The sequence below is a fragment of the Mirounga leonina genome, unplaced genomic scaffold (assembly GCF_011800145.1).
Source record: "Mirounga leonina isolate KUSES-001 unplaced genomic scaffold, KU_Mleo_1.0 Mir_84, whole genome shotgun sequence".
NCBI classification, from domain to species: Eukaryota; Metazoa; Chordata; class Mammalia; order Carnivora; family Phocidae; genus Mirounga; species Mirounga leonina.
Window position 1 is genome coordinate 202,763 of NW_023270827.1, and position 124,413 is coordinate 327,175.

Sequence of the window (124,413 nt, forward strand, 5' to 3'; positions counted from 1 at the left end):
TTACAGTAAGGAAAGCCAACAAGAAGTAAGCCAATTCTACATAAGGACCCAGGAACTGGAGATACCAGTTACCTCTAAAGGCAGGATACTGGATGAAGCTGAAAAGGGAAAAATAGTTTCTCTCCATTTAGGTCTCTTTCCATCTTGTCTCTCTGAAAGAACTAATTTGGTCTTCCTCACAGCAGAGTTGTTGAGGTCTAAAAGCAAGTGCCCCAAGAGAGAAAGAGCCAAGTGGAAGCTGTATTTTTTAAATGATTTAGTCTCAAACGTAACATAACATCACTTCTACCATACCCTATTGGTTGGAGTAGTTATAAGTTCCTGCCCAGATTAAGGCAGAAGGTGGGGAGAACAACACAGACCCCACTCTCAGCAAACAGTGTCAGTAACATTGTAAGAACATGTGAGATAGGATGTACTGATTGGTATAGCCATCTTTGGAACATAAAATCTGTGGCAACCACTGACAAATTTGACCACTTTATTTTATAGGTAAGGAAACAGAGGCCCAGAGAAATCTGTATGATCCAAGTTACACAATCAATGGCAGAGCAAGACTAGAAACTGGGTATCTGAACTCCTCCTAGTCCATGTTCTTTCCCACTAACTTACATTGCCTCTTTTTTTGTTTTTTAAGAGAGAGACAGAGAGCGGGGGATGGGCGAAGGGAGAGGGAGAGAGAGAATGCCAAGCAGGCGCCACGTCCAGCACGGAGCTGACGTGGGGCTCAATCTCATGACCCTGAGATCATGAGCTGAGCCAAAATCAAGAGTCAGACATTCACCGACTAAGCCACCCAGGCATCCTGCCTCTTAATTTTCACACCAGTGAAATTACAGAGTTAATGGATAGAGAGTATTTAGTATAATTAAAGTCTGACTTCTAGATAAATTTTTCTTGATTTAGTAAATTCAGACCACAAAGAAATACTACTCGCCAGCAGAGCAATGAAAGGGCATTTTTAAAAATAATTCTCAGACCAAAAAAGCTAATGAAATCAATGAAGGAAAGTTTTCAAGTTAATCTTCCTCATTGCTGAGTCTAAAGACATTATAAAATCTATGGATGTTTCCCATAGAGAGTTTTATCTTTTTCTCAAAGAAAGGGAGTAATACAAATGATTCTAGTGTGACTTAAATCTCTAACCACAGGAATCTGGCATAGTTCTCTGACCATGCTAAATTTCAACATTATTACTCATTTTGAGATATTTTACTCTGCTAGTATATAAATTAATAGTAATGGATCAATTAGAGGTTACCTATTGTAATGAAAGTGTCATCTTTAATCAGATGTAATTCATCAGCAACAGAAAAGAAGAATAAAAAAATAAAAAGGAGATTAAGGACTTCTGCTGGAGTAGCTAACAGACTAACCTATATGACCAACCCTCATGGCAGGAATAACAAGAAACTCTCAATAAGCTAAAAAGCAAAGTCATCTTCTTTTTTTTTTTTTAAGATTTTATTTATTTATTTGACAGAGAGAGATAGCGAGAGCAGGAACACAAGCAGGGGGAGTGGGAGAGGGAGAAGCAGGCTTCCCGCAGAGCAAGGAGCCAGATGCGGGGCTTGATCCCAGGACCCTGGGATCATGACCTGAACCGAAGGCACACGCTTTAACTGATTGAGCCATCCAAGTGCCCCGTAAACTACTTTAAAAAAAGAAATATTTTATTTATTTATTTGACACAGAGAGATAGAGAGCAAGCAGAGGGAGAAGCAGGCTCCCAGCTGAGCAAGGAGCTAGATGCAGAACTCGATCCCAGGACCCTGGATCATGACCTGAGCCCAAGGCAGACCCTAAACCTACTAAGCCACCCAGGTACCCCTAACCTACTTTTTTTTTTTAAGATTTTATTTATTTATTTGACAGAGAGAGACACAGCGAGAGGGGGAACACAAGCAGGGGGAGTGGGAGAGGGAGAAGCAGGCTTCCCGCTGAGCAGGGAGCCCAAACTCCATCCCAGGATCCTGGGATCATGACTCAAGCTGAAGGCAGATGCCCAACAACTGAGCCACCCAGGTGCCCCACAAAGTCATTTTCTAAAGCACTGGAGAGCAACCAAGGCTTCCAGAATTTGAGGGCTAATCCTTGTGAGAAGGTAAATGCATTGGAATGACCATGACACCTCCTATCACCTTTTCTTTCAAGGCATTTACCAACTCCTAAAAGGCTCAGGACTAAGTCAAGTGGAAAAAAGTGGCTCAGAGATTTTGTCAACCTTATAGGGACAGAAAGATAAAAATCAGAATTTAAGACAATCAGGAATTAGGAGCAGGATCCAGGAGAAAAGGGAATCACAGAAAAACTAGCTAGAAATTCTTGGCCACTTTTCCCTTTGAGCAATTTACTAATTCCTAAATCACAAAAGGTGAGAAGCCAGGAAGCCAACCAGAAAGCAACAGCTAAATCTAAGCCAAGCTGTCAACTCTCTTTTGGGGCTGGAGAGATAAAAATTGAAGTTTGAGGCCCAGTAAGGAAGAGATGATCTGATAAATACCCCCAGGCTTTCAATTCAGACCCCCCAAATGCTATGCCTTTGCAGTAAAGAAAAACAGAAATAGACCAGCTCCCACAAAGACTTAAATCCATCCTTGAAACATCTTTCTCCCTAATTCAATCAATGACTTTCCTTCACTCTTTGTACCATTAAGACAAAAAAACTAAAACTAACTCCTAGCTGGACTAGGATAACATCAGACTAGAACACGGAAAAAAATTGAAAATGCAAAAAGAGGGGGCTCCTGGGTGGCTCAGTCAGTTAAGCCTCCAACTTTTGGTTTCAGCTCAGGTCATGATCTTGGGGTTGTGAGATCAAGCTCCACATTGGGCTTGGCGCTGAGCATGGAGTCTGACTGAGGTTCTCACTCCCTCTCGCTCCCCCTTCTATCCCTCCCCTCTCATGCACATGTGCTCTCTCTCTAAAATAAATAAAATCTTTTAAAAAATGCAAAAAGAGCACAAGAGATATGTAGAACATGGTAAACGGCTAATACCTGCACAACCAAAGTTTCAGAGAAGAAGTGAGAAAGAATGATGCAGATGCTCAATGAGAATTTTCAAAAACTAACAAAAGCCATCTCAAGCCCTGGATTAAAGAAACACAGGCAGGAGAAATATCCAGAAAACCACATTTAAATGCATCATGTAAAACTGCTTAAAGCTAAATTCAAAGAGAATATCTTTTTCTTTTTTTTTAATTTATTCGACAGAGAGAGATAGCGAGAGCAGGAACACAAGCAGGGGGAGTGGGAGAGGGAGAAGCAGGCTTCCTGCCGAGCAGGGAGCCCGATGTGGGGCTCAATCCCAGGACCCTGGGATCATGACCCGAGCCGAAGGCAGACACTTAACGACTGAGCCACCCAGGCGCCCCAAAGAGAATATCTTAAAAGGAGCCAGAGAAGAAAGACACGTTACAGTTAAAGAAACAATAAGTTAGTTGACTTGTCAACAGAAAAAAAGAAACCAAAGAAAATGAAGTGGTATCATTGAATTGCAGGAAGAAGATAACTTCCAATTTGCCATTACATACCTAGCAAAATATCCTCCAAATATGAAAGAAAAATAAAGATATGTCCAGGCAAATAAAAACTCTAAGAACTTATTGCCAAAAGACCCACACTAAAATAAATATTTAAGTAAGTTACTCAGGCAAAAGTACCATGATTTCAGATGGAAGTACAGGAACGCAGAATGGAGAAGGTAAAGGAAGAGAAGGTAAAGGAAGAGAACAGAAAAGAAAAGATAAATGTGTGGTCAAATTCAAATGATTATTAATTTTTTAAAACAATAATGACTGGGTGCCTGGGTGGCTCAGTTGGTTAAGCGTCTGACTCTTGATTTCAGCTCAGGTCTTGATCTCAGGGTCTTGGAATTGAGCCCCATGTCCAGCTCTGTGCTTAGCAGGGAGTCCGCTTGGGATTCTCTCTCTTCCGCTCCTTCTGCCCTTCCCCCTCTCAAATAAAGAATTTTTTTTTTTTTAAGATTTTATTTATTTGACAGAGAAGGGCACAGCGAGAGAGGGAACACAAGCAAGGGGAGTGGGAGAGGGAGAAGCAGGCTTCCCGCGGAGCAGGGAGCCAGATGTGGGGCTCGATCCCAGGACCCTGGAATCATGACCTGAGCCAAAGGCAAACGCTTAACGACTAAGCCACCCAGGTGCACCAAAATAAAGAAATCTTTAAAAAAAAAAAAAAAAACAATAATGATAATATAGGTTTAAAATATATGTAGAGTGAAATAAATAACAAATAGCACAAAAGGCAAGCGGGGGTGAAATAAGAAAAAGTGTTCTACAGAACTTTTATTGATTGGGAAGTGGTAAAAATACTAATTTATAGTAGATCTATTTAGTCAAGCAATGATACATGTTGTAATATCAAGAGCAACTATTAAAAGAATAACTGGGGCAAACAAAACTATTGAGCTAATAGAGGGGGAAAATTAATTTAAAATATTTAATTCATAAAAGCCAAAAAGAGGAGAAAAGGGAGAACAGAGAACATGGGGAAAATACAAAATACGGGATAAAACAGTGTATATATAACCCAAATACATCAGGAATTACATTAAATGTGGAATATATAATAATGCATTGTTATGGCCTGAATGTTTGTATCCCTTCAAAATTCGTAGTTTGAAATCTTAATGCCCAAGGAGATGGTATTAGGTAGGACCTTCCGGAGGGGCTTAGGTCATGAGGATGGAGCTCCCGTCAATAGATTTAGTGCCTTAGAAAAGAGGCTCCAGAGAAATCCCAAGCCCCACCCACCATGTGAGGACACAGGAAGATGGTGCTGGCTATGAACCAAGAAGAGGGCTTTCACCAGAAAGCTAACACCTTGATCTTGAACTTTCAGCCTCCAGCACTGTGGGAGATTTTTCTGTTGTTTATAAGCTACCCAGTGTGTGGTAGTTTGTGAGAGCAGCTGAATGGACTGACACACACTTATCCAACTCTCAAGGAGGTTTCAGATGTTACCAATTTTTGCTATTACAATAAGGCAACAATAAAACGAGTGTGTGACAGTCTCTCTAGGGTGCCATTTAAAAGTGGAATCACTTCGGGCGCCTGGGTGGCTCAGTTGGTTAAGCGACTGCCTTCGGCTCAGGTCATGATCCTGGAGTCCCTGGATCGAGTCCGGCATCGGGCTCCCTGCTCGGCAGGGAGCCTGCTTCTCCCTCTGACCCTCCCCCCTCTCATGTGCTCTCTCTCTCTCATTCTCTCTCTCAAATAAATAAATAAATAAATCTTTAAAAAAAAAAAAGTGGAATCACTTCATCAGATCTTACCAAATTGCTTCCATCATAGGACAGCTCCTCTTTCACCCCATTCTTGCCAATGCTCGGGACTACCAGACTGGTAAAAATTTGCCAATCTGATGGGCATCAATTGCCTCAGTGTTTTAATTTGGATTTACCTTAACACAGGTGAAGTTGAATATCTTTCATTTATTAATTATTAGGGTTTCTTCTTCCATGATTCAGCTTTTTATAGCATTTGCCCTTTTTTTATGGAGTTGTGTTTATCTTATTGACTTGCCCCTTAATTTAATCCATATAAAATGAAATTATTATTATTTTTTTAAGATTTTATTTATTTATTTGAGACAGAATGAGAGAGAGAGAGAGCTCATGAGAGGGGGGAGGGTCAGAGGGAGAAGCAGGCTCCCCGCCGAGTAGGGAGCCCGATGTGGGACTCGATCCCGGGACTCCAGGATCATGACCTGAGCCGAAGGCAGTCGCTTAACCGACTGAGCCACCCAGGCGCCCCGAAATTATTATTCTAATAATAATAATTACTTGAATTACTGGGTACATAATGATGCTCTTCATCCAGACGGAAAATAAAGAAATTCAGGCACATTTTTCAGTAGCAGTTAATGAGTTCAGTGTGGGGTAATATATAGCAAATATCTACTCAAAATGGTTAATTTTATGATGCCTTTTGCATACAAATTTTAATATAGTTAATATATTTATTTTCCCATTTGACTTGTGCTTTCAGTGTAAGAAATTCTGTCTTAACCTGGGGATTAAAGATATCCCCAAGTTTTAAAGTTTCTGTTTTCTTTTTAGGTCTTTAATCCCTTTAGTATTTAATTTTGTGTGTGGTGCAAAATAAATATCCAATTATTTTCCCATATAGTCAATTGTCCCAGTATCATTTATAAAAAGATCTGTACTTTCCTTATTGACTTCCACTGCTATCTCTGTTATATACCAATGTTCCACATGTATAAGTGGTCTAATTGCCTACCTTTGTGCCAATATTAAACTGTTTTAATTGCTATCACTTCACATTAAACCTTACTATTCAATAGAGTATCCTTCCTCCAATTCTTTGAATTATTTTGGCTCTTCTAGGCACTTTACTATTCCATATGAACTTTGGTTTCAACTTGTTTCAAGATAAAATAAATTGTTGGAACTTCTATTAGAATAAATTGACTTTATAGATTAATTTGTGGAGAAATAACATTGATATTGAGTCTTCTCATCCATAAACTTGTTACATATCTCCATTTATTTAATTCTACTTTATTTACTTTAGTAAAGTTTTATAATTGACTTCTTTAAGGTCTTACACATCCTTTGTCAAATATATTCTCAGTACCTTGAAGCTTCTTTCATTATTGTGAATGACATTACTTTTTGTATTTTCTAAATTTTTTTGTATATTGAACTTGTATCTGATAACACTGACAAAATCTCTTTTGAGTTCTAATAATTAATCTGTAAATCTCCTTTTATTTGTAAGAGAGTATTTAACAAAGGGCAAAGGAACTTCCAACAAGTATTGAATCCATTATCTTCTGAGCCAAGGAACTGAATATAAAGTCTTAAAATGGAGAGGGAGGGGCACCTGGGTGGCTCAGTTGGTTAAGCGACTGCCTTCGGCTCAGGTCATGATCCTGGAGTCCCGGGATCGAGTCCCACATCGGGCTCCCTGCTCAGCGGGGGGTCTGCTTCCCCCTCTGCCCTCTTCCCTCTCATGCTCTCTCTCATTCTCTCTCTCTCAAATAAATAAAATCTTTAAAAAAATAAAAAAATTAAAAAAATTAAAAAAAAAAATAAAATGGAGAGGGAAAGAAATATATATTTTCTTTCCTTTTCCTTTTTATAAATACACACTACCACATGATTTTACCCCTACTATGAGGTCTTGTATGAATAATGACACATGTTCAGTGGTGGCTTTGGAGAAAGGGTCAGTCTTAAGTCACTCTTTGTGCTGCTATAATGAAAAAAAGGAGACTGAAGACAGAGGCAGGAGCCAAGTCACACATGACTTGCATGCCAGGCTAAGGAGTTTCTATTTTATCCTAAAAGCAATTAATTAAATCAGATTTGCATGCTGGACTTGCATTTTAGAAAGCACTCAAGCAGTACAGTGAAGGATGAACCGAGCCTGCGTTCTCAGCAAGAACACCAGTTGAGATGTATTGCAGTAATTTTCTAGACTATAAGCTTCATGAGGCCAGGGGCTGTTGGTTTTGCCCAACCCCCTTAATCCTCAGAGCCTGGCACCATGCTTGACACATAAAAGATGCTCAATACTTGTTGAGTTAATTAATTAATCCTATGAGAAATACTTAGGGCAGAACCAAAAACAGATTGTGGAGATGAAGAAGAGAAAGACAAAATTTATAAACACTGAAGAGAGGCATCAATTGTATATAGGGAGTGAGGGAAAGGGAGAAATCTAGAATGGCTCCCAGGTCACTGGCTGGGATGACTGGATATATAGAGGTACCCAAAACTAAATAGGGAATAAAGAGATATTTTCAGACATATATAATTCATTCAGTTTCAGACATACCGATTTTGAAGTACTTTCAGGCAGATTAGTCCAAAAAAAAGTTGGATCTCTGGATGTATAGCTGCACAAAAGGGACCCAGCACAGGGAGGTTGCTAAGGTTATGGGTGTCAGGGAGTCAAAGCGGAAACACGTAGAGTTAAAGTCTCCTTCCCCTGTGATGTGCTGAATTCATCTTCTGCTAACCTAAAGTCTCAGTAAAATACTTACAAGGGCTTTAGTCTGAAGGTGCTTCTTGAAGAAAATTTGGCCCCAGCCTGCAGGGACCTCATGACCCACCTCCATTTGCAAGCAAAGTGATGTTTCGTTTAGGTAAGAACACAATTCAGGGGTGCCTGGGTGGCTCAGATGGTTAAGCGTCTGCCTTCGGCTCAGGTCATGATCCCAGGGTCCTGGGATCGAGTCCCGCATCGGGCTCTCTGCTCCTTGGGAGCCTGCTTCTCCCTCTGCCTCTCTCTCTCTCTGTTTCTCATGAATAAATAAATAAAAATCTTTAAAAAAAAAAAAAAGAACACAATTCAGTATATCTTCTTTCATAAAATAATGTCACCCCTACCATCTCCTCATCTTCAATCCAAAGCATGTCATTGTGCCTTCAACAGTATATACACTCATCTCATCAGAAAAGTTCACCTGGAATTGTCAAAGGACCCTTAGGCTGTTAGCCTGAGATTTGTTCTCTGTCCACTCCTTTAAGTATTCTACAGTGTATTCTATTTTTTTTTTAAGATTTTATTTATTTATTTGACAGAGAGATAGAGAGAGAACACAAGTAGGCAGAGGGAGAGGGAGAAGCAGGCTCCCTGCAGAGCGGGGAGCCCGATGTGGGACTCGATCCCAGGACCCTGGGATCATGACCTGAGCCGAAGGCAGCCGCTTAACCGACTGAGCCACCCAGGCGCCCTACAGTGTATTCTAGTATAAATGTAGAGCACCACATTAACTTAGTTCCTTCACTGAGGACCACTTTAGTGTTATTTTCAGACTTTAGCAAAGCCCAATCTAAGAAATAGACACATGAATAAAGCCCCAATACATCTGATTTTCTGTAGATATGGTCTCTATTGCTCAATGTTTTTTAGACAAATTTTTCATGATTAATTTCTCATTTTTATTTCCATTAGTATTTTTATTATAAATGTAGTACATGTTTATTGTGAAAAAAATATTTTTCAAGCCATATAAAAGCTCTCATATTCCTCTTTTCCTGTCCACACTGTCCCATCCAGAGGTATCTAAGTAGTCAAGATTCTTTCCATTGCAAGGGACAGACCTGTAGTTTGAAGGATGCTCAGTGCAAGAGAGGAATTTGAAGGCCACTAGGTCAGGACAAGGAATCAAAGCAACCACTCTGAAAACCAGGACAGTACCAAGGGCTCCAGGGAATGGACCTGGGGGGTGAACTTCCTGTCTCTGCTTCTACATGCATGGTATAGTTAGTCTCTTAGTTTTCTCAGGTAGTGGAGGACAGGGCTTCATAGGACGGGGATCTTATCCTTGCATCACTGTCATCTGACAGGAAAAGGGATTTTTTTTTCCTCCTGTAGAAAAAATGTTAGGGACATGCTCTGATGGGCTTGGTTTAGGTCAAGGGAGCACTGTGGTTGGCAGCCCCAGTAACTCATGACTGAAACAGGAGAGGGGTAATTCCCTTGAGGGAGAGGGATGTTGTCATCAAAAGAAGGGGAAAGTGTGCGGAGCAGCCAAAGTGTCTGATGACTCTGTATCACCATCAGTAGTTTCCTGGGTATTTTCTTTGTATTTACAAGCATATAAAACTACTCTCTTCATGTTTTATGCAAAGAAGAACATTGTATGACAAGTGTTTTTAGGAGTTTATCAAGGAAAAAGTGTTCTTTCACAAAGTGCTGGTATACTTTCTTTGGATCAGATAATGAGAATTTTCTAATCCACTATATCTTCCTCTTGACTACCAGGAAGCTCAGAGCTAAATTTAATGTTCAGTTACCACAACTATATTAAATCTCATGGTCAGAGTATTTACTTCCTCCTTCTTTGTATACTTTTAGATTTCTAATTCCTGGCTTGTCTAGCTTTATTGTCGTAAACCCCATAAAATTCTTCTTGAAAGGAGAGAGAATTTTTACAGGTTCTTCTAATACCCAGTATTTTAAAACTTGTCTTATTTTTCACTAAAAAAAAATTATCTTTCATTATGAAAGTAATGAGTGCTTATTATACAAAATCTAGAAAATAAGTGGAAAAGGAGAAAAAAAATCACCTATGTTCCCACCACCCATTATTAACATTTTAGTGTGCTGTTTAGTTTTTTGTGTCTTTGTTTTAAGTAAGCTCCACACCCAATGTGAGGCTTAAACTCACAACCCTGAGATCAAGAGTCACATGCTCTACTGACTGAGCCAGCCAGGCACCCAAATTTTTATTTTTCTCTACACCCAACATGGGACATAAATTCACAACCCAAGATCAAGAGTTGCATGTTGTACTGACTGAGCCAGCCAGGCACGCTGTACTGCTTAGTTTTTGGTTTTTTTTTTTAAGATTTTATTTATTTATTTGAGACAGAGAGAATGAGAGAGAGAGAGCACATGAGAGGGGGGAGGGTCAGAGGGAGAAGCAGGCTCCCTGCCGAGCAGGGAGCCCGATGCCGGACTCGATCCAGGGACTCCAGGATCATGACCTGAGCCGAAAGCAGTCGCTTAACCAACTGAGCCACCCAGGCGCCCTGCTTAGTTTTAAATGTAGGAACAACCAAGTCATATAATCAGCTCAACGGAATAGACTCCTTGCTAATCAAAAAAATCCCTGCAGCCTTTAAATTATGGGAAAATCCAAGAGAAGAAAACATTTAACAACAAAAAAAGGAGATCTCTTGAAATTTTGACAATGGTTTCCGGAATTTATTCATATTAGTACTAATAGTCTATTAGTCCATCTTTCCCCAATATTGTTTACCCACACCTAAATTAAGATAGAGCTGAGGGGCACCTGGGTGGCTCAGTCAGTTAAGCATCTGCCTTCAACTCAGGTCATGATCACAGGATCCTGGGGAGCATGCTTCTCCCTCTCTCTCTGCTGCTCCCCCTGCTTGTGCTCTCTCACTCTTGCTCTCTCACAAATAAACAAAATCTTTAAAAAGATAGAGCTCAGAAACAAAATGCTACCTTTTTTTGTTAAGCTTCTACAACTGTATTTACCCATATATTCAGTGGGAAAATCATCCCAACTAAAATAGAAAGTCCTATTTTCTAGGTATCATAGCCAAAATAGTGGTTTTTAATAACCATTTAATAACTGTATTAGTAACCTTTTGATCTTCAGTTGTATAAAGCTGCCAAGGTGACAGTAACAAAAGAAAAGTCCCAGAATAACTTTAAGAATCGTGTGCATGCCTGTTCCCCTACAAACAGAGGCTGAATTTTGACTCTGAAAGAAAATTAAGGAAGTAACTGATGTGGGAAACAGAGGCAGAAGAGAAATTATTAAATTTCCTTACTACCTACAGCCCACTGACAAGTCCTTGAAACAGGCAGAGTGACCTTCCTCTAGGGACTCAGCTACCTTGATGTTGACACTTTGCTTACGGCAACAAGCAATCTTAGCCTGACCCCCCCCACCCCCCCTCCACCCCAGGATCCTGTAAATCTACTTTAACATATAAAGATTCCTTTGGAAACTTCCTTTATCCCTACCTGCAAGATCCGTGTTGGCAATCATCCCCCAAGCACATGGCCCACTGATATACATCTGAAGGGTCTTATGACTAAGGTTTTATCAGACTGTAATAAATGATCTTTTCCTAACAATAGCTAGCCCCCTCAGGATCCTGGAAACCTGGTTTCCAAAATACCTTGGAGGCTTGTGCTGTCCCTAACCCCTTCCCATCTTGAAGGTATAAAATCAGTCACCCCTCACAATTCCAGTGCAGATCTTTCTGCCCATGGGTCCTGTCCCCGTGCTTTAATAAAACCACCTTTTTGCACCAAAGACATCTCAATAATTCTTTCTTGGCCGTGGGCTTCGAACCCTAATGTCTTTCCTACATCAGTAATCATACCAAATGTTTAATCCCTGTATTAGTCAGTTTAGGTTGCCATAACTGAGTGGCTTAGACAACAGTAATTCATTTTGTCACCATTCTGAATGCAGGAAGTCTGAGATCAGCGTACGAGCACGACTGGTTTCTGGTGAGGCTTCTCTTCCTGGCTTATAGATGGCTGCCTTCTTGCTGTGTGATCACATGGCCTTTTCTTGGTGTGTGCACACCCAGGGAGAGAAAGCTCTGGTCACTCTTTATCTTCTTATAGGTACACTAATCCTATCAGATTAAGGTCGTACTACTATGACCTCATTTAACCTTAATTACTTCCATAAAGGCCCTATCCAAATACAGTCACATTTGGGTCTAGGGCTTCAACATATGAAGGCGGGGCTAGGGGCACAATTCAGTCCACAGCAATCCCTTTGCTCTGATAGTCATATCCCTGGCAATAATTTCATTTAGCTCTCAATATTTAAAATAAGCACTTCCGGAGGGATGAGCTCTTTACCTCTTCTCTGAATAACAGTTTACCGATAACTTCACACAACAAAAAGTGTTTTTGAAAAACTTGATATAAAGATACACGTGGGAAGGTGTGTGTGTGTGTGTATGTGTGTGTGTGTGTGTGTAGAAAGAGAGAGATTCAAGGTTCATTCATTTCTGTGTCATCAGAAACCTTTAGCTATTACCTTAAGATTTGGGTCCTAAAACATCCAGTGTCACAAACCTAGCTAGGCTGATAGGTAGATGGGCAGTCACAGTACTAGGAACTAGAAGTCTGTGACCAAATTGGGTATACATGAAGTAACTGGATTCAGAATAGACAATGCAAGCTGAAATTAGAGCATTTTGTTTTGCCTTATCTTTTATGTAAAATGTGCTTGTGTTCAAATATAGAGCAAGAAGACTATTTTGGGTCAGAATTTAAAATAGTCCCACTTTTTGTATGTCCAAGTAACATCTTTGTCTTTGAGTTTTTTCATCTGAAGTAAAACACTAAACAAACAGAAAAACATAAATCAAATATTTGGGCCCTTCCCTGGTCCTCCTACCATGGGCTGACTCTATTCAGCATGTATTCTTCCCCATGACATCTGAAGTACAATATAGAAATTCATCCTTTTAGCGAACTGGGCCTTTTCCCAAGATTTTTATTTTGCATTTAACAAAATAACAGCAAATTTCAGGTATTAGAAGGATCGAAACAACCTCTTCTATTCTGTTGTCCTTAGAACACCATCTTTTATTCATAGCTTCTCATGTGGTGCTGGGAGGCAGATTCTGTTGCTATAGCAACGCCCTGCATATCCTTGGGGATAGCTTACAGTTTTACTTTTTTTTTGAACAACAAAGAGCCATTGATACTACATGTTGCCAAAGGTTACAAAAGTTGAATTCTAAAATGAAAATATTTCTTCTATAGAAGTGTACACCATATGCGTCCCACAAATTCAAAGAGATATGTAAGGATATGACCTTTGTGTGAACACTGATGAATCTAGCATAATACCGTTTGGCTTCAATGGATTATTCAGAGCAGAAGTAGTTGAAGTGTATGCCTTGTTTTCTAAGACCACTGTGGGGGACAAGGGGTTTATTCCCAGTATCTATAAAGATCCAGGAGCAGGAAAAGAAAGAAAAAAAAAAAAATCAAAGGTACCATCACTTACATTTTGTTTGTTACTTTGTAATCACCTTCCCATCCTCACCCCCACCAAAATGAACTGCTATATCAAAATCCAATTACACTTTGACAGTAAATAGATCCTCAAAGAGTGGTTGTGGCTGAATCCTTGTTCCTCAGAATAGATGTTAAATATATGAGAGTCTCAAGAGCTCTGAAATCTGTATTCCTAGCTTCATTTTAACTGGGTTCTCTTCATCTATGAAAAAAAAAAAATTCCTTAGCTAGCTATTTTGTCAAACCAGGAAAAATATTTCTTTTCAAGTATTCTTTTCAAGATAAGTTATCTCATCCCCCTAGAAATCTGAAGGGACGCACTGAGAACCATAGATGAGTGAGAGGCTCCATAGAATCGCTTCCTGGGAAAACAAACATAAGAGTTTATAGAGGGTCAGGACATGGGAATCTGGATTTTGCTCAATAACAAGAGAGGGAGCTACAGGCTGAAAATGTAGATAAAATATAAGAATGAATCCCAATCTCCTCCACTCACTATAGCCTGGCCAAATTCACTTGGGTTAGAAGGCCCTCCCAGCAGACCAAGCAAACCCCATAATTCAAGGCCATTCATTCATTCATTCATTCATCAATATTTACTAGGTATATGTTATGTTTCAAGCCACTTGAAAGCTTTTCAAATGCTTACTAAATGCCTGATTGTACTCTTGAAGACTTAGTCTCTAATTTAATAAAGTTTCTATAGCTATAATATGGAGAACTGCATTAAAAAATAACAGAGTTACAAGGTAATCATAGCTAGTAATAACAACCATACAGACAGTGGCATCTCCCACTAAAAGAAACCAAGTTTCCTTGGAGAAATGACTGATTCATAGCCTTGAACATCTTGTTCTTCCAGGGAAGCAAGGCAATGCTTAAACACCAATAGAGTCATGTCAAAAGAATATTGGTGTTGGTTTGCGGCCACATCCCACTTTGAGCATCAAAATGAATGACAGAAATAATACATTAAATGAAAAATAAATGCACGAGCCACAGTGAAACTCAAAAGAATAAGAAAGTGGGGGGAGAGAAGAGAGAAGAAGAGGACAGAAAGGGAAAAATAAAAGAGGAAAGCTCTACTTTACAGAGGAATACCAATTGTTATGGATTGAATTGTGTCCCACCCAAAATTCATATGCTGAAGCCCTAACTCCAAATGTAACTATATTTGGAGATGGGGCCTTTAGGGAGGTAATTAAGGTTAAATGAGGTCATAAGAGTAGGGGTGGAATCCTATAGAACTGGTGTCCTTATATGAAAAGGAAGAAACACCAAGGGGTTCTCTCTTTCCACACACCATACAGAAGAGGCCACGTGAAGACACTGAGAAGTCAGGTGTCTACAAGCCAAGAAGAGAGGACTCGCCAAAATCCAACCCTGATGACACTTTGATCTTGGACTTCTAGCCTCCTGAACTGTGAGAAGTATGCATACTTTCTGCTATTTAAGCCTGAGCCATACAGCTAATACAACAGTTAATAAATATTAAGAAAATGACAGAACTGAAAAAAAAAATCACCATTTCTTAACCCACTATGTAAGAATCACTAATGGATGCTAAAATCACTGGGTTTATTTGTTTAAAAATATGTCTGCACAGGTTAACTTTACAATGGGGAAATTAGGAGTGCCATCACCACTGTAACCAAATGATCAAACTTACCACCATCAATAATGGGACAATTGTATATGTACCTCTTGATGGATCCAATAAGAAATGTCCATCACCTATCCAGTATTCTTGCCAAGAATGTTTAACCTGAATCCAGTCATGAGAAAACAATGAGATAAATCCAAGAAAGGGAGACATTTAAAAAGGAACTGACCTAGATCTTCAAAATAGAGTCAGTATCAGAAACAGAAGAGACTACTTATAGTTTTAAAGCCTCTAAACATCACAACCAAATAAATTAATAAACCTTGCTTGAATCTTGCCTCAACAGAAGCAACTAAATAAACATATTTGGTATAACTGGGGAAATTTTTTTTTTTTAAGTAGGCTCCAACGTGGGGCCTGAACTCAGGTCCCTGAGACCAAGACCTGAGCCGAGACCCAGAGTCGGATGCTCAACCGACTGAGCCACCCAGGCACCCCATAACTAAGAGGCACCCTTTATAAAATGGGGCTGTACATTTGATGACAAAATTGAATTAGTGTTAATTTTCTTAGGTGTGAATAGTATAGTGGTGATATGGGAGATTGTCCTTATTCTCAGACAGTTCATGCTGAAGTGTTCATGGGTGAATTATCACATATCCGCAACTTCCTTTTAAATGGTTCAACAAGGGATGCCTGGGTAGCTCAGTAGGTGAAGCGTCTGCCTTCGGCTCAGGTCATGATCCCAGGGTCCTGGGATAGAGCCCCACATCAGGCTCCTGGCTCATCAGGGAGCCTGCTTCTCCCTCTCCCTCTGCCTCTCCCCCCGCTCATGCTCTCTCTCTCTGTATCTCTGTCTCAAATGAATAAAATCTTTAAAAAAAAAATAATCATAATAATAAAGAGTTTGAGACATTGTGAAAATCCCCAAAGTGTGACACAGAGACACAAAGTGAGCAAATGCTTTTGGGAAGATGGTGTCAACAAACTTGCTCGATGCAGGGTTGCCACGAACCTTCAATTTGTAAAAAAAAAAAAAACACAGTATCTGCAAAGTACAATAAAGTGAAGCACAATAAAATGGGGTATTCCTGTAAATAAATCGAGAGCAAAATAAAGCAGGGTAAAATGTTAATAATTAATTAAGATAAAAGGTATACAGCATTCAATGTATTATTCTTCCAACTTTACTGTGGTTGGAATTTTTCAAAATATACAGTTTAAAAAATAAGAAATCTAAAGATATTAAAATGTTTACTATTTTATGGCATGCAGCTTTTCCTAACTACTGACCATGCACCTACCAAGACCAAATAGTATAACTTAATGGTTAGAGAGGATGGATGTTGGTTACCAACAGACCAACGTTCAATGCCTGTCTTTCAGACCTTAGGCAAGGAACATCTCCAAGCTCTAGGTTTCTGCAGTGAAATGAGAATAATATCTAACTGGTATGCAGTTGAGAAGATTTAATGAGGTTTATAAAAAAAATGTCTGGCACACAGGAAGGCACTATTATGATTACCTGGTGGAATGAGGATAGGATTTGGAGGGTGCTTAGCCTCCATTACATGCTGCACACTCTGGTAAGCACCCTCTACTAAAACTCTGACCTCACTTACTAACAAGCAGTGACTGCATTATACCATGAGTGACCATTTTTGTGGCAAGAGTGTCTTCAACCAAATGAAAATTTCCTTAAAGGCAGGGATCAGGGCTTAGCCCTAATTTCTGTATCTCCTAAAGAACCTAGTTATACCTGGTTATTCATGGTAATACTTCACCTGTATATTATGCTAGATCAGGGCTTCTCAATCTTGGCTACACATTGGAATCACCTGGAGAGCTTTTAAAAAAATCTTGGGTATTTTTATTTCGTTGGTCTGGGGTGGGACCTAGACCTCAATATTTTTTTTAATTCTCATGGTGATGATAAAAAGGTTATGTTCTGTGTTTCTCCTTAGGGAAATGGCACCAGCTATTGCTGCCAACTTTCTACCTGCTTTGGAGTAACCTGGAGGTTACTCTGGAGTAACCGGAGGTAGGTAGGTGTGTATTCTAACATGTCTGCCTTCTCCTAGGATCAGTGCTCATCCTCCTATTTCTTGAGCAATCTCAGATCATTTGTAACACCTTCGTGTAGGTTGTATAGGAGAGAAAAAATATCCTTTTCCTCTATCCTTCTGGGACCACTCTAACAAGAGACAGATTAACAAGAGAAAAGCATACACATTTATTTAATATACATTTTACGTGACACAGGAGCCTTACAAGGAAGTGAAGACCCAAAGAAATAATTAAACCTGAGAATTTTTATATTAGGTTTGATGAAGAGTGGAAAATTGTGGGAAAATACGATGGGACAAAAGGCATGGGGTAAGGGTAGTAAACTGGGGGAAGCTTAGCAAAGGCCTGTTCATTCAGCTCCTTCTCTGTGTCCCCTCATCTTCAGAGATAAGGATGCTCCTTTCCTTTAGGTATAGGGAAGTCACCTCTCACATGAAGGTTTCACGACCTGCATCAGGAGAAGGTCAGAAAGTCCTTCCTTCACATGCTGTTTCTCAAATTCCTTCAGCTTAAAATAGTCAATATGCCACAGTACTGTTTGGGGATAGTGAGTCCTGAACCTCATCTGTTGTTAATATAAGATGTGATCGATTGGTGGGACGCCTGGGTGGCTCAGTCGGTTAAGATGTGATCGATTGGTGCTTCAATTTATCAAAATTTATAATTACACCTAATGCTGCTCTTTCTTCAGTTGGTAAAACTTTAAAGGTGACTAAACCAGAAGTTTGGGTGAGATTTCACAGCGCTAATAATCACCTGAACAGCACAAACATAACGGATAAAGTGCATTATTGATCATTTGGGCTTTCGCAATTCAGAAAATATTTTCATTTGTGCCCTAGAGAAACCAAATCAGAAGGCAGACCATTTGAATGATAAAAGAAATGGAGATGTGTAAGAAGGGAAATCAGAATCAGCAAACATAGTAAGAGTATGAGAACGTGAGCATTTTAGCACATCTATCCAGCCAGCTGCCAATGTTGAAAACCAAGTTCCTGATAAAAATATACCTAGGTGCTGGCTGGATGCTGAGCATGTCCCACAGTCCTTCAACCATGATAGCCCCTCCGGTCATGAGTCTTGGCTACAACCCTGGTGGTCTGACATATCTAGGTTTCGTTTCCCCGCCCTTGGCTGTGCCCTTAGAGGCCTTGAACTGCTGGGAAGGCATCATGGATCATCAATAAAATATAAAAAGAAAGGACACTCACAATAAGATATAATCACTAATAAGGCTCTTGCTTCTTCAAAGGAACCAGGACTAGACTACTTCCAAAAGCTCTCCAATTCCCCCACTAATAGCCAGGTAACCATGGGCAAGTCACTTAACCTCTCAACGTTCAAGTTTTCCTGTCAGACAGAGATAATAAAGTGCTTAATTCATAGGTTGTTATGAGGATTCAGTAAGAGAAGGCATGTCAAATGCTTAACACAGTTCCCTCATACATAGTATCATTGGCTAAATGGAAACTATTACTATATTATTAATATAGTAATAAATCCAAACCCAGCAGTTTCGTGGGTAGAAAAATAAATTAATGGAAATCCAAATTAACCCCTATTTCCATTAATTTGTATATGAGAAAGCTTTGAAATTTCAGCAGATAGTAATGAACTGATTTATGCCAACTTTGTTTTGACAGTATCTTCAAACAAAATTTAGGTATTTTTTTTTTTTAGATTTTATTTATTTATTTGAGAGAGCGAGAATGAGAGACAGAGAGCATGAAAGGGAGGAGGGTCAGAGGGAGAAGCAGGCTCCTCGCCGAGCAGGGAGCCTGATGCGGGACTCAATCTCGGGACTCCAGGATCATGACCTGAGCCGAAGGCAGTCGCTCAACCAGCTGAGCCACCCAGGCGCCCCAAAATTTAGGTATTTAAAGCCTTGAAAAGAGAACCCAAAGATTAACTGCTTCTAGAAAAGACAGCTTCAAATTTTACAAATTGCCATTTCTTCTAACTAAACCTAAGACGTACCCTCCAAATAAATAACAAAGGTGATGTTATAGTGGGACGATTTCCACTCACTGCCAAGACATTTCTAACTAACAATGAGGCAGTTGAGACTTTACATTTTTAACCGGAAAGAATAATGCAAATGAGATTTAAAAACCATGTTGGGTAAGACTACATCAAAGAACAATATGCTAAAGAGTTGGAAACCGAAGGAGAAAAAGCAATAAGCCTCAGTGGAGCAAAAGGAAGGATAATTTAGTGATTACTTCATGTAAGGAAGAAAAAATTTTCCTCTACTTTCTCAGAATCAGAACATGGAGCCCTTCAATTTAAACAGATAAAAGGCAGATTAACGGGGGAAAGGCACACAAAGTGTATTGATGTTAATATTAACATCATGCATGGGGACATCACAGAAAAGAAGTGAAAATCGAAAGAAGTGGTTAGACTGCATTTGGGGGGAGGCTTATATATTATTTTAACCAAGAGTGATGAGCTGGGGAGAAATCGCTAGACACAGGACAGGGGGCCAGGGCTCCTAGGAGCAATAAATTGTGGGAAGGGGGCTGTCAGTAAGGTTTGTTAGGCAGACTCATCTTTGTGCTATCTCCGGTCTTCCTGGTACAGGATGTGGGAACACCCTTACAAATGGAAATTTCTGCTCTGCTTTTAGTCAAAAATGGGGAGGACTTTTCCTATGTCTTTCTCAATTGCCTTCTGCTCTAACCCTTATGCCAATGGGACATATCTGGGGGTGGCATATTCTGGACCCCTTCACTAGAAAGCAACTGAGGACTCACGTTGAAGTTTTCCAAAGGCAAGTTGCTCTGAATAACATAAATAGATAAAATTGTTCTACCATGTAGTTGAAGTACCCTAAAAGGAGAAATATTAGAAGTGGACTAGACAGCATATAACAAAAGAAAGCTAAAGATTTCTTATCATGAAGGTAGAAAGAAAGGGAATTGATTTTTTTAAAGATTTATTTATTTATTTTAGAGAGACAGAGAGAGAAAGAGTATGCACACAAGTGGGGGGAAAGGCAGAGGGAGAGAATCTTCAAGCAGGCAGCCTACCATGGGGCCCGATCCCACAACCCATGAGATCACGACCTGAGCTGAAACCAAGAGTCTGATGCTCAAGAGCCACCCAGGAACCTCAGGAATTGATTTTTTAAATGCTAAAACGAGGATGCCTGGGTGGCTCAGTCGTTTAAGCGTCTGCCTTCGGCTCAGGTCATGATCCCAGGGTCCTGGGATCGAGCCCCGCATCAGGCTCCCTACTCTGCGGGAAGCCCGCTTCTCCCTCTGCCTGCAGCTCCCCCTGCTTGTGCTCTCTCTCTCTGACACATGAAGAGTAAAATATTTTTTAAAAATGCTAAAATGAGAAAAGCTGAATGGTTATCAAAGGTTTTTTTTCAGGGCAGTCAAAATTTTGGTATTATTCTTATTAACTTTTACTAGAGCTTTACAATGTTGGGAAAACATTTAATGAAAGTATCACAACAATGATAGATAGATAACATGTAAATCAATTTTACCTTTAGTAAATTCAACATGAGGTAGAACATCTTCTAAATTTAAAGATTCTAGCCCTTAACAAAGAAAGACTGATTCCTACTCTAATGAAGCAATTCTAGATAAAACATAATGAGATAAAGTGTTACTTTTAAGTCCAGACAGGTAGGCCTTTGGCAATCCACTAAACCCTTGTTGATCTCAATCACAGTATGGATACAATAGACTAAAATGGGCCCTGAAGTGGTCTCCCTCATAAAATTCTGTTTCAACATAAGTGGATATGACTCTCTTGTTAAGATGTGACTCTTCCTTTTCCTTCAGTCAATTTAAAATTGAATACATTCCTCATAAAAATAGTTGCATTATACATGACACAATAAAAAACACACTTTCTTCTGAGTTCCTTTTATGAACAGGATTACAAGTATTTTTAGGTTCCCCAAATCTTATAAAACCAAAATCTGGAACATTTTAAAATATCCTGCTATCTCAAGAAGTTGTAAAATTTTTTTAATTTTGTTTTTTAATTTAAATTCAATTAATTAACATATAATACATTATTTGTTTCAGGGATACAGGTCTGTGATTCATCAGTCTTTTATAATACCCAGTGCTCATTACATCACATACCCTTCCCAATGTCCATCACCCAGTTACCCCATCCCTCATCCCCCCTCCCAAGAAGCTGTAAAATTTTTAATTAAGTTTTAATAAGTAAGCCTGGTTTGTCATGAACTGTTCATACCGTTATTAAAATGTCACTTTGAAAAATTACAGAACACTTTTCAAATTTCATGAGCAGCTGAGTATTAGACCTCTAGATATTTGCATGGATCACATATTTAAGTTTGAGGGACCAATGTCTCTCCTACAGAAACTTACACAGCAAGAAGCAACAGTGTGGGGTCAATCATAATGAAGCATGCTGTTATTGACCACATTGATCTAAAATGATCCCTTAACCTTTTCACTTGTTCTTTTCCTTTATCTTTTTGCAAAACTTCAAAAACCTATATTTTTTATACTGTCTTAGGGTAAAAGGTTTTGAAATTATGCTCATGTATTAAAGTTATAATCCTACACATGTAAAAGGTCTGGTTCCCAAAGCACATTTTCTCGTCCCTTAAGAGCTGGAAACCGAGCACCAGCAGTATGGGGAATGTTGCCCGTGATCACCTTTCCCTTTTAAGAATGCTTTTTCCAGTTCAATTTAGTGACCCTTTCTTTTCTTTCTAGTTACTGGGAGCCTTTTCTAAGTACTACCAAATAGGAAATTACCACAAAGACAAGTGGAAGGAAAAAAACATTTTTAAAATAACTTCACACACCACCTGCAATTCTGGTAAATGCCTTGCTCTCAGAGTGTGCGGGCATTTTTGAGATTTCTGTCAAATCAGTCGCACTGCCCCCCCACGGGGATCCGTGTTCCCTTTTCAGCTCAGTAATCAAATAGCTCTGACTGGTCCATGTCTGCTTTTGTCCATTTCTGACCTACATGTTCCTGTGAGGGACATCTTTGTCTCACTTTTCTTTGGTCACTGAGTTCATGTACCTCAATAGGCTAAGTCTGGCAGTCCATTAACGAGAATTCTCAGCTCAGCCCCAGGCCACCCAGAAACCCCGGTTGCATGTTCTCGCTGAATGGCTTCACTGGTGGCCCATTCAAATGTGCTAATGTCAGAAAAAAGGGCTGAATGGGGCGCCAATGTACACCATTGCCGAGGCAAAGTGACTGGGCTTCCAATAAAGCCTCCCCCGGGGTGATGTTAAGCAGAGTTAGCAATGGTGCGGAGGCTGAGCCAGGGCTAACGCTCCGGGCATGCCAGCACCAGGTGGCACAGAGGCAGCCGCTGCAATATGAAATCGCAGTGCAGAGCTCGCCTCCACTTCAATCCCCTCCCCGGCTTCCAGCCTGCAGCTAAATGTGCAGCTACACCTCCTTCTCCCTCTGGTTCTGGGGCAGGCTCACGGAAGACATTTTGGGTGGGAAAGGATATGGGCATTGTTTCCAATTGTTCTGAGGTTTACTTCTCCTGTTGAAAAGCTTTCTTAGAAGCCCTTTTATTTTCCCATAGACCGTACAGAAGCACAGAAAGCACTGTCTCGAGGGTCACCCCCAAAGCATTAAAAAGGCATTTTCGCTCAGCAAAAGAATATTTTGATTATGCAGAACAGATGTCACATTACAGCCCCGTGCTGCTAATTCTCACAAGAGAACATCTTGAACTGCAAAGAAATTATGAAGGTCTGATGACTAAACCAATCCTGCAGCCCCTCCTCTAATCGGGGCAAATAAAAGGGAAAAGAAAAGGAGGGCACAGTTCCCATTTTTCCTTCTAAATGTGTGTGAGAAGAAACATAAAAGCAACCAGCAAGTCAGGATTTTCATAATTATTTTTCAATTCACTTGAAGACCCCTGGATTTCTGAATTATTCACAAATATACAGTATGCCCACACATCAACCTGGAAGAATAGCCTAAAATTATAGTCCCACTGTCACCCAAACTTGCCACCAACATGAACCAGTACCACTGCCTCCCAGATTCCTAACCCTTAAATCCTGGTGACAGTCTGCAGAGCCAGGCCACAGTCATAACAACCTCAGCTTTCCAGGACACTCAACAGTTTGCTTGGCCACTCACTACCAGTCAACATGTACAAAAACAATTTTCATTTCTTCAGCTCCCTCAAAACCATTTTTCCACTCCTGAATCAAAAATACCAACACGCCGGGGCGCCTGGGTGGCTCAGATGGTTAAGCGTCTGCCTTCGGCTCAGGCCATGATTCCAGGGTCCTGGGATCGAGCCCCACATCGGGCTCCTGGCTCAATGGGGAGCCTGCTTCTCCCTCTCCCTCTGCCTCCCCCCCTGCTCATGCTCTCTCTCTCTCTGTATCTCTGTGCCTCAAATGAATAAATAAAATCTTAAAAAAAAAAACATGCCAAACAGTATAGGATATCTCCCCATCTCAGCTAACTTTGGAAAACTGTCATTTTGTTGGGGGATAAAGTCCAAAGCACACGATGCACACACATACCCAAAATGGAATTCAACCCACATGGAAATGATTCTTAACTATTCTAGAGTGCTAACCTTGGGGATCTCCCAACTGCAGAGTAAGCCCTGAGAACTCATTTTGATCCAGGTTAAAGAGGGATGGTTTTTGTGGAGGGAACTCTCCGGGGCCCACGTTGTCTATCTGGTCCCTGAACAGAAGTCTTCCCCAGGGCTTTATATCTGGTTGCCAAGCCAGCAGCTGGTGCTGAACAGCTGTCCCTGGAGGAGACTTCTTTAGAACGGCAGCCCCACACAGTCCTGTTGCTCACATATACTAAGGGGTTTATGGTGAATAAGATTCAAGGACAGTGGTTCGTGGGCACTAGAAAGAAGGTAAGGGGTCCCACAGAGCCTCTAGCCTAAAAATCTTTTTTCTTTTTCCTTTGCAGCCATATAAAAGGTTTCTCCCTCATTGTCCCTCATCTTCTAATGTTAGTAAGCAATTAAAGAAGGTTTTGCAAAGTATTATAATTTTTATGTAATGTGGAATTCATTTCTTTTCCCTAATTTTTTATAATGGACATGGATTGTTTTTATACTCAGAAAAAGAGTTATATTTTTTAAAATAGTAAAGTTAATTGATCCTCAATCTTTTATCCCTTGGAAGTGGAATTTTGCCCTCAATGCCCTAAGATAAACTAAATATCTGCGTGACATGCTACTAAGAGAAACTACTGGCTAATTTTTGAAAAATGAAATTCAAATTACTCAATCAAGAAAAAAATTTCCTGTCTTCTCTCTCCATAATTTCCCTCCTTCTTAATCATACTTCACCCAACGCTATTTAAGGTGTAAACTTAAATTTAAAAAAAAAAAATCTATGGCTTCTTGTTGGGACTGATATCTGTAAAGCTCACACTCCTCTAACTAGGGTAGCATTTGAGGGTATTTAGATCTTGCTCCAGGGAACTACACCCATGAGATGTCAGAACTTACCCATTTTGGTTCCTCTGGTATATTTCCAAACAGAGAATGCAAGGGTCGCTTCAAAACTATTATAAACTTACATGAAAACTGGAGTAGGTTCATACCCAGCCACCTGGCTTGCATTATTTCTCTCATCTTTATTCCTTAAGTAGATCAGCTTAAGAAGTCAGAAACTTAGGGGCGCCTGGGTGGCTCAGTCATGATCTCCGGATCGTGAGCTCAAGCCCCGAGTCAGGTCTCTGCTCTCAGTGGGGAGTCTGCTTGGGATTCTCTCTCTCCCTCTCCCTCTGTCCCTCCCCACCCCCACCCCCATTTCTCTCAAATAAATATGTAAATCTTAAAAAAAAAAGTCGTCACAAATTTAAGCAGCAGTTTTTAAAAGATGTCTCTAGATTTTACATTCTTCACTGCCTCTAAAGAGGCTCCACAGAATGCCCAGAAAGAATGGGCCAATCCCCAGCTGTCCCTTTGTTTACAATTCCTTCCCTCCTCCCTGTTGGGCCCTGCCCTGCTCCCCTCCCCCAGCCACCCAAACTTTGCTTTTGAAGGCATCCTTGACTTCAGAGAAGTTAGACCATGTCACGGATGTCCCTTCTTTCTCTAAGGCAGGCTAATAGAGATAATGGGCCCTGTGGGAGAGAGGAAGCCAAAAGAAAGAGAGGGATTCCTTTGGATACTTAAGGGAATTACTGAGGAGCCTCAGCAGACTCTGGCTAACAAATAAAAAAAAAAAAAAAAGGAAAGCAGCTGATGTTGTTTTACTCTAGATCCTTTATGCACTCAAGGAAAGGCCACTGTGGTGGAAGTGGAGATGGTGGTGGTTTATTGTTTGGGGGAGGGGAGTAATTTTTTAAATTATCCTTAGGCAACTTACTGAAGACTCTGAATAAATGTTTCAGATAATTGAGACTATTAATTAAGACTACACCCAGGAAAAGTCATTAGCATTTTGCTCACTAGACAGAAATGGAACAATGAAATTGTTTAAATTCTAGTTAAACAAGAAAAAGTCAATAGCAATCATTTCATAAGTTAGAAAACCAAGTATTTAAGTGCTGCTGTGGGATAAATCAAAAAGAATTTAGAAGAAATCCTTTCTTTTCTCCAGCTTACATTTTTCACTGGAAACTGACAAAGGACAAAGTTACACTCCTAATCTCCCTAATTTCAGCAAAGAACTCTTCACAGGATTCTTTTGATGTTGACTTCAGGCCCTTAAAGCCTGGCCTTCTCTGTACATGTACTGGGTATCATATGCAGGAACTTTAGGATAGGAATATATCTACCAACCCTGCCCTCAGAGCAAAATCTGTCTCAGCTAACCTTTAGGCTAGAACTCAGTGATGTGTGTTCTTATTGGATCCTAACTCCAAGAATTCACTCAAACCTACCACCTCCTTTCCAAAGAATGACTGAATTAGAGACTCAACACAGAAATACTTCAGATAGGAATTAGCCATTGGCTAATTGGCTCTAATCTTCCTGTATGGATACAATGTAGCAATGATACCGGTGAAGCCCACATTAACATCTTCCACATAAACAGCCCAATTCAGAAAGAAGAATGATTAGACAGACATCCCAGAGTACAAAAACAGGATAGATCACGTGTGAGGCATTAATACAGACATACATAATGAACATTCTCCTATGTATTTTGTCACTGTTGTTACAAACAAGTGTTCCTTATATGGAAAAAAACTGCATTATATTTTCTTACCTTTTTCCCTGTGACCCAAGAGTAGAATCAGCTTGGCATTGAATTGACTCTATTCCAAAGAGACAAATCCCTTCACTGAAGGAGAATCTTGCTCCAAGAATCCCACGCTCAGCTGCCAGATTAAGAGAATTAACATAGAAAGATGCAAAAAAAGGCATTTTAGTACAATACAGCAAATTCTGTATATGCAAGTGGGTGGACCCATATCACAGAGCAGCAACATTGCATAGAAGACCTACGCCTTTATGGAATAACTTCTCCCCCCTGCCCAACTAAGCTTCCAAACAAGCATCCAGCTTTGTTTTCTACTCCTACAAATGTCTCTGATGTTGTAGAATCACTTTTTTGCAAGATATATGTGAGTGTGATTCTTAAAAGCAAGTGTCAGCTGAAGCTATTTATTGCATGCAGATTCTAATTATCTTTTCTTAAAAGAAGAGTCTGTTATGCCAAGATCCGAGGCAAACGTACCACCTAGTGACATGCCATGTATTTGTCTACACCTTCAGAGGTTGCCATCTGAAGATGGCTACAGATGCCATCTTCCTGGACTGCCTTTGAATTCTCGTATTTCAGCACTTCAAAAAGGTACCAAAACAATAGAGATGAAGGGAGTGGGTCCTCTTCCCCAATTCAAAAAATGTCAGACATATTTTATGAGCCTAAATGCCTTTGTGTCTCATTGTCAAAATCTTTCTTCACCAAAAGATTAAAACTAGCTAGAACACAGTAGATTGTATTAATTATATAGTCTATTAATTAAAGACTTTGTACATAAAATAATTAGCAATGATCTATGTCAACTGATTAATGTAGACTTTTATTATTGATGTGGCAAAAATAAATAGCAGGATCTTTAAAAAAATTATTTCAAAGCTACTATTAAGCTCCCTTTTTTGTAGCGTTCTTAAACGACTCTTAACTATCATCAAATGGCCCTGCTGTTCTCTCGAATTCCACTGGCAAGAGTTGCAAGCTTCTGGGTTAATTCTATGTAATAAATCAACATTTCTAAATAAGATTCATATATTTAAAAAATGAGTTGCTGTGACTTCATGGCTTGATACAATTTTCTATACGAAAGGGCCTGATAAAGTTTTCGTTCTTTTAACAGTTTAAAAAATAAGCAGTGACTGGCACCCAAACCTAAAAAAAAGCCAGCAACAGGTCTAATGAAAATCGTGCAGAGAGCCCATCAGACATTAAGTAAATACTTTGCTTGTGTTTTCTAGTCCCTTTTTGTTTGGTTACCATGGCAACCTGTTTTTGTGGGGGTCACTTGGAATGTATAAGAATTTGCTGCAATTAGATGCTTGCATCCCATTGGCCAGTATAATAGAGAGTAGTAAAACTAAAAAGAAATAAAAGAGAAGGAAAGGCACGGGTGAATGTGGACAAAGCCAACATGCACTTCGGGAACCAAAGAAAAAATTTTGTAAGCCTAATTATCTTTCAGAGCTATTTTCAAAGTTGCTCTTAATAAAAATTGCCGTATCCTTTAGCCTGTGATTTCTCACCTTGTTGACCTTCCAAACTCCTCCTCAGCTCTAATGCACTTACTGCACTTGATTTTACTTCTGTTGTTCTCTAATTGTTTTATGGATATGTCTTATCCCTTCATGAGATTGCAAAAGTTCTTCAGGGTCAGGACCACATGGAGGCAGTGTGATGAAACTTTGGAGGCAGTGTGATGAAACGGAGAAACCCATCGAAGGGGAATTAGATGTGATGGATTGCAGCCTAGGTTCAGAAACCAGTTAGTTGTACGCCACTAAGCCAAGTGCCTTTCGCCTCACTGAACCTCAGTTTCCATATTATAAGACTCATGCCTTTTAAAGGTGTTAAAATTAGATTATGGTATACTATCAACAGTGTTATTTAAACCTGCGATATATGCTTATTATGTATGTCCTGAATTAAATTTGATTCAATATGTTATTTTAGAATTCTGTTTCAGGCAGCCCTGAATGTCTAGATTAAGGTACCTGCTACTTCTCCAATACTCTAGAGCACTATCACTTTGTTATGGACTCTCAGACTATAAATTTTAAATCCATGGTCAGGCAGAGTGAAAGTATCCTACCTCTCAGAAGAAAAGAGGAAGCAAGTTAAATGTCTGTGAGTATATTCACAAAGAAAAATAACAGCATTAGCACATGCTCAAAGATTTGCTTAGCCTGGTTCATAAGAAGGCAAAGCAGCATTATGGTGGTATCTCACCCAGATCCAGACACTCTGAATTACAGAGGAATTGTTTACTTAAAATAGCATCACTGCTTTGGTTTTGGTTTTTTTTTTCTTTTTTTTTTTTTTGGAAACAGTATCTATTAAAGTTTAGACCTATCACTCAACATATCAAATGATTTCAAATCACAACTTGATTGTTTACAATCGAAAGATTAGCTAAATTCTCCTCCATTTACCATGATCACTCCAGATGCTTTACGTGCTTGTTCAGTCTGCTCAAGAAGGTTATCCATCCAGGCTTTATTTCAACATCTCCACTGGCAAAACAACAAAACAAAAAAACCCCAAAAAACCCCTCACCATACCCCAAAGCCATTCATCCTATGTTCAAGCAGCTCTAGTTGTTAGATAATTCTTCCTTATATTAAAACCAAATCCTTCTTCCCTATTACTCTATACATTGGTCCCAGGCTACAGTTGCTCTCATAATATTGTTTGGAATTCTTTTCCTCTGACTACACATTAGGTCTCCAAGTACTTCTTCAAGAGGCATCGTGACCTAAACACAATCCTCTGAGCTGGCTGACCAAGACAGTGTACAATAGGACTATGACCCCATAGTTAATTCAATAAGCATGGTTGTGTGCCTATTTGAAGCTATATGCTGAAGATACAAAGATAAACAACATCTTTGATTTCAGGGAGATGATAATCTACAGGAGGAGCCAAGAATGTTAGCAAAGAGGTTCAACAAAAGCTAAGGTTGACAATACAGTAATGTTCCAAAAAGAGTATGTTTTCAGTGCTCCCTGGGGAGTGGGAAAAGGCCAGAAAAAGTTTCAGAGAAGAGGTTTTCCCAGGTAGTCCACAGAGAAAGAGCATTCTGGGAAGAAGCAATAGCATAAACAAAAGTTCTGACGTTATGATTCAACATGATAAATTGAGGGAACTCCAAAAAGTTCATTATAACTGAAATGCAGGGTATAAGGCAAGACAAAGCAAGACCTTAGGTTAGAGAGGTAGGCAAGGGCCAAATGGTGGAGGACTGTGTGCGCCAAGCTAAGGCATCTGAACTTTGTCCTGTAGTCTAGTGGTCTCCAAACTGGGGTGTACATACCACAGGGAATGCAGGAAATGATCCACCAGGGCAAAATACGAGAACTTCTATTTTGTTTGATTTTTACCCCAAGAATTAGGAAAATGTTAAGCTTTACTAATATTTCATTGGAATTGACACTGGCAACCTCAATAGGTTTGAACATCAGACTGTCACATATCATATACAGTAAGCAAAGCATCTTGAAGGAAAAATGGAAATTCCACAACATGGAGGGCTAAACAGTTGGCCATCACCCTGTTATTCATTTTACTTTGATCAAAAATGTTGCATTTTATGGTGCCAAGTAGATGTATGGATTATATTATCTACTTTTAATGAAATAACCTTCATAAAATAGACAAGTGACTTAAGAAAGATCTCTTCAAAGAAACCCCAAACTGAAGATAACACTAACAGGGTAAGCAAAATAAGACCCAAGAAAAGGGCAGAGCTGATCCTTCTACTCCTTGTATAAATTCTTTGTCAGGTAAAAATACTAATGATACATTCAGATCTGTTAAATCATTGACATATATATGCATATACGTGTGTGTATATATATATGTATATATATAAAGAAGACTATTTAAGGTATGGATTTACATCTAGAATATGAAGACCTTACAAATTTTTTCTAAATTTGATAAAGATTAATAGCTTCTTTTGCAGGATTAAAAAAAATTATTGATTTGAGAGAGAGAGCACATAAGCAGGATGAGAAGCAGATGGAAAGGGAGAAGCAAACTCCCTGCCAAGCAGGGAGCCTGAAGCGGGACTGGATCCCAAGACCCTGAGATCATGATCTGAGCCAAAGACAGACCGCTTAACCGACTGAGCCACCCAGGCGCCCCTCTTTTGCAGGAACAGTAATAACTTTGGTTAAAAATACTTGTTCTTTCTTCCTTAGAAACATGGTCCAAAGCATTCTGAAGCCCTCTGTTGACCTTAGCAGACAATGCAGTGACCCTGCTCACATACCTTCTTCATAACCTTGTCCCTGAGCCTTGGAGACTACATCTTAATACACGGTAGCCCTCCATCTGAGGGCTCTCTAGATCCGCAAATAGGTAGGCCAGAATGCTTAGTAACTCGCATCTGCTGATGACAGATAAGAGTTGGAGAATATTTACTGTGTCTCACGTGGAACAATGCAGAAAAATTCTATGCTAGCTCCTGAGCTCTCCAGCTGGAGTGAGCCCCATTTGCTCATAGCAGGAACCTGCTTGGTGACATCTCCTTTACTGGATCATTCTCTTCCTTTTCTCACTTCTGCCATCCCTTATCCGTGCTTTCCGGGATCTCCTTCTCCCAAATAAACTTCTTACACTCAAATCCTTCTTTCAAGATCTGCTTCTTTGGGAACCCAACCTAAGACAGTGACTGATTAAAATGCATCAGATAAGGAGCGCCTGGGTGGCTGGATTGGTTGAGTGTCTGCCTTCGGCTCAGGTCATGATCGCAGAGTCCTGGGATATAGCCCTGCATCGGGCTCCCTGCTCAGTGAGGAATCTGCTTCTCCCTCTCCCTCTGCTCCTCCCCCCCCCCCCGGCTCATGCTCTCTTGCTCTCTCACTCTCTCTCAAATAAATAAATAAAATCTTTTAAAAAAAATGCATCAGATAAATAAATGGAAAACAAAGCTAAATATTTGAATAAATGAGTATTAGACACTTGCTAAACACTTGAGAATAAAACTATGGATGTTTCTAACATGTTTCTTCTTGATATTTGTTACTCTCTCAATAATGAAATACATGAACAACTTTGGTGAGCCAGTAAAGTGAAATGTAGTGAAGAATATATATATTCTCATTAGTATTGATATCTTTTGAAAACACTATGTCAGGGGAAGAGTGGGTATAAATAGAAAGTTGACTAAAAAGAAAGAGAAAAAAGCCCTAGGGTAAAGTGACAAAGTTAGCACCGTAGCAAAATTCATTAACTATGTTATTATAAGCAAATTTAGGTGCAAAAATGGTAAAGCAGATGAACATTTTATTTTGTTGATGGCATTACTTTTATAAAAACAAAGCCTTTAACATGTCCATGTCTTTATAATATTTCAATATCACCTTTTAATGAGGTAAAAAATTATCATGAAAATCTGAGGTATTACACAGAGATTTTTATCTCACAGCAAAGAACTTTCATATATAAAGGTGAGTTGCACATTTTCCTTTTACAAGCAGTCAAAATTTGCTTACCTTTCCTATGGTCAGAATAATTTGCCATTCATACTACCTTGCTTGCAGATGGGGTTTTTTAAATAAATAAACATCAATCAAAGTGTTAACAAGTTATTTCACGAGTATCAACAAACTGATTCTAAGGTATTTTGGAGATGGAAAAGACCCAAAATAGCCAACACAGTATTGAAGGAGGAGAACAAAGATTTACAAGTAAGCTACAGTAATAAAGGCAATTGGTTTTGGTAAAAGAATAAACAAATAGATCAGTGGACAGGATAGAGAGCCCAGAAACAGACCCCCATAAATACAGTCACTGCTCTGACTTTGAAAGGAGCAACAGTGCTGGAACAACTAGACATCTACGTGCAAAAGAAATCATCTAGACACAGACCTTACATCTTTCACAAAAATCAACTCAAAATGATCATAAATTTAAATGTAAAATGCAAAACTATAAAACTCTAGAAGATGACATAAGAGAAAACCTAGATGACCTTGGGTATGGTGATGCCTTTTTAGATACCACACCAAAGACATGACCCATGAAAGAAATAATTGATAAGCTGGACATCATTAAAATTTAAAACCTCTGTTCCGCAAAAGAGAGTATCAAGAGAAATAGAAGACAAACCACAGACTCGGAGAACATGTTTGCAAAAGACATCATCTGATGAAGTACCGTTATGCAAAATATACAAAGAACTCTTAAAACTCAACAAGGAAACAGATAACTCAATTGAAAAATGGACAAAAGTCTGAAACGCACCTCACCGTAGATAGAATATAAGCATATGAAGAGATTCTCCCCATCATATTTCATCAGAGTAATATAAATTAGAACAATGAGATATCACTATACCCCGATTTGAATGGCCCAAATCTGGAACACTGACGACACCAAATGTGGAGAGAATGTGGAGTAACAAGGCGAGAATGTGGAGTAACAAGGATTCTTGTTGATTGCTGGTGAGAAATGCAAAATGATACAGCCACTTTGGAAAACAGTTTGGTAGTTTCTTATAAAATTAAACAAAACGAACTCTCACCATATGATCCAGTAATCACCCTCCTTGGTATGTAACCCAAAGGAGTTGAAAACTTATGTCCACACAAAAATCTCCCCAGGGACATTTATATCAGCTTTGTTCACAATTGCCAAAACTTGGAAGCAGCCAAGAGGTCCCTCAGTAGGTGAATGGACAGATGAACTGTGGTACATCCAGACCATAAAATATTATTCAGCACTAAAAAGAAATGAGCCAGCAGGTCATGAAAAGACACGGAGGAAACTTAAACGCACATGAGTAAGTTGAAAGCCTATCTGAAAAGGGTACATACTGTATGACTCCAACTATATGACATTCTGGAAAATGCAAAAAAACTATGGAAACAATAAAAAGATCAGCTGTTCTCAGGGGTGGGGGATGGGGGAAATGAATAGGCAGAGCACAGATTTCTAGGGCAGTTGAAAAGACTCTGCATTATACAGAGGTATTTGATGGTATAATGATGGATGTATGTTAATATGTATTTGTCCAAACCCATAGATTATACAACATCAAGAGTGAGCTTTAAGGTAACTATGGACTTTGGGCGATTATAATTTGTCAGTGCAGATTCATCTTTGATTAATATCATTTTTTATATCATTTTGTTATTTTGATATCATTCTGGTGAGTGATATTGCTAGTGGAGGAAATGTGTGGGAGCAGTAGGTATATGGGAAATCTCTGTACCTTCCTCTCAATTTTGCTGTAAACCTAAACTGCTCTAAAAAATTAAGTCTTTAATAAATACACAATCTGTCTTTTCAGAATAAAGGTGAGAGTTTAGCAATGAGTGAAAAAGCAACTGTTTTTCAAAAGAAACATGTATGGATGACAGAGTATACTCGAAATGGCAATATTTCCATTATTGTGTGATTTCATTACCAAAAGCAATGCAAAAGCATTGTTCTCATGTCTGCACATTTAAAAGCATGAAAATTAAATTTTCTAACTTCTTCTAAAATTTTGTAAATAAAAGGTTTCAGTGGGGCTTTTTTGTTAAAAAATACGAAATATAACACCTTTAGTTCGCTCACAAGAACTGACTGAAATTATGGAAGATAAAAATGTATTACCCAAATTTCAGAAAAAAAGATGTGAACTGATGGATGGGACTGAAAAATAAATATTGTACTATAGTTATAGCCAATGATGCACTTCTATTTGTTTTTGAAGTATCCTATGTTTAATCACTGCAGCAATCAAAAGCAAATCTCAAAATAAACTGAGCTCTGAATCACTATATCAAAAAAATGTTAAGCCAAGTTTTTAAAAAATGAAACACATTTAAAAAAATAATGAAACACATTTAAGCACACTGCAAAAATAGGTTATTTTTATTTGTTCTATTAATAAATGATATTTTGAATGATTTAAATCCCTATTGTATCACATTCTTTTTAAATTTGTTTTGTATGTTTTATGATGTGTGAAATATTATATACTTTTTACATATTTATGTTGAATATACATCCTCCAAACATTCTTTTTTTATAAAGAGTCTATTTATTTATTTATTTTATTTATTTAAGCAAGATAGAGGAGGAACAGAAGGAGAAGGACAAGCAGACTCTGCTGAGCACAGAGGCAATGCAGGACTCCATATCACAACCTTGAGATCATGACCTGAGCCGAAATCGAGAGTCGGACACTCAACTGACTGAGCCACCCGGGTGCCCTTCCAAACATTCTTATAGATATGGCACATAGACAATGGGAAGACTGGATGAAAGTCTACTGAAGTGGTTTAGAGTTGGGAAATAACATGATCACATTTGTGTTTTGAATGCATACACTAGAAATGGTGTAGATAGCCTTGCAAATTTGGAGACAAATGAATTAGGAAACTATCTGACAATCAAGTAGAGATAATTAGTCCTAAATTAAAATAGTAGCAACTGAGAGAGATGAACAGTGGCTGAAGTGACTAGAACTTGGAAAACCAACTGCAGGTGAGGGTCAGAGAAAGACCTAAATAAGGACGAGTTGACTCCCTAGTTTGGGGCATAAGTGACTTCATTGGTAGTAGTGTTCTCACCAAGACAGGCCCTCCCAGACAAAAATTACCAAGAGAACATCAGGGTTAGGAGAAAAAGCTAATATACCTGCTAAATCTAAGAAGCTGTAGGAGATCAATACTGATGGCAGAAGGCTGGGCTTACAGAGTTGAAAGTTGTCAGCTTCAGTGATTACACTTTGTTACTTTATTAATGAAGCTTAAAAATAGATCGTTTTTCTTTATTTTGAGGGGAGGAAAAGTCAGTTATATCATCCTGCTAATTCATACTGAGTTTAAAATTAACTTTTACATCTTTTTCACATGTGATACTGTTAAGGCACTTCTCATTATGCTGTGTATTTGCCATTAAGTATATGGCCCTAAGAACAGGACTTTCCCCTTGTGCTTACCTCATTTTGCCTTGCTCAAGTCAACACATCAAAAGGTTTATGGAGTTCTCCTTGGATGGTGATGACTATCAAGCACACTAACCATAGGTTCCAGCTTCATGTCATCACTTGCTAATGTCTATTAACTGAAAATTTCATGGCATGTCTTTTTGCCCCTCCTGGCTCTCAGGCACCTATTACTGAATTGATTGGTTTATGGCACCCTATCATCATCAGTAAGCTGCATGCCAATTATTTTATTTTTACCTTTTTTGTTGTTCTTCCTTATACCACATTTCCAAACTCTTTTCCTTATAGCTTCCCCCACCATATTCGATCTGCCCTGAAAAAATAAAATAATTGAGTGCTCTACAACTTAACTTTCCCATTGATGAGAATGGCATCTCTCTCCATTTATTCAGATTCATTCATTCATTCAATGAATATTTCTTCAGTGCTGCCATGTTTCAAACTCTTCTCTAAAAGCTGTGATCATATTAGACAAAAGTTTGTGTCTCTTAATAGAATTTTAATATTTTTCAAAAGTATTTTCTACATTTTCTTAGGTCAATTTCTAGATAGACACTTCAAGTTCTGTTGCTATAATGCAAGGCATCATATTTCCCATTATATTTTTAGTTAGTGCAAATATAGAAGAGCTCTGTTGATATTTTTGTTGTTGTTACTGTTGGTCTTCTATACAGCAACCTCAGTGAACTCTTTTTATTAGTTTTAAGAGTCTGTTAGGGTGCCTGGGTGGCTCAGTTGGTTAAGCGACTGCCTTCGGCTCAGGTCACGATCCTGGAGTCCCGGGATCGAGTCCTGCATCGGGCTCCCTGCTCGGCAGGGAGTCTGCTTCTCCCTCTCCCTCTCCCCCCTCTTGTGCTCTCTCTCTCTCTTTCAAATAAATAAATAAAATCTTTGGGGAAAAAAAAAGAGTCTGTTAGTTGTCTTTTCTGTATTTGTTTATGAATCAATTACTGTAAATTGCTATATATGCTTCTTTTCATTAGGCTAATTCTATCATTGCACTTTTTGTTTTACTTGGCCGTATTTTATTGTCTAGTTAGCTAGTGACATTGACACTAAAACAAAATAGTTGGCACATGTTTGGAGTGGACTGTAACTGAGAATCAAATTTAAATGGTTTGTTGTGAAGCCAGGAAAACTGCTGCAACACCAGACACATAAAAATGCATTCATTCAGCTAATACATGTTAACATTCAAGAAACTGAATATACATTCAAATATAAAATATTTGAGCAGAGTTCAAGGTAACAATTACAGAAAAGCTGCCATATAAATAGGAGTCAATAAACTAACCAGTTTGTTTATCTCCCTACTTTTGCCAGAGAGAATATTGAGAGGAGAAATGACAAAAATGTAGAAGGGGAGAAATGCATACACTACACTTAAAATATGTTCTCCAAGATCGTATTTCATTTTGTAAGTGATGATACTGTACTCTTTCCCTTGACAAGTTATATTCACTTACCTCCTATGATGAAGTTTATTCAACATCTTCAACTACCACTTCCATACTCATTCAAAAATAATAATAATTACATCAAGAAAATAGCAAGTGATAGTACTTATTTTTGTGTTTTTATCCTGAGATGTGTGAACTCTTCGTTTAAGGATTGTTTTTTTCTGCTGGATCACACTTAATTAATAATTTGGATCATTCTATTTTTCTGTGAGAAACCACAATGTGACCATAAGTATTAAAAAAAAAAACTCATATTACGAGGAGAAGAGAGCAATAGACATATAGTGATAAGGGTAGAGCTGGTTAAAAGCACTAAAAGCAGAAGTATTTACAGATCACACTGCTTCAGCTCTTTCTAGAGCAACGAATCCAAACAGGGCTCTGCCTTATGTCGCTTTCTTTCACTTTACAGATGCTGAAAACTTTCAAGTTTCTATCTCCTAGAAGTGGGGTGGAAAAAAAGCTGGTTATTATTCCTAAGCCCATTGAAACTGCATTTGTGGCATCAAAATGGATTTTTTTTTTAAAGCAGGATGTTGGATTGACAGTAAAGCAGCTGCTCTGCAACAAACGAAAGCAAAAATTAATAAGAGACCTTAGCAAAAGAAAGACTATTGGTTTTGCACACCCAGAGTAAATTGGCTGGATTTAGAAGAGCACACTTTGATCTTTTCCAGACTAATTACTGCTCTGTGGTTTGACTGTTTTGTGCATTAGTTGCCCTTCATACAAAACCGAAACTGCTATGGTGCACAGCTGTAATACAAATGAAAATTTGACATTCAGTAAACAAAGCATGGCAAGGGTCATTCTTTCAGCACAATAACTACATAATACAATTTTAGAATGCCTTTTGTATACCAAAAAATGACACATTTTAAGGCAGTTTTGAACTCAGAGTAGGCAGTCAAGGCTGTTTGTAAAGGACGGAGAGACTGCTCCCAACTCTGCTCTATAAATACAGATGGAAAACAGTTTAACATTGTAGAAATGCTAAGGAATTCACATATTTACAGAAATTAATGTGTCCGTTTTTAGAAGATGGCTTTTCATTTGTCTATAAGGTTAATTGGGAGCAGATTTCTTAAGTAGCTGTTTGCTGAAGCAATAATGGTGTTTATTCACCAATATGATTCTGGATTTGCTTCTGGGAAAGAATTCAGAGTATTTTATATGTAGACTTTACATCAAAATATTTAATGCTATATTTTTCAGAAAATGCAATGAATTAAATATTATAAATTATTATTTTCAACAACCCCAATTGAGGAATTTTTCAATTTTTCATTATTTATACATCACCATAATTATTAAGGCATCAGTCTCTTTCTGCCTAAGAGATATATTTAGCTTATCATCGAGTTATCCTTCTAAATGGCATGACTTTAAACAGTTCACATATTTAATGCGGTTTTGATGGTCACTCTAATAAGCTGTACAATAAGTTATCATCAAATGACTAAAAAATGGATCAAGTATATTGAAAGGCTTTTATATTATACTTGATGCAGTCTGTATTTAAATCAACTTAACCTTTGAAGCTATACAAACGTTACCCAGTTTTTTTCAACACACACATTCACACAACTTCAAGATACCTATACTTAAAAGTGAGAGGACTTTCAGTAATCCAGCTATTTAAAGTTGAAATATTTCAAATATAGAGAAATATTTGATTAAAGAAGTGATCTGTCAGAATCATTTCTGGCTAAACTAGACAAAAAAAAAAAACAACCCTTTTTTTATGCTTTGCTTCTCTCAAATTTTTGAAAGGAGGTTATGTAGAGAATATTGATGATATAGTTCATGGAATTAGCCATTCACCAGAAACCAAAAAAATCTGTATCTGGGATAACCGTAACTGGGACAGTGTGCCAGGGTGTCAGAGACTGGAGATACCGAGCTCCTCTTTCAACCATTTATGAATACCACACGTTCAATGTTGAGCAAATTGCCTCTGTCATCATTTCTTTAATTGCTATAGGAATTATATAAATTGTATGACCTTCAGTGCCTCCCCTTCTCGCTTTCAAAACTTAACTGGATACATCCTTCGTATATACACAAAGCTGTTTTCTAAATGCCTGTTTCTGTCTGGCTCATTTACCTTTACCTCACAGAACAGCTCTTCTGGGGGTGGGGGGGGTGGCAGCAGGCAGAGTAGTTACCTATTCACAGCAAGACTTGAGAGTTCAGTACAATAGATTTTCACAATATGTTTAGGAGAGGCCCAGAGCTACAGTGCTAAGCACCATGTGGAAAGGGAGATAAATACATAGAGATAGAACCATAGACCTCAGCCAAGTGGAGTGAGGAATAACAGAGAATCTATAACGCTTACTACTTCAGCAGCAATCAAACCCAACCTCTGCAAATTAATCAGCCTGCAAAACACCACGAATGGAGAAAAGAGGATATTGATTCCTGGAGAAGTCACCTATATTTTATTTTCCCATTAAAAATAATCACAGAATGCTATTCTAAAATACGAACATTTTCCCCCATGAAGTATAAAACAGACCAGTTCCTTTTTGCTAATACTTCTGAGATTATCTCAGAATGACTCCATGAAAACACTTTTAATTTTCATCTGGGGAGAAAATTGTTAAATAAACCCTTAAAGCATTATTTGCCATGCATGCCATGTTTTTCCTTAAGGGTGTTAGAGTCCTGGGGTTATAGTAATTTACTGATGACTCAGTTTAGTGTGCTTTTGTTCCTGTGGCCATTAATAATGTAATGTCCCTTTCCATTTGCTTTTGTCCTACATCATGGCTTTAGATTTAGAAACTACCTGCAAAGGAACAAGAAATTTAAAAATACTTTTACTTTTTTCTTTTCAAAATAAGGTTTCTTGTTAAATACCCAAATTAAAGACCCCTTCTAATTTACCCCCACTCAAAAATTAAAAATAAATGCTCATTGAGGTAGAAATTTTTACCAAAAAAAAAAAAATGTAATTCTGAGAAACAAATTTGGTTTATTTAGCAGGGGAAGCTGTTTTCCATAATGTTTTCTTTTTTTTTAAAGATTTTATTTATTTATTTGAGAGAGAATGAGATAAAGCACGAGAGGGGGGAGGGTCAGAGGGAGAAGCAGACTCCCCGCCGAGCAGGCAGCCCGATGCGGGACTCGATCCCGGGACTCCAGGATCATGACCTGAGCCAAAGGCAGTCGCTTAACCAACTGAGCCACCCAGGCCCCCCCATAATGTTTTCTTAATTATCCTGTAAAATAATAAATAATTCTTTCATGTGCTGCACAATCAATTATAGCCTTATGACTGAAAGACTTTTTGAACCCCCGCCCCCACCATCAAATGGTTAATGTTCCAAGTTTGTGCTTTGGGGGTTGTTATAGTCACTAGTTCTGTTTTAAATTAAACACCTAATTAAAAGGAAGCCATTCATAAATAGCAATGTGCTGAAATCGGAATGGAATAACAGTGGCTCCACATACGTCCCGTTTCCCCACAAGGCTCTTAGAACAGTTTTTCCCCAGGAACAAACTGAAATTTGTCAAAGAGCTCAACTGTAACCTTTGCTGAGTATGCAAACCGACCACTCCTATCCCCAGCATGTTTCGGGGTGAGAGAAGGGCAGCCATTGTCATCTGCCTCTAGAAATACCCCTATAGCAGAGTGTCCTCACAGGTTATTCTGAGACTATTACTAATACTTCCCTGCTTCCTTCTGGCAAGAACCTAACTCCATACAAACCAAGAGAGAACAAAATTCTCAACCTTTGGGTGAAATGTGAGTACTTTCTGGAAATCTCGTAAAAAAAAAAAATTACTCATGTATAATGGGGCCTTTAACTGCTCCCCACACCATTTTTCATCTTCTTAAGGTCGGAGGTTACAGGGTACTTTTTAACATGGGTTTAACACTTGCTGATCACTGAGAAGATGAAAGGCATAAATGGACAAGACTGGATATCAGGCTTCATTCACACCACCACTGTTTTGGCGTCTTGCTTTTCATTTCTGTGCATTCAAATGCTTACCAGCAAGATTTGAAAATTTCAGGATTCATCAAGTGCTGGAGCAGAAGATAGCGCATTCCGAGTATTCCATCATTGGTGAGGGCTGGCTATAGAGCTGACTGCCCTCTGGCCTCAGGAAGTTTTTTCACATTTCTCTTCCCCAAATATAAAGTGGGGATAAAAGATAGCTTTGTGGGATAAAGGCTGGCAAGGGTGAATGAATGAAATTGTGTCTTTAAACGATCTGAAGTCAGGTGCAATTTAAGTAAAAAAAAAAAAAAAAACTACCTTTAACACATTGTGATCTTACATCAAAGCAAAGGGAATGTAATCTGCTGCTTTTCCATCTGAACAAATCCAGTAGCAATCATGCTTATTAAATATTTGCACGTAGTTCTTTCTGTGATAAAATTTGTACTGTCATCCAGGAACTAATTATCTCAAATGAGAGAGTGTATGTGAAAGTACTTTGTAAAGTATGAAGTACTACACTTGTAATAATAATAGTGATAGGTATTAAGTGCTTACCCTGTACCAGGCAATATGTTTGACAAGGGTTTATTTAAACCTCACAGCAACCTTTGAAGATAGATGCTATCATTGCCACTTTAGAAGTGACAAACCTGAGAGACACTGAGGCACTTGCCTGTTCCACATTGCAAGAAGGAGGAACCAAGGAAGAAGCCCAGGTCTGTCTGATTTCCAGACCCAAGTACATGACCCACACTACCCTATGTGAGGGATTGTTGTGACAGCAGCTAGGACTTTTTTCCCATATTAAAATACAGTGCTTTTTCTACTGGGTATTTACCACAAAGATACAAATGTAGTGATCCGAAGGGGTACGTGCACCCCAATGTTTATAGCAGCAATGTCCACAATAGCCAAACTATGGAAAGAGCCTAGATGTCCATCGACGGATGAATGGATAAAGATGTGGTATATATATACAATGGAATATTATGCAGCCATCAAAAGGAATGAAATCTTGCCATTTGCAATGACGTGGATGGAACTAGAGGGTATTATGCTAAGCAAAATAAGTCAATCAGAGAAAGACAAGTATCATATGATCTCACTGATAGAGGAATTTGAGAAACAAGACAGGGGATCATAGGGGAAGGGAGGGAAAAATGAAACAAGATGAAACCAGAGAGGGAGACAAAGCATAAGAGACTCTTGATCTCAGGAAACAAACTGAGGGTTGCTGGAATGGTGGGGGTGGGAGGGATGGGGAGGGTATGTGCTATGGTGACTGCTGTGAATTGTGTAAGACGGATGAATCACAGACCTGTACCTCTGAAACAAATAATACATTATATGTTAATAAAAAATTTTTCAAAAATATGGTGCTTTTTCATGACTGACAATTATACCTCTGAAAATGCAGATGTTATTATAAATTAGAAAGCTGAAACATAGCATGTTTTGTTCATAAAAGCCTTTTTCCAAATGACTCTTCTTGTGCAGTATTTACTTTTATAGAAAAGTAAGTAAATATTGCACCCTAGAAGAAATTGCTTTTGTTGTTATTTTGTTGGTTAGATGAGTACAGTAAGTGCTATAAACACAAGCTGTCACATCATTACTTGTTAACAATTAGATTCTTAGGGGCGCCTGGGTGGCTTAGTCGTTAAACATCTGCCTTCGGCTCAGGTCATGATCCCAGGGTCCTGGGATCGAGCCCTGCATCGGGCTCCCAGCTCCACGGGAAGCCTGCTTCTCCCTCTCCCACTCCCCCTGCTTGTGTTCCCTCTCTCGCTGTGTCTCTCTGTCAAATAAATAAATAAAATCTTACAAAAAAAAAAAAAAAACAATTAGATTCTTAAATATTTGATATTAACCTCTATGGCACCAGACTATATTGGTGACAGTAACACTATAATCAAGTACTATTATGTATTCAAATAAATATATAATTACCAATTCTACATATGAATTTTCTAATCTGGAAATTTCCTGGTATGAAAGTAACAGATCCATAAACAAAACAGTTTTCACTAAATCATTTTAGTTAAGAATTTATAAGAATCATAGTTTTCAAATATCCATCATATCACTTTTGATTACGGTAGCAATAAACTATTTCTACTTTACAAAAAGAAAATCTGTGTCACCGAAAAGTTGTAAGAGGTGGTGAAACAAAGTAGTTCAATTTCTTCTAAAAGTTAGGTGAATGAAAAACTGGCCCAACCATTTAAGGATACTTCTAACTTTTAAAATGTTTTATAAGAAACAAATCAACTCCAAATGCTCATTCACCACAATTAACATTTCAGGTATTGCAATTAATTTTGGAACATGGTATATGAAAGAGAAAAGGACTAAGACTTCACAATATAAACCTTGCTAGAATAATGGACTGTGATAAATAATTGGGGGTTTCATTACAATGCAGAGGAAATCTTTTCTAATGTCAAAATATTTTCTTCATTCTACCATTATAGTACTGCAAAAAGTCTGGGAAAAGATTAGGAGCTATGTTTTGAAGAAACTTGGTGTGAACTTTGCTAACAACAATCCAAATAAGTTTTTAGATTACTCTTTCAAGAAATTGCAGTATTTCATGCAAAACGGTATCCACTTTACCACTAAGGTAATTTTTTACTCACCATGAAATGAAAATCTATATTCTGCTCTCCCTTGCATGTCTCTTTAAAACCTCAAACCAGAGGAATGAGTCACATTTTGGGACCGTTTTCTTTTTTAATCTTCTTCACTCTATTCTGTTTCTAAAGGGACACTTAGTTTTAACTAGATTGCAATTTCATTTGAAAAGAATTGAACAGGCTTTCTAGAATGAGTTAAAGATTACCCATTGAGAGTATTTTTGGCAGCTACCTTTAAAGATGCAAGGATCTGTAAAAAATGGTACATCTAGATTTAATACAGATAATACTTGGTTCTTTTGAGATAGAAATGGTGTAATTGTGATATTGGCAGGAAAGATATGTAAGATGTGCTTTTCACTTATAACATCTCTTTGGACAAGCACAGTTTTCTTTATAGAATTTTATTACATTGAGAATGCTAAGTACATTAGTGAATTTCTTATACAATGACAGTAGAAACATCTGGTGTCATTTTTAATTCAAATGGTTAAATATACGCCATATTATTTCATGTTACTTGCAACTAGAGTGTGAAACTCAAGGTGTGTGGTAAAAGTCATTAATTATCCAATCATTTCTATGAAAAATAAAGGGGAAAGAATTAGACTAGTACTTTTGTAAACAGATACCTAAACAAATAGTTCAGGAAAAAGCCAAAGGTGAAAACAAAAACTAGTAACAACAAATAACAAATAATTAAGAAAAAAAAAATTTTTTTCTTTTTTGGCTTTTTTTATTGTATCCATATGGATACTAACGAAAGTTATTATGTTAATTATTTCACAATATATGTAAGTCAAGCCATTAAAAAATCATAAATAAATGTTTCCCTATGTGCCAAGCACTGTTATTTTACAAAAATTACTTAATTAATTCCTTATAACAACCACATGAGGTAGGTAGGTATCCATTTTACAAATGAGGAAAAAGAAGCTTAAAGGGTTAAATAAAGGGTTAAATAACTTCTCCAAGGTCACAGACTGAATTCAAGTTTACTCAAATCTTCAGTGTAGTCTAGTAACGGTTCCTCATTGTTCAACAGCTATGAAAAACATAACTTTCTTATTCACACTAAGACTTATGTTAACAAAATACACATTGGCACTCCAGTTCCACATGAAGGAACTTAGAAATAGGGATTTCTGGTATATATTAAATAAACATTTATCATGTTCTAGGCACTGGACCAGGTGTCTATGATACAACAATGAAAGAGAACATAGTCCTTGCCCTCCAAATGAGCACAGTCTAAAAGACATTTAAAAGGTAATTGCAATAAAACAAGGGAAGTGCTATAAAATAATAACAGCTAATCCTTTTTGAGCACTTACGGTGTGCCAGTCATTGTTAATAAGCACCTTATATATTTACCCAAGTAATCTTCACAACAATCTATGAGATAGGTACCAAAGAGATAAAGAGGTATATTGTTGGAACGCAGAGAAGAAAGCCCTTTCACTCTATCTAGATAGGCCAGACAATTGAGCTGAGTCCTATAGGATATATATGTCCACAAGAAGGAGGGATGTATCAGTCAGTATAATGTAAGATAGACCACAGGACACAAAACCCCCCAAATCTTGTTGATTCGTAAAAAGATTTATAGTTGCTCACAAAACCCGTCAGGTTAGCTTGGGGGCTCTTCATATCTTCTCACTCTGGGACCCAGACTGGCAGAGCTTCCACCATCTGGAGCATCACCAGTTGCTCTAAGCAACAAAAGAGGATGTCATAAATATTGCACTGGCTCTCCAAGTCTCTATCTCTAACACATGTGTCACCTCTGCTCTGTTTTCATTTGCCAAAGCAAGTCACATGGTCACACCTAGCTCTGATGGGGAACGGAAGTGCCATCCTACTATCTACCCAGGGGTAAGAGAATAACCCTGATGCTTACCAAAGGGTGGAGAGGATACGTAAACCAAAGACAAAGGACATATGCAAAGGAATGGGAGTGAAAGAGTGTTTGATAATGGTGGTTTTGATGATAAAAGCATACGGTGTACATAAGGGAAGCATGGGAAGGAGAGGAAAAGTCAGGTGAGTGCCCATCATGAAGACTCTTAACACATGTGGCAAGTTTAGACCTCATCTTTTAGGCCATAGGAAGCCATTGTAGGATTTTAAGCAGAAAGAGAAATACTATCAAAATTTTCATTCAGAAAGGCCATGCTAGCTGAAACAAGAAAGAAAAATTAGAAGAAAGTAGAGATGAGGGGACTGTAGGAGTTTCCCATCTCTAGGTAACAAGTTAGCTCAGACTTAGCAGCTTCAAACAACACAACTTATTATCTCACAGTTTCAACAGGGTAGAAGCTGAGCTTAGCTGAGTCCTCTGCTTCCAGGCCTCACCAAATTGCAATCCAAGTGTCAGCTGAGTCACCAGAGGCTCGACAGGGGAAACAGCCACTTCCAAGCTCCCTTATGTTGTTGGCAGAATTCGCTTCCTTGCAGCTACAGGACTGAAGGTTTTAGTTTCTTGCTGAAGGCCACCCTCAGCTCCTAAAAAGTCACTCACAGCTCTTTGCCCCGTGGGCTTCTCCAACATGGCCACTTGCTTTGTTAAGTTTATTTATTCAAAGCCAACAAGGGGGAGAGTGTCTTACCATAAGGAGGGCCTAGACCCTCTTTTTTAAGGGCTCTTACCTGCATAAGTCAGGCCCACCCAGGATAATCTTGATTATCAGTTGATTTTGCAATCAATTGATTCAGGACCCTAATCACATCTGAAAAATCCCTTCACTTTTGCCATAGTCTACAGGCTAGAAGCAAGTCACAGGTCTTGCCCACATTCAAGGGAAAGGGATTATATAGGATATGAACACCAGGGAGTGAGAGCCACCTTACAGTCTGAGCACAAAAGGTACCAAATGAAAGGATATCTCAAGTGTCCTGGTGAAAAGTTTTAAGATCCCAGACTAAGTTAGCTTCAAAAATGTTTAAGAGATACACATACATCTTATATATAACTTGACTTTTTATTAAAGTTTAGGTAATTATGGGGCACCTGGGTGGCTCAGTCGGTTAAGCAGCTGCCTTCGCCTCAGGTCATGATCTCGGGGTCCTGGGATCGAGCCCCACATTGGGCTCCTTGCTCCTCGGGGAGCCTGCTTCTCCCTCTCCCTCTACTGCTCCCCCTGTTTGTGCTCTCTCTGACAAATAAATAAAATCTTTAAACTACTTTAGGTTAATTATTAGTTTGGTCCTTTTTAACTGAACTCTGATAATATTCAAAGTAAATGTTTTGAAATGTTTTGAAATGTAAAAGAAAAGAGGCACAAATATTTCAAGTATCTGGATCATTCTAGCCAGGAACAAAAATAAAGAAAAATATATGAGTATCAGATTACCAAGCATTTTATGACTTGAAAAATATGGTACAGAGTATAACTGATAAAATTTATGTTGCATTTTTTATCGGTTTCTACCAAAGCAATTGTTTTAAAACATGTATCTATACACATTTGTGTAACTTTTCATGGGTAAGATAATTTAATGAGTACTGTACAAGGTCTTAGCTTATCTGAACTCCAATTCTGGAAAAAAAAATAAAAACCAAACAAATGTCAAGATGTCAGTCAACATCTGAAATGCAGAGACATTTAATAGCTGTCTTAGAAAGTGACCAACTACCTGCCTCGATTGGCTCTAACTAGAAGTATCAGTCACATTTGCTGATTATGAGCCATAAATGTACATGACTGATTACAGGGAGAGAAAAAGGAAGGTAATGTTCACTGACGGCTATGTATCCATTACCCTGTTACACCTTTAGAGACCTCCTTAATGCCTGCATTCTTGAAATGCAACAAAAATGACCAATACGATTATTTTAGATTCCATAAACTACCATATAGTTTAGCTGAAATTAGAGGCACCCAGCAATTGAGGGAGACCAGATTAGAATAGAAGCAAAACACACTGTGAAAAGGTTAGTTTCAGCCGTTTAGGACTGAAATTCACTGGTTATGAAAGTTGTGGCACAATCTTTAAGTGAAGACTCAATATCTGGACTCATCTTTAACCCAAAAGTAGAAACCAGGGGGGAAAAAAATCTCCCAAATTTTCACCATCCATCAAAGACAAATTTCATGAATCTCTACTACCCAGAATTTCCAGGGCTCCCCAACACTTAACGTTCACAAGGACGTTTTGCACTCTGAGCTTCAAAAAATGTCACGTTATTTGCATCAAAGAAAAAAGAAACAATTATTTCATAGGAAACAAATCTGCAGTTTCTTTCTAAAAGCCCCCTCTGTATGTGAATAAAAACATCATGGGATTGCCAGGAACCCAAACAGCCCAAATACCACCTCAGTGTGCTTGCTTTTTAGAATTCTGTGACATGCACACTGCCACCTGCTGAGGATGTGAAAGGGGACAAGTCAGAGAAGATAATGAACCAATTTCAGGTGTCTTCACATTCTGTCAAAGTGAACATTGGAAAGCGTTTATCACTATTATTTATATAACATTGAAAGAAAAAAGATTTTGATATTTGTGGTTGGTCTAGAACGCTTGGCTAACACTCCATGGATAATAACCAAAAGATAATTGCATAGTAAGACTGCAGTATTTCACTCAAAGGGAAACGTTGAAAAAAGATGGTCTCGTGAACTTTTGTGTTCTCCCAAACTAACATTTTACATATAAAAATTAGCTCAAAAACATATTCCAAGCATTTTTTATCACAATCATAACCCATTATCGATTGACCAAATAACAAATGAATATAGCATCTTCTGGGGAAAAAAAAATCTTATTTAACAATTATTGCTATATGATACAATAAACTGATTATATATAAATGTACAATTTGGCAAGTTTTAACATATATTTATAGGCATGCACAATTTTTCTCATTCCTATTTGTATTCTCTATTCCTGTCCCTCACTAGCCCTATCTCCCTCATCTCTAAGAAGCCATGGATCTGCACTGTATCACTTTATTTTTTTTAGATTTTATTTAAATTCAAGTTAGTTAACATATAGTATATAATTTCAAGGGTAATATTTAGTGATTCATCAGTTGCATAAAACACTCACTCCTCATTACATCCAGTGCCCTCCTTAATGCCCATCACCCAATTACCCCATCTCCCCACCCACCTCCCCTCCAGCAGCCCTCAGTTTGTTCCCTGGAGTTAAGAGTCTCTTATTATTTGCCTCCCTCTCTGTTTTTATCTTATTTTTTCTTCTCTTCCCCTATGTTCATCAGTGCACTGTATTACATTAAATTTCTTTGCACCTCCTAGAATTTTACATAAGTGGTACGATTTATGTCTTGCTTTATTCACTCGTCATATTTATTTTGAGATACATCTGTGTTGTTGTACTCATCGCTCCCTTTTATTTCTTAGTATTCCACTGCGTAGATATAACACAATTTATTCACCTATTGAGGGATATCTGGATTGTTTCTAGTTCGGGGCTATTATAAATAAAACTGCTAAGAACAACCATATTCAAGTCTATGTATAGGCACAAGCTCTCTTTCCTCTTAGGTAAAGTAAACAACTAGGAGCAAAATGACCAGGTCATATGGTAAGAGTATGTTTAGCATTTTTAAAACTGCCTAACTAGTCGCCAAACTAGTTGTACTCACCTACATTCCATTTTACATATATCAGTTCTGGTTCCTCTACATCCTCATCAACTCTTGATGGGGTCAGTCTTTTTCATTCTAACCATTCTAAAAGGTGTTTGGTGGTATTCACTGTAGTTTTAATTTGCATTTCCTTGATGAATAATGATGTTGAGCATCTTTTAATATGTTTATTTTATATCTGAATATATTTTTGGTATGTCTCTGTTCAAATCTTTTGCCTGTTTTTAAACTGGATTATGTATCTTTTATCAGATGTAGGCTTTGAAGATATTTTCTCCCACTCTTTGGTTTCTCATTTCATTCTCTTATAGTGTCTTTGAAAAGCAGTTTTTAATTTTAATGAAGTCTAATTTATCAAGTTTTCTTGCAGATCGTTTTCATATGCATGGAATCTTTACCTAAGCCATAGTCACGAAGATTTTCTTGTATGTTGTCTTCTAGCAATTTAATAATTTTAGGTTTTACATACAATCTATATCTATTGGGTTTTTTTTAGAAAGAGGGTGGGTATGGGCAGAAGGAGAAGGAGAGAATCTTATTTTATTTTTAATTCATGTTAGTTAACATATAGTGTATTATTAGTTTCAGGGGTAGAATGTAGTGATTCATCAGTTGCATGTAACATCCAGTGCTCATTACATCAAGTGCCCTCCTTAATGCCCATCACCCAGTTACCCCATCCCCCCACCCACCTGCCCTCCAGCAACCCTGCTTGTTTCCTATAGTTAAGAGTCTTTTATGTTTTGCCTCTCTGTTTTTATCTTATTTTTCCTTCTCTTCCCCTCTGTTCATCTCTTTTGTTTCTTAAATTCCACATGAGTGAGATCATATGATAATTGCCTTTGCTGACTTATTTCACTTAGCTTAATACCCTCTAGTTCCATCCACGTTGTTGCAAATGGCAAGATTTCATTCTTTTTGATGGCTGAATAGTCCAGTGTGTGTGTGTGTGTGTGTGTGTGTGTGTGTGTGTGTGTGTGTGATCATTAACCATTCATCCCTCAATGGACATCTTACAAAGTTTTTCCATATTTTGGCTATTGTTGACATTGCTGTTATAAACATTGAGGTGCATGTGCCCCCTTGAATCACTATTTTTGTATCCTTTGGATAAAGACCTAGTAGTGCAGTTGCTGGGTCGTAGGGTAGTTCTATTTTTAACTTTTTGCAGACCTCCATACTGTTTTCCAGAGTGGCTGCACCAGTTTGCATTCCCACCAACAATGTAAGAGGGTTCCCCTTTCTCCACATCCTTGCCAACGTCTGCTGTTTCCTGAGTTATTAATTTTAGCCATTCTGACAGGTGTGAGGTGGTATCTCATTGTGGTTTTGATTTGTATTTCCCTGATGCTGAGTGATGTTGAACATTTTTTCATGTGTCTGTTTTCCATTTGTATGTCTTCTTTGGAGAAATGTGTATTCATGCCTTCTGCCCATTTCTTGATTGGATTTTTTATTTTGAGGGTGTTGAATTTGATTAGTTCTTTATAGATTTTGGATACTAGCTTTTTATCTGTCGAGATATTTGTCATTTGCAAATATCTTCTCCCATTCTGTAGGTTGCCTTTTAGTTTTTGTTGTTATTGTTGTTGATTGTTTCCTTTGCTATGCAAAAGCTTTTTATCCTAATTAAGTCCCACCAGTTCATTTTTGCTTTTGTTTCCCTTGCCTCTGGAGATGTGTCCAGCAAGAAGTTGCTGTGGCCAAGGTCAAAGGGGTTGCTGCCTGTGTGCTCCTCTAGGATTCTGATGGATTCCTATCTCATATTCAGGTCTTTCATCCAGGAGAGAGAGAATCTTAAACAGGCTCCAGGCCCAGCACAGAGTCTGACCTGGGGCTCAATCTCACAACCCTGAGATCTTGACCTGAGCCAAAATCAGGAGTCGGAGGCTTAACCAGCTAAGTCACTCTGATGCCCCAAGATTTATATCTATCTTGAGTTAATTTTTATACATGGTATAAAGTATTGATGAAGGGTTTACTTTTTGCATTTAGATATTCCATTATTCCAGAACCATTTGATTAAAAGATTTTTCACCACTGAATTGCCTTTACACCTTTGTCAAAAATCAATCGTCTTAAAAATGTGGGTATATTTCTGGACTTTCTACTCCGTTACATTGATTTATTCCTCTATATTTATCCTAAGACCACACCATCTTGATTACTGCAGTTCCATAATAAACCTTGAACAAAGATCATATTAACTCATGAACTTTGTTTTTGTTTTTGCTTTTTTTTATTCTTAGCATTTCCTTATGAACTTTAGAATCAACTCACTAATTTCTATAAAAAGATGTGCTAAGATCTTTATTGAGATTGCACTGAATCTATATATCAATTTGGGGACACTTGACATCTTAACAATTTTGAATCTTCCTATACATAACAGGGTACACCTCTTCATTTAGGTCTTTAACTCACTCAGTAATATTTTGTAGTTTCCAGCATATAGGTGTTGCACATCTTTTGTCAGATTTATCCTTAAGTATTTTATACTTTTATGCTATATAAATATTATTTCAATTTCTGTTTATCACTAGTGTACAGAAATACAATTATGATATATAGTACATGTTATTTAATATATTATAACATAATTGAATAGTTTATGTTCTACAACCTTGATAAAGTCACATTTAGTATCATATTTGTAGAATCCACAAGGTTTTCTGCATGTCATCTGCCAAAAAAACAGTTTTACTTCTTCCTTTCTAATCTGGATGCCTTTTCTTCCTCTTGCCAGTTGCACTGGCTATACCTTCGACATAATTCAACATTATATTGAATAGAAATGATGAAAACACACATCCTTTCCTTGTTCCTCATTTTAGAAGGAGTGCATTAATTCCCTGCCCATTAAGTATGATGTTAGCTCTAGATTTTTCATGGATTGTCTTTATCAGGTTGAAGAAGTGCCTTTATATTCCTAGTTTGCTGAGTTTTTATCAGGAATAGGTGTTGGGTTTTGTCCAATACTGTTCATGTATCTAATGAGATGGACATACGATTTTTTTTTTAGTTTGTTAATAGGCTGATTTTTAAAAAGATTTTATTTATTTATTTGACAGAGAGAGAGAGAGAGAGAAAGCACGAGTAGGGGGACGGGCAGAATGAGAGGGAGAAGCAGGCTCCCCATGGAGCAGGGAGCCTGAGCAGGACTTAATCCCAGGACACTGAGATCATGAACTGCGCTGAAGGCAGACGCTTAACCAACTGAGCTGCCCAGGTGCCCCAATATGCTGATTTTTATCGTTGATTTTCAAATGTTAAACCAATCTTATACCCCTAGGATAAACTCCATTGGTCACAATGTATGCTTTTTGTATATTGTTGAATTTGATTTGCCAAAATTTTATTTAGAACTTTTGCATACATGTTAATGAGAGATATGTGTCTATAGTTTTTTTCTCTTATTGGTATCTGAGTTATTCAATTTCTTTAATAGATAGAAGACAATCCAAGTAATCTATTTCTCTTGAGAGAGCTTTAGTAGTTTGCATCTCTCAAGGAATTGTTCCATTTCATCTATGTTGCTAAATTTATTGGCCTAAAGTTGTTTGAAATAGTTTTTTATCCTTTACATAGCTATAAGACAGACTGTGATTTCCTCTCTCATTCCTGATATGGGTGGTTTGTGTCTTGTCTCTTTTTTTTCTTGATCACTCTAACTAGAAATTGATCACTTTGTTTTCTTCAAACACTCTGCTTTTGGTTTCCTTGACTTTTCTCTCCTGTTTTTGTTTTCTATTTCATTTATTTCTACTCTTTATTATTTCTTTTCTTCTGTTTATTTTAGGTATAATCTGCTCTTCTTTTTCTAGTTTCCTAAGTGGGAGCTGAGATCTTCTATTTGAGACTTTTCTTCTTTTCTAATGTAGGCACTTGGTACTATAAATGTCCCACTAAGTACTACTTCAGCAGCAGTATCCTACACATTTTGGTGTGTTCTGTTTCCCTTTTAATTCACTTCAAAATAGTTATATTTTTCTTTTGATTTCTTCTTTGTTCCATGGGTTATTTAGGATTTAGAAATGTGTTCTTTAGTTTCCAGAGATCTTTTGGTTATTGATGCCTAACTTAACTCCATAGTGACCAGAGAAGGTATGTTTTTATGACATGAAGGCCTTTAAACTCATTTAAACATGTTCTATACCCCAAGATATGGTCTATCTTGGTAAATGATCTGTTGCATATGAAAAGAATATGCATTCTGATGTTTTTGGATGGGGTTTTTAAAAATGTCAATTAGGGCGCCTGGGTGGCTCAGTTGGTTAAGCAACTGCCTTCGGCTCAGGTCATGATCCTGGAGTCCCTGGATCGAGTCCCGCATCAGGCTCCCTGCTCGGCGGGGAGTCTGCTTCTCCCTCTGACCCTCCCCCCTCTCATGTGCTTGCTCTCTCTCATTCTCTCTCTCTCAAATAAATAAATAAAATCTTTTAAAAAAATAAATAAATAAAAATAAAAATGTCAATTAGTTGAAGTTTGTTAATAGTATTGTTCAAGTCTTTTATGTCCTTGTTTATTTTCTGTCTAGTTGTTCTATTAATTATTGAGAGAGAGGTTTTTAAATCTCTGACTATAATTGTGCATTTGTCTACTCCTTGATGTCCCATCAGTTTGTGTTTCTTGTATTTTGAATTTCTGCTAGCTGTATAAATGTTTTGGATTGTTTTGCCTCATGATAATCTGAGTCTTTTATCATTATGAAATCACATTCTTCATCCCTACTAATAGTCATTGTACTTAAATCTACTTTGTTTGCTATCAGTAACCATTCCAGCTTTTATATAATTAATATCAGCATGAAATATCTTTTCCTATTTGTTACTTTTTACCTATTTGTGTCTTATATTTCAACTGTGTTTCTTGTAAGCAGCATATTATTGAGTTTTGCTTTTATTCAATATGATCATCTATGCCTTACAATTAGGGTGTTCAGACCATTTACATTTAATGCCGTCATTGATGTGGTTAAGTTATAGTCTATAACATTACTGTTTTTTTCTAGATGGTCCATCTGTTCTTCTCCCTTTTTCCTCTTTTTCTACCTTCTTTTCAATTGAATAAAATAAGTATATTTTTGCTGGGTATAGAATTCTAGACTGACAATTTTTTCCCCTCACTACTTAAAAGTAGGTTGCTCCACTATTTTCTCACTTGCATTGTGTCAGATGAGAAATCTACAGTCATCTTTATCTTGTTTCCTCTGTTTGTAATATGTATGAGGTAAGAAAAAAAAAAATCAGCCATACCTGATTTAAATGATGAGATTTGGGACTTTTGAGCTAATGAGACTTAGATGAAATTCTTTACTTTGTGTTGATGCAGTAATTGGAGATCTTGAGATGGGGTGAATGTATTTTACATGTGGGACATGTATAGATATACTTGGGGGACAGAAAAATGGACTATGGTCAGCAGAAAAATGGTTCTCAGAAATACTCATGTTCTAATTCATGAAACCTATGAATAGGTTAGATGCAAAAGGTAATTAAATTTGCAGATAGAGTAAAGATTGTTAATCAGATGACCTTAAAATAGGGAAATTATCCTGCATTATCTGTGTGAGTTCAATCTAATCACAAGGGTTTTTAAAAGTGGAAGACAGAGGCAGAATACAGTGAGAAAAAGAAATGTAACTACGGAAGAAAGATCACAGAGATGCTAGGGCTGGGTTTGAAGATGGAGGAAGGGGCCATGAGCCAAGGAACATGAGTGGCCTCTAGACACTGAAAGAGACAAGGAAGACAGTTCTTTCCTATAACTCCCAGAAAGGAATGCAGCCCTTGGTGATACCTCATTTTTAGCCCAGTCAAACCCATGTCAGACTTCTGACCTACAAAACTCTAAGATAATACATTTGGGTTGCTTTAAGCTCCTCAGGTAATTTGTTAGCCACTATAGGAAATTAATACAATGTCTTTTTTCTTCTCTGGTTGACTTTAAGCTTTTTTTTAATCACTGGTTTTGGAAAGATGACATCTTTACATCCCATCTTTTTCCCAGAAAAGGCACTAATAGAAAATGTAATTCAAAAAATTGTGGCAATAAAGAGAAAAGCAATAGCTGAGAAAAAGAGGAGAAAGTTTAACAATGCATAGTTGGGTCAATTATACAAAACACTTTCTATTGAAGGTAGACCTTTCGAAGACATTGCTCATTTTTTAGTTAACTATAGGCAATATCAACATTTTTAGATTATACATTATTATCAAGATCCTAAGATCTCAAAATAAAAGAAGAAAATTAGTATATATTAAAGCTGCTCCATGGGGGAGCAGTATTCACAAATTAATAATATAAATGTTTCCTTATATGCCACTGAAGGACATAATGTAGGCTATTTTATCTTAAACTGGCCTAATAAATTCATTTCAAGAACAATGCGGGGCGCCTGGGTGGCTCAGTTGGTTAAGCGTCTGCCTTCCACTCAGGTCATGATCCCAGGATCCTGGGATCGAGCCCCGCACAGGGCTCCCTGCTCAGCGGGGAGTCTCCTTCTCCTTCTCCCTCTGCCCCTCCCCCAGAGCTCATGCTCTCTCTCTCTCTCTGTCTCTATCAAATAAATAAATAAATAAATCTTAAAAAAAAATAAAGGCAAGACCCATACCTTTAAAAAAAAAAAAAAAGAAGAATGCTTTAATGATGCTATTAACCCAACTAAATTCTATATTCTATCAGGATTATAGAATTAGATTGTGTTTTTAAAGCTCCTTTCTTCTGAGAAATTCAGGCTGCTTTTATATATAATGACATTAAATGTCACAGTGGCCCCAAGAATTTCATCAAGAGGCAATCAGAATTCCCAAATAAATCCAATTCCCCACCCCACCCCCAAATGCTAACATTGGGGAATCAGGCAAACTTTTTGTTTTCTAACTAAAGAAACCCTGAGGATATTTTTAAGTAAGTAAGGGCTAAGGGTTAAGAGAGGGCATTCAGCTGTGTAGGTATAAAACAACTGAATTTTGGCAAAGCAAGTTCATAATTTTCAGATGATTTAAGATAAACTATGCCTAAGGTAAGAAAAAAAACCTTTTAAACTTTTAAAAAAATTACAGAAGTCATACGTGTTCATTTTCAAAAAATTAGAAGAATATCAACCCATAATCCCACTGCCCAGGACTACCTCTATTAACATACCGGTATACCTCTGTTGAACTGGCCATTTTCTATTTGCCCCTCCAGATCCCCTCTCAATCCTGCCACCCTGCTCTGTGCCTTAGGAGACTGACCTATACAGATGGCATCAAAGAATCCCTTTGCAGCCTGATTTCTGCTTGAGCTCAGTGAATGAAGAACATTGGTAAAGAGAGTAGGGGGTGGAAGGAGAGGACAAAAAACTCACTCCCTAGCACCCACACTGTACAGTTGTTGTGGGAAGGCTACACACCTTTAGAAAAAGTCATCAATCCTGTCAAGAGGTGTTTCCCCATAGCTCTCCCTGCCTCACAGCCCCTTCCCCCAGCCCCTTCAGGCAGACCTGCAGGTGGTAAGAATATCCTATCCTCCACACCCTCACCAGCCACAGGTTCTATACCATTCCTTGTTGTTTCCCTATATCCTGCCTATACCTTGTGAATAATCCTGATACTGAACTCTCTCACATTACTCAAGTTGAGTGTGCCTTCTGTACCCTGCTTCTACCTTGACTAAAACCCCTTTCCAGGTTTTTAAATGTGAATCACATATATTATAATTACATATAATATATATATTTATACACACACATTCTTGTTTTTAGATAATAAGCCAGCTATTATATAGCTATATTAGAATCTATACAAAGCACTATGATTCAAAATTTTCAGTTTCCATTTTCTACTCAAAACAGTAATGCAATAAATATCTATGTATATACATATATCTTTGCCCTCTTGTCTAAATTACTGCCATAGGATACTTTCTTGGCAGCAGTATTTCTGGGACATATAAATATGCACATATGTAAGGCTTTTGATGTTGCCAAATGGCTTTTCATGCAGGCCATAATGATATTCACCTCCCCATACAGTGTACAAGAGTGCCCACATGCCCATTATCCCACCCACTCACTAACATTCTACCAAAACATTTTTGCAGAAGGAAAATTAACCTCTTCAGTTCTGTTGTATACACACCACCTAGTACTCTGCACTGAAGTTATACCCAAAGCCACCAAGTTGATAGAGGGATAACAATTTAAATATCAGCTCTTAATTCCAGTTTCAGAAACCATAAAATAGAGCTTTTTGGTATCTCCTCCCTTTCCCACATTGCCACAGTAAGTACAGTCCTTTAACCTATAAAATGTGTTAAAATTTTCCACTAATTTGTTGGAAGTGGAAAAACCATACGTTTAAGTCCTAAACCAAAAAACTAGGGCAAATTTAATGAAGTCCCTAGTTTCTTTTACAGAGTCTAAAGGAAAATAATCACACATTAAAATTTAAGCCATTCCCATAAAAATGAATTGAATCCCAAGGTTGTGGAAGACATCAGAGTCCACTGTTATCAGAGGTACAAGGATGGGTGAAATGTGTCCTTCTTCCCCCCACAGCAGCTGTCTAATGCAGGAAACAGAAAGAGGCCGAACAACATTAAAGGTGGCTTAAAAAGAGTGGAATTGAAAAAAATCTAAGAATGGGTTCTCTGAGGAGGAAAAACGAAAAAACCTCTAGCTAATCAAGAAAAAAGAACAAATACATACAGAAAGTAAGGAATGAAATAAGGCTATAATGATAGATCTGGAAGATTTTTTTCTTTACAAAATACTGTCTACAACTTCATGCTAAAACTTTAAAAATATATATATGAAATATAGAATTTTCTAAGAAAATAAAAATGACAAGCATTATTTGATCAGATGAGTATCTATGGAAGAAATGGAAAATGTTGTCGAAGGCAGAACAGACTATATAGATTAAGAAGGCAGCTTTAAATTCCATTGTTCCATTGTCCTTCTGACCCTGGGTAACACCAACTCCCTACCTCCTCCAACTGTCCTATGAGCTTTGCTGGAGAAAAATCACAGTCAAGTAGATGGAAGCTACTATAATTTTATGGTCATCAACCTCAAATGGGCTCTCAGCACTGAAAAGAAACTACAGAATTATGTTTTTCTAGTTGTCTTACTTTTCTATTCTCCACATCTCTGTAACATAGATAAAAATCTTCTCTATTCTTCTCAAACTTCTGAATTCTGCCACACACACATCCCTCCCCACTCAGCCCTGCAGAATCACTCAGCAGGTAATCTGAGGCAATCAGACTTCTGTTTTCATAGAGAAACAAAAGCCATCAAAGGACCCCCTCAAATTCCTGCCACCAGAACAATAACACAAATCTATCTATGTATGAATCTTCTTTTCTTCCCTCCTGTTTCAGAGGAAGAAGTGGCCTACCTCTTATGACTTCTCAAGTGCCTTACTCTATCCTGTATCTTCAAACTGCCTCACTCCACTGGCTCCTTCCCATCAGTCTTCCAATATTTCCCCTCCTACGTGCTCTCTCCCTTTCTGCTCCCCTTCATTTCACAACCCACCACATTCTGGCTATTTGTCCCAACAAACTTCCCCTTGTCAAACTCATCACTGACCTCCATGTTCTTGAATCCAGTTGACACTTTTCAGTTCTTCACCTGCTTGTACCCTGGACAGTATTTGCTACTGTTGTCCTTACCTTCTCACCTTCTCCCTAATTGACAGGGTTTTTATTTTCTACTTAGCTCATTATCTCTACGGATTGAATTTCCAATTTGTAATACAATTTGTAATGATCTATCAGTGCACTTATTTAATCAGCACAAGGTAAAAAAGTTCAAATCCTGCCAAAGTCGGTCTCCTTCCCGCCTCTGCACCCCAGTCCCCCAATTTCCTTACCCAGAGGCATGTCTGTAAGCACTGTGTGAGCCTGGAGCTGCAGAGCACCATCTTTCCCACCATAAAAAATTCTGCTTGCGATGCAATAAATTATCTGAATCTTCGTTTGTGTAGACTTGCAATCTACATGCAATTTTAACTAAATCGATAGCTTTTACATTTTCACTTATGTACATAAGCTCTCCCCACCCTTTCCAACATCCATTAGTTAATTGATCTTTGTAAACTGGCATTGAAACTTTACAATAATGTTTTGTTGTACCGATTTTATAAACTTTTACAGTGCAATAGGTGTTATTTTTCCGAAACAAACCAAAGGTTACTATCTCAAGGTTCTTGCTGCCTGCTTTAGCAGCATTTGAATGGGAGGATCTTTTATATACATTTGTAATAGATGAAAAATAAACCAGACTGCAAATACTTTTTTTTTAAGCTTAAACCATGTACCAAGTCTCTGGTCCAAATTGTGTAGGATAAGTTAAACTTAAATTGCATTCTATTAACCAATATGAGTGTATTTCTGTAAGCATAGTTATGTTGAAATAAAGTTTGAAAAAGAAAAAAAAAATTCTGCTTGCCAAAGAGTGAAGCTGCACAGAAGGAACCAGAGAGGCAGGTTCCTGATGATACTGTTTGAATATATGGGTCTAATTAATTTTAGTTAATCTCTAGACTTTTCTAGTAGTAAAGAATAAACTTCCTTTTTTTGAAAAGCTAGCTTGAATTGTGTTACTGTTAATTTGCAGCTGAAGCAGTCCTATATAATTCTGAGGGAGCAGGTTTTAGAAATTTCTAGAACACAAAATTGACAGGGTTTCATGATCAATTGTATGTGGAAAGTCAAATTTTCCAAGTGTAAACGTAGGCCTGGAGAGGGTTGGATAGGGTCATAAGTTCAAGTGTGACAAAAAGGAGTTCACATTTCACAAAGTTGCCACATGTGATTATGTGAGGAAGGGTGAAGAGCAGAAACATGTTAAATGACCCAAAGCTAGTCACTGAGGTGGATGTTCAAAAATAAGCCAAAGTCTAGCAGTCAGACAGTAAAGATTCCACGAACTCTTGGTCTTAAGTAAGCCTCAGGCTGGAAAACAGATCAGTTTAGCCAAGGGAATCTGAGATACCAATGCCAAGAAAAACTCAAGGTTCTAGAAATAAATAGATCAAAGTTACACTGCAAAGGTGTAGGAATAACCAGGTCTTGATAAGCAAGACAAGTAAATACTCATGTGAAATAGAAAAAAGGAAAGAAAGTGGGTTAGGTGGAACAAGACTAGCACTCGCAACAAAAGCCTTAAAATTACCTTGGAAGAACAAGGACAGTTTGTTCTCTGGCTTCTTTTGCAGTTACTACTGAAAGAAGGTAGCTCTGGGTACAAAGACAGTATAAAAAGTAGTAGTTGTCACTAATATCAGGTGACTGTGATATAATCGATCTTAGGAAGGCTGGGAGAAGGGTAGGAAAACTGGATATACTGAGGTATTCTTATAGACAAGATTAAATGAATAGAAAGCATAGAGAGATCACAGAAAAAAGATCATGCATATTCTGAAAAATAAAGCAAAGATAAAGCAGGAAAAAGACAGGGAAGTTCAAATGACTGTGGGCAAAAGCCCACAATCCAGTTTAACGCTGACGCTGTTTTCCTTTGGGGAACGCAAAGAGGAAGTCAAGTTAAAATACTGAATTAGGGGTCTAAGACGTTATCCTCAGCTTGGATGTCTTTTTATATTAAAAGTGGGTAATTCTGATCTTATAATAATTCATTGCACTGGTGGGGTAGGATTTCTCCACACCCTGTGTGAAGAATGGATCCCAGTTCAATTTTGGCTCTGTGCTAATTCAAACATACTTTCCTATGCATCACTCAGGATGAACCTGAAGGCTTTACCTGAAATTACAGAAAGCTGTCTGTACTGTATTGGCTGAGTTCCCCCAAACTGATCAGTCATTCATAAGGGGCAGCACAATTCAAGAGCAAGGAATGTAGGAATTGTCTGTCATTCGCTGTGTTTACTTAGACAATAGAGCCCATGTTAAACTTGTCAATTAGAAAACATTTTATCAGACTTTGGGGATAGAATTCAGTGGTGGAAGAGGTTTTTGCTGAGTATGAGGTTTCTAAAAATACCTTAGGAACCAGAGCAAGACTGCTTGCTCATGACCCTCCAGACTCTCTCATGCACTTCTCTCAATTCATCCAAGTAAGTATAAAAACAACCAGAAGTAACATGGACAATCCAAAGAGCTAGTTTATTTCTATTTGTTGGACAAATGGATAAAGATCAACATGTTCTCTCCTGCAACTAAAATATTCAAACCAGAAGGACAAAAAAGCAGAAAGCTACATCATAAAAAATCATTTTCCTTTCATGTAGTGAAGAGGGCAGCCCTGGGGACTTCCACTTCCAAGAAGATGGAGCAGGCCTAATTTTCCCTATTTCTTCCACTAAGACTGAAAAACATGTAAAACAAACATAAGAAGACTCTGTAAGGTGGAAAAGACACACAGACTGGCTAAAGGACTTAGGATATGAGGAACAACATGATGATGAGTTCCCCGGGGTTTTTTGTTTTATTTGTCTCATATAATCTCAGACTTGGGAGCTGAAAAAGCCAAGACAACCTGTTATCGCCCCCGTCAGTGGGTGCAGACCAAAAAAGCACCCCCCAATAACCTGCCCTCTACAGCCAAAGTACCAGGATAGAGACAGTCTAGCAAGACAGAAAACTTCTAGCCAAATACCACAGAAAAAGCCGTGGTCCCACGACAGAGATTTATGCTGAGTTAAAAAAGCCAAGCCAAAAAACTACATACCGTATGATTTCATTTATATAACATTCTTTTTTAAGATTTTTATTTATTTATTTGAGGGAGAGAGAGAATGAGCAGTGAGGAGGGGCTGAGGGACAGAGAGAGAGAGAGAGAGAAAGAGAGAGAAGCAGACTCCCTGCTGAGTAGGAAGCCCAATGCAGGACTCGATCCCAGGACCTGGAGATCATGACCTGAGCCGGAGGCAGATGCTCAATAGACTGAGCCACCCAGACGCCCCTATAACATTCTTGAAATGATAGCTCATTCACAAGTTTGACAAGGTGCCCTATTATCAGAATGTCTTAGTTCCTCACCATGTGGACCCCTCCATTGGACTGCTTGGGTGTCTTCGTGACACAGGAGCCAGCTTCTCCCAGAGTGATCGATCCAAGAGACAGCAAGGCAGAAACTACAATGTCCTTCATGACCAAGCCTCAGAAGTCACACACCATCATTTAGATAATACCCAATTGGCTGCACAGCTCAATCATATTGAGTGTGGGAGAGGACTACGCAAGGATGTGAATACCAGGAGTTGAGAACACTGGAATCTATCTTGGAAACTGGCTACCACCATAGAATAGAAAATATCAGAGTGCAAAACAAGGATCCTTAGCAAGAAATGTGCGTATTGCAACAACCACTGCAGCCAACTACTAACAGTGGTCTGAGAGACACAGTAGAGCACACATGATTAATACACACATTACCTAAGAAAGAGTCATTCAATCTTTTTTTTGTTGGCATCTTTCTTGATTTTTGGAATCTGATGATCAATATGATCACTGTGAGAATGTTGAATGTTCCACAGTTTAAGTTTATAATTCACAGTTGGTTATGAAGAGAACTAAGAAAGCATTTTTCTTCTGCTGTTAGCAAAAAAGTATTAGGATTTTCAAGACTTTTAAATATCTCATTACAAACTTTCAGCGTGCTTGCTAGAAGGGATATTAGGAAATGGGACATTTTTCTAGTATAATCATTGTAACACTATAACAGAACTGGTACAAATTTTTCTATAAAAGGATGGTTTTATTATTAGAAGAAAACAATTATAAAGTAAAAAAATTATAGAGCAAAAATATAGAGCTGTGTTCAAGTTCAAGTGCTGGATCTAGAGATTTAAATAGTAATAATATTAAAGGGTGCCTGGGTGGCTCAGTAGGTTGAGCATCTGACTCCTGATTGCGGCTCAGGTCATGATCCTGATGTCCTGGGATCCAGGCCTGAGTCAGGTTCCATGCTCAGTGTGGAGTCTGAGATTCTCTCTCTCTCTCTCCCTCTGCCCCTCCCCTCATTCACAGGCACACACTTTCTCAAATAAATTAATAAATCTTTAAAAAAGACTAGCATTCACTGCAATAATAAATAATCTTAGACTTTATTAAACTACTTCATTTTTTTTTTTTTTTAAGTAATGTCTGCACCCAATGTGGGGCTTGAACACAACCCAGAGCTCAAGAGCCACATGCTCCAACGACTGAGCTGGCCGCGTGTCCCTAACCTACTTTTTTTTTTTAAGATGTTTATTATTTTTTTTAAGATTTTATTTATTTATTGAGAGAGAGAGCCAGAGAAAGAGAGCACAAGCAGGGGGAGCAGCAGAGAGAGAGGGAGAAGCAGGCTCCTTGAGGCCAACGTGGGGCTCGATTCCAGAACCCTGGGATCATGACCTGAACCGAAGGCACATGCTTTAACCAACTGAGCCACCCAGGTGCCCCATAAACTACCTAAAAAAAAAGATTTTATTTATTTATTTGAGAGAGAGAGAGCAAGCACAAGCAAGGGGAGCGGCAGGCGGAGGGAGAAGCAGGCTCCCGGGAGGCTGAGCAAGGAGCTGGATGCGGACTCGATCCCAGGATACTGGGATCATGACCCGAGCCCAAGGCAGACCCTTAACCTACTAAGCCACCCAGGCACCCCTAAACTACTTTATTTTTAAATAAAGAAAAATATATGTGCCAGACCTAGTAATAAATGTTTTCTTTAAATATTTTAACAAATCTGCAAAATCCAAATAAACATTTCAATTTCTTATATACGTACAAATGAAAGCTTTAAAACTCCCAAATTCAAAAATTCATTTGGAAACAATTCAAATATTATCAACGAAATAAAAAATAGACAGTTACCTGCCTGTGATGATTCATTTTATGTACCAAAGGGTGCCCAGATTAAACATTCCTGGGTGTGTCTGTGAGGGTTTTTCCAGATGAGATGAGCATTCGAACTGGTGGACTCGGAAAAGTAGGTTGCCCTCCCCACTGTGTGTGGGCATCATCCAATCCTTGAGGGTGTAAATAGAACAAAATGAAGGAGGAAAGAGGAATTCGCCCCTTCTTATTTCCTGTCCGCCTGCTGAGTTGGAACATAGTCTTCTCTTGCCCTTGTTACTGTCTTTATGCCATCTGCTCCTCGGCTTCTAGGGCCTTTGGATTTAGCGTGGGGTTGAGACAGTGAGGGACTATCGGAACAAGCCCCAGGTGAAAAACATTATGTAGCCAGGGCGCTCCTGTTTCCTGTTCCCGTTAATCCGCTTGTCCCACCGAGCAAGAGCAGGATGCAGGCTATATATAAGGGGAATCCAAAAAGCACCAATGAGCTGCCTGAATTCCCTGCCAATACCAACCAATCAGGATAGGTCCTTCCAACCAATCAAGACCAAGCGCTTCCAACTAATTAGAATGAGGCCCCTCGAGCCAATCAGGAGGAAGCACTTCCCCCCCCACCTCACCCCCGGCTTTTCCCTCGGCAGCATGTTGGACAGCAAAGTGAATTTTTCTATGTATATAGGCGGGGTCTTACGGTTGTTGCAGGAAGGCACCTAAATTACTTTATGTTGATTCTCTGTCTTCGTTTAGCTCATGCTGGAGCCCGAATAGAGCCTTGCATGTCCCTTTGACTTTTGGGCCCAGCCTGGTAGTTTCTATTGTGGGGCCCAAGAACCCGTCTCTGGTGACAGGATTCCACCATCCGTTTTCCTGGATTTCCAGTTTGCAGATGGTTGGACTTCCCAGCTTCCATAATCAAGTGAGCCAATTCCATATAATAAAACTCTTCCTCTATAAATCCTGTTGGTTCTCTTTCTCTGGAGAACCTTGACAGTCATATCAAAATACGTACGAAAGAGAAAATCATAGTGTAAAAAAAAAAAAAAAATTATAGAAATGTGGAATATTGTGTGTTCAATTATTTATATAAATCAACCAATAGATTTAAACTATACTTTTATAAAATCTTACAGTATTGCAGAAAATTTGGAAACTTTAGTCTCTAAGGTGTCTGCTGTAGATTTTGTTCATAGTAACAAATAGAGCAGACATAGGACTTGAAAATTAAGATTCAGGGGCGCCTGGGTGGCTCAGTTGGTTAAGCGACTGCCTTCGGCTCAGGTCATGATCCTGGAGTCCCGGGATCGAGTCCCGCATCGGGCTCCCTGCTCGGCAGGGAGTCTGCTTCTCCCTCTGACCCTCCCCCTCCATGCTCTCTCTCTCTCTCATATAAATAAATAAAACTTAAAAAAAAAAAAAACCCACTGGCAACAGGTTTCAGTAGCTCTTAATAATAGGCTGTGTAAAGAAGTTGTTGACAAGGGCGCCTGCGTGGCTCAGTTGGTTAAGCGACTGCCTTCAGCTCAGGTCATGATCCTGGAGTCCCGGGATCGAGTCCCGCATCGGGCTCCCTGCTCGGCGGGGAGCCTGCTTCTCCCTCTGACCCTCCCCCCTCTCATGTGCTTGCTCTCTCTCATTCTTTCTCTCTCAAATAAATAAATAAAATCTTAAAAAAAAATTATTAATCAACCCAGGGCATTGGGGGTGGGGTGGGGGGGAAGGGGCAAGTACTCTAAATGCTCTGATAAGAAACATGGGCATTAGAAAGTGGAAGAAGACCCTGCAGTGATTGGAGGACCTGCCCCATTAATGAAGTTACTGTCCTGACTGAGACTGGATGGGGGTCATGCTGAGGTGTACTATCCAAGGTAAAGAACACCTTACTGAACCTTGCATCTTCTAGTACGAAAGGCACAATGAGTGGTAGCCATCTTCAGATTTTGGAGACCGTGTACACATTTGGGAATCCAACCCATTGCTCAGGTGACTCCAAATGCTGCGAGTAAGAGTCAGAGAGGGGTCTGCGGCAGACGCAGTCTGTGCTACCAGCACAACCCTGGCGTGTAGGTTACAATCCAGCAAATACTGTGTGCTGGACGCGTCTGTGGTAGACGAGGATGCTTTGCAGTCTCTCACAAGTCTCAAATAGGAGAGCTGGACTGCAGACCTCCAGTGTTCTGGAACAACAGCAGAAAATTCGACATCATTTGAAAAGCAGCTTCTGACTTGCTGTTGGGCCTTTGTAGAGACTGAGCACCTGACCAGGGGACAGGAAGTGACTATGTGGCCAGAGCTATTCAGCAAGAGTTGCATTCAGTAATAAGTAAGTTGGGGCAGGGGAGACAGAAAGGATTGCACAGATCCAGAGGGCAGAGAGAAATAACACAAACATGTTTGTGTTTGTGTTGCCTGCCTCTGTTGCACCAACACCTCTCCCTCAGCTCACATCTGTGGCCTAGTAGATGTTTCCTACAATTAGCTGACAGGAAGAAAAAACTGAGGCCTGGTTCATAGGTAAGATGGTCGAGTATGTTTGTGCAAGCCAAAAATCCACCTGGAAATAATTTTTTAGAATCATTTTATCATAAAAGTGAAGATATAAAAATCATATAAAACAAATGTATAACCCCAGAAATTATCATAAGGCAAACATCACCCTGGTCAAGAAGTGGATTGTTGCTAGCAGCTCCAGAAGCTGCTTCCAGGTGTTCCATCCTAGTCACAACTCTTCTGCTCACATGAATAACCACCATCTGGCTTTTATGACAATTGCTTACTTGCTTTGTAAAAATAGTTTTGTCACCCAAACATGGATCCCATCACACTGTCAGTTAGTCTTGCCTGGTTTAAAAAAAATTTATACATCTTCTTAAGTATCTCCTCCACTATAAGTTCTTCTATCCCTTTATTTCCTTTCAGTTTTTCAGTTGAGGAACCTGGGCCATTTGCCCTGTAGAGTTTCCCACAGACTGGATTTTCCTGATTGCATATTCTTAATACAACCCAAGATTTTCTTCCGTCCTCTTGAATTTTCTGCAAATTGTGAGCTGGATCCAGAGACTGTATCAGACGCAAGTACAGAACTTATAAGAGGCGTGTAATTCTGATTATCTCTTTATTTTGTGAACTTAGCAGCCATTGATGTTTTGTGCTTATAGCCATTCATTAGAAATTGCCAAATGGTGATATGCAAATTCTGTCATTTTATTTGTTGGATTACCTTTATAGTAACACACATACCCCCATCTACTCTTTTATCACCAATCCTATATGCAATTCATATAGGAAAGGCAGGATAGATGTTGGGATTCCTTTCCTTTATCCATCAGTTTTCAAGATAATAAATGGTTTCTTTATCATTTCCAAAAGTTACACACACACACAATCATTATGAACTTTGCAATTTAAATATTTTGATGGGCTTCAGTCTGTTGTAATAACTGTTACCATTGAGCTCCAGTTGTCCCATGTTTGACTACTAGGAGCCCTTTAAAGCTGGCCCCTGAATCATGGACATGACTCTAGTAGGATTTAATAGTTTTCTTTCTATCTGGTAATATAGGATATTCTCGGCTTGTTTTGTTCATTTCTTGCCCAACTCCTAGATTTGACCATTTCTCTAAGAAGCTCTGGTTTCTTTTAATGAAAATAGTAATAAGAATTGTACATTGTACCACAATCTGGGCACAAAGGATGCTTATTGTTACTGGGTTGATCACTATTTTTAGGCCTATTTGGCAGACAGAACTAAGAAATCTATGTAAAATATCTGTTGCATCCAGAATGAGAGTTCCAGTTCCAACTCAATCTTTTATGTAACCTCTTTTCTATTATCATTGTATCTCCTTTTTTCCATATTAGAAATCTGATTCTCAAGAATGTAGAGGATGATAAAATTAATATATCCCATAATTACTTATTTTATCTCATACTACACACACAGCAGTCTCAGAATAATAATACTAATATGACCACCAATATGGTTCCTGAAAACATTTTAAGAATTCACACACTCTTCTATTCTTAAGATAGTTATACTCCATTTACTTTGTCAGACCATTACATACTACACTTTCTCCCTCCTATCCAGTGGTGTGCTGGACCAGCTCATACCAGCTCAGGACAGCCAATTGTTAAATATTCAGGAAATTTGCAAGCTGGTTTTTAAACACCTATATTATCAAAATTAAATTATATAAACTTAACCACTGCATATATTAAAAGTAAAGGTAGAAAATACTCAAAACTCATCAGTTCCTAATTATTTTGCTACATGTTATAACTAGCTATGCTTTTCATGTTATTTACATCTGTTACATCTACATGGTGGAAACACTATATTACTATGTAATGGTGAGCACCGCACAAGGTTTCTCAACTCTGCATTCAGTGACACCACATTGGTAGCATGAAATCAACCATAGTAGGAATATTCACACCACAGAAATGGGTAAATGATACAAATTAGGACTTGATTTGTTGTTTTTTATGATTGGACTTTAAAAAGATGCAGAAAATGTTAATAATGCAAATTAAACTTAGAAGGGTATTGTGCCTGTAGCCATTTTGAATAGGACCCCAAAACTGAGGAAATATTTGAAAACTATTACCTAGTTCATCAAAGAGGTCACTTGCATCAATGACAAATGAGTGAACTTCTCTTACGTGTCTTCATTATTTCACATTTGTCTTACTCATTAACAGAAACAAAAATAGCAACCAACATTCATGTTAAAAGGAATCTCATTCAGGGTGCCTGGGTGGCTCAGTGGGTGGAGTGTCCAGCTCTTGATTTCATGATCAAGACTTGATTTCATGATTTCAGGTCATGATCTCAGGGTTGTGGGATTGGCCTGCATTGGCGTCCCCACTCTGTGGGGAGTCTGCTTGAGATTCTCTCTGTCCCTCTACCTCTTCCCCCACTCATGTGCACTCTCTAAATAAATAAATAAAATTTTAAAAAAAAGAATCTAGGGGTGCCTGGGTGACTCATTCCATTAAGTGTCTGCCTTCGGCTTGGGTCATGATCCTGGGGTCCTGGGATCAAGCCCTGCATCAGGCTCCCTGCTCAGCGGGGAATCTGCTTCTCCCTCTCCCTCTGTTGCTCCCCCTGCTTGTGCTTGAGCTCTCTCTCTCTCTCTCTCTCAAATAAATAAATAAAATCTTCAAAAAAAAAATCTAATTCATCAATGACATGAGTGACTTCGTTGCTGAATCAGATAGGAATCATGCATTTATTCAAGTCAAGATTTTTGTGACACAATTGCTGGTGAGATAATTTTAAAAAATTGGTAGTAGACTTTGTAAGAGATAGCATCTCACAGTGAAGTTACATAGGCTGAAAAATGAGGTGTTTTAATTTGAAATTTATGTTAGCCATATGTTTAATCCTTGTCAGTCCTTATTTTGATGTCTCTAGTCATTTTGATTGTGTGAGGCTCATGCTCTTGTAGATTCCTTAGGTAGGGTTCACTGGGATAATGTTCCCTGAGTTCTTGTTTTTTGACAACAATTTGTGCCCTTTATCTCTGAAATCATTCTTACTGAATATAAAATTCTTGGCTTACACTTTATTTCCTTAAATATATTCAATGTGCTTATCCATTTTCTTCTGGGATAAAGCACTCTGTTGAAAAATCCAGTGATAATTTTCTTTTCCTTATAAGTCATGTGCTCTTTTTTCCTCGATATTCCCCCAACTTATTCCTTTTCCTTTTCATTCAGTAATTTTACTAGAATATGTGTTGTCACTGGTCCTTCTAATTCAGTATTCTCAGTTATGCTTTCAGTGTGAAATTCAAATCTTTTTTACTTCAGGAAAGTTTTCTTAATTAGAGTATTTAGTAATTGTTCCATTCTTTTACTTTGGGTTTCTTCTTCAAGGACGCCATAATCCATGTAATAACCAGTCTTCTTTTTCCATCCTCAGTATTTGTTACCTCCTCTTCCCCTTGAATCCCTTTAATCTCATACTTCATTGATTTTTTGTTTTTTAATTTTCCTCTTTTCACCTTCTGTTTCTTTTAAGGCAATATGTAATGCATTTGTTCACTCTTGTGTTCCTTCTAGTTTAGTCTTCACTTTTGAAATAACTTTTTTCTTTTACTTTTTATTCTTTGCTGAGTTCTGTCACCTCATTTCTGAGTTTTTCTAATTATGATATATAGCAGATACCGCTTATCTGTGCAGAATCTGTTCCAAGATCCCCAGTGGATATCTGCAATCACAGATAGTACCAAACCCTACATATACTGTACAGTTTCCTATACAAACATACCTATGATAAAGTTTAATTTATAAATTAGGCATAATAAGAGATTAGCAGCAATAACTAATAAAGAAATAAAACAGTTATAACAATATACTGTAATGAAAGTTCTGTGAATGTGGTTTCTCTGTCTTTCAAAATATTGGACTGTACTCCCCCTTCTTATGACGATGATGTGACATGCCTACATGATGAAATGAAGTGAGGTGAATGATGTAGGTGTTGTGACGCAGTGTTAGGAGACTACTGACCTTCTGATGATCTGCCAGGAGGATCATCTGCTCCCCAACCACAGGTGACTGCAGGCAACTGAAACCACAGACAGCGAAACCGTGAATGAGGGAAGACTAATGCATTTTGTTTTTTCATGTCTTGTAACATTTTCTTAATATCTTTTAGTTATTTTGAAAACAGGAGATCACAGTTTTTTTGTTTTTTGTTTTTAAATATGGAATTCTTTGTGAATGTGCGTGTCAGCTTCGTGTGGGAGCCAGGCTAATTTTCTCTGTGTATTGTTCCAATTGTAGTATATGTGATGCTTAGGCTCACTTAGGTGATCACAGTAGATCACAGTTTTGACCTGTATCGTGGGCATATCTTTCTGGCATAGGAACGAGTTATTCTACTTCTTTTTCTCTTTTTATTATAATAATTTTGCATGGGATTTGACCTTCATACTTTTTATTTTTATATAAAAAGGGTTTTCGTGGACATCTACACTAAGCAAGGTACAAAACCTTCTCTAACATCACGGAGTTCCCTCTTTAGTTCTTTTTGTATGGGGCTCAGTAATAGGGTGCCTTGTTTTCTGAGCTTTTCTTGGTTCTATTGCCAAACCCCACTTCAATTTGAACCTTCCCTTTTCTTCATCTCTGCTGTCTATCTTGCTGAATTTTAATTCCATTTCTTCTTTGGAAGCATTGTGACTATTCTTGGCCTTTTGTTCTTCCACAGACATTACCAAAACAAGTTTGTCAGTTTCCTTGAAAAACCCTGTTAGAATTTATTTTCTGTATTTCATTTAAGTATTTAAAAATAATATCTCAGGGCACTTGGCTGGCTCAGTTGGTGGAGCGTGCAACTCTTGATCATAGGGTCTTGAGTTCAAGCCCCACATTGGGCATGGGCCTACTTGAAAAAGAAAAGAAAAGGCAACAAAAATTATATATATCTCTTTCATACATTGTAAGGGTAAATACTGCTTCAAGATACTTTTGTTTTAGATGCATGTGTTGTATATGTATGTATACATACACATGAATGTATTAGGATATGTGTCTCTGTCAAAAAGCATGACAACCACTGCCCAGAAGGCTACTTCAGCACTGATTCCCCCTTGGGCTTCCTCTTTTCCATTTGGTATTCATTTTCTTCTTGACTAAACTAGACTGTTTTAAAACCACATGTTTTTATTACTGGGTTCCATACAGATCTCTAGGGGAGAACTGCTGATGGTGGCAATGGAGTTTGAAAGGGGCTGAGAGAAAAAATGCAGGGAGTTTCCTGCCTCCCTTAAATCTCACCCCGCGGGACCATTTCTTACACATCTGCTCATGCAGTCAGCTGGGAACTGCTGCTGGGTTTTTTAGATAGCCTTCTCATCCCTTGCCAGATGGTCTAGGGGTTTGTAAAAGTAGACAAGAAATCAGAGAGAATAAAGAAATATTAGAAATGTCTTCACTCTTAGATCAGTTTGAAGACAGTCTATATTCCTCCGCCACCAAGGTGTTGGCATTCTAACAGATAAACCTCAAAGCGCCCTCTGCTGGCAGCCAGTATTAACCACCACTAGTCAACAGCGAAATAATGCAGATTTCATTGGTACATATTTTTAAGATGGTGATCACACATAGGGAGTTATATTTACTATTATGTCCTCCAACTAACCGAATGGAACTCAAGCACCGTAAGTTAAAATAAAATTATACAGAATCTACAGTTTTGTTCTGTTTTGTTTTTACTACAAGTTTTCAAGTATTACAAACAAATCTAAACACTGTTTGAAGATGAAATGGACTAGTCATTTATAATTGTTGAGAATAATTGTTATGTTAAAAATAATTGTTTTGGACATTTTTATTATGAACAGGTGTCAGTATTTCTGGAATAAATACATGCTGTGTGTCTGTGCTTCTAACTTTACATTTTTCCCTGGTCAAAACAAACTCATAACTAATCCTCTTTCAGTCTTTATGTAAAATTTCTAACTGCCTAAAAGAGATTATCATAAAGAAGAATAAAGATAAATTCTTGGATTTATAAAATTAAATTTACATTTACCATGGTTAATAGTTTACTACAGTACAGCCTTAAAAATGAAGTTAAATAAAATTAAATGGAGGAATGAAATAACACCTTGAAAATTCAAATCATCCATTAATTTCTAAACTGATAGTTACTCGTGTATTAGCATAGTTATAGGAAGATATTCAAAATATCAACATCACTTATCTTGCTCAACAAAATTAACTATTTTGTGTATTTACACACTAATATATACAGGACTTGCTTAACTTTTTTCTAAAAGGATTATAGAAATTTTATGGTTCCTTATTTTCAAAGCTCTAATAATTTGTGCCTATGTACTGAGGTCAGTAAAACCTCACAATAACTTTTGGTATAACTCAATGTACCAGTGATAGTGTTTACCCTCAAGGGAAGAAACTATGAAACAATCTAGTTTTAGATCTTTATGTAAAAGATCAATAAATTGGGCGCCTGGGTGGCTCAGTTGGTTAAGCGACTGCCTTCGGCTCAGGTCATGATCCTAGAGTCCCGGGATCGAGTCCCGCATAGGGCTCCCTGCTCGGCAGGGAGTCTGCTTCTCCCTCTGACCCTCCCCCTCTCATGTGCTTGCTCTCTCTCATTCTCTCTCTCTCAAATAAATAAATAAAATCTTTAAAAAAAAAATTCTACCATTTAAAAAAAAAGATCAATAAATTAATTCATTTTCCAGTATGAATTAATATTTATTAATTTGCTATTTGTAAATCTTATTATTACCAGTTAGGCCCTTCCTGATTAATAAGTCTGTGGAGTCTATTGATTATAAATAGATCCTTGGGGAAAAACACAACCATAAAAAATTCTATTTTAAGAATAGAATTTAATGCCATTCAGAGCACTTTCATCTGTATTAAAAGTTCTGTTTCCTTTTGTTTAATTATATACTTTGTTTCTATAGTAACTCTAAAGCATATAATCCGTTACAATGTTCCTAAGCCTTTTACATGGTGACTTCTTTTCAGTCCGTAAACAGTAATAACAATATAATCCTTGTTTAGAACTGCATCTTCTTCCTGAAGATCCCTTAATTAGTACGCAATAGAATTAAATGCAACTGCAGGCTCACTATACAAATTTGAATAATTAGAAGAAAAAATACAAATCCTAAACTAAGTACCTTAGTTTTCTAGGAATTTACTGCCACCTTCAGGTTTTAATCAAAATGCATTAGTACTATAGCTTTTACATTTCTAGGAAAGAGTCCCTGGTTAATGCAGTAGAAATATTAACACTATTTTCTGGTTTTGAAGGCAAAGTGCTTTCTAACTTAGATTGCAGTACAAATGTCTTTCATGAAATGTGCTTTCATTTTGTCTTGTCTTTTATGATTCTTCTATAACATGTAATTGAAAATCAAAACCTACAGTTTGTTTTATCAGTCATTATAACTATAATTATACACTGGGAGCTCCTAGAAGACTGTCCAAAATATACTTAAGGATCTTTAGGTTAAATCTAATGAAAAACCCTTCAACAACAAAACTGTTTTCAATGTTCCATGTATTGATGCCCTCCAGCCACAGACCACCCTGAACTTACCTGGAATTAAACAAGCTGGGTCTCTTGCTCATTGCAGTGAGGAAGCATATGCCATAGGGGATTGTGGGTGTCTGAGAAAGAAGGTATTTTAAAAAGGACTTACAGGATTGTACTGTATTAGGGGATTTTTGGTAGGGCTCATAGAAGTGTCAGAAAGTGGGGGCAATTCTATGATTGGGCATCTTGATTAATATTTATAAGACAGGAGGAATGAAGTGAGGCCAAAGATGCAATTGATAAAGAAGCAATAGGGGGAGGTTGCGTGTTTTCATTGTCTGCAGACTGACCTTGTTTCTATCTAGACTTAGACAAGCTTGTGAGGGGGAGAAAGTCTTGGGGTTTTTTTGTCTCGCTTCATCACAGTCAGAGTGGCCTTGTTTGATATTGGTGCTTTAAGAGGCTGTTTATGCTCAACGGGAGAACTCCAAGGCCTAGCAATGGGTGCCAGGCAGTTCCTAGTTTTCTTTCTCACATATACATTTGCAGCTCTACCAATATCCTTATTTTTTATTCCTTGAACTTGTGGTGAAATTACCAAAGTTTATTATAATTTTTAAGATGAAAATCAACAGAGTATGAAGCCATGGTGTTTGTGATAAATGTTGCAGGGGTCAGAAACCCAGCTCAAAAAAAAAAAAAAAAATAGCAAAACGGGAATTTATTAGAAGACTCATGTGACACGAGAAAGACTGTGGTACAGAGGGAGCGTGGGTCAGCTGGAAGAAGAAAGTTAAATGCCAACTACCTGTCCGTCCTCCATCTCTTCAGCTCCCTGTGTCGTCTTCCTACACAGGGCAGGAAACTTAATTGCCTGTAGTTCTTAAACTTTGTTGTCTTCCCAGTTTCAGTATGAGAGGGAGATGGATTCTGTTTCCACAGTCACAGCTTGAAAGATCTCAGCAAAGGATTCTAATCGGGGCAGCCTGGGTTACATGCCCACCTCGTCTAAACAACGGTGACCGAGACTGGCAGACCATGAGAGAAATGGGTGCTCCCACTGAAGCCACATGATTGGGGGAAAAGCCTTTCTTGGAGAAAGTGGAACTGCAGTGCCCTGCAGACAAAAGAATTGAGGTCCAGCAGGGAGCAAAAAAATGATAACAATAATCAGTTCTGGGTTAGAAATATAACATTTGCTATAAAGAAAAAGGGCAAAAAGCAAGGAGACCAGTTAGGCCATCACAATCATCCCAATAAAATACATTAAAGGCTTGAATTAGGGCAGCATCTGGGGCACAGGACTAAAGAGGGTGATTTCAGAAAATGTTTCAGAGTTAAAATCTATAGGACTTGACAATTAGATATGGGGAGTCAAAATATGTAAATAGCCCTTACATAGGATTTATCATGTAATAGCCACTGTTCTAAGCACATAGTATATATTAATTCATTGAATCCTCCTCACAACACTATGAAACACTTAGAATTATTATTTTCATTTTCAGATGAGGACATTTGGAGGCACAGGAAGGTAAAGAAATTATCCACAGTCATACAGTTGGTAAGTGACAGAGTTCACACACACTTAGTCTTGCTCCGAAGCCCATGAGTTTAGTCAGCTGCCACAGCCTGCCCAGGGCCTGAATTTGGGTGGATGGACTCATGAATCAAGGGTGGGAACAGAGGAGGAATACAACTGGGGTTGGGGCAGGGATGTGAAGAAGAGATAATAATTTGGTTTTGTATATGTGTGAAGTTCAAAAAGTGTGACCACCAGATGGAAATGCCCCGCAGGTAACTTGTAATATATAACTTGGGTGAGGGCAGCGATTTAGATTTGGGATTGTCAGAACATACATAGCTGAAGTCAATGTGGTCATTGTAGTAGTCATTAAGTAGATGTACTTAAACATCCTGAAATCATAAATTTATCCTCAAACAAGTGAAAACACCTTACTGTTTTTGCCATTAACAATGCCATTTTTTAATTCTTTAAATAATAAGTGAAGTATGGTATTTCTTTTCCCATCCCTTTAATAGCAGCTGTCGTTTAGCCTCTGCTCAAGGATCCGGTTTTCTAAGCAGTTTAACATAAACTGTAATCTTTCTGGTAGAGATGAAAAGCTACCATGTGGCTGCTTCTGGACTAGAATTATGACACTTCTGTCCTCAAGAGGATGCGGCAGTGTGCTGGCAAGGTCACCCACCTCAAAAGTAGATTAGACACAGGAAAACGGATAAGGAAAGGAAAAGTAAACTTTAAAGACTGTTACTACATAATGTTTTCCCTTGACCTTTAATAATAAAATGAGTCAGGCGCCTGGGTGGCTCAGTTGGTTAAGCGACTGCCTTCGGCTCAGGTCATGATCCTGGAGTCCCTGGATCGAGTCCCGCATCGGGCTCCCTGCTCGGCAGGGAGTCTGCTTCTCCCTCTGACCCTCCTCCCTCTCATGCTGTCTCTCATTCTCTCTCTCTCAAATAAATAAATAAAATCTTTTAAAAAATAATAATAATAAAATGAGTCTTTGAAAGAGAATGCATTAGCTTCAAGTTTAAGAGCAAAGAAATTTTAGACTTACATTACTTTCTAGTGATAGAAAGATGGATGGATGGATGAATAGGTGGGTGGGTGGGGGAGGAAGGGAGAGAGAGAGAAACACACATTTTTCAGAAAGATTAGCAACTTGAGATAAAAGCTGTTTTAGAACACTCTAAATATGGGCACCTGGGTGGCTCAGTTGGTTAACCATCTGCCTTCGGCTCAGGTCATGATCCTGGGGTCCTAGGATCGAGGCCCGCATCGGGCTCCCTGCTCCTTGGGGTGCCTGCTTCTCCCTCTGCCTCTGCCTCTCTCTGTCTCTCATGAATAAATAAATAAAATCTTAAAAAAAAACAACACCCCAAATATAAGTTCTGTCACAGTATTTTGCCTCTTGTACCTTGTGAAAAACCTCATGACCAGAAATTCCTAATATATGACAAATTTATAAAGAATAAACATATTAGAATTCTTACATTATGTTCATTTTGTTTTAAACATGAAAAATATTAAATAACAACTTTCTGTTTATACATCAAATACAGTTCCTGGTACATGGCAAGCATTAAAAATTACAGGTACAGGCTGCCCGTGAAGTCAGGGTCCATTCTGGTCCAATAAACTGGCCAGAGTGGGAAAGCCTATGGCATAGAAAGAACTTAGAGGGGGAAGTGGGAAAGGCCTGCACAGCCCAGTAATAGGGGAGAGATCTTGGTCAGCAGGGCACCAGGAAAAAAAAGAAAGTCAAAAGTAAGATGATAGCAGTGTGTCCAGCACAATACCAGAAAGGGGATACCCTCACCAGAGAACTGATGACTCACCAAAACAAATCTGATCACAAGGTTGTTTTCACACAGATTTTCCTAGAAGGAGAGAACTGACTTGAGGAGTCAGGTCTCCTTCTCAACTATAAGTCCCAATTTAAATTATTAAACTGATACTTGGCTGCCCTTCAATCCCCTATGAGTTGGTCAGCCTAACTTCCCCAGAGCTGTCACCTTGGGGCATGTTACCAGTTTGCTAGGGCTGCTCTAACAAAATACCACAGACTGGAAGGCTTAAACAACAGAAACTCGTTTTCTCACAGTGCTGGATATTAGAAGTCCAGGATCAAGGTGTTGGCATGTTTGGTTTCTTCTTAGGTCTCTCTTCTTGGCTGGCAGGTAGTGACCTTGCCCTGTCCTCACATAGTCTCCTCTGTATGCACCTGATGTCCAAATTTCCTCCTCTTTTGTCAGTCAGATTGGATTAGGGTCCACCCTAAAATGATCTCATTTTAACTAATCGCCTCTCTAAAGACCCTATCTCCAAATACAGTCACATTCTGAGGTGCTGGGGGTAATGGCTTCAGCATATGAATTTGGTGAAGGGGGTGGGAGGCACAATTCAGCCCATTACAGGATATATAGATAAAGCTCAAGTTTCTGGGCCTGTGAAATAAAGGGCAAGACTGGGCCACAGTGTCCAATGGGGGAAACTGTCTCAGTTAATCCCGCCCGACCTAGCAGCCACAATTCCTGTAATTCATCCATAAAGACAATATAAGGAACATGCATTTTTCCCTAACCCCATTCTAAACTTTCATTTAAAAAAAAAAAAAATATTTTAGATTTCCTTATCTTTAGCAATTAAAATAGTTTATATTCCAATTTGGCATGGGACTACATAAATCCTAACTAGTATATTCATCCTGCATCTACTTTTTTACCCTATAAATTCATTTTAGTTCAGTTTTAATGTACTGAACTTACTGGGCCCACAAACAAAATCTTCGAAATAACAGCCAATGTCCCTGTTTTTCTTTTCAACTAATTATCAGTGAGGTGTACACAGTTCTCTGAGTGGTGTTTGAGTTTTAAGTAACAATATGTATTTCAGAACAACCTGAGGAAGGCTGCAATGAAAAGTGCTCAGGCTACCAATGAGAGAAAGGGACAGAATGAGGAGTGTGCTCTTAATTTGCTAATAATTATTAGTGATGCACTGGATTAGTGATGGTTAGGGTGTTTTTTTAATGGAAAATGGCAGGAAGGGATGGGCTGATTATGAAATACTGGGAGCTGTGGCAGGAAAGGCCTATAAACTGATCCTAAAACAGAGACTGATTATAAACATGACAGCAGCGGGAGCAACTGATCATATCACACTTCACAGATTCTAACAGTCCTCCTAAACCTTTTGACCAGAGTCTAATGGCAAACTGCCAATATATAATATAAAAATATCTATAAATACATTTTAGATTACTTTATTTTATAGTTACTTTATAGATTATTAGAGTTGTATATGTTTTCAAAGTAAATGCACTAATCGTAGTTTTTAAAATACAAATTTTCTATTTAGAATTTCAGAACATATGCAGTACATTTTTGTTAAAGTATAACATATATGTATATTTTATTTTATTTATTTTATTTTATTTTTTTTTTTTTAAAGATTTTATTTATTTATTTGAGAGAGAGAGAATGAGAGACAGAGAGCATGAGAGGGAGGAGGGTCAGAGGGAGAAGCAGACTCCTCGCCTAGCAGGGAGCCCGATGCGGGACTTGATCCAGGGACTCCAGGATCATGACCTGAGCCGAAGGCAGCTGCTTAACCAACTGAGCCACCCAGGCGCCCCATATATGTATATTTTAAAATTAAGTATAACTTGGCCATCTTGAATATCTAAATATACCCCAATAGAGGTTGAACTGTGATGTAGGGAAGCAGAAACATTTGTTTAACACTCCCAACTCTCCATACCTATTAATGTAAATTGGCTGAAATCATTCTTAGAAGTGGACCTTCTATTTCTATAACCTTAGAAATAGGTTATAAAGAACTTAACACACGAGTAATTCGAGACACTACAAATGACACTCAACACATCTTTTTATTATATACTAAATTTAAAAATACAAATCTTATTAAAAATGCTTATGAAACATTGTATATATAAGTACTGTCAAATACTATTGGATTATGACATTATGTACATTTGTTAAGGTTAATTAGAAACAGAACAAAGTATATAACTTTGCTGATAACGAATTTCAGAAGTCAAATATTTTAACATTTGGCAACTGTGAAGTAGTGATCCGCACAGGAAAATGTTTTCAGAGGTAAAATAGTAAGAAAACAAACGGAATAATGCAGATATTCCTGCCTTGTTAATAAGTAGCTCTCTTCCTCATCCTCTTCAGTCTCATTATAACAGAAATTAAAGTGCACAAGACCACCAGGAAAACTTGATTTGGTTGTACCCTAATATATACTACAGCCAATTGTGCTGCCATATTGAGGGTTTCAATTCTTTGTACTGTTCCTGAGGTTTTCGAAGTTAATTTTGCATGTGGCTAAGGGAAGAGAGGCCAATACTTTCTAAATTGCACCAAGTGGCCTTAAAGTGTAGAACCACCAAAGATAAAAATATTAATTTGGGAATAGATTCAAGAACATTATCCCTGTCTACTTTGCCCTAGGAATAAAATTAATATAAGAACCTAGTTTTACCTCTGGAAAATGCTTACTAAAAATCTGTTTCAAAAGGTCAGACATGAACAGCAAGCACCACAATACTGTCAGTTACTATTCACCACTTATATACTGCATCATAAATACCAGGCATAAATACCTGACCTCTACAGATTCACAAGAAATACAGGTAGAAGCATGTTATTACTTGACACTAATTTTACTAATTAACATTAAGTATAATTTGTAAAAATAGGTCACCACCATACAATCAAGGAAGAGGAGAAGGAAAGCTCCTAGTCTACAAAAGTGCTCCCTTTAGCTTTCAAACCCAATAGCTTCATTTTGGGTAAAACAAGATTGTAAAGAAAGGCCATCAGTTCTAAATAAGCTGATGATGCCATATATACATACTCACGTATATATGTTTAAATTTCAATTCTGATTTAATGCAATGTACTAGTACAAACCATTTATAGGAAACATTTTATCAGGCTTATTTACAAACACAATGAGTGACAAAGATATGGAAAAATCAAAGAAATTGCAGACAAATATAACCATTTAGCAACACAGTTCACTAAAGATAAAACAGATTTGCATAATGTTTTTAAAAAACAAAGAAAAAAATTTAGTAAGAAACCCCTACCATATATACCTATTGGTCATTGGACCTAAAAGGCAAATAAATGTAATGATCATGATTAAGTTTTTATTACTGTCTCATTGACATATCAATATATGAGGTCTACTTAGAGTACTACCTACAAATACAGTCTCATGATTTGATGAGAATATTAAGTTATTGAATACATTTTTAACTCCCATGGCACATCACACTTGATAACACTAATAAGGTAGCTTTAGATAACACTTAAATCATGATTATGAATGTTTAATTGAATATTTTCCTTTCTGTAGCTGTGAAATGTAAAGCTTAGATTTGCTTCCATCAGGCCTCTTAAACCAAACTTCATCATGGTTAATTGTTGTAATTACAGCACTAAAAAGGGGGGGGAAAAAGAATGAATGAATGAATTGCAATACGCCTCCACCACTCATTTTAGAGTACTAGCCATAAAACCAAAATAGCTGGCATGCAAGAGTAGATTCAGATATATAATTGTCATTTACCACAATGCTGCACTATCAGCAGGGCATACTGTCAAAAACATCACATTCAGCAACACTTTTTAAAGAGACAATCTCCTTTCTTTCCTTAATAGAATTGGACATATTTACTATAAGAACTATTAAATGCACATCGTTCCACTACATCCCCACCCGACCCCACCCCTCCAAAACACACAGTGGAGCTAAAAACACTAATTATATAGTATTACACCTCCAATTTATATCAGCCCTGGCTGTAGGAAATCTTTAATGGTTTTAAATTTTTTTTCAAATGCTTTATTTTTTCAGAGTATCCACTTAAGTTTTTATTTAAATTCTAGTTAGTTAACATAGAGTGTAATACTGGTTTCAGGAGTGTAGGAAATCTTAAAAATACCAATCAATCCCTAATTCCTAGTGTCAAAACATCTGTAGGTAACTTGTATGGATTCTTTTTTGACACTATCTTTATGTAGAAATATTTTAAAAACAGATTTGTGTTTAATACTCATAGTATTTCATCTCTTTTTAAATCACATTTATGCTAAGTAGTCAGTAAAATGTCTTAAAAGTAGTAAGATGAAAGAATCTAGGGGTATCACATAGAACCTAGTAATTAGCTCAGTGTGCTTCTATGAGGAAAGTTACTATACACAATGCTCCTACTATCCTAAAACTTTACAGATGAAATTACAGTCCAAGTAAAACCACTGTATATGGAAAATGAGTATTCTTCCCTAAATACAAACACTGCATTTACCATTCATACCTAGAAAAAGATACTTTCTTACTATAGAATGTTACCACTCTGAGAATTAAATCCTAAACTACTGAAGGAACAAAAGCAGTGATTAGCATTAATATTTTCCAAAAGCTACAACCAGATAAAACTTAGAAGGCTATCAGGGCGCCTGGCTGGCTCACACAGTGGAGCATGTGACTCTTGATCTCGGGGCTGTGGATTTGAGCCCCATATTGGGTGTAGAGATTACTTAAAAAAATAAAATCTTAAAAAAAAACAAAACAGATAAACTTAGAAGGCTGTATAATTATAGAAACGTTGTTTAAGCTTAGACAGATTGAGTCTTTTAAAAGGCAGCTTTCAGTTTTCAAGTTATACTCTAATTACTGTGACTCTTAAGGCTTTCGTTAATTTTCCATTCCTTTCCTACTCTAATTGATACATATTCTTTGTATCCAAAATACTGTAACACAACCAAAAAAGTTAACGATTAATATATCTACCCAAAACTCGTAACAGAATGGTTTAAAGATCACAATATTAAAATCCTAACAATTCATCTACTTTAAGAACTAACAAATAGGACCACTTACCTGAGCTAAATAATTCCAACATTTCCTCTTGTGTTAATGCTTGTGCTCAAGAACTTAATATATGATGTAGGTCTATAAATATTAACACTGGTGAACATACATGCTAATCAAATCATATGCCAAGAGAAAAGAAGGATCCATAGGCAACTAATGGTGCATTATGAATGCACTACAGACGGGGCAAATATTTATTGACAATAATGTTGTAAATACTGAACAATGGTGAAATGATAATTTTTACCTTGTAGGACATTCATCTTTTTTATCAATACATATTGTTTGTCCACGTATATACCATTCACCATCATAGTATAATCTTCCTTCTTCGGATCTAGCACTGTGCAGATGTTTTTCCAGTTTCACAGGTGCTAAAGGGATCAGTTCAAAAACTGTTATATTAATAAGACATTGTCAGAAAAACAAAAGTGCAGAACATTAAGCAGTAACACCAATCCATGCATATATGTGAAAAAACACTAAAAATATTTCTTAGATAACAACTGTAAATCTAATAGAAATAAGAGAGGGGCGCGTGGGTGGCTCAGTCGGTTAAGCGACTGCCTTCAGCTCAGGTCATGATCCCAGAGTCCCAGGATCGAGCCCCACATCGGGCTCCTTGCTCAGTGGGGAGCCTGCTTCTCTCTCTGATGCGCCCCCCTCTTATGCTCTCTCTCTCACTCTCTCTCAAATAAATAAAATCTTTAAAAAAAAAAAAGAATTTAATTTCTTACATTTCTTATATAATTCAGTAAGTTTTTAATATAACAACAAAATGAAGCTATACAATGTACAATAAACCATCAGTTAACTAGACAAGTGCCAGAAGGGGAAGCAGGTGCATTATCAGTTACTAGTGCCAATTTTAAGTAGGATTTTAAAACATTGTAATTCCAGGAGTACTGTTCACTGATGAAATGAAACCACTGATGGGGGCGCTGTTTGGTATGTGGATGACTTAACAGCCCTGATTCAACCAGTCTCCACAGAGAAGATTCCTGAACTTAGATTAAATGACTTACGTTCTGTTTTCACTCTGTGTGGACCCAATGTAGCCATTGCCTTAATTAAAAAAAGAAAGACATTGAGTTTATAGACTGAAAGTATATTGTGGGATCTATTTAATGTCTACAACACTACTGATGACCTCAGTAGCTAACAGTGAAATACAATCTTCAGTTGCTCTAATAAATTTTAATGTCTAAGACCATAAGGAATATAAAGAATAACCATTCCACCTAGAGGTGTTATCAATACCTGAATTCATCTCTTGCAACTAAGAAGTTTCTGAAAACGGAAATATTTAATACAAAAAATAAGTCTCCACTTTCAAACAAGCACAGAAAATCCTATAATTTTTGAATGTTTAATGAGAGAATGCAAGACATACAATAAGAGTTCAAATACTCACTTTCATTCATTCAACAAATATTTATTGAGTGCCCTCAGAAAGCCAGGACTGGGCTAAGGACTAGGCACAGAAAGATTATATATTACTTTTGTATAATAATTATTATTATTACCCTAAATAAATGCTTTTCTGTACTTTTGCATAAATTATTAATTACATTATTACAGGAAAAAATACAAATTGCTGACATGTCTCTCTTAAAGTATTCTTGCAATCCACAGTTATCTGTATTAGCATTAACTGCCACAGAATGTTGCAAAGTAAGGCATATTAACAATAATCATATTTTGATGTATTAGTGAAAAACCACAGCATCTTACAAAGTAGACTATAAAAAGATAACTTGTATTCCATTGCTCTTTAATCATACCTTCCTAATTGTTGTCCAGTCTTCAAGAATATCAAGATCTTGTAGCATATAAACTATATATGGACGTGGAAAAGTCAAGGTCAATTTAGCTGTAAGAATTTCACACTTTGAATTTTATTTCCAAACTTCTGTTTTTCAGAGAATTGGAACAATGATTTGTGGACATAATCCTTTGGCATGCTGAATTCTGACTTCAAATTATTCTCCAAAAAACTCAGTACCAGGATAAATATGTTTCAGTACTTCAGATGCTATAACCATATTCTCTTAATTCTAGGATATCACTGATTATAAGATATACCACCAACGTAATCACTGTTTTGAGGTGGGGATGGGAAAAGACAGGGGTAAGGGGGAGGGTACCACAGGGAACACCAAGATTGAAAGCACATACTACTTCAAGTTAAAGATACTCCAGTTTTGGAGGCTCATGGGTGGCTCAGTCCATTAAATGTCTGACTCTTTTGATTTTGGCTCAGGTCATGATGACAGGGTCGTGAGATTGAGCCCCGCACGGGGCTCCGCGCTGGGCATGGAGCCTGCTTATGATTCTCTCTCTCCCTCTCCCTCTGCTGCTCCTCTCTTTCTCTCAAAAAACAAACAAAAAACATAAAAACTTCAGAAACATTGAAAAGTGTTAAAAAATATACATGTGAATTAATCATGCTATATTCACATCAAAGCCTTTGTGAACTACAAAGCCATATTTTCAAAGTTGAGATCATGACTAAATTTCTACTCCTTCCCTACCCCTCTTAATCTAAACTATATTCTTCTGCCTCAGTTTTGTAAATCATCTTTTGCCTATTACAGGATCATATAAATAAAGTCAATGTATACTAATAAAAATTACAAAGATAGGGACAATGCAAAAATGTATACCAAGGCAAAAAAAAAAATTTAGAAAAGGATATCTGAAACAACAACTGGCTTCTTTTTGTCAGGACTGAAAGGATCCTTCCTCTTTTTTCTTGACTGAAGCTCATCATTCCACAGCTCTGGCAAGTAAATAAAAATTAAGTATTAGCTGATTTCTGGAGATCAAAGTGGCGGAAAAGGCTCTGTAATTTCATGGTAGCAAAATTTCATTGGAAGCTATGTATATACACATATGACTATATAATTTCATGAGCAGCTATATATTCATAAAATTTCCTCTGCCTTTATTAAAGTAAAAATCAACTTGGCACTTAATGACTAATAACATGTTCAGGTACTTTGTTAAATATACATTGCATGCATTGTGTCATCCTCAAAGCTATCTCTGAGGTAGGTATTCCTATTATTTCCATTTTACAGATGAGGAGACTGATTTAGAAAAGCTAAAGTAACTGTTCATGGTCACCCAAGCAGTAGCGACTGGGGCAGTGGCATTACGAGTTCAGCGTGTCTGACCCCACTGTGCCTATTCTACACCAGAGAAATAAAATCTCTAAGAGGAAAAGCAATATACACGCAAGACCTGTAGAGTAACCCAGTACATCTTCAACCCAATGTAGAAAGCCTTTCCATAATACCCTAGAAAAAGCAATTTTGGGGCGCCCGGGTGGCTCAGTCGGTTAAGCGACTGCCTTCGGCTCAGGTCATGATCCTGGAGTCCCAGGATCGAGTCCCACATCGGGCTCCCTGCTCGGCAGGGAGTCTGCTTCTCCCTCTGACCCTCCCCCCTCTCATGTGCTTGCTCTCTCTCATTCTCTCTCTCTCAAATAAATAAATAAAATCTTTAAAAAAAAAAAAAAAAGCAATTTCAACCTTGGACTGATGTAATTATTAATGAGTTTTTCCTTTTTCTGAGACAAAAATCTCCCTCCCTGTAATTTCCAGTTTGTTTGATACCAAAAAGAAAAGGTTTTTATTCCTTCTTCCACCTGATCTTTCAAGACTTAAAGGGAAGAACATATACTGTAGTTGTCTTCCAGTACTATTCTTATATTATAAAAATATTCTTACTGTTTTATAGTATACCATTCTTACTCCTGTAGTTGCTGTCATACTTCTCTTTTGTCCCTTTTCACACACTCCATTTTCTATGTCTTTCTGAAATGTGAATTCAAATCAAAGCAACAATCACAAGCCTATCAAATTCTTTAGAAGTCTCCCCCTTTCTCCTCTCATTAGGACACTTCATTTACATAACATTTATATCAGGAGACTCGGATATTATGAGACACTACAGTAAACCACAGGTTCAGTGTCACTTAAAGTAAACATCACCATCACATCATTCCCGTTACCTGAGGTAATATCAATGCTGTGCCTATCCTCTTCAAGCCTTCTTATCTTCTCCTCCAGTTCACTCTGGACTGTATCATATAACAAAAGCTTTTCGCTCTGGAAAAAAAAAAGATTATGCATAAGTAGAAATAAAAAATTGGTCTTAACTATGAGTACTAAATAACTTACTCTTAAAGTACTTTAACACGATGCTTTTGTCTGCTAACTTAAAATTTTTTTAAGATAAAATGCCAAAAACATGAAAGAAAACTAGAAAATATAGAATCTAAGTATAGATTTAAATACATGCAATTAAATTGTTTAATAACATCTAAATTTATATGTGATATGAGGGTAAATGTTTACATACAATTCATAGTAAGCTCCAATGGCCCCTTTTAAATATAAGCAGGTCCTACCTGTCACTATAATAGAGAACCTGTCCTATAAAGTAGATCATTATAAAATGGTTCATGTTTTCTCATCACAACAATAATTGAGCCTTTATTCCTCACTAACATCTCAATATGATACAAAATAGACTACTGTATCACAAAGAGAAAGATTCAAGTACGAATTCTGTAATCATTTTAAATCTAATGAGAGTCAAAATCATAAAACTACAGACTATATCCAGATCTCTCAACAAAACTATAGAAAGATTGAGGGACTTGCTAAAAGAGACTATTTACTACTAGCAAATCAGACTAGAATTCAGGTCTACTAGTTCTAGCCCCTTGTTCTTTTAATTAGAAAACATTATATCCCTTATTTTCAAAGGGATAAAATATACATAAGTATAATATTTAGATTTGTTATATAAAAAGCTTATGACAGATCCCCAACCCATCCACCACACCCTTCCTCTAGTGAGGATAGACTACTGATACATAGTTAGATATGACTGTCGTCTCATAGAAACTACTGGAATACAGTTAGATAGGATTTCTTGTGGAAGGCACAGGCCACAGCCATTTGGCAGCACTCCCAGTGTAAATCATGAAATCCTCTCTTTTGGGTTTGAAATTTAGAGTCTACACATGCTTGAAGGTTCTCCTGAGTGGTAGAGAGAAGACGGCTTTTGTCCATTTGAGGCAAGCCAGGAGCTTGAGAAAGTAAAGCTGAAGACTAAAACTCGATCTCATATGAAAAATCATCTCCTTGCTTGCTACCCTCTATGCTTATTTCTTTTTACTTGTTCGCCTACCTTTGGTAAAGCCTTATGAACTATTCCAGCCTTATCTACATGTTATGTAGATAAAAGCTTTTGTTTTTAAGCTTATGAAAATTTAACTGCTGCAGTCCCTTTCATTTCTATTGATAAAATTGCCCTAGGTCAACCAAAATGCTAAAATAAGTCCACTAATCATTCTTTATAATTAAAAAAACAAAACAAAACACAATGAGCCTGAAATATTTAAAGCTTTGAAGACACCTCTAAAGATATTAAAAGTATAAGGTGTACAGATAGAAGTGCCTTGAATCTATTCACAGTCTTATTTCTTTGTCCTTCTCTCTCTTATCCTCAACCCCGTAAGATCCTCAAAAACCTTTCCTGAGTAGGAAAGAAAGTCATTAACACAGGAGCGAGAGGACACCTGGAAAAGAAATGGGCATCCAACCTCCCCTTCTTAGGTGCCTCTACAGGCTTCTTTAATAGGTAATTCAGCTTTTTTAAAGTACTTACTATAATTGTATATTTGGCTTCAAAATCCCATACCCCTCCAATCTCCAAACCTATACTTACTCCTTTGAATGTGGATAGGAGTTACTGACTCACTTCTAATGGATAGAATGTGGCAGAAATCTAGGTCATAAAAAACATCATCGCTTCCATCCTGCTCTCTTGGATCACTCACTCTGAGAGATGCAGTCACTGGGTCCTGGGGACCCTCAGGCAGCATCTGGAGAGGCCCATAGAACTAAGGCTTCCAACCAACAACCAGCAAAAACTTGCCAGCCTTGTGACTGAGTCACCTTGGAAGCAGATCCTCCAGCCCCCAGTCAAGCCTTCAGATAACTGCTTCGGCTGGCTGACCTCTTTATTGCAACTTTATGGGACTCCCTGAGCCAGAACCAACCAGCTAAGTTGCTCCCAAATTCCTCGCTACAGAGACTACAAAATAATAAATTTTATTCTTGTTTCAAGTCACTAAGTTTTGAAGTAATTTATTACAAAGCAACAGATAACCAATACAAGAGCTCTCAACAAGCTTATTTCTATACACCTTTTCCCAAGAAGCTACTCTACCCAACTGAAAATGAGAACAAGATCTAGTGGAAAAGACGTAAAGGGAACTTCTAGAGTGATGGTGAAAAGACACCCCATGAAGATAGCGATGCAGATGGCCTAGAAAGCATCTGAAGGAGGGCACAGGATGGAGCAGGACAGGGGATTCTGGGGAAACAGGGGATGCTCCTCGGGGATTATCTGATGCATTTGATCACATGGAAAACAGCATTAGGAAGCTTTCATAAATCTGCTGGAATCTCTGAGAAGAAATGACAAAACTAAGAATAAACGAAGCAATTATTAATTCCGAGGCTACAAATAGATTTGTATAAAAAGGGAAGTTTGAGTGTAGTGTAACTCTTGGCTCAGTAAACAATATTTATAGCTACAACGAAAACAAAAATTGAGACATAACAGTATTGGAAAAATGGGATGAGGGAAACTATTACAGAATCTTCAGCTTTCATAACAGGAAACCAATAGATAATATCTAAAACTGATATTATTTAGAAATATGAGGGCAAATTCCAGAAGCTGTAACTACAAGAGTTAGATCATTGCTGCTGGAATGTAGAATTTAGAGATGGGAGAGGGGACTGCTGTGTTTCATTATAAGCCGGTGCCTTAGGAAACATGTACACATATTACCTGCTAAAAGCAAAGGTTTAAAAGAGTATTTAGAACTATAGGGAAATCCTCACAAAATGGTGATCGTAAAACAGGATATAAAATAGTATGTATAGTTATACCAGCTATGTGAAAAACAATTATACAAACATGCACATACTTATTAACAAATGTCCACTGCTTGGTAGATTATGGTTCATTGTATTTACTTCTTTAGACTTACTTCTCAAGTTTTCTCAATACTTATTAATGTTATAATCAGAAAAAAATAAATAAATGAATAGATAACCAAGATCAGACCCCTGAAGAGTCTCAATTTCCTCAGGAACTGGAATCCTAACCCTGAGCCCTCAGGGCCTGAGACCTTGCTACCACCTGCTGTCGATCTTAACACTCATCTCCAGATCCGTGGGGAGGCTTAAATGAGATAACCTAAATAAAGCATCACCACCTGTCCCAGTGTCTGGCACACTGTATTCTATAAATGTGATTTCCTTCCTTAATTTGACACAAACCATCTGCTGCCTCGATTGCCTCTGTGGTGTGCTGGCATACTCTTTGTACGCATACCCTTATGAACATGTCTTCTAGTCTCTGGTCCTGGCCCCTCTTTCTATCTGCTGCTAATCAAACTTACTTTGACAACTGGCAGTGTGTCTCCCTTCTTCCCACTTCCCCTGCCTCTCAGTTATTTCTATATGAGCCAAATGTAGAACTAAGTAATAAGCAGATAAAAAGCCCTGAATAACAAAGTTTCAGATTTAATGGTAAATTGCATGAATGACTAGAAAGATCAAAGGATTTCAGTCTTGGTTCTGCTGCTCCTTAAACATGTGACCCTAAGCAAATTACTTAAGCTCTCTGAGCCCCTCAGTTAACCCATTCATAAAATCAAGATAATTCCTATTTCATTAGGCTGTGGTAAGGATTAAAATGAGTGTGAATATAAAATAGATAACACTCTAAATGTAAGTTTCCTTCCAGCCTTTATTTCATGTCTAAAATGCCCTTGAACTACTGAAGAGTATTAATTATATAAGTAAACAGATCATTTATAGTACTAATTCTATATTAAGTATTAAAAAACCAAGCCATAACTAAATTAGAAGAAATTTAGGTAAATATTTAGCATCTCTATGGAGGAGGGAAGACTTTCAAAGCTGAAAAATGATGGAAGAGGGGTGCCTGGGTGGCGCAGTTGGTTAAGTGGCCAACTCTTATTTAGGCTCAGGTCATGATCTCAGGGTGCTGAGATCGAGCCCCACATTGAACTCCACACTCAGCAGGGAGTCTGCTTGAGATTCTCTCTCTCTCTCTCTCTCTCTCTCCCTCTGCCCCTGCCCCCACACTCTCACACGCACTGCTCTCTCTCTAAAATCTTTTTTTTTAAGATTTTATTTATTCATTTGAGAAAGAGCATGAGCTGGAAGAGGAGCAGAGGGAGAGGGAGAAGCAGACTCCCCACTGTGCAGGGAGCCGGATGTGGGACTCGATCCCAGGACCCTGGGATTATGACCCGAGCCGAAGGCAGACACTTACCCAACTGAGCCACCCAGGCGCCCTAAAATAAATAAATCTTTAAAAAATGATGGAAGAAGGGCACCTGGGTGGCTCAGTCATTAAGTTCTGCCTTCGGCTCAGTCATGATCCCAGGGTTCTGGGATTGAGCCCCGCATCAGGCTCCCTGCTCAGCGGGAAGCCTGCTTCTCCTCTCCCATTCTCCCTGCTTGTGCTCTCTCTCTCGCTGTGTCTCTCTCTGTCAAATAAATAAATAAATAAAATCTTTAAAAAAAAAAGATGGAAGAGAAAGAATATCAATATATTTGTCTAAGTAAAATATATTACTTGACAATACACTGCTGACTTTTATGTCTGACAATACAGTAGACTAGATATCCTCAAAACATAACCCAGAAAATCTCAAAACAAAACAAAACCTCCCAACACACCTACACAGATATTCTAAATAAAATACCACAAACATCTTTTTAAAGGTATAGTTAAGCTCTTAAAAAAGTAAGAGAGATCTCCAAGAACCAAAAATAAACAAGGAGCAGGAAACCAGCATGCTAACCTGGTGTTGAAGCTATGGTTTCCTTGAGGGTATTTGCTGGTGTTGGTAACCTAGAGGAATGGTTTTTAGTGGCTATTTGGGAAAAAGAGAAAGATCTTGGGCCTAAGCAAAGTGAGGAACAAGAACTGGGATCCCTGCATAGCCCTGAAGGGTTATATCTTCAAAGAAAAGGCAGACTAGAAAAGATTCACCTGAGGGAAATTCAGATGAATCTCAGGCAATAAATGGAAGTTTTTCCCAAAACTACGTCATCTTAGGCCTGATCTCTACATATTTGAGATTCAAATGTAGATTACCTGCATCTTCTAGGAAATTCCAAGCCAAAAAATTAAAGCAGTCATGTGCTTTTGGCATACCAGGATGCCTAGCTGAAACAACCTAGCAGAAATAAAAGCAGATACTATCTGAAGAACTACATCCTCTGTCCAAGGTGCACAGAATTCCAACCAATAAAGCCTGCTACAGTCCAGAATTATGAAATAAGGAAATAAGCTGTGAGGTTTGGCAGAAATTTGAAGAAAAAAAAAAAAAAAACCAGCAGAATTAGACTCTGAAGAACTTCAGATAATATACTGAGTAAAAAATATGAATTAAGGGGCGCCTGGGTGGCTCAGTTGGTTAAGCATCTGCCTTCACCTCGGGTCATGATCTCAGGGTCCAGGATCAAGCCCTGCATCAGGCTCCCAGCTCAGCGGGAAGTCTGCTTCTCCCTCTCACTTTCCCTCTCGCTCTCTCTCTCAAATAAATAAAAACCTTTAAAAAAAAATATATGAATTAAGTATTAAGAAATATGGAAGACAAAATGAGGACTTACATATGACTAACTCAAGTTCCAGAAGGAAGCAGAGAAAACGAAAGGCAATACCAGAAAAAATAATATCTAAGAAATTTCCAGAACTAATGGAAAACAAATTCTCAGATTCAGAAAGCACAACAAATCCAAGTAAGGACAGAAAAATAATCTCTATGGAGACACACAATAAAGAAACTGAAGAACAGCAAAGAAAAGAATGTAAAAATAGCTAGTAAAAGGAAGGAAAAAAGCTATCTACAAATGATTAGACTTCTAAGCAGACTGTGGAAAGTAAAATCCTAAAAATGTTAAGAGGAAATAATTATCATCCTACAATGTTTTATCCCCCTAAACTGTCATTCCAGAATTATACAAATAATTATACAAATAAGCTATTTTAGACAAGTAAAAACTGAGTTTACCATCAGCGGACTCTCAGTGAAGAAATCTTTAGGATGTTCTTCAAGAGGCAGAAAAGGAACTTGCAAGGAAGGGTTACAACTCAAAAACAATGAGCAAAAAACTAGTAAAATATGCAAAAACCTAAAAAGAACTAAATCAATGAGATCAGAATAATGCTTCTGGGCTCCCTGCTCGGCGGGGAGCCTGCTTCTCCCTCTGACCCTCTTCCCTCTCATGTGTTCTCTCTCTCTCAAATAAATAAATAAAATCTTAAAAAAAAAAAAAAAAGAATAATGCTTCATTTGAAGGGTAAAAAGGCAAAATGGAACTAAAGGACTGACAACTATAACTTGTACTTTGGGAGGGAGGAACTAAAGTTAGAGAGTTCAAGGGTCCTTTATAATTCAGGAGGAAGACAGAATTATTAATATTTGATTCTAATGTAGATATGCATACTGAAAATTTAAGCTAATCATTAAAATATAGAGCGTACCAATGTATGATGCAATTTTTTAAAAAAAGATTTTATTTATTTGAGCGAGTAAGCAAGAGAGAGAGCATGAGCAGGGGGAGGAGCAGAGGGAGAAGCAGACTCCCCGCTGAGCAGGGAGCCTAACACAGGGTTCAATCCTGGGACTCTAGGATCATGACCTGGGCCAAAGGCAGACGCTTAACTGACTGAGCCAGCCAGGTGCCCCTGTATGATGAAATTTTTAAAACTCAATAAACCACACACACCCAGGAAAGGTCAGGAAAGAATAAAAAAGGATAAAGCAGAAAAAATAGAAAACACAAAATAGGTTAGTATTACATAGCAAAATAATCACTACAAATATAATTGGACTAAATTTACCAATTAAAAGACAGGGATTCTTAAAAGTTTTTAAATCAACACATGTCCTATTTATTTACAAATAATATGCCTAAAATATAGACCATAAAAAAGTTGGAGAAAAAGGATAAAAAACCTCTCATCAGGCAAGGGGTGCCTGGGTGGCTCAGTCAGTTGAGCGTCCAACTCTTAGTTTCAGCTCAGGTCATGATCTCAGGGTTGTGAGATCGAGCCCCACATCAAGCTCCACACTCAGAGGGGAGTCTGCTTGAGATTCTCTCTCTCTCTCCCCCTCTCCCTCTGCCCTTCCATCCCCCATTAAAATAAATAAATCTTTAAAAAAAATTGGGGGTCCCTAGGTGGCTCAGTCAGTTAAGCATCTGCTTTTGGCTCAGGTCATGATCCCAGGGTCCTGGGATTGAGTCCCACATTGGGCTCCTTGCTCAGTAAGGATCTATTTCTCCCTCTGCCTGCCACTCCCTCTGCTTGTGCTCTCTCTCTCTGACAAAGAAATAAAATCTTAAAAAATAATAATAAACTAAAATTAAAAAAAACTTTTATCAGGCAAATGCCAGGCCAAATAAAACAAGAATAGCTACTTTTAATTATCAGACAAAATAGACTTTATGGCAAAAATCATTGTTACAGAGGAAAGTACATTTAAAAAGGATAAAATGTGGGGCACCTGGGTGGCTCAGTCGTTAAGTGTCTGCCTTCGGGCTAAGGTCATGATCCCAGGGTCCTGGGATCGAGCCCCACATCGGGCTCCCTGCTCGGTGGCAAGCCTGCTTCTCCCTCTCCCACTCCCCCTGCTTGTGTTCCCTCTCTCGCTGTGTCTCTCTCTGTCAAATAAATAAATAAAATCTTTAAAAAAAATAAAAAATAAATAAAAAGGATAAAATATTATATTCGTTAGAAGATACAGAAATTATAAAATGAATCTGATAATACAGCCTCTATATACTTCATACACATATAAAGCAAAAACTGATAGAAATATAAAAAGATATGAGAAATTATTATATAAAGCAAAAACTGGTAGAAATATGAAAAGATGAGAAACTAATAATCTCATTTATAATAGCATCAAAAAGAAAAAAATACTTAGGAATAAACTTAAGTAAGGAAATGAAAGACTCGCATATTGAACACTATGAAACACTGATAAAAGAAATTAAGCACAAATAAATGAAGACATTCCATATTCTTAGATTGGAAGACTTAATATTGTTAAAAAGTCCATACTACCCAAAGTGATTCACAAATTCAATGCAATCTCTTACCAAAATCCCAATGGAATTTTTTTTATAGAAATAGAAAAAAAGCCTAAAATGAATATGGAACCACAACAAAAACCCAAATAGCTAAAAAAATTCTTGAGAAAGAAGAACAAGGGGCGCCTAGGTGGCTCAGTCGTTAAGCATCTGCCTTCAGCTCAGGTCATGATCCCAGGGTCCTGGGATCGAGCCCTGCATCAGGCTCCCTGCTCCGCGGGGAAGCCTGGTTCTCCGTCTCCCACTCCCCCTGCTTGTGTTCCCTCTCTCGCTGTCTCTCTCTCTGTCAAATAAAAAAAAAAAAAAAAAAAAAAGAACAAGGGGCGCCTGGGTGGCTCAGTTGGTTAAGCAACTGCCTTCAGCTCAGGTCATGATCCTGGAGTCCCGGGATCGCGTCCCGCATCGGGCTCCCTGCTCGGCAGGGAGTCTGCTTCTCCCTCTGACCCTCCCCCCTCTCATGTGCTCTCTCTCTCTCACTCAAATAAATAAATAAAATCTTTAAAAAAAAAAAAAGAACAAAATGAGGCCTCACATGTCCTAATTTCAAAATTATTACAAAGCTATAATAAGTAAAACAGTATGGTACTGGCATAAAGACAGGCATATAGACCAATAGAAATAGAGCCCAGAAATAAACCCATGCATACCTGGTCACCTAATCTTCAACAAGGGTACAAAGAATACATAATGGGGAATGGCTAGTCTCTTCAACAAATGCTGTTGGGAAAACTGGATAGCCACAGGCAAAAGAATAAAATTTGACCCTTACCTTAACGCCATACACAAAAATGAAAATGGATTAAAGTTTTGTTTTCAAAGATTTATTTTTGAGCGAGAGAGAGCATGCATGCACAAGTGGGGGCAGGGAGAGAGAGAGGGAATTTCAAGCAGACTCCCTGCTGAGTGTGGAGCTGACATGGGTCTCATTCTCACAACCCTGAGATCGTGACCTGAGCTGAAATCAAGAGTCGGACACTCAACCGACTGAGCCACCAGGTGCCCTGAAACAGATTAAAGATTTAAATGAAACTAGAAAACCCCTAGAAGAAAATATAAAGGATAAGCTTCATGAAATTGCTCTAGGAAATGATTTCTTGTATATGACACAAAAGCACAGACAACAAAAGCAGAAAGAGATAAGTGGGACTATATCAAACTAAAAAGCTCTGCACAGCAAAGGAACAATGAGGGTGGAAAGGCAACCTACAGAATGGGAGAAAATATTTGAAAATCATGTATCTGGTAAAGGGCTAATATAAAAAATATACAAGGAACTCAATTTAAAAATTAGCAAAGGACTTGAATAGACCTTTTTCCAAAGAAGACATACAAATGGCCAAATACATGAGAAGATGCTCAACATCACTATTCATCAGAAAAATGGAAATTAAAATCACAGCATGGGGGTGCACCAGGATGTCTCAGTGGGTTGAGCATCTGACTCTTGGTTTCGGCTCAGGTTATGATCTCAGGGTAATGAGATCCAGCCTGGCGCTGGGCTCCGCACTCAGTAGGGAGTCTGCTTAAGATTCTCTCTCTCTCTCCTTTTGCTTCTTCCCCTACTCAAGCATGCACATGCTCCCTCTCTCTCAAATAAATAAATCTTTTTAAAAAAAAGTCACAGGGGGTGCCTGGGTGGCTCAGTCGTTAAGCGTCTGCCTTCAGCTCAGGTCATGATCTCAGGGTCCTGGGATCGAGCCCCACATCGGGCTCCCTGCTGGGTGGGAAGTCTGCTTCTCCCTATCCCACTCCCCCTGCTTGTGTTCCTGCTCTCGCTAACCCTCTCTCTGTAAAAAAAAAAAAAAAAAAAAAAAGTCACAGTGTGGTATCACTTCACACCTATTAGTATGGCTATTATCAAAAAACAAAAGATAACAAGTGTTGGTGAGGATATGGAGAAATTGAAACCCTGTGCACAGGTGATAGGAATGTAAAATGGTGTGGTTACCATGAAAAATAGTATGGAGTTTCCTTAAAAAAATTAAAAATAGAACTATCTGATCCAAGCAATCTGACTTCTGAGTATATTCCCAAAAGAACTGAAATCAGGATCTCAAAGAGATTTGCACTCCCGTGTTCACTGCAGCACTACTCACAATACCCAAGATGTGAAAAACAACCTAAATGCACAATGAAGGATGAATGGATAAAGAAAATATGATATACACATACAATGAAATATTATTCAATCTTTAAAAAATTCCGAAGTCCTGTCATACAATACAACATGGATGAACCCTGAGGACATTATGCTAAATGAAATAAGCCAGTCACATAGGGACAGATATTGCATGATACCACTTATATAAGGTATATAAACTAGCCAAACACATAGAAACAGAGAGTAGCCAAAAGCTAGGGAGAAAGGAAACTGGGAAGTTGCTGTTGGGTGGGTATAAAGATTCAGTTAAACCTCATGATTAAGTTCTAGAGGTCTGTATTACAACAGTGTACTGATAGTTAACAATACTGTATTGCACAGTTAATATTTGTTAAGAGGGGTAGATCTCAATGTTAAGTGTTATGTTGTTGTGGTTTTTTTAAGATTTTATTTATTTATTTATTTGATAGAGAGAGAGAGAGCAAGCACAAGCAGGGGGAGCGGGAGAGGGAGAGGGAGAAGCAGGCTTCCCCACTGAGCAGGGAGCCTGATGCGGGACTTGATCCCAGGACCCTGGGATCATGACGTGAGCTGAAGGCAGACGCTTAACCATCTGAGCCACCCAGGCACCCTCAATGTTAAGTGTTCTTACCACAGTTAAAAAAAATTTTTTTAAAGAAGAAAGTAAGAAAAAAGAAAAAGATAAAAGAAATTCCATAGGAGATAAGTTTCTCTGGGAGCTCTGGAATCATGAGCATTCAGTCTCCAGGACTGTACCATCCTTTTTGATCAAAGGAATCCATGACAGTGGACGTGCCTTATGGGGCATTTCATCATCGGTACCTTTGGCCTCCAGATCTGAAATGATGAATGACTTTACTATTTTGAAAGGAACAATATGTGGATTTTCTTAGGACATAAAGAAGAAAACTAGTAACAAAAAAAATAATAATAAAGGAGGTATTAACAAATCCACCATCACACAGAATTCCAACATACCTTCCTCAGTAATTGAAAGATGAGGAAGACAAAAAATAAGAAACAGTAAGTCCATACTTCTATAAATAAATGAACTGAAAGAGTTACGAGGAATGAGATACTTGCATAGTTTCAAAGTACTTCTCCCTAAAATACTTATTAATCACAATGTGAAAAAAAAAAATTAAGCGTACTGAGAGAAACCTGGAAGACACCACTTAAATCGAGTGATCAAAGTGTGTATCACCATAATGGTACATATCAAAATTGTGTGCTGCCTGAGAGAATTCAGTGAGAACACATCACTACTGTGATATTCTTACTGAGAGGCAAAACCCACTTCTAATCATGAAGAAATAGCAGACCAATTCAAAACTGACATTCTACATAATAACTGGACTGCAGTTTTCAAATTTGTAAAGATCATGAAAGGAAAGACTGAAGAATTGTTCCACACTGAAGGAAACTAACAACATGACAACTAAATGCAATGACAAAGACACTAAGTGATTCTGAATGGATCTCTGCTATAAAGGGCGCTGTTGGGACAACTGCTCAAACTTAAATGGGGTCTGAGCATTAGATGGCAGTAACATCAATGTACATTTCCTGATTAAGATGACTGTAGAATCGTTATACAAGAGAATGTCCTTCACTTGTTGTATTCAGGGGTGATGGGGCATCATGTTGCCAACTCATTCTCATGTTCACCAGAAAAGTTCTTTCGTACTTTCTTGCAAATTTTCTATAAGACTGTTAAAAATATATATATCATAATGACAAGATGTACTAAGCACTCACAGAACTGATGGCTGCAATCTTAAATATATATTTCTCTGAAAGAGAAAAATATGGGATATTCCTAACTCATTTTATGGATCTTGAAATCAAATCAAGGACAGTATGAGACTTAAAAATTAAATCTCATTGACAAACATAGAAATGAAGCTTCTAAACAAAATATTAGCAAACTGAATCTGGTAATTCACAAGAAAAATAATTTCAGAAATTCAAGGATGGCTTAACATTAGAAAATACACTAAGAGCAAAAAACCGTGACTGATTCAATAGATATAGACCAAGCATTTAATAAAACCTAAAACCTAACAACCATTCCTGGTTTAAAAAAAAAAAAAAAATCTTAGAAACAAAAGAAAATTTCCTTAACTTGGTAAAAAGAGTATTTATCAAAACCCAATAGTAAATATCATACTTATTGGAAAACCATAAGAAGCATTCCCTTAAAATCAAGAACACAACCATGATCTGCTTTCATTGCTTCTATTCCATGATGTTCCACCAGTGTCATTAAGACAAGTAAAACAAATAAGAGGAAGATCAGAATGGAAGAAACAAACTGCCATTTTTCACAAATGACATTATCTACATGGAAAATCTAAGAATCTGTAATTAAATCATTAGAATTAAGAAGAGAGGTAGATATGGTTGGATATAATATCAATACACAAAAATACTTTTTTATACAGCAGCAGGAAATAGTAATTTTTTAAAAGATGTTACTAGGGGCGCCTGGGTGGCTCAGTCGGTTAAGCGGCTGCCTTCAGCTCAGGTCATGATCCCAGGGTCCTGGGATCGAGCCCCGTATTGAGCTCTCTGCTCAGCGGGGAGCCTGCTTCTCCCTCTCCCACTCCCCCTGCTTGTGTTCCCTCTCTCGCTGTCTCTCTCTGTCAAATAAATAAAATCTTTAAAAAAAAAAAAGATGTTACTAAACAACAAAATATTTTAACAATAGCAAGTGTAAGAAGAGCAAAGTAAAATTATCAGTTTATTGAGATATCAAGGCTTACTAGACTAAAAGCAGTAAAGAAGGTATTATGCTACCAGTGCATAAATAGTCCAACAGATGAATGGAACAAATTAAAACAGCTAGAAACAAGCTGCCATATAAGTGGACATTTGACATAAGAGATGGGGAGAAAAAAGATGGAATTGCTGATTCATGGTAAAACAATGGAGTACAGAATAAACGCTGTTGTCATTACCTATCTATATGCAAAAAAAAATAGATCCATACTTTATATCATATGCAAAAATTAAAGGTAAAGGTAGCAATCTAAATATTAAAAAGCAAAATTTCAACCTTTGAAAGGAAAATGTGTCTTTTTACCTCAAAGTGGGAAAGACACAAAAAGCACGTATCATAAAGGAAATATGATAAATTCAGCTACATTAGAATGTACAACTTTTGTTCATCAAATCGTCAAAAAGAGTGAAAAGGCATCCCATTGCCTGGGTAAAAATATTTGCAAAGCATATAACCAGCAAAGTATTTGTATCCAGTATACATAAAGAACCTCTACAGTCAATGAGAAAAACATTAATAGGTGTAAGTAAGGCATAAAGGCAAAAGATTTGAATAGGCACTTCTTAGGAAAACAAATCCAAGCAGCCAGTAAACATCAAAAAGATGTTTCATCTCAGTAGTAATCAAGAAAATGAAACAACACATTCCATCATTTTTATATCTATCTACTCTTAGTATTTGAATAATTTACAAAGATATAGTAAAATAAGAACAAATTAAGAATCATTATAGAACTTGTTCTCTTATTTCCACGAGTGTTTTTATGATCTTGTCTAGGTTATATGAAAAGTTATTTGCAAAATTAGGTTTTTTAAACACTATTCAAATAAAGAGAACATAGAGAAAAATACATCTATTTTTTTCACCATAAATACAGAATTCTGCCCTAAGATGTGGAAATAGATCTAGAGAGCCAGATTAATAATAAGCCCAACATTCTTTTTATTTTTTTTTTTAAAGAGTTTATTTATTTATTTGAGAGAGAATGAGAGAGAGCACATGAGAGGGGGGAGGGTCAGAGGGAGAAGCAGACTCCCTGCCGAGCAGGGAGCCCGATGCGGGACTCGATCCCGGGACTCCAGGATCATGACCTGAGCCGAAGGCAGTCGCTCAACCAACTGAGCCACCCAGGCGCCCCTAAGCCCAACATTCTAACTGTACCACTGGATATACACTTTTTGAGTCTTAATTTGAATAGTATACTAATTGCACTAATATTTTCAGCAATGCCAAATGACATGATCATTACAAAGTCTTTTTAAGGTAACCGTTGCAAAACTAAAATTCTCTCACTTAGTTCTTTTCTATCGTCCCTTCTTTGTGTCCTATTTCCAATATAGCTTCCATTACAGCTGTATTTAAAAAAGAAAATTCACAAGTGATAAGCTAAAGTACAATTGAATTTTGTTTCATTTATTTTATTTACCTTTTTAACTACTGCACTCAGAAAAAGACTTGAAGAGTTGAAATTAGCTTAAAAGTTAAGTAAAATAACAGTACCTCACAATGCTGGCGAGAGGCTTGAATTTCACATTCATATTTGTTCTTTACAGATTCTAAGCAGAGCTCTCTATAGATTCCTGCAACCAAACACAATCACTCTGATTATGTTAGCAGTAATGAGATTCATTATCACTTCCTTACAGGAATTCTGTCCAACTGTTTTTATAAGATGAATCAGGAAGAAACTGACAAATGATTTTAGCTTAATCTTTAAAAACAAAAAGGCTCAGTTGAAATATATATCAAAGCAGACTGGAGAACTAAGAATTTAAGAACTAGGAAGAAACTGCACTGCAAATTTTAGTTCTTACTCCATTCTTCTAAAGAACCTCCTACAAGTGTTTGATAGAGAATGATCAAAATGAAAATAAAACTCCTTTCCTGTGTAAAATAATCTCTTAGGACTCATAATGGAAATAGTCAATAAACTCTGGTTTCATTAATCATATCTTCTCAAAGTAATAAGTAATAACCAACAAAACAACTATTTTTTAACTATTATTTATTTTCAGAGTCCAAAGCTTCCAAGAAGGTTAAATGTATAAACCGATAACAACAAAATGCATAAACTGATATGATGTTTGAGTGCTTGTGACAGAGCTTTATCTAGAGAATGGATGCTCAAGAGAGGTTACTTAGAGCTACCAAGACAAAAGTATAAAATAGGCAACATGGCTGTGCAAATACACCATCAAAAAATAGCAAACACAGAGCCTTAGATATATACCAAACTCAATGCCATAGTTGACTCTAGAAATGTAATTCTTTCTTATGTAGTAAAGGCATGGGACAGATATCTAGAACTAGGCCGTTAGCAACACATTCACACATACACACTATTCTTTGTACAATCAAAAAGTAAATGAGGCCACACAGTAGAAAAGTGAATAAGTGACTCAAGTAATATTTCCTAAACATCCAATAAGTCTCACTTAGTCCTTTTAGAATGCCAAAGAAAATTAAGGACTTGTTTCCTTTTCAGGGTGTGCTAATAAGCCAATATGCAAAGACAGCAAGTATCACATCATCTACATATTTAATATTAAGCATTCGAGAATAAAATTTGGCTTAAGGTAGATTTAGTACAAAAAGAACTTACAATGAACAATGCCTTAGACGTTACATAATAGGTGCAGGAACATCAGTGTCCCCCAAAAAGAAAAAAACCAGCATCTTCATTAGTTAAAATTCAGTTTTAGTCTTAACTATGAAAAATCATAAGTCATCTTCAAATAGATATATCCCTTGTCATCAGTGCTAGGACACAATTCTGAGGCTGGATCCCAATTACAAACCAAAGACTGAGTACTTAAATTGAATCTCAATTTATCTAATAAGAAATTAAACTAAATAGTAACAGTTGCTCTTAATAAAAGCATCATGTTTCTAATTGTTTTACATGTGGAAGTATCTTCTCAACAACACTGTAAGCGATCTTAGGACTTTTTTTTGATCCCCCCACAGCAACAGAGGAAAGCAAGAGGCATTGAATTAATAACTGTGGGCTGATTGAGTGAAATACTCTGCTCACTGTAAATTTGTGATTTCATTAACAAGAAACACTCACTTGACAAATACCTTTCAAATCTAGTGAAGAGTTCATATTCTACTATATGGAAAAGATGTTTCACTTTCCTACCTGCTACCTTTGTACGAATTTGCATATTTTCTTGTAAAGTTGCCAGTGGTTCCAAATATTCTGGTGCTTTTCCAGCTATGACTTCTTGTAGTTTTGCATCCACCTGACTTAATCGTTCTTTATAAAGTCTTAACAAAGCAAAAGTTAAAATATTAATTTTAAAAGCCCAACAAAGGCTAACAATTTACCATTTCTATACATTCTCTCTTCCTAATATCATTCATATTCTAACAACCTACCAAATGTATTTTTCCTTAATCTCAAGTGAAAAACTCAGTTACATTATTTGACTTTATGCATGTAATCACAAAGTAGATATTTTTCTTTTTTTTTTAGATACATCATTCTTTAACGATTAATTCACAGTACAAAAAATACAACTAAGATACTACTTTTTTTGCAGTCTAGATTTTGGTTTTGTTTTAACTGCAGAATAAATCAATTCTAGGAGAAAAGGTCATTTAAACACTGTGCTTAAAAGAAACAAAGAAATCATTTTGAATAATTACTGGTCGTCAAAATAAGTAATTCCCTGGCTTCTCTCCATCTTTCTTGAAAAGGAATGCGTGTTATATTCGGCCTACATGGTTTTTACAAAGAGGAAATAGAGTGATGGAGGTAAAAACCAATGGCTACTGAACTTGTGATCTAGCATTACCAGTTTGTCTGGACTGCAAATGAAGAAACTATAACAAAAGCAGTTGCTCGGTGGATGGGAAAATGAAAAATGGGGTAGGAGACCCCTGCTGCTGTATTTATGAATGTACATACAACTACTCTAATTTGCCAGCTGTCACACCAGTAACTTTACCTTGATTATCAATGACTGAGTACTTGAGACAACGCATTGTTTATTTTTGGCAATAATCCTGCAGGATAGCACGCTTTTTAACAGGAAGATGTTTACATTGTCATTCTTTATGAAAGGTACTTTTAATCCTGGCTTTGTGGCATTTTAAAGATATCCTAAAACTTTCAAAGCAGATTAACAATTTAAGATCACTGGGGTATTTGAGTGGCTCACTCAGTAAAGCATCCTACTCTTGATTTCCACTCAGGTCATTATGATCTCAGGGTCGTGAGACTGAGCTCCGTACAGAGCATGGAGCCTGCTTAAGATTCTCTCTCTCCTTCTCCCTATCCCCTGCTTGTGCGCGTGCACTCTCTCTCTCAAAACAAAACACAATTTAAGATCATTTTGTAAACTCTTTTTTTGCCATTCATTACTTTCTCATAGGTGAAGAATGTGTCATAAGGAAGGCATGTAGTAACTGCTAAAAGAAACCACTGATTCTGGGATGCCTGGGTGGCTCAGTCAGTTAAGCGTCTGCCTTCGGCTCAGGTCATGATCCCAGGGTTCTGGAATCGAGCCCCGCGTCGGGCTCCCTGCTCAGTGGGGAGCCTGCTTCTCCCTCTCCTCCCGGCTTGTGCTCTCTCTCTCCATCTCTGTCACTATCTGTCTCTCTCTCTCTCAAATAATTTTTTTTAATAAAAAAAAAAAGAAACCACTGATTATGCTTGTAGGTGTTACTATAACTAGCAGTTGGCTTTTGAAAATATTACAGTACCTGGCTTTCATATAAAATTCTCCTCTTTCCTCTTGAAAATATAAACCAATACAATTAGGACAATTAGGGAGCAGGATGGGGATGGGTTAAATAGGTGATGGGGATTAAGGTGTGCATTTGTGATGAGCACCAGTGACAAATGGAATTGTTGAATCACTATATTGTACACCTGAAATTAATATAACACTGTACATTAACTGGAATTAAAATAGAAACTTAAAAAAAAAACAAGATAATCAATCTTGGTGCTTATAATAATTATAATTAGCATAAAGATTTATATGATGATTCTGAAGGAATTGAGCAAGTTTGGGTGTTAATACAATAAATTTTTTTTAAAACAAAAATGGAAAAATTATCTGAGTTAACTGCCAATAATACATTATCATATCTGGGTTAAATTTTTCTAAAACTCAAGATACAATGATAAACGAATGTGTAAAGTCAGAAAACTACAACATGATACTTATAATTTTTGAAATCATAAATACAACTTTGGGCAATATGCTAAAAATTTTATGAAAATGATGACTGAACCCCTGAAAAACATCAAACTTAAAATATTGATAAGGTATCCCTAAAGGGTGAACAGCAGCTTGAATGAACAGGATATGTGAATTAACAACATTCAATTAACAACCCTTTTAAAAGAATAGATTCCTCAAAACCAGTATCATTTCAACAACCTTGGAATTCAGAAACAAAATCATCAAAGGCAAGAATCATGAGTTCCTCACCAGCAACCACAATACTATTCACAGAGTAGAATCCCAATTCATGTTTATTGGCTACAGACATTGAAATAAATGGAAACTTAGGTGGTGTAAGTTCCTCTATCTTTTTAAGGAGGTAGAAGAAACTTCCACTAGTATACAAACTGCAAATGGTGTATTTTTGCCCTATGAAAGGAGTGCTATTGGGCGCCTGGGTGGCTCAGTTGGTTAAGCGACTGCCTTCGGCTCAGGTCATGATCCTGGAGTCCCTGGATCGAGTCCCGCATCAGGCTCCCTGCTCGGCAGGGAGTCTGCTTCTCCCTCTGACCCTCCCCCCTCTCATGTGCTTGCTCTCTCTCATTCTCTCTCTCTCAAATAAATAAATAAAATCTTTAAAAAAAAAAAAAAAAGAAAGGAGTGCTATTATGCCCTATGGTGCTAGAACAGGAGAAGCAGGATAACTTGTTGTTGTTGAAGCAGGATAACTTCTTGGTTTTTTTTATTATTATTATTATTGTTATATTTCCCACCTCTTCTAAAGAGGATTTGAGACAGCTTACAGAGATATACAGTACAATAGAATAAAAATAGCAATGAGGCAAGTGGGGCAGATGAAAAGATAATTATAAACCTGGTGCAAAGATTAATTATTTCTAAAACATATTTCTGAATACCAATTCCTTGAGAAATAATCCTATTAACAGTGGTAATGGGTCTACTTTTAATACTTCCTGAGATGAATGAGGCTGGTGGGGGGACCTGGCTTGTGGTCATAATGAGCCATGAAAAAGCAAAAATCAAGGCAACTGCCAGCCCCATGATGAACAAGATTAGGCTTAACGAGTAACTAGCTGCAAAGTGTTCCTTGGTAGTATTTTATACTAGAACTATACAGTAATTTTCACTTCTTGGGAAACCATAAAATATACTTTAAAAGCTCAATAGGCATATCTTAATTAATTGTATGAGAATTATTCCTTCATGGCTTACCTGTACTAAAATACAAAAGCACAAATTTGCTTCCTCTTTTTCAGAATGATCCTGGATGAACTCTCCACGCTGCCCAAATAATGGATCCTTTGGGGATCCAAACTAATTTTAATTTAAAATTAATAATGTACATCTTTAGAATAAAAAAAAATGATACCATGTTTTTTAAAGCCAAAATTTTAAACTTTGGATTATTTATATTACTTTGTTGCACTAGCTTGAAACATTTATATATTCACCTCTCATACCAATGAAAGTTAAGACCAGAAGTGGCATAAACAGGATTCATTTAGTAAACAAATCTGTCCCCTTTTAGCCTAGCAATTCCATATATTAAACATGTCTTCATCTCTTCCTTGGGCCTCTCTAGGGAAGAAGTAGGAGAACAGAATAAGCAGCAAAATTATGAAGAATTTATGAAGAGCCAGCTTCTGAATAAATTAGGGTGTCCATACTTTCAGAAGTTTCTTTCATTTACAATTCTTAATATGTAGCTATGCCCCATGACCTTGCCAGCAAGATTCAAAGTAAAAGCTCACCTTTAAGATTTTTTTTTTATCTGCATCTGCATCTATTCTGTTTTCTCAAATCACTGGGGCCCATTCTTGTGTAAGCAGCTGCTAATAAGAGTTCGGGTTTTATGAAGAGGGGGAGAAAAGAGTATCTAATAAGCACCCGCTATGTACCAGCCAAAACTAAGAATTTCACATACTGCTCATACAATCCTTACGGTTAATAATAAAAAAGCTATTATTATACCTTTTTAATCTGTGAAGAAGGCCTGGATTCAGAGCCTATGCTTTTTCTACTCCACTATATTTCCTCCAAAGTAATGTGCCTTAGTGGAAGGAACGCCATAGTACTAGGAGGCAGAAGGCCTGGCTTAGTTTATCACTTCCAGATGAACTATGGGCAAATCACTTCACTCCTCTGAGCATCAATTTTCTCACAGGTAAAATGGAGATAAGGTTATCTTCCAACCTTACAGAGCTGCTGCAAGAAGCAAACTAAATAATGTGAAAACATGTATGCACTATCCAATGTTGATATAAACAAAATTCACTATGCCATTTTTGGGAAATATTTTCTTACTCTAAAATTTTAAAAAATGCTATCTTTACCCAGTTACTTAACAAAGAAATGAATGAAGCAGATTAGAACCAAGGGTGCAACAACCCAGGGAAAACATTTTAATTACCAACATCCATATAGAAATGTTTTTATACCCCCCAAAAAACCTGCCTCAAAACCCTTAGTTGAGTTAACGAGGTCTTCAGCAGGCAAACCACAGTTGAAGCCTCTTTCAGATCAGTCAGTCCCATAAAATACAAAAAGGAAAATACTTCAGAATGAATATAATTTCTCTTGTGCTAATATACATGTGACATGATTGAGATTCAGTGACAGTGACCTTCTGACATTACTACTTACTGATCCTTGAGATCGGTAAACTGTTTTTCTAGATTGGACATTTCATCTAAACATTCCATTCTTCTTCTTTCACAGTCTTCATCATCCATTTCTGTTAATAAAAGGCAAAGAGCAAAGAAAAAATTAATTTTATGTTCCAAGTTATCTGAATGTTAATTAAAATGGTAAAAAACAAAACAAAACAAAAAACACACACCAAACTATAATATGAAGTTAGATATGCAAGACCTATATTAAGCCTTAAGAAAAAATAAACATTTACCCAAAGTAACTTCCACTGCAGGTTTTAACGTAAAATACAAATGAGAATTAGAGCTATAGCAATCTCTAGACCTTCTTATTTTTATTCATTTTTAAATCATCTTAAAGGGCTGACATCAAACTATACTATATGAAGTAATTAATCCACTTTTGGTTTATTTTTCATCAACTCAACAGAACTTAAGCACTAAAATGATTATGTCCATTAAAGGACATTGCTCAAAAACACTTTTGGAATTCTTATTTCAGAACTGCTTACATGACTAATTTGCCAGTCACATAAAGAAGAAAACTAATCTCATTCTGTTTTCCACAAGATATCTTGGTCTCCTACTCATATTCTCATTATTCCCTCTCCCCCAAATTACTGTCAGTAAGTGAGAAAAAGGAAAATGAAGAGAAAAACAAGCAAACTTTTGAAGGAAAGCAACTGTTAATTACCAGCTCTCTCCTATTTTCCATATCTTCTATTTTTACATCACATATATTCAACACTTCAGATTAAGTGAAGCACAAGATGATCTGCATCTTGATCTGCATCAAATAAAGGTCAAACTATGAGAAAGAGTTAAATTATGTTCAGTTATTTTCATACAGCAAGGAACTATAGGGTTCATTTTTTTTTAACTTTCCCAAAACAGATTAAAATTATTTCTGGCTCTTAATAGCTTAGTTTTTGGCTATTTAAAACTTGGTCCCTCAAGATGACTCACTTCCCAGTATCTCTGGATAGTAGAGTGTTTTGTTTTATTTTGTTTTGTAGCTTTAGGACCTGCTCAGTACCAAGGTTTGAGAAGAATAAAACTGTGGAAGTTTAACATGAAAGACATATGGCAGAAAAGAAATGCTTTCCCAAGAAGCAAAACTGCATAATTTATTTAATGTCTTTGCGTTTAAAAAACTTGACTTTTGTAGTTCAAATTATTATTACATTCTTCAAAATTAAGTTGTCCATTATTTTCTGGGATGGAATAAAAATCAGTGAAAAATCACAAAAGTCAGCATAAAAATTAACAAACTGATGTCATTTTGTGAGATCCTAGCTCCCATCAAAAAAACAACACTTGAAGAGCAAGCATTTTACAGATCTAGAAAATATATTCACATACAGCCTAGATGTTCTTTCTCTGTATTGCTCACTTACGAAATCTCACCTGCTTTCATGGCTAGGCAGATGACTTCCAAGTTATGCTTCCTATCCCAGGCAGGTTCCAATGCCACATTTCCATCTGTCAGTTGACACCCTGACTTAAATATACCACCATCACCTCAAAAGCAACATGTCTGAAATATTCTAACTTCCATCTTCATCTCAAATCTTTCACTTTTCTATTTCTATTCAGGCTATTTCCATTCACCTTGTATCTGGGGTTTTCCTCTTACCTTCACTCCTAATAAACTTGCATACATCAATCTTGTTTTGTGCTTTTTAAAAATCTTTCACATCTATACCTTCTTTTCCTTTTCTAGCTCAAATCCTTCTCCCAACAAAACTGGTTTCTCACTCTTTTGAATAAGCCTAAACTCTAGCCTTTGCTTTTCTTATATTCCTCCCAATCCAACATACCACCCCAACCCAAATTCTAGCCATTCTTCAAGATAATTAAAATAATCCCACCTTTTTCAACTAGCCTTTGCTGGCCACCGTATTCTGAAAAGATTTCCTGTCTCTGAAATCCTATAGCATTGTTTACAGTTAAGTATTCATTTGGTAGTTTACTCAAGTACTGATTTATGACAGCTGTTTAATTGAGATCAGATCATAACTATTTATTTATACCTCACACTGACTGGTGCCCAGTGCAGCTCAAGAAAATCACTCATAAATGCCTATTTGGGGATGGCAATTTATTGATTGAAATTACATACTTCCATGAAGGTTTGCTTTGAAAGAGAAACCTGAAAAAGAGTGTATCAGGGCAATAACAGACTGTCATCAAATCCTTGCTTTACATGGCCAAAATCAGGCCAAGACAAAGAAGTTTAAGTTTCATCCTCATCATATGGAATAAAAGAAAAAGAATCCAGGCAATCACATATTCCATTTCTTTTTTAAATAACCATCCTAAAAGTTTGCAGAATTGACCTATGATGTTAATCTGCCCTCCAACCGCAAAAACCTGAAAGAGCCCAAAATTAGAAAAGATCACAGGGAAGAAAAGATTCGGAAAATTTCAGAGCTGCCCCAAATCAGCCAATTTATATGCATATGAAGATCCAAAATCACCCCTCATGTCGCGCTCTTCTCAGTCTTGCAAAGTTCAGAGAGATACTGTAAATGGGACAGCTACAAGTCAGCCCCCGCAGGAGCGCTGATGTCAAGTGCTGACTGACAGGCTGACTTGGAAACTGAGATTAACAAATTCTAAACCAGCCAAGAGCCGGCACAAATCTAACCTCGGCCCTGACAACCCACCCATGTTGAGAGGGGTTGGAAAGATAAAAATAAGGAAAGAAGTCATTGGTCTGGGGCTAAGAGTTATTTCCGAGGTCTCCTAAACAAGTTGGGGCATTCCGGCTTTGGTCCACAGCCCCGGGCACTGCCCGGAGGTCCCCAGGGCGGGTCCGACGGCGAGCAGGACCGCGCGGCGTCCCGGAGCTGGGCGAGCCCAGGCCCGCGCCGGGTCCCGCCCCGCCAGCAGGGACCTGCCGGGAGCCAGGCAGCGCCCCACGACGAGTCCGGGTGCTGCCGAGGGCCGGGAGCCAGTCTCCGCCCCTTTCCTCTCTTCCCCGCCCCGCACTCCCAGCAGGACGCAGCTGCCCGGCGTGCGGAGAGCGGCCTGGCGTGCGCCCGGCGCGAGGACTCAGGGTCCCGGCCCCGGTGGGTTGCACACCTGAGCTATCTCCATCCTCGGAGACCGAGGAGCTTTCCGTGTCCTCGTCCTCTGAGCTGCTCCCCTCGTTTTCGGCGTAGTCCACCTCCATCTCATCGTGATGGTTCGTTTCCTTCTTATCCCCTCGGGAATGGACTGGCATTTTCCAGCCGCGCCGTCGCTTCCCACTCCCGGCGCCCAGCCCAGCCACCGCCGCTTCAATGAAGGGCGCGCCGAACGCCCCGACCCACCCAGCGGCCGAGCGCGTTCTGAACCCCCTCAGCTCCTCCCCGCCCCCGGCCCGAGCCTCACAACCTAACCCGCAGGCTCTGCGCTGGGAGCTCTGCCATTGGTGGAGGCAGTCCTACGAGCCGGGGGGCTGGGGCTTGCCCTGCTCGGGTATGGTTGGTTGCCCGTAATTACGGCGCGGCCTTGCAATGTGTGTCGGGAGTCGTAGTCCTTACTGCTCAGACCTGCAGGGGCTGCCGCCTTCCAAGCTTTGACAGCCCTGTTCATTTCTTGCTTGTGGACTTCAAGTCCCACAATGCACAAAACCTGACAGACTCGATCGCAGTTTATAAACTAAACAGAAACAGATTGTGTGAATTTGGTCTGTATTTATTCTTTTCCCGCCAAATGATTGTCCGAGCTCCCTGGCTATCCAAGATGTTACTGTCAGATATGAAAAGGTCTTTTGCCTGAGGGTTTTCCTCCTCGATGAGCCTGGAGGAACTGGAGAAACTGCTACCTAAGCACCTTAATTATACCACTAATAAGCTATTATATTTAATTAATAACTGCGGACGATAACTTGCACTTTCTATGTTGCAGAAAAATCTTTAAGTCGTTCTTGAAACATTTGCAACCAATAATATAGAGGGGAAGGAAGTTTTATCTTGGCATTTTCATCTAGTATTTTTTGCATTCATTTTTTATTACAGACAGAATGAAGATGCCACCAGGCTTAATTTAACTTCAACTTTCTTTCTTTCTTTCTTTTTAAGATTTTATTTATTTATTTTTGCGAGAGCGAGCACGAGCGGGGGGGAGGGGCAGAAGGAGAAGCAGAGTCCTTGCTGAGCAGGGAGCCTATAGGGGACTCCGTCCCAGAACCCAGGGATCATGACTTGAGCCAAAGGCAGACATAGATTGAGCCACCCGGGTGCCCTTAACTTCAGTTTTCGATGAAAAATACATATTTGACTCAATGAAATGTTAGATTTTCTCAATGATAGGTAAAATAGACAAGGAAGACTCAGTAAGTATCATAATACATTATAACTCATATTAACTGACTACTTTTACCCTGTATCAGATACCTTGGTAAGCTCTTTACATGAATCATAATGAGTTTAATTCTTAATTTAATAGCTCTGAGGTAGGTACTATTATTATCCCCATTTTACAGATAAGGAAACTTAATTTGCAGACAAATCTAAAAACTGTATTTTAGCCACTCTTCAGAAGGCAGAGCTTCTTCTTGAAGTGGCAGTTTGCTATTAAAATATTTCATAGAATATTGTGCATTGTACAGCATTTATTTCTCCAACAAGGTCCAAAGACATTTCAAGGAGAATGGTAAGGGTATCAAGGCATAATTGCATTAAAATTAGATTTAGAATTTAATGACAGAAACCATTTCAAGTTCTACCCATTTCTACAGGGTTAAATCCAAATTAAGGGGCTTTTATTATCTAGCGTCAGCCTACTTCTCTTCTTCTATGTTCTCCAAAACTGAAGTCTTCAGTTGCTAAACACACAAAACTGTTTCCCATTCCAATGTCTTTGCACACCTTGTTCTCTCTGCAATCCTCTTCTACTCTTTCTTTTTCAAAGACACTTTCTTGACAACATGCATCACCAACCCAGCACCTCCACCATTCAGTAGGCACTGGTGTTCCTTCAGACTGCTGCTGTATTTTGTACTCTGCAACTTTGTATTTGTTTTCTATCATACTGTATTGTGAATTTTTTAGCGGCTGCATCTCACCTATTGGATTGTGAGTTCCTTGAGAACAGACACTGTCTTAGTCTGGGATGAGATTTCAAAGGCATAAAGTAAAGGCAGGTAAAGTTAAAAGATAGCTGGAAGGGTGCTAGTACATACATGCACATTATGTAAGTGGTGTGGACTAAAAAGGGGCAGCTGTTTTAGCTCCAGCCAATTGTTATTATATCAGAATTCTGGCTTAGATGCTGGACCTTCCAATTTTTGAGAGAGACTAGGTATTTAGATCTCTATGTGAACTATCCAGATTTGTAAACATTTTCTCAGGTGTGTTTTTTGTTATTGTTGGTGGTGATGGTTTGGTTTGGTTTGGTTTCTTAAACCCCAGACCAAACAAAAACAGCTGTGGGTAAAATCCCTGGCCTGGCCGGCTGAGGAGATAGAGCAGGAAACTATTGATCTCGGGGTTGTGAGTTCGAGCCCCATGTCGGGTGTAGAGATAACTTTAAAAAATAAAATCTTGGGGCGCCTGGGTGGCTCAGTCGTTAAGTGTCTGCCTTCGGCTCAGGTCATGATCCCAGGGTCCTGGGATCGAGCCCCACATCGGGCTCCCGGCTCTGCGGGAAGCCTGCTTCTCCCTCTCCCACTCCCCCTGCTTGTGTTCCCTCTCGCTGTGTCTCTCTCTGTCAAATAAATAAATAAATAAAATCTTTAAAAAATAAATAAATAAATAAATAAATAAAAATAAAATCTTAAAAAAAAAAAATCCCTGGCCTCTGTTCATCTCTGTTCTATCAGCAGCTAGGAGAGTGTGTGTTAAATAGAAACAATAGCTTAGATTTCTGGTCACTCTTTCCATGCATTAATTCATTTAATCGTTATAACAACTTTATGAAGGAGATACAGTTATGCCTTCCATCTTGTAGAGGAGGGAACTGAGGCACAGAGCAGTTAGATTGTGTGGCCAATGTCACACAGCTAATAAGTAGCAGACTTACAGTTTGAACTTGGAGAGTTGGCCATCAGAGCCTGTACTTACCCACCAGCATACAGTGCCCCTCTAGCAGGTGCTTTCTGTTTCTGCTGTTTAAAGAAAAAAACGGAAGTTGGAGAGGGGGCATGGATTCTAGCCCTGCTTCTGCTAGTCACCAACCAATTAAATCTGGCAAACCACATAATCTCTGGTCAATTGTAAAATGAGAAGGTTGTATTAGGTTATCTTAAAGTTCTCCTCCAGCTCTAAAGTTCTGGTCATTGTTACATTTGGGTTTAAGGCAGACAGAATAATAGGACATTATGCAATTAGAGTTACATGATGGTGTTTTGCTTAAAAGGAGAGTTTCTCTCCCCACTCCCCAAAGAGATTTTAGAAAAGATGTGTAGGGAATATAAGAGGAACTATAAGAAACAAAAATTAATAAGGCTGGACAAGAATATTGTCCATTTAGAAAGGACAAATTAATGTAAAGAAAGCTAGGAAAGCAGAATGAGGTTTCCTCAATCAAGGCAGTTAAAGAGATAATAATGATATTTTACATTTAGGTAGCAATTTGCCTTTTACATAGGCCTTTACACAATCATTAGATACATCCTAAGTCTCACTTTTCATTAATCCTTTCATACTTATTCATTTATTGTCATCAGCAAAATCCACTCTTTCTTCATCCTCTCCTCTGAACAGACCCTTAACTTTCTTGTTCTAAAGGAAACAGGGCTCTCCCCTAAGACCCTGCTTCCTTTGCACCCCTGCTCCAACTGAGCCTTGTCATGGAGTAGATATGCTCTTTGTCCACCTTGTTCCTTCCGGATGATCCGTCTCTCCTCTCCCTAAAAACCCCTAGCTTTTCATCAGGATACCAAATAGTATCTCTACTTGTGGCTATCATCTGCATACCCTCAAGGTCAAACCCCACCCCCTCGTTTTTTGAAGATTTTAGCTCTTAGCTCATTCTCTCTAATGGAATGCCTGTCATAATTCTTGGTCATTTTAGTATTTAAATAGATAATTTTATACCACTTCATTTCCTATTAGGTTTGCTTTGGTATACAGTAGACATAAAATAATTTTGACTTTATCCTTCTAGTCTTCCTCCCATATCTTCTTTGGGGTAACTTTTTAAAATCTTTTTATTGTGGGGCACCTGGGTGGTTCAGTCGATTAAGCATCCACCTCTTGATTTCGGCTCAGGTCATGATCTCAGGGTCTGGAGATTGAGCCCCGTGTCAGACTCTGCGCTCAGCACAGACTGCGCTTGTCCCTCTCTCTTCCCCCAGCTGGCAGTCTCTTGCTGTCACTCTCTCTCTCAAATAAATAAAATTTTTAAAATCTTTTTATTGAATATTTTAATATTACATTATAATTTAAACACATAGTAAATTATTCAGCATATTATATGTATAACATGGTACCCATCTCTAAGCTTTCTCAAATCTTATATATTACCACATTTGCTCCAGACCCCTCCTCAATCCCAAGTCTCCCCTTCCCTTTCCAAAAGAACCATTATCCTAACTTTGGTGCTTTTGATGGCCATCCACGTGTACATACTATTTTTGTATATGTATGTATCCATAAATAATATATAAGATTATCTAACATGTTTTAAAGTGCTCATATTTTAAAGTAATACACTACACATCATCCTACAACTTCCTTTTTCCTCATCAATATTGTGATATTTATCCTCTGTGATATGGCTAGCTCCAATCCAGTTATTTTAACCTGCTGTAAGGTATTCCATTGACTACATATATTCCATTGAATGAATATTTTAAAATTTATCATTTACCTGTTAATGGACATTTAGGTTGCTTCAAAATGTTTTGTTATTAAAAACAGTTGCCTCAATGAATATTGCTGTATGTATCTTTTGGGCCTCATGTGTAAGGATTTCTCTAGGTCACTGGTCTCCACAGTGGGGCGTGGGTATCAGGGAGTATATCCTGGAGGACAGGAAGAAAATATTAAAACTTCCATTTGTATAATTTTCAATTTCATCTTTGTCTGGAATAAAGTAGATGTTCAGATGCAGCTAGAAGTCCATTTTTTTTTTTTTTACTCTGTTTCACCCTCATGTTCTTGTGCTTGTTTTTAATCAGGAGATCCTGCCTCCAAGGGGAGGCAAACTTAATTCCAATTGTCACCACATGGTGGAGCTGAGATATCAAGGTACAATCCACAAACCTTGTCCCTACTGATTGACTCTGGCCAGATACTGGTAGCTGGAAAAACAAAGGCAGAACACCAGAGGCTACAACTAACAGCTAGTACTCAAATCAAGGTAAACATTTTATTTTTAAATTTATTTTTAAAAAGATTTTATTTATTTATTTATTTATTTATTTATTTATTTATTTATTTGACGGAGAGAGAGAGTACAAACTGGGGGAAGGGCAGGCAGAGGGAGAGGGAGAAGCCGACTCCCCGCTAAGCAGGGAGCCCAATGCAGAGCTCAATCTCAGGACCCTGGGATCATGACCTGAGCCACAGGCAGATGCTTAACTGACTCAGCTACCCAGGCACCCCCAGGGGAAACATTTTAATCATTCAAACTAAAGGGGTTTTAGGGACCTACATTGACAAATAGCAGATACCAAATTATGATTATACCAATTATATGAGACCATGATTTCAACTGCTTAAGAATGAAACCCCCTAAAGGTGCTTGAAATAGCCTGTTCACTGGCATAGGACCCAGTCTTGTATTAATTCTCTATTCGCAGAAATTAATTCTGGGATTAGTTCAAGTATAAATTTGATGACATTTCTGTTAGCCTACTTATGCTATTATTATTATTCCACTGTCTCATGGCTCAAATTATCATGTTCTTTTCTGTGGGCAATATCCTTTTTTTTTTAAGTAGAGAAATTTTATTTTTCTCTAAGATTTTTCTCAAGAGTAAATAGTTTGTATGCAGTTTTATTTTTATTTATTTATTTATTTATTTTATTGTTTTATTTTTTTAAAGATTTTATTTATATATTTGAGAGAGAGAGACTGAGAGAGAGAGCACATGAGAGGGGGGAGGGTCAGAGGGAGAAGCAGACTCCCTGCTGAGCAGGGAGCCCGATGCGGGACTCGATCCAGGGACTCCAGGATCATGACCTGAGTCGAAGGCAGTCGCTTAACCAACTGAGCCGCCCAGGCGCCCTGCAGTTTTATTTTTAATCTACATTGTTCCTCTAAAGATAATTTTTCTGTATAAAGTGGGTATCTTTTGTTTTGGTCTCCCCACCATCCATCCCCTTTCTGAGGGAATAGCTTCCCAACTTTCCCTTCAAAAACCCCCTTTGCTCCATTCAGCCCACATGGCTCAGGTGACCAATCAGAATATTCTATTCTCCTAGTTCAGGGATGGACATGTGGACAAACCTAGGCCATGATGGGCATTGCCAGAACTTTTATTGGAGTTATCAGGAAGGAGTTTTGTCCTGTGGAATTAAAAGTTCTATTATGCCTATGAGCTTAAGTTTTCTAGGGCCATTTCTCCTTCCATGTGTGACTGGAACAGGGCAGCAGGGATGGGAACCAACATAGAGGACAAGCAATGCTGAAATAGAAAGATTCGGGCTGACATGACTTAAACGCCTGAATCTGTATGTGTTCAGTGTTAATCCTTAGAGTTTCAGTTACATGAACCAATACATTCCTCTTTTTACTGAAGCTGTTTCGCTTGGTTTTGTTTGGCACATACAGCTGAAAAGTGTTTGGACTAAAACAACTAAATTTTTATTTAAAACATGCATGTGTTTTGGATGGAAGCCATGAATATTTTTATTTTTTATTTTTTTTAATATTTTATTTATTTATTTGACAGAGAGAGACAGTGAGAGAGGGAACACAAGCAGGCAGAGTGGGAGAGGGAGAAGCAGGCTCCCCGCTGAGCAGGGAGCCCGGATGTGGGGCTCGATTCCAGGACCCTGGGATCATGACCTGAGCTGAAGGCAGACGCTTAACGACTGAGCCACCCAGGGGCCCCGCCATGAATATTTTTAAATATCCCGTTGTAATTTCTTATCTATTCTTGTTAAAAGTCCCCCCTCATATTCATTCGTATGTTAACTATCTAATGTACCAGCACTAGGTACTGTGCTGGTTTCAAGAGATTTATTGGTAAACAAAACAGATACAGCCTATGCTTGCATGGAGCTTACAGCAAAGTGGAGGGATAAATATTAAGAATTCACTATACAATTTGAGATATGCTTTCTGTTGGTGTTATGGGAGTATAAAGCATGAAGACCTGATTAAGATGAGGAGTGTCAGGTGAGGCCTCTCTATTTCAGGCAAGACTTGAGAAGTGTGTAGGGGTTAGCCCAGCTAGGAGGGAAAGGAGGAATATTATAAGCTGAAGGAATACAGTATGTAAAGTTCTTGATGGAGGAAAGTGCTTAGAGTGTTCATGTTTGAGGAATTAAGAAACCACTGTGGATGGTCATTGGTGTTCAAGGTTGAAAATGGCATGAGGTGAGGTTGGTAAAATAGGCAAAGGCCACACCTCACAGGGCTGGGTAGGGAGTTTTTAAAAATCAAAATGCAGTGGGCTGCCAGTTGGGAAGTTTATAGGAAGAGATGATTAGATTCTTGTTAAGATTACATTAATTTTAAGATCAGATCTGAAAAAGATCACTGGGATGCTTAGTGGAAAATATATTGGATAGGAATAAGGGAAGGAAATAAATCAATCAGATGCTGAGGTAGGATAATAGTGGCTTAGACAGGGCAGAGGCTGTGTGGACAAATTTGAAATAGCTGGGAGGTACAATCAAAACTTAGTAATGAATTAAATGAGAGACAGGATATAGGATATAGTTTACTTATATCCCTTCTCTTTATTTTTTTTTGGGGGGGGGGAGGGAGAAGGGAGGGGCAGAGGAGAGAGAGAATCTTAAGCAGGCTCGAAGCCCAGCACGGAGCTCGATCTCACAACCCTGAGATCATGACCTGAGCCACTATAATATTTCTTCTAATGCTTCTTGACTTATGTGTGAATGTTGCCTGTTTTCTCTAAAAATTAAATCATAATCTATGAAATTACAACAGAAAGAGAGTACAAAATACATTGACTTTGGAACTGATGGTTTAAAAGCAGTGATGGTCAAAATGCTTGGGACTTGAGCATAAAGACAGTGGCACCAAAGTGTACTAATATTCTTTGCATTCTTCACTGCTGATTTCACTTACAAACATCCTTGATGAAGGAGTAAAAATTATTCTTTATGAAATCCCAAGTAGAGAGCACACCTCTTTTTAACATTTTCTTTGGCAAAACGGGAAGTAGCATCAAGCACGAAAGCTGCACACTGAAGTGCAGTGGTGGTCTTAAGGAAAAACACCTGTGCAATTGAGTTGTGATCTGACCTAGCAGCATGATTCAAGGAATGGCATTTTTCCTGGAATGAACGGACAAGCTGACATTATTCAGAGTTGGATATCTGGCAAATATTTTCACAAAAATCAAATAAACAAAGTGAGACTGTTCCTTTTAGTAAAACAGTTGGCACTGTTGGTTTCCAAAGATAAAATTCAAGCTTCCAAATGAAAATTAGGAATTTGGAAAACTTTTATCCACTGGGGTGAACATAGAATCCAATCCTTTTTTTTTTTTTTTTAAAGATTTTATTTATTTATTTGACAGAGAGAGACACAGCGAGAGAGGGAACACAAGCAGGGGGAGTGGGAGAGGGAGAAGCAGGCTCCTCGCTGAGCAGGGAGCCCGATGCGGGGCTCGATCCCAGAACCCTGGGATCATGACCTGAGCCGAAGGCAGACGCTTAACGACTGAGCCACCCAGGCGCCCCTAGAATCCAATCCTTAAAAGATTTTCCAATGTATGTGATTTTTAAAAAAGATTTATATTGCTTAATGAACTGTTGAACTTCAAATTGATATTTGAAGTATCTGCATAACTCAATGCTATTTTCCACATAGCAATTGCATAATATTACAAAATTATGTCTAGGTAGAAAATGCATTTAAAGTGCAAGAGTTTAATGTACAGATACAAAAAGTTTACTGATATGCTTTCATGTTCCACATTGCAGCTAATCTTTAAGAAACTACCACGTGTTGATTTTAGCTTAGTTTTAGTGTATTGTTGACAATTATCTGAAAAATCTATTAAAATAATCCCCTTTTTGGGAACCCTCTTACACTATTGGTGGGAATTCAAGCTGGTGCAGCCACTCTGGAAAACAGTATGGAGGTTCCTCAAAAAGTTGAAAGTAGGAGTGCCTGGGTGGCTCAGTTGTTAGGCATCTGCCTTCGGCTCAGGTCATGATCCCAGGGTCCTGGGATCAAGTCCCGCATTGGGCTCCCTGCTCAGCGGGAAGCCTACTTCTCCCTCTCCCACTCCCCCTGCTTGTGTTCCCTCTCTCGCTGTGTCTCTCTCTGTCAAATAAATAAATAAAATCTTAAAAAAACAAAGTTGAAAATAGAGCTACCCTATGACCCAGCAATTGCACTACTAGGTATTTACCCCAAAGATACAAATGTAGTGATCTGAAGGGGAACCTGCACCCCAACGTTTATAGCAGCAATGTCCACAATAGCCAGACTATGGAAATGTCCATCGACAGATGAATGGATAAAGAAGATGTGGCATATATATACAATGGAATATTCAGCGATCAAAATGTGAAATCTTGCCGTTTGTGATGACCTGAATGGAACTAGAGTGTATTATGCTAAGTGAAATAAGTCAATCAGAGAAAGACAATTATCATATGATCTCACTCATACGTGGAATTTAAGAAACAAAACAGAGGATCATAGGGGAAGGGAGGAAAAAATAAAAGAAGACAAAATCAGAGAGGGAGACTCTTAATTATAAGAAACCAACCAAGGGTTGCTGGGGGAGGGCCGTAGGAGGATGGGGTAACTGGGTGATGGACATTAAGGAGGGTACGTGATGTAATGAGCACTGGGCATTATATAAGACTGATGAACCACTGAACTCTACTTCTGAAACCAATAATACACTATATGTTAATTAATTGAATTTAAATTAAATAATAATAATAAATATTTCCCTTTTCCAATTACATATCTGTATGAGGCCACAAATTTTTCTCATATACTTCAATCAAAAGAATATATGGTATCATAAGTAAGTATCCGACTATCTTCTTTTTTTGAGAGAGAGAGAGAGAGAGAGAGGGAGAGAGCAAGCACGAGCAGGGGAGAGGGGTAGCAAGGAACAGGGGGAGAACAACAAACAGACTCTGAGCTGAGCAGGGAGCCTGACTCTGGGATTGATCGCAAGACCCTGAGACCATGACCTGGGCCAAAATCAAGAGTCAGATACAACCGACTGAGCCACCCAGGCACCCCTCCTTGGTTTTAATTTTTAATAATGTAATAGGTTAGCAAAAGCTCCTGGTGGTCCTCAATAATTCTGATCCTGAAACCAAAAGCTCTAAGAACTGCTGGTCTATCTCTTGATCACTTCTTTGGGTTCTTAATTTTCTAACTGCTAACTTCAGATCTTTGCCATTTGTGTTTCATTAGGATTCACTTGGTAAGCAATGCTTCTCTTACTCTTACCATTGCAACACAGGTGGCATTTCAGCCTTCTCATTCACAAGTAATGAAACTAAAACAGATACAATGTCTAACATAATAGAAGTAAACGTACAAGGTTATATAATCAAATGCAACCAACTAAGAAATCAGGATTGCACATAATGATTTCCCTCTGAAGAGTGTGGTAGGGAAAAGGCAAACCAAAAACAAATTTTTTTCTACATTGGAGAAACTTGACAAAAAATACTTCAGCAAGGTGATCAAGGTCAACATTAATAGTGATAACTCATGCTGATAGTATGTACCATTAATATGATCTGATGAAAATGACACTTAGACTCTGTGATCTTTCTCCCTAAAATCCACAACCTTGGTCTAATCATGAGAAAAACATCAGACAAATTTCAATAGAGCAGTATCCTTCAATAAACCTGACCATTTCTCCTCAAAACTCTCAAGGTCATCAAAACTGACAAAAATGTGAGAAACTATCACAGCCAAGAGGAGCTTAAGGAGAAAGGATAGCTAAATGTAACAAGGTATCCTGAATAAGATCATGGAATGGAAAATAGATAAAAAATAAAATCTGAATAAACTATGGAATTTAGTTGATAACATATAAGTATTGGTTTATTGACTATAATAAATACTCTAACATAAACTGTTAATAGTAGGGAAAACTGTGTGAGAGTTGGACATATGGGAACTCTTCATATCATTGGTTCAATTTTCCTGTAAATTAAAAAATTATTAAAAAAAAGTCTAGTGAGTAAAAAGATCAGTGGTTGCCGGGGTTAGGGGGAGGGGTGAATAGGTGGAGCACAGAGGATTTATAGGGCAGTGAAAACATTCTGTGTGATACTATAACAATAGCACATGTCACTATACATTTGTCCAAACCCATAAAAAGTGTATCACCCAAAGTAAAACCTAAGGGAAACTATGGTCTTTGGGTGATAACAATGTGTCAATGTAGGTTCATAAGTTGTAACAATGTCCCACTCTGGTGGGAGATGTTGATGATGGGGGACGCTGTGCATGTGTGGGGGCAGGAAATACATGGGACATCTCTGTACCTTCCTTTCAGTTTTGCTATAAACCTGAAACTGATCTAGTAATGTAACATGTTCGCATTTGGGAGACTGATTTCTTGGGATGTACATGGTTTTAAACTCAAGTTTTATTTTTTTATTTTTATTTTTTTTTAAGATTTTATTCATTTATTTGAGAGAGAGAGAATGAGAGAGAGAGAACACATGAGAGGGGATAGGGTCCGAGGACGAAGCAGACTCCCTGCCGAGCAGGGAGCCCGATGCGGGACTCGATCCAGGGACTCCAGGATCATGACCTGAGCCGAAGGCAGTCGCCCAACCAACTGAGCCACCCAGGCGCCCCTAAACTCAAGTTTTAAATTCTAGTTTTCACAAGCCATATTTCAAAGAGAATTTTCTGGGGTTTTCTTTTCATAATAAATATGTCTCCAGAAGGGAGAACTTATGCTTTCAAAGGATTTTAGTATTTACATCATTGGGAAAAGAAAATCAGGCAGTTATATTGAAATTACACTTACACCAGTGTGTTTTACAATGGTATTTCCTTTTGGTGCTATGCCAGACATATAACGATTACTAATGATATGCTACATTTTTTATTTTCTAAAATTATTTCATTCATTTGCCGTTTACTGAGTGCCTGTGCAAGAGAAAGAGGTGGGAACTTAACATCCATTCTTCAATTCAACAAATATTTATTGAGCACATTTTATAACAGGCACTTTGCAAGAAGATTGGGGTACAGCTTTAAACACAAGCTATATGTTCTCTCTCCTGTGGGAGTTTGTAGTCTAGTGGGAGAGCAAATCTTTATAAACAATTACACAAATTGCTCTATTACAAATGTATGAAGGAAAAAAGAATGTTATATAATATGGCAGCCATTATAGAAGTAACTTTCGATACCATTTCTCACCTAATTATCATAACTATGGATGTGGTTTACATATGAGGAAAATGAGGCTCAGAGAGATTAAACTATATGCCACGGATCCCAGAGCAAGTAAATCCTGAAGTGGAATGTCTAATTCAGAGCTATCTAATTCTAAAGATCATGATTGAAAATAGTGTATTATTTCCTGAATTTTACAAAACCCTGAATTGTACAAAACTATTACCATGATTTTACAAATGAGAAAACTGATGCTGAGACGAACTAGAACTGGAACCCAAATCCCTTAAATAATTCACTAATTTTCCCACTCTATTATAGTGCTTCCTCAAAACAAGCATGCTTTGTCCCTTTGATGATACAAACATACAAGTCATGCATGTAGGAACTGAATACATTTTTGTAAACTTAAAAAAAAAATGGTAAGACTGTCATTGAAACAAGCTCCTACTGAGCAAAGTATGGTTTTTTAAACATAATTTTGGCAAAATTTCTTACAGCTCTCTTCTTTGCTGAATTAAAAAGAATTTATGGTAATCAAATATTTCATTGTACTTTGGACAGGGCTACTGCTATGGGTGAGAACGTAGGAGGAAAACAGTTCTACAAACAAGCAGCTTCACTTTTCCTGAAATTATTTTATAGAAGTTTCCAAGAACAGTTTTAATTTATACCACCCAGAATTTCACTGATTTTTTTCAGCAAATGCAGATTCTTTGGCTATCCATCAATGTAATAACACATCTTGAATTTTTCTTTGCAGAGGAAAAACATGCACAACATATCCATGTTTAGGTGGGGTACAAGTAAGGAAAAGAGGCTTAAAAAGAAAAAAAAAGAACACAAGTAATAGAAAAGGAAACCGAGATTAATTTTGTAGAAAACATAAATAGCTCTGCCTAAAGGTCTTTTTGTTGTCAAGCTGTTTGCAGCAGAAAATTGGGATATGATACAGCAAATAGGAAAAAATATATGAAAGACAACATGTAAGTGGTATATGAAAATATCCTTAGTAATAGATTGAGGACAGAATAAATTGCCCTAACCGTAGCCTCCAAGTTTATCTTTCTGCTTGAGTCTCTGGTGACCACAATTTATGCTCATTTTCATGGATAAATCATGGAAATGTTTAATAAAGCCTACTTTTCTTTTTCTTTCCCCTTTCTCTTAGTCTTTGCATCTTTGTTCTTATCTCAACCATATGCAATATTCTGATATTTTAAGACCCTAATAGCAATTTTACATCCACAGTTGAAATAGATCAACATAAAGGATTTAAAAAATTCCGCCTTAAACTCTGAAAAACCCATCCCTATGAATCAAAACCTGCAAAGTAAAGGATTGGCTTTGCTTACATTCTGGTCTGCCCCTGTTAAGCATTGTTTCTCCTTTCTTTGTCCTCCTATCATCTTCTCTGTTCCTCTGGTGACCACCCCCAACCCCAAAACAGGTTACTGTTCCTGAACTGACAGCAGAAACAGCAATTCTGTTATTTACATAAATTCAGTAAATGCTTACTGAGTGCACGGTGTTGATTCATTCTTGCCATAAATATGTATTGATTGCCTACCACATGCCAGGTACCACTGAAGAGGGCAGAGACAGAGACAGAGAAGAAGGAGAAGAAGGAGGAGAAGAAGGAGGAGGAGAAGGAGAAGAAGAAGAAGAAGAAGAAGAAGAAGAAGAAGAAGAAGAAGAAG

At 37.9% G+C, this 124,413-nt stretch overlaps 1 protein-coding gene, 2 long non-coding RNA genes and 1 other non-coding gene across 7 annotated transcripts in view; all 4 read right to left on the reverse strand.

Annotated features, from left to right (window-relative positions):
• LOC118002875 overlaps nucleotides 1–29,769 on the reverse strand; it is a 48,768-nt gene extending 18,999 nt beyond the window's left edge. The window contains exons 1-2 of one of the 2 annotated variants that reach the window (XR_004677197.1): nucleotides 28,804–29,769; nucleotides 26,381–26,492 (exon numbers count right to left, since the gene is read on the reverse strand). This is a non-coding gene — a long non-coding RNA (uncharacterized LOC118002875). Of the gene's footprint in view, nucleotides 1–26,380; nucleotides 26,583–28,803 lie in introns of those variants that run through there. The other variant, XR_004677196.1, reaches the window with a different exon arrangement.
• A 5,815-nt stretch (nucleotides 29,770–35,584) lies between these two features.
• On the reverse strand, nucleotides 35,585–70,307 carry LOC118002876. The gene is made up of 3 exons (XR_004677198.1): nucleotides 70,291–70,307; nucleotides 63,793–63,947; nucleotides 35,585–35,631 (listed from the first exon to the last, which is right to left on the reverse strand). It is a non-coding gene; the product is annotated as an uncharacterized LOC118002876 (long non-coding RNA).
• Nucleotides 70,308–70,481: 174 nt separating this feature from the next.
• LOC118002899 lies at nucleotides 70,482–70,588 on the reverse strand. The gene has a single exon (XR_004677205.1). It is a non-coding gene; the product is annotated as a U6 spliceosomal RNA (small nuclear RNA).
• An 8,611-nt stretch (nucleotides 70,589–79,199) lies between these two features.
• Nucleotides 79,200–110,578, reverse strand: LOC118002866 (breast cancer metastasis-suppressor 1-like protein). 3 transcript variants are annotated; one of them, XM_034993467.1, is made up of 11 exons: nucleotides 110,318–110,387; nucleotides 107,925–108,017; nucleotides 107,223–107,313; nucleotides 102,521–102,648; nucleotides 100,879–100,958; nucleotides 86,260–86,356; nucleotides 84,940–85,023; nucleotides 84,026–84,090; nucleotides 83,267–83,306; nucleotides 82,489–82,636; nucleotides 79,200–80,802 (listed from the first exon to the last, which is right to left on the reverse strand). In XM_034993467.1, exons 3-11 carry the CDS (start codon nucleotides 107,309–107,311, stop codon nucleotides 80,685–80,687), a joined length of 849 nt encoding a protein of 282 aa, XP_034849358.1. In that variant the 5' UTR covers nucleotides 107,312–107,313; nucleotides 107,925–108,017; nucleotides 110,318–110,387; the 3' UTR covers nucleotides 79,200–80,684. The 3 variants fall into 3 exon arrangements, with proteins under 3 accessions (XP_034849358.1, XP_034849356.1, XP_034849357.1); XM_034993465.1 differs by lacking the exon at nucleotides 107,925–108,017 and having other exon boundaries at nucleotides 110,318–110,578; XM_034993466.1 differs by lacking the exon at nucleotides 107,925–108,017 and having other exon boundaries at nucleotides 82,489–82,615; nucleotides 110,318–110,577.
• Between the last annotated feature and the right edge of the window lie 13,835 nt (nucleotides 110,579–124,413).

Bases quoted from the DNA above. Each gene is read 5' to 3' on its own strand.
- LOC118002866 (XM_034993465.1), bottom strand. From the start codon at position 110,459: ATGCCAGTCCATTCCCGAGGGGATAAGAAGGAAACGAACCATCACGAT. The intron at 107,314-110,317 runs GTGTGCAACCCA...TTTTATTAACAG, and splicing joins CGAGGATGGAGATAGCTCAG to AAATGGATGATGAAGACTGT. The intron at 84,091-84,939 runs ATATCCTTTTCT...TGACTTTTCCAC, and splicing joins GAAGCCAGTTGTTGTTTCAG to GTCCATATATAGTTTATATG.